This window comes from Mustela erminea, chromosome 6 (genome assembly GCF_009829155.1).
Source record: "Mustela erminea isolate mMusErm1 chromosome 6, mMusErm1.Pri, whole genome shotgun sequence".
Taxonomy (NCBI): Eukaryota; Metazoa; Chordata; class Mammalia; order Carnivora; family Mustelidae; genus Mustela; species Mustela erminea.
The window spans coordinates 30,709,547-30,853,725 of record NC_045619.1 but is presented as its reverse complement, the minus strand read 5'-3'; the positions used below and the strand labels follow the sequence as shown (position 1 = coordinate 30,853,725).

The 144,179-nt window shown below is 38.6% G+C and overlaps 1 protein-coding gene and 1 long non-coding RNA gene across 5 annotated transcripts; one reads left to right on the top strand and one right to left on the bottom strand.

Annotated features, from left to right (window-relative positions):
- Window positions 1-37,518: 37,518 nt before the first annotated feature.
- KITLG (KIT ligand) lies at window positions 37,519-124,397 on the bottom strand. Of its 4 annotated transcripts, XR_004286728.1 has the most exons (11): window positions 123,959-124,385; window positions 90,052-90,165; window positions 77,418-77,480; window positions 61,847-62,017; window positions 58,946-59,105; window positions 58,210-58,293; window positions 47,919-48,028; window positions 47,198-47,265; window positions 46,071-46,147; window positions 43,434-43,666; window positions 37,519-38,796 (listed from the first exon to the last, which is right to left on the bottom strand). XR_004286728.1 is itself a non-coding variant. In XM_032346813.1 (10 exons), the coding sequence occupies exons 1-9, from the start codon at window positions 123,971-123,973 to the stop codon at window positions 46,108-46,110; spliced, it is 825 nt and encodes a 274-aa protein (XP_032202704.1). In that variant the 5' UTR covers window positions 123,974-124,384; the 3' UTR covers window positions 38,755-38,796; window positions 46,071-46,107. The 4 variants fall into 4 exon arrangements, 3 of the variants coding, with proteins under 3 accessions (XP_032202704.1, XP_032202707.1, XP_032202705.1); XM_032346813.1 differs by lacking the exon at window positions 43,434-43,666 and having other exon boundaries at window positions 38,755-38,796; window positions 123,959-124,384; XM_032346814.1 differs by lacking the exon at window positions 37,519-38,796 and having other exon boundaries at window positions 40,730-43,666.
- Window positions 62,015-68,425, top strand: LOC116593052. Its single transcript, XR_004286729.1, has 3 exons — window positions 62,015-62,145; window positions 65,755-65,814; window positions 67,264-68,425. It is a non-coding gene; the product is annotated as an uncharacterized LOC116593052 (long non-coding RNA).
- Window positions 124,398-144,179: the final 19,782 nt, after the last annotated feature.

The following is a 144,179-nucleotide window of genomic DNA, read 5'->3' as shown; positions in this document are numbered from 1 at the left end:
GGACAAATTTGCAATAACATATACCCACTATTAATATCACACAAAATAGTTTCACTGCCTTAAAATTCCTCTGTGTTCTGCCTGTTCATCTCTCCCTCTCCCCTAAAAATGATGCCAAGCACTGATCTTTTTATTCTCTCCATAATTTTTCTCCCCCCTTAATCATAGTTGGGATCACACATTGTGTAGTCTTTCTAGATCAGCATTTCACTTAGCAATATGCATTTACGTTTCCTCAGTGTCTTTTCCTGGCATGACAGCTCATTTTTTTTAGGTTCTGAATAATATTCCATTGTCTGAAAATAACACAGTTTATCCATTTACCTACGTAGGGACATCTTGGCTGCTTCTAAGATTTGCCAATTATAAATAAGCTATTATAAACATCTCAGCACAGATTTTTGTGTGGACATATGTTTTCCTTTGGTTAGATACCGAAGAGCATGATTGCTGAATTGCATGGTTAAAGTATGTTTAGTGTTCTAAGAAACTTCCAAACTGCCTTCCAAAGTGGCTGTTCTATTTTGCATTCCCACCATCAGTGAATGAGCGTTCCTATTGAGCCACAACCTCACCAGTATTTGATGATGTCAGTGTTCTGCATTTTGGGCGTTCTAATAGGTGGTATAGTGGTATCTCACTGTTGTCTTAATTTGTATTTCCCTGATGCTGTATGATTGGAACATCTTTTCATATGCTTATTTACCATCCATATATCTTCTTTGGTAAGGTGTTCATTCATGTCTTGGGCCCATTTTGGATAGTAATCCTTTCTTAGGTGTGTTTTTTTGCAAATATGTTTCCTGTCTGTGTTTTATCTTCTTATTCTCTTGAAATTGCATTTCACAGAACAGGAGTTCTTAATTTTAACAAAGTCTAACTACTAATTCTTTCTTTCATGGATCACGCCTTTGGTGTTGTATGTATGTATTCATTTATTTGGTGTTGTATTTAAAAAAAAAATCATCACCATTCCCAAGATCATCTAGGGTTTTCCCTGTATTATCTTCCAAAAGCTTTATAGTTTTTGTGCTCTACATTTAGGTCTGAGATCTACTTTGAGTGAATTTTTGTGAGGGATATAGATCTGTATCTAGATTTATTTATTTATTTATTTTTTGCATGTGGCTGATGAGATGTTCCAACAGTATTTGCAGCAAAAACAATCTTTAATCCATCAAATTGCCTTTGTTCCTTTATCAAACATCAGCTGTATTTATTCTGGTCTGTTTCCTGGCTCTCCATTCTGTTTCACTGATCTCATTTGTCTAGTCTTTCACCAATATCACATTGTATTTTTACTGTACCTGTGGAAAATTCCAAGCAAGTCAGTGGCTTCCAGTCTTTCCATTTTTCTCTTCTCCTTCAATACTGAATTGGTTATTTTGGGTCTTTTGTCTCTCCATATAAACATGTTATTTATTTATTTGACAGAGAGAGAGCACAAGCAGGGGGAGCAGCAGGCAGAAGGAGAAGCACGTTCTCCACTGAGCAGGGAACCCAAAGTGGGACTCGATCTTGGGACCCTGGGATAATGACCTGAGCAGAAGGCAGATACTTAACTGAGCCACCCAGGTGCCCCGCCTCGCCGTATAAACTTTAGAATCAGTTTGTCCATATTCAAAAAATAACTTGTGGGGATTTTGATTGGGATTATAATGAATCCATAAGTCAAGAACCCCTTGACAATATTGAGTCTTCCTATATATGAACACAGAATATCTCTACTTATTTGGTTCTTTTATTTCTTTCATCAGGGTTTTGCAGTTTTTCGTCATATAAATCTTGTATATATGTTGTTAGATTTATACCTAAGTTTGTAATTTGAGGGTTGCTAATGTAAATGCTACTGTGTTTTTATTGTCAAATTCTACTTGTTCATTGCTAGTGTATAGAAAGGTGATTGACTTTGCATATCAGCCTTGTGCTATAGACAGAATGCCCGTGTCCCCTCAAAGTTCATATGTCAAAATCTAATGCCCAAAGTGAATGGAATTAGGAGGTGGGGTCTTTGGAGGTGATTAGGTCATGAGGGCAGAGCCATAATGAAAGGGATTAGAATTCTTATGAAAGAGACCCCACAGTACTCCCTCGCCCCTTTTAAGGGCAGAAGGAAAGATGGACATCTAGCAGCCAGGAAGTGAACACTCTCTAGTCATTGAATTTGTCAGGGCTTTGATCTTGGACTTCCCAGCCTCTAGAACTATGAGAAATAAATCTCTGTTGAAATTGGCCACATTGGGGCACCTGCGTGGCTCAGATGTTTAAGCATGTGGCTTTGGCTCAGGTCATGATCTCCTGATCCTTGGTATCGAGCACCGTGTCAGGCTCCCCGATCAGCAAGGTGTCTGCTTCTCCATTCACCTCTCCCCCCATTGGTGCTTGCTTGATCTCTCTCTCAAGTGAATAAATAAAATCTTAAAAAAAAAAAAAAGAAAAGAAATTGGCCAACCAGTCTATGGTATTTTGTTATAGCAGCAACAACAGACTTAGATACCTTGCATCCTATAATTATGCTATAATAGCTTATTAATTTCAGGAGGCCAGTTTGCTTTTGGAAATTGATCTAGAGATCCAGTAGGGGAAGAAGAGACAGAGGACAGACATAGTTACTACTAAATCAGGATTCTTCTCAGTACAATCCTTTTGCACAACTAGTCTTTATGCTATCCAGTTTCATTTCCCTCTTGGCTATTATCTCTCAGCCTGTCCCTTCATAACTGACTAAACTCTCAGTAACTTTCTTTTAATGAAGATGTTGACACTTTTTTCCCCACCTTTATTTCTAATAAGTTTTGAATAATCATAATTAATTTTTAAGGTTATGACTCATTTAATACCCTAGTTCCATTTCCTTGATCTTTACATTAATAATCTTTACGTCTAATCACTCACATGTCTGTCTACACCTCTAACACCTTCAACCCTGAGATTTTTTCCTCTCTGAATGAGGACTCCACCTCCCTACTTCCTCAATTTCAGTAAGATTGATTTTTGCTTTTGTTGTGATCTTCCCTATTCCCATCTTATTTAATATTATCTTCCAGTTTATTGGAATCTAAGCTTTATTTTCTGCTTGTCACCTTTCAACAAGAAAGTACCTGTTCCCTGATGCTGTAAACATCCGCCAAGTTTGAGGGATAACATGCCACATTCTACTCCAGCTCCCCTAGATTTCTGAATTTATCACTAATTTTCACATTTATAGCACTTTATTACTCTCGGTCTTGTGGCTCAGCCCTACATTTAGTGTTACAACTGTGTTTTTCGTCTTGGATCATAGTCTGGGTTTTCCATTGTCTGTGCTACCTATAGGCATCTGGATAAATATCTTTCCTAGAATTGTTCAATCCTGAATCCTAGCCTTGCTTCAGCCTTCTAGGTGAAGCTGTTAGTGATTCCACCCATCCCTATGTATATGATCTAGAGAGCTCCCTACACGGGCAGAATCCCAGGGTTCATCATGTCAAGTCTATATACTCATTGGACCCTTTTCATTTTTTTACTCTCTTGACTGTTTAGTGGAAGTGCTCCATTAATTTCCAAACCCTACTGATTCACATTCTTTAATTCCATTCCAAATTTTTAAATACTCTTAAAGAAATTGCATAATCATGTTGGTTGGGCTCCATTAATGTTTACAGTTGTCAGCTTCAATGAGATAAGCAATTCTTTTACTCATTCTTAGTTGATCCCTTACATATGCCTTTTAGTAACTGCTCAAAACAAAACAAAAAACCTTTATGGTTCTTTTCAAGCCTCTGATTAATAAAAATAACCTACTTTTTATGTAACCCTAGAATTCATATATCTTATAAGAACATCCCGAATTTTACAATTTACTGTTTCTAACATACGATTCTTTCATCATCATTATCCCTTCTTTATCAGCTAGGATGACACAAATGAATTCTCTGAAAGAAAAATAGAATTTACCATAAATTATCATATCATGTACCAGATAATAGTATCAAAAGGAAGCTTAAAAATGTGGATTTGGAAATCTTCAAGAACCAAGGGAGCCCCAGAAAAAATTATAAAACAGTCTCTTGAGTGACAAAAATAGTTTGGTGTTCCAGTCCCGACATCTGTGGTGAATCCAGCTGTTTCTAGTCTCTTATTAATCTGCCCAGTATTAAACTTCTGGGAAAAGAACATTCAAGTGGCTTAGTTTGGATTATATAAATTGCTTCTTGGCTAAGTAGAAGTAGGACTCTCAATTATACATCCACCAGACTCTTAACTACCAGAAAAGTGATAATTCCCCCAAAGGGAATTGGAATGCTCTGAAGAAAGGAAAACTGAAGGCTGAACAACTGAAACACAGTAGAAATCCACTATCCTTCCTATCTCTGAGAAAGAATTTGTTCTTCTCTTTTGCAATTCTCCCACTAGGCTCTGATTCAATCCCTTGTAGGATTTAGTCATGACTTTCCACTCCAATATACTCCTTCAAATCCTGGTCCTCTTTGTATCTGTTGAAAACCATTTTATGTTCCAGTCCTACAAATGATAGACTCCAGAGTCATCTTAGTCTTTCTCCTATTATGTACCAACCGTCATCCAATTAACTGATGTGAAAATTACATTGATAATATGTGAAAAATAGCTCTCCAAGTTTCTTTTTACCTCAGTTGAGCCTATCATAGACTCTTACAATAACATCTTACTTAATTTTTTAGGTTTACCGTTTTCTCTTTTATTTTTAGTTATTTTTTCTTTTTTTTCAAATTTTTACTTAAATTCTAGGTAGTTAACATGCAGTACAATGTTGGATTCAGGAGTAGAATTCAGTGATTCATTACTTACAGACAACATCCAGTGTTCATCACATCATGTACCCTCCTTAATCCCCATCACCCATCTAGCCCAACCCCCACCACCCTCCTTCACCCCTCAGTTTGTTCTTAAAGAGTCTCTTACGGTTTGTTTTCCCCTCTCTTTTTTCTTCCCCCCCAACTCCAGTATGTTCACCTGTTTGGTTTCTTAAATTCCATGTATGAATGTAATCATGATATTTGTCTTTCTCTGATTGACTTATTTCACTTAATGTAATATAGTCTGGCTCCATCCATATCATAGCGAATCGCAAGATTTCATCTTTTTGATGACTGAGTCGTATTCGATTGTGTGTACACACCACATCTTCTTTATCCATTCATCAGTCAGTGGACATTTAGGCTCTTCCCATAGTTTGGTTACTATTGATATTGTTGCTATGAATATCAGGGTGCATGTATCCCTTCAAATATGTATTTTTTTTTAATCCTTTGGGTACCTATTTAGTAGCATAATTCCCAGATTGTAGGGTAGTCTTATGGTTAACTTTCTGAGGAACCTCCATACTATTTTCCAGAATGGCTGCACCAGTTTGCATTCCCACCAAAAGGACAAGAGGGTTCTCCCTTCTCTGCATCTTTTCCAACATCTGTATTTCCTGTGTTGTTAATTTTAACAATTCGGACAGGTGTGTAGTCGTATGTCATTGTGATTTTGCTGTGTATTTCTGTGATGATGAGTGATGTTGAGCATCATTTCATGTGTCTATTAGCCATCTGAATGTCTTCCTTGGAAAACTATTTATTCATGTCTTCTGCCCATTTCTAAACTGGATTCCTTGTGTTTTGAGTATTGAGTGCAATAAGTTCTTTATAGATTTTAGATACTAACCCATTGTTAGGTATGTCATTTGCAAATATCTTCTCCCATTAGGTAGGCTGCCTTTTGGTTTTTGTTATTGTTTCCTTCACTATGCAGAGCTTTATTTTTTTTTTTAAGACTTTATTTATTTATTTGACAGAGATCACAAGTAGGCAGAGAGACAGGGTGAGAGAGAGGGAGAAGCAGGCTTCCTGCTGAGCAGAGAGCCCTATGCGGGGTTCAATCCCAGGACTTTGGGATCCTGACCTGAGGTGAAGGCAGAGGCTTTAACCCACTGAGCCATTCATCACCATTCACTGAAAAGACTTTTATCCATTGGATATTCTTTCCTGCTTTGTTGAAGATTAGTTAACCATATAGTTGTGGCTCCATTTCTGGGTTTTCTACTCTTCTCCATTGATATATGTATATGTTTTTGTGCCAGTACCATACTGTCTTGATCACTACAGCTTTGTAATATAGCATTAAATCCAGAATGAGCATGTCCTCAGTTTTGGTATTCTTTTTCAAGGTTCCTTTGGCTATTCACGGTCTTTTGTGGTTCCATATAAATTTTAGGATTGTTTGTTCTAGCTCTGTGAAAAATGCTGGTGGTATTTTGGTAGTGATTGCATTAAATGTGTAGATTCCTTTGGGAAGTACACACTTTTTTTTTTTTAAGATTTTATTTATTTATTTGACAGAGAGAAATCACAAGTAGATGGAGAGGCAGGCAGAGAGAGAGAGAGAGGGAAGCAGGCTCCCCGTTGAGCAGAGAGTCTGATGTGGGACTCGATCCCAGGACCCTGAGATCATGACCCGAGCTGAAGGCAGCGGCTTAACCCACTGAGCCACCCAGGCGCCCCAGGAAGTACACACATTTTAACAACATTCTGCTAATCCATGAGAATGGAATGCTTTTCCATTTCCTTGTGTCCTTTTCAATTTCTTTCATAAGTGTTCTATAGTTTGCAGAATACAGATCTTGTCTCTCTTTCGTTAGATTTATTCCTAAGTATCTTATGGTTTTTGGCATAATTGTAAATGGGATCGATTCCTTGATTTCCTTTCCTGCTGCTTCCTTTTTGTGTATATAGAAATGCAACAGATTTCTGTATATTGATTTTATAGCCTGTGCTTTTACTGAAATCATATATTTGTTCTAGCAATTTTTTGGTGGGGTCTTTGAGTTTTCTACATAGAGTATCATTTTGTCTGAAAATAGTGGAAGTTTGACTTCTTCTTTGCCAATTTGGATGCCTTTTATTTCCTTTCTTGTCCTATTGCTGAGGCTAAGACTTCCAATACTTTCAATCCAATATGTTGAATAGTAATGGTGAGTAGACATCCTTCTCTTGTTCTTGAGTGTAGGGGAAAGGCTTTTTTCTCAGTTTTTCCTCATTGAGGATGATATTAGTTGTGGGTCTTTTGTAGATGGCCTTTATGAAGTTGAGGCATGTTCCCTCTATCCCTACCTTGTTAAGGGTTTTTATTAACAATGGATGTTGTATTTTGTCAAATGATTTTTCTATATCTATTGAGAGAATCATATGGTCCTTACCCTTTCTTTTATTAATATGGTGTCTCCTGTTGATTTATTTGCCAAAATCAAACCACACTTGCAACCCAGGAATATATTCCACTTGATTGTGGTGAATGATTCTTTAATGTGCTGTTGGATTCAATTTGCGTCCATGTTCATCAGCAATATTGGTCTGTAATTCTCCTTTGTAGTGGGGTCTTTGTCTGGTTTTGGAATCAATGTAATGATGGCCTTTGAGAATGAGTTTAGAAGTTTTCATTTCTACTTTCTAGAACAGTTGGGGATGAGGTCATAACTCTTTTTAAAATGTTTAGTAGAATTCTCCAGAGACACCATCTGGTCTGGGACTTTTGTTTGGAGATTTTTGATTACTAATTCACTTTCTTTGATGGTTATCCATGTGTTCAAGTTTTCTATTTCTTCCTGTTTTAGTTTTGGTAGTTTGTATGTTTCCAGGAATTTACCCATTCATTTCTTCTGGATTGCCCAATTTGTTGGCATGTAATTTTTCATCATATTCTCTTATAATTGTTTGTATTTCCTTGGTGTTGGTTCTGATCTCTCTCTCTTTTCATTTGTGAATTTATTTATTTGGGTCCTTTCTCTTCTCTTTTTGATAAGTCTGGCTAGGTGGTTTATCCATTTTATCAATTCCTTCAAAGAACCAGCTCTTAGTTTTGATGATCTGTTCTAGTGGGTTTTTGGTTTGTTTCTCTATCATTAATTTCTGCTCTTATCTTCATTGTGTCCCTTCTTCTGCTGGCCTTTGGCTTCTAGCTCTGTTACTTGGAAGGTTAGGTTGTGTATTTGAGATGTTTTTGCTTCTTGAGGTAAGCCTGTAATACTGTATACTTCCCTCTTATGACAGCTTTGGTTGCAGCTCAAATGTCTTGGACAGTCATGTTTTCATTTTCATTTGCTTCCCTACATTTTTGAAATTTCTTCTTTAATTTCCTGGCTGAACCATCCACTCTTTAGTAGGATGTGCTTTAAGCTCTATGGATTCGTGATCTTTCCAAACTTTTTCTCGTGATGGACTCCAAGTTTCATAGCGTTGTGGTCAGAAACTATGCATGGCATGATCTCTGTGTATTTGTCCTTGTTGAGGCCTGATTTGTGACTTCCCATGTGATCTGTTCTGGAAAATGTCCCATGTGCCCTCAAAAAGAGTATGTATTCTGCTGCCTGAGGATGAAATGTTTTGAATATATCTGTGGAGTCCACCTGGTTCAGTGAGTCATTCAAAGCCATTGCTTCCTTGTTGATTTTCTGCTTAGATGATCTGTCCATTGCTGTAAGTGGGGATGTTAAAGTCCACCACTATTACTGTATTGTCATTAATGGGTTTCTTTATGTCTGTTATTAATTGTGTCATATATTTGGGTGTTTGCAAGAAGGGGGCCTATATATTTGCAATTGTTAGATCTTCTTGTTGGATAGACCTCGTTTATTATGATGTAGTGTCCTTCTTCATCCCTTGTTACAGTCGTTGGTTGAAAATCTAGTTTGTCTGATATAAGTATGGCTCCTCTGTCTTTCTTTTGATGTCCATTAGCATGATAACTGGTTCTCCATCCCCTCACTTTCAATCTGCAGGAGTCTTTATGTCTAAAATGAGTTTAAGCAGCATATGGATGGGTCTTTTTCTTTTTTTAATCCATTCTGACTCCCTATGTGCTTTGATTGGGGCACTTCGTCATTTTCATTGAGAGTGATTATTGATAGATATGAATTTTGCATCATTTTATGACCTGTAAATTTGTTGTTTCTAGAGATTTTCTCTGCTTCTTTCTAGTCTATTGCTTTTGGTCTTTTTTTCCCACTCAGAGTCCCCTTTAGTATTTCTTGCAAGCCTGGTTTTGTGGCCATGAGCTCCTTTAATTTTTGTTTGTCTGGGATTTTTTTTTTTTTTTTTTTTTTTTTTTTAGAGACAGAGAGAGAACACAGGAGGGAGCAAGGAATAGCAGAGGGAAGAGGAATTTAAGCGGGTTCCATGCCCAGTGCAGAACCCGGGACAGGCCTCAGTCTCACGACCCTGGGATCATGTCCCAAGTGGAAATCAGGAGTCAGACACTTAACCAATTGAGTCACCCAGGTACCCCTCTGGGAAAACTTTCATTTCTCCATCTATTCGAATACCAGCCTTGCTGGATGAAGTATTCTTAGCTGCATGTTTTTCCATTCAACATGTTGAGTATAGTATGGCATTCTCTTCCAGCCTGTTAAGTTTCTGTGGATGGATCTATCTTCCCTTTTAGTTCAGGCGTTTCTTTTCCCTTGATACTTTCAAAACTTCTTCCTATCTCAGTATTTTGGAAATTTAACTATGATATGTCTTGGTGTTAGTCTGCTTCTGTTGATTGAGGTGGGAGTTTTCTGTGCCTCCTGGATTTGGATGTCTGTTTCTTTCCCCAGATTAGGGAATTTTTCAGGTATAATTTGCTGAAATAAACATTGTGTCCCTTTTCCCTCTTTCCTTCTTCAGGGACTTCTTTGATATGAATGCTATTACTCCTTATGGAGTCATTGAGTTCCCCAAGTCTACCTTCATGATCCAATATTTTCTTTCCCTCGTCTTTTCAGCTTTGTTATCTTTCAAATTTTAATCTTCTATATTATTTATTAATTCCTGTGTTTCTTCCATCCTTGTAGTCATTACAACCAGTTATAATTTTGTATCTCATTTATAGCATTTTTTATTTCAGGTTGACTAATTTTTAGGTCTTTTTTCTCTGTGGTAAGGGGCTTCCTGGTGTTTTCTTTGCCTTTCATAAGCCCAGCTGGTATCCTTGTGATTGCTGCTTTAAATTCTGGATCAGTCATACTACTTACATATCTTTTGATTTGATACCTGGCCCCGACCTTTACTTGTTCCTTTTTGGGGATGAATTCCTTGGTCTTGGCATTTTGTCTCCATTGCTGTCTTCTGTGTGTCAGGAAAGCCTGGTATGTTTCCTCTTTCTGAGAGTAATGGCTCTATAAAGAAGAGGTCCTATACTGTCTAGGGCCTGGTGCTTCAGGAAGTGTTTCTGGCCTATGCTGAGTGCACTCTGTTGCTGTGTTTCAACTGCTCTTTCCTTCAGGTCCTCTCCAGAGTTTGCCTACAGTGGGGAGTGTTTGGACCTTGTCCAGTTTGTGGTGAGTTTCACAAGGTGTGTTTCGGTCTTGCTTGTTTCAAGAGGCTAGATCCTATTTCCACTAGAGCAAAGCTCTGCAGCGCTCTGCGGTCAGTAGACTCGGTGTGTGCGGGAGGTCTGTGCGGGTCTTTTGGGCGGGGTGTGGCTCTTGCTCTGCCTCTGAGGCACACCTGCCCTGGTAAATAAGCACCTGCAGATGCGGGTGGGGCTGGGTGTACGCGACTGAAGCCTCCGCTCAGTGCTCTGCCGCTCACTGAAATCCGTTGGTGCTGCTGGGTGGGGAAAAATGATGTCAGTCTGTTCTCTGGTCTGTGAGGCGGAGTTTGTCCAGCGGCTGTTCAGGAAGCTGTCTCAGGAGAGTGAACAATCTCTCCTCATGTGCCCCATGCAGCCCTCACCCTGCCTTCCCCCTGTCTGTGTCCAGAGCATCTTCCCACCCCGGGGCACAGTGCTCCTGTGTTTCATCTGAGGGGTATGGGTTTCAAATCTCCACGTTTTTGGGACCTAGCATGGTGTGCACTCACACTGACCCTCTGGGGTTTTGCTGGCTGTGGCTGGTGCTGGCAGGCTCATGCTGCTTAGGAGTTCATGGTAAAGTGCAGCAAAGTGCCGGTGTCCAGGTTAACTGTCCTCAGCTTGTTTCACTGCTCCTGTGCCACTGAATGGAGCAGCGCGTTGGTGTCCACCAGCTCTTTTGTCCCCAGAGAGACAGTGTCGCCTCTCCCAAATGTACAAATGTACTCCCAGACAGGGAACTCGCTCTCCCATTGTGACCCAGGGGATTCTCAGACCACACAGCTGGCTCCGGGACCTCTGTCCTCTTTCACAGGAGCACCTCTCTGCTCACCGGGCTACACCCCAGCAATGAAGAGATGACTTCCGAAACTTCAGTGTTTTTTTTTTAAGATTTTATTTATTTATTTGACAGACAGAGATGACAAGTAGGCAGAGCAGCAGGCAGAGAGAGGAGGAAGCAGGCTCCCCGCTGAGCAGAAAGCCTGACGTGGGGCTCGATCCCAGGATCCTGGGATCATGACCTGAGCCAAAGGCAGAGGCTTCAACCCACTGAGCCACCCAGGTGCCCCATGAAACTTCAGCCTTTGAGCTCCATTGCTTGTAAAAACTTGAAATCATTATCCTCTCTCATTTTCCCAGTCAGTGGTTTTGGGGACAAGTTTGTCTTGTGCAACGCCCCGTGCGCTGCCTCCACTCCCTCTCTCTCCTTCCCCCACGTCTCCCCATAACCCCCCATCATCAGGGCTCCATCCCCTTTGCGGCACTCACAAGTCTTTTCTTTCCCAAACCATGTCTCCATACCTCCTACCTTCGACCTTTTTTCCCCTCTGGTTGTACAGTTTGTTCTCAGTCCTCAGATCAATTTCTTGGGTGTTCTGAGTGATTTGATCTTTATCTAGCTGTTGTCAGGGATGAGACAATCATAAGGTCCACCCACTATTCCACCATCTTAACTCACTCTACCGGCTTCTATTACAGACACCGAAACACAGAAATAAGCGAGCTGACAGAAGTCTCAGCCCTCCTGGAACTTATTTTCTAGGGCGGCAAAACAGAAACTAACCACTCATGAAATAGTAAGGTGTAGAGTAATATAAAGTATTATGGAGATAAATAAATCTCAGGAAAGGTGACGGGGAGTGCTAGGGAAAGACTATAATGTAAAAATAGCGTGGTCAGGGAAAGTCTCATTAAAAAGGTGAAATTTGAGCAAAGATTTTAAAAAGGTAAGAAAGTAGATGGATCTCTGGGGGTGTGGAGATTAAGGCAGCAATGTATGCAGCATGTTGTGTCAGTGTGTCATTAAAGAATAAGTACACCAAGGAGCCAGGAGAGGAAGAAGGGTTGCAAATTAAAATGAGGGCCAGACCATACAAAGACCTTTTAAGCTATTGCCTCTGAATAAGGTGTTTGGGCAGAGAATTGCTAGGATCTATCTTCTCTCTTCTCCCCCACTTCTCTCTCTCTCTCTCCTCTCTTTCCAGTTACTATGTGTGTGGTTTCTTTTCTTTCTTTAATCAAAGTATAGTTGATACATAATGTAACATTTGTTTCAGGTGTACAACATAATAAATCAGTATGTCTGTACATTACACTATGCTCATCACAGGTGTAGCTACCACACAATGCTATTACAATACCATTGACTCTCTTCCATATGCTTTGCCTTTCATTTCCATGACTTGTTCATACTTCTCTTTATAAAGGATCATTCTGGTTGTTGGATTGAAATTAGAGTTTGGTTAAACATTATCACACCGTATAATTATTACTTGTTTATTCATCTCAGATCTCTTCCCCTTTTGAGTACAAAGTTATATCTTGTTTATCTTACCACGCTTGTGACTTTTAAGTGTTTGAGAGACTTAACAGGTAATTGTATATCTGCGGAATTAGTTCCGTTGCTTTCATCAGGCATGAGAGGAATGTTTGTATTAAATTCAATCTGAAAAGATTACATTAAGCTTAATTTCATAGGAAAGCACCACTAAATCGATAAAGACAATAGAGTGTAAAAAGGGAAAAGAGAAGAAAATTAAACCTACATGTAGATAAATAAATATAGGGTGGAGTTTTAAAATAAGGAACAATTTATCTTTAGGTTTTTAAGTGGTTTAAGAGCTAAGGGAGTGCAGAATTCTAGCTGAATCAAATATATTAAGCAAACATCTAGAATGACACTAACTAGACTATCATGGTGTACGTCTCCATTAAAATCAAAGCATTGGTAAAATGTTGGAAAGTTAGTAATTTCTCGAATGGCTGTGTAGCAGTAGCATAGACAGATCATCAGATAAGTATCTCACAGTTAAACAAACTTATCCCTCGAATCTAAATCAAATTATGTGTTTGAGCCATGTGTATTGCTTCCAAATACAAATTTGCAACTTCATTCAATTTTCAGACAATTCCTAGGTTTCACTAAATGTATTCTTTTGCACTGTCATTTGTCTAGTGTTTGAAAAGCTGTATTCACAAGTTCAGCTAGAAAATATTTATAAGCCCTATGGTGCCAGGCATTGGCAAATGTCCTCCCTGGACATGTGCTGAAGGGAACGAGCCATGCAACTGCTTCCCTCCCACATAATCCCTCTGGCTCATTGAAATTGGATGACCTTCCTGGGAACTCTTTACTGTGGCCTCTGTGGGTGCCAAAAGCCCAAGAAAGCTTGCTGGGTTGTTCTTATTCAAATACTGAGCTTGCTGGGTTCTCATTCAGGCATCTTTAGACACACTTCCTTCTTGCTCCACGACACTACTAATTGGCACAGGAAACATCCCAGCTTTGTCCATTTTCTATAGAAGTTGGAAATGCTTCTCCCTCCCTGTGCTGACAGAATTATATTTTCAATGGTATGAATGCCCCGGACATTTCAATGATAACTTTGGGAATAAAAATAAAACACATAATGCTGTTAGTTAGTCTTCCACAGCCTCATGCCACAGAATAAGGGGTTACAAGCTAGAGTCCTCAAAACTGGGAGCTAAAGAAATGTGTGCGTGCGATATAGTTATTTAACTTTGATAGAAGCTGTACCTAGTGACTTTGTGTTGCTGTGCTCTTTACCTTAATTGACCTATTTGCACAATTATACATTTAATCTGTTTGCCACTAGTTATAAATAAGAGGTTGTTGTGGTCTGTTCCCAAGGAATTTTTCCATCAGTTCAAGAAAGTGTGTTACATTGCCAAGAGTGAAGAAAATTGTCCTTGTATTTTTCATTGGCTAGGAGCCTATGTCTTCCATATTTATAAATGGGGGGAAAAACATCTCTAATCTGTATATTTAGGTCTTTCCTGCTTGTAATGGACTTGTGTAGACTGATAGGCAGAAAGGAGATATAATTACTTGTGAGAGCACTTGGGCTGGGTGTTGAAATTACTGAAACCTTTTTAAGCCAGTCTTAACATTTTGTAAGTTTGTTTATGTCAAATGGCCAAAGGCTACCTTAAATTTTTTGCATATGTGTACGCATATATGTCTTCTTTGAATTCAAATAGATGCATCGGTGCCTGGGTGGTTCAGTGGGTTAAGCCGCTGCCTTCAGCTCAGGTCATGATCTCAAGGTCCTGGGATTGAGTTCCGCATCAGGCTCTCTGCTCAGTGGGGAGCCTGCTTCCTCCTCTCTCTGTCTGCCTCTCTGCCTACTTGTGATCTCTCTCTGTCAAGTAAATAAATAAAATCTTTTTAAAAAATGAATTCAAATAGATGCATAAAGGTTTTGTAGAGTTTTTTGAGACTAATGATGCTCTTTAGTTGTGATATTTCACATTAAATATATTGATAGGAGCAAAATCCATTCAAAAATATTGTTAAATAGATTATTAAGGTTTTGCTTTGTGTTTCTAATTGCATATAGTGAGGTTTTGGAGTATTCAGTAAGAATAAGATAACAATTCATGACATCACCGTCCTTGCGTTTTAAAGATCATGACAGGGTGACTGACCAGGTTACTAGTCATACACAGAAAAATCCAGTCATTTCTGGTTTTTACTTCATGTATAAGAAGTTCATGCATGCTGCCTTGTTTCTAGGGCTGGAAGGTATTTGATTCATTGAAATTCTATGTGCCCACAAAGTGTCTGGAACTGTGATAAATACTTGAATGGATAAAAAAAAAAAGAAGTAGATGGCTTTGATGATATTGAGGTATGTGCCCTCTATCCCTACACTTTGAAGAGTTTTGGTGAACCATGAGAGACTATGAACTCTGAAAAACAATCTGAGGGTTTTGAAGGGACGGGGGGTGGGAGGTTGGGGTACCAGGTGGTGGGTATTATAGAGGGCACGGATTGCATGGAGCACGGGGTGTGGTGCAAAAATAATGAATACTGTTATGCTGGAAATAAAAATAAATTAAAAAAAAAAAAAAAAAGGAAGTAGAAGTCTCCTGGAGAACTATTGTTTAGATCTTTAAATTATGATTTTTAATGCTTTCCAAGTTGTTTTGTTGGAATTAACTTTTAAAGGATAGTTTCAAATTTTCTAATTTTCTAATTTTTCCAAGTTTTTCAATTTTATTAATTCTTTCAAATATTTTATGCCTCCCCAGATTAAAGATCCACTAGTTTGTGAAACAAAACTAAAAACAATTTTCAAGATCATAGTAAGTCAAAGAGGCTGAGGCTCGACAAGGAACAAAATGATAAATAAAACAGAATTGACATTTCCAGAAATAGAGCCAAAATACACATAGGGATTTAGTGTGTGGCAATGTTGTTATTTCAAAGCAGTGGGGAAAGATCAATTATTTAATATACACTGTTGGGACTGCCAGCTAGCCATCTGGATGAAGATCAAGCTGGATCTCTATACAGTATCTCTAATAAATTTTTGGTAACATAATTTTTAAAATAATAAGAACCCTAATAAACTGGGGAAAAATTGAATACAACTTTTTAAATTTATTTAGGATCATGAGATGGGCAAAGTGTATATAAACATGAAGTATCACATAGAGACTATAAAGAAAAGGAAATGGCAGAATTGCTTATGTAAAATTTTAAACTATTTATGCAGAAAAATGTATCATCAAAATGTAAAAAAAAAAGGTAAACTGGGAAAAATATGCATTGAACATATAATAAGCAAAGGCTGATATTCTAGATATGCAAAAATACTCAGAAACCAACATAAAGATAACACCTGAAAGAAAACTGACAAAAATATGAACTGTTCACCGAAAAACAAATGATCAATCACAATCATGTGCTGAAAACCTATATGAGCCAGTATTATTCAATGTACTTATATCAAAGAAAAAAAGAGACACAAATTCTTATGCTTGAGTTCATTCTATCATGAGGGATGGTGGTGAAGAGGACAATAAACAGTACACCTAAAAAATAATTATATAATGGGTTGGAGTCATGGTTCCCAAACTATGCACCAAGGCATCTTGAAATACTGCAGCAAAATTACAGAGGTGATGCAAGTTGTCTACATTTTTAAGGGAAACATGGCAGCATCTATCAGAAAATATACAAATTTCTAGCTCAGGTAGCTTAGAGTTTCAACATCGATTCGTGCTAAGTTTCATTTGATGACATCTTATCTTTTTTCAGTGGTTGCTGTAATGACCAGCAAATCCTACACAAAATCGTTGTGTATCAGGAAACGAGGATGGTGTTGTCCTTTATGATTCCAAGTGTTGACAAGCCATTCAGGGTCCGACAGACACACACATCCTATTAAGTAACTAATTATGATGAATTAAGAAATAAATGTAAATATTATTATTTTTAAAAATGGCTATTAAGTTGTTTAGACATCAGCACTATTTAGTTGTTTGGATCTATCTGTTTAATGAATGGAGTTAGATACATCTTTTGGCTAGAGGTGCTATGAACATTTTTTGAGAAACTAAGGGTACTGTGGACACCTCTATGTTAGAGGGTGATATGAAAAATGCAGAACTATGAAAAAATGCAGAACCCCCTTTTTTTATTATAAGACACTCTCTTATAATTGTTTGTATTTCCTTGGTGTTGGTTCTGATCTCTCTCTTTTCATTTGTGAATTTACTTATTTGGGTCCTTTCTTTTCTCTTTTTGATAAGTCTGGCTAGGAGGTTTATCCATTTTATCAATTCCTTCAAAGAACCAGCTCTTAGTTTTGATGATCTGTTCTAGTGGGTTTTTGGTTTGTTTCTCTATCATTAATTTCTGCTCTTATCTTCATTGTGTCCCTTCTTCTGCTGGCCTTCGGCTTCTAGCTCTGTTACTTGGAAGGTTAGGTTGTGTATTTGAGATGTTTTTGCTTCTTGAGGTAAGCCTGTAATACTGTATACTTTCCTCTTATGACAGCTTTGGTTGCAGCTCAAATGTCTTGGACAGTCATGTTTTCATTTTCATTTGCTTCCCTACATTTTTGAAATTTCTTCTTTAATTTCCTGGCTGAACCATCCACTCTTTAGTAGGATGTGCTTTAAGCTCTATGGATTCGTGATCTTTCCAAACTTTTTGTCGTGATGGACTCCAAGTTTCATAGCGTTGTGGTCAGAAACTATGCATGGCATGATCTCTGTGTATTTGTCCTTGTTGAGGCCTGATTTGTGACTTCCCATGTGATCTGTTCTGGAAAATGTCCCATGTGCCCTCAAAAAGAGTATGTATTCTGCTGCCTGAGGATGAAATGTTTTGAATGTATCTGTGGAGTCCACCTGGTTCAGTGCGTCATTCAAAGCCATTGCTTCCTTGTTGATTTTCTGCTTAGATGATCTGTCCATTGCTGTAAGTGGGGATGTTAAAGTCCACCACTATTACTGTATTGTCATTAATGGGTTTCTTTATGTCTGTTATTAATTGTGTCATATATTTGGGTGTTTGCAAGAAGGGGGCCTATATATTTGCAATTGTTAGATCTTCTTGTTGGATAGACCTCGTTTATTATGATGTAGTGTCCTTCTTCATCCCTTGTTACAGTCGTTGGTTGAAAATCTAGTTTGTCTGATATAAGTATGGCTCCTCTGTCTTTCTTTTGATGTCCATTAGCATGATAACTGGTTCTCCATCCCCTCACTTTCAATCTGCAGTCACTTGTAGGCAACACATATATGGGTCTTTTTTTTTTTTTTTAACCATTCTGACCCCCTCTATGTTATGATTGGAGCATTTAAGCCATTTGCATTTAGAATTTTTTTTAAAGATTTTATTTATTCATTTGACAGAGATCACAACTAGTCAGAGAGGCACACACACAGAGAGAGGAAGCAGGCTCCCTGCCAAGCAGAGAGCCTGATGTGGGGCTCGAACCCAGGACCCTGGGATCACAACCGGAGCCAAAGACAGAGGCTTTAACCTATTGAGCCACCCAGGAGCCCTTAGAATGATTATTGATAGATATGAATTTAATGGCATAGATTACTTGTAAAGTCATTGTTTATGGAGATTTTCTCTGGTCCTTTCTAGAACTTACTGCTTTTGGTCTTTTCTTTGCCACTCAAAGAGTCCTTTTTAATATTTCTTGTGGGGCTGTTTTAGTGGTCATGAACTCCTTTAGTTCTTTTGAGCAAAATCTTTTTTTTCGAGAGAGAGAGCAAGAGCATGTGAAATCAGCGGTGGAGGTGGGGCAGAGGGAGTGAGAATTTAAGCAGGCTCCATGCCCAGGACAGAGCTTGATATGGACCTCAACCTCATGACCCTGAGATCATGACCTCATCAAGGGTCAAACACTTGGCTGACTGAGTCTCCCAGGCACCCCTGTCTGGGAAACTCTTTATCTCTCTTATTCTGAATATTAGCTTTGCTGGACAAAGTATTCTTGGCTGCCTATTTTTTCCATTTCAGCATGTTGAATATATCATGCCACTGTCTTTTGGACTATCAATTTTCTATGATAGATCTGCTAACCCTACTTGTCTTCCCTTGTAAGTTGGGGATGTCTTTTGCTTTGCTTCTGTAGGATTTTTTTCCTTATCTCTGTATTTTGCAAAGTTACCGTATGTTTTGATGTTGGCTTGCTTTTTGCTTCCCAGATTTGGATGTCTGTTTCTTTCCCCATATTTGGGAAGTTTTGAACTATAATTTGCTCAAATAAACCTTCTGCTCTTTTATCCCCTCTCTTCTTCTTGTGATATGAATGTTATTATGCTTTATGGAATTGCTGAATTCCCCAAGTCTACCTTTATGATCCAATATTTTTCTCTCCCTCTTCTTTTTAGTTTCATTGTTTTTCATACTTTTATCTTCTATATCATTTATTCATTCCTGTGTTTCTTCTGTTCTTGTGGTCATTACATCCATTTGGTTTTTCATCTCAGTTTTAGCATTTTTTAATTTCAGCCTGACTAGTTTTTAGGTCTTTTAAGTCAATAGTAAAGGACTCCCTGGTGTCTTCTCTGCTTCTCCCAAACCCAACTAGTAGCCTTATAATTGTTGCTTTAAATTTGGATCAAGCATATTTCTTATACCTCTTTTGACTAGATCCTTGGCCGTGACATTTTCTTGTTTTTGCAGCGGGTGGGGGGGGTTGAATTTTCTTGTTTATTTTGTATAGGTCTCTGTCTTCTTCTCTGTGTTAGGAAAGCCTGGTATATTTCCTGTTCCTAAGCATAATGGCTTTATAAAGAATAGGTCATATAATTCCTTCTCCACAGGAACACCGCAGTGCCCTCGGGGCTCCACCCTGGCCATGTTTCAGACCTCTAAAACTCCAGTCTTTGAGCCAACTGGTTGTAAAAAGACACAAATATCAGCCCCTCACATTTGCTTGTCCAATGGCTTTGGGGAAGTGTTTTCCTTGCCCAATCCCCTGTGCATTCCTCTCTCTCTCACTTCTCTCTGTGACCAGGCCTCACTCCCCACTCTCTCACCTGTAATTCATTTTTCCCCCAAACTATGTTTCTGCACCTCATATCTTCTGCAATGTGACCTCTTCTCTCCCTTTACTAACCAATTTATTCTGTCAGTCCTCAGATCATTTCTTGGGTATTTGGGATGATTTGATATTTCTCTGGTTGTGTTCAAGATAAAATGCAAACCTAGGGTCCTGCTCTTACTCCTTAGCTCCTCCTCCATATATAATTGATTTTATGCAACATCTGACTCTTGGTAAAACAATCAGGTACATGAGGAGGTAAGACAATGAGATCAAAATTAAATGAAACATATGATGACACAATGAAATTATATCATGAATTTTATATTTTTTATGTTACTCATTATGGAAAATTCCAAACATACATAAAAATAGAAAAATAGGGGTGACTGGATAGTTCAGTCAGTTATGTGTCTGACTCTTGATTTCAGCTCAGGTCATGATCTCAAGGTCGTGAGATTGAGCCCGTCATGGAGCCCCTCATTCCCTCTGTCCCCCCACCATCTCTCACTCTCTTTAAAAAAAAAAAAAAAAAAAGGGGGCGCCTTGGTGGCTCAGTGGGTAAAACCTCTGCCTTCGGCTCGGGTCATGGTCTCAGGGTCCTGGGATCGAGCCCCGCATCGGGCTCTCTGCTCAACAGGGAGCCTGCTTCCCCCTCTCTCTCGGCCTGCCTCTCTGCCTACTTGTGATCTCTTTCTGTCTCTCTCTCTCTGTTAAATAAATAAAATATTAAAAAAAAAAAAAAAGACTTGATAGAAACAAAAAGGAACACCTTTCTATCTATAACCCAGGGATAACAATCAACATTAACTCATAAACCCTCTTTTGTTTCATCTCTCCAGCTCTCCCACCTTTGAATTATTCTAAGAAATTGTCATAATTTTTCACCTGTAAGTATGTCAGCATATATCATTAAAAGGTAAAGAATCTTATTTAAAATATGTCATGGACTAAGTGCGTCTCTCCAAAATTTATATGTTGAAGCTCTAAATTCTAACGTGATGATATTTGAGATGAGGACCCTGGGAAATATTTGGGGTAGATGTGAGGAAGTGAGGGTGCTGCATTCATGATGGGATTAGTGCCTTTCTAACAGGAGACACCAGGGAGCTTGCTTTCTTTCCTCCCATGCAAACACAGAAAAAAGGGTACATGAGCATATAGCAAGATGGCAGCTGTTTACAAGCCAGAGAGTTCTACAGAATCTCACCACAGTGGCAACCCAATCTCAAACTTCCAGTCTCCGGAAATGTGAAAAAATAAATTTGTGTTGTTCAAGCCACCCAGTCTATGTTTTTGTCATGGTAACATAAGATGAGAACTATAATATATAACGATAACACAATTATCACTCTATAAGGGGGGAAAAAACCCATTATAACCCATTTTTCAGCCTGAGTTTTAACTTTCTGAATTGCTTCAAAAATTTTTCTAGTTGGATTGTGAGTATTAGGACCCAAACATTGTTCCCAGGACAAATCTATAAAACAAACATATTCAAAGACGCTTCTTTGAAAAGGGTTTTGTTTTTTCTTTTCAGGGAATAGATAGATATAGATATATCACATCTTCTTATCCATTCATCTATTGACACACATTTACTTTCATATCTTGATTATTATAAATAATGCTGCTGCCATAAACATTGTGGTGCATATAACTCTTTGAATTAATGGTTTCATTTTCTTTTGGGTAAATATCCTGTAGTGGAATTATTTCGTCATATAGTATTTCTGTATTTTAATTTTTTGAGGAACCTCATATTGTTTTCCACAGCGACTGCCCAAATTCACATTTCCATCAATAGTGCATGAGGGTTCTCTTTTCTCCAGATTCTTATCAATGTTTGTTATTTCTTATTTTTTTTTGATTCTAGCTATTTTGAGAGGTATAAGGTAACATCTCATCATGGTTTTGATTTGTATTTCACCGATGATGAGTGATGTCAAGCATCTTTTTATTTGTCTGTTGGTCATCTGTATGTTTTCTTTGGGGAAAAAAAAAAGTCTGTATTGGTACTCTGCCAATTTTTCAGTTGGATTATTTTTTTGTGTTGAGTTGTATAAATTTTTTATATATGTTGGATATTAACTTTTTATTGGATATATCATTTGCAAATACATTCTCACATTCAACAGGTTGCCTTTTTGTTTTGTCAGTGGTTTCCTTCACTGTACAAAAGCTTTATATTTTTTGTAGTCCCAATAGGTTATTTTTGCTTTTGCCTTCTGTGCCTGAGGAGATCTATCCATAAATACATTGTTAAGGCCAATGTCTAAAAGATTGCTATGTTCTCTTTCAAAAGTTTCATGGTCTCAGGTCTCAGATTTAGGTCTTTAATCCATTTTGAGGTGATTTTTGTTCATTGTGTAAGAAAGTCTAGTTTCACTCTTTTACATATAGCTGTCCAGATTTCCCAGCACCATTTATTGCAAAGACTGTCTTTTCCCCATTGTATATTCTTCCTTCTTCTGTCATTGATTAATTGACCATATAGATGTGAGTTTATTTCTAGGTCCTCTATCCTGTTCCATTTATCTGTGTCTATTTTTTTTTGTTCCAATACCATAATGTTTTGATTACTAAAGCTTTGTAGTTTATCTTTTTTTTTTTTAAAGATTTTATTTATTTATCAGAGAGAGGGAGAGAGCGAGCACAGGCAGACAGAATGGCAGGCAGAGGCAGAGGGAGAAGCAGGCTCCCCGCCGAGCAAGGAGCCCGATGTGGGACTCGATCCCAGGACGCTGGGATCATGACCTGAGCCGAAGGCAGCCGCTTAACCCACTGAGCCACCCAGGCGTCCCTGTAGTTTATCTTAAGATCACGGATTTTGATACTTCCAGCTTGGTTTTTTCTTTCTCAAGATTGCTTTGGCTATTCCAGATCTTTTGTGGTTCTGTACAAATTTTAGAATTTTTTTATCCTAGTTCTGTGAAAAATTCTATTGGTATTTTGAAAGGGATTGCATTGAATCTGTAGATTATTTTGGGTATTGTAGACTTTTTAAGAATATTAATTTTTCCAATCCGTGAGCATGGAATATCTTTCTGTTTGTTTATGTCATCTTCAGTTTCTTTCATCAGTGTTTTACAGTTTTCAGAGTGTAAGTCTTTCACCACTTTGGTTATATTTATTCCTAGGTATTTGATTCTTTTGTTAGAAGTGTAAATGGGTTTTTTTTTTAATTTCCCTTTCTGCTATTTTATTGTTAAATTATACAAAAACAACAAATTTCTATGTATTTTATAACTCACAACTTTACTGAATTTATTTATCAGTTCTAATAGTTTTATGATGGAGTCTTTAGGGTATCATGTCAACTGCAAATAGTCACAGGTTTACTTCTTCCTCACACATTTGGATGTTTTTTATTTCTTTTTCTTCTCTGATTGCTACAGCCAGGACTTGCTGTGTTGAATAAAAGTGGTGAGAGTGGACATTTTTGTTGTGTTTCTTATGTTTGAGGAATAGCTGTCAGTTTTTCACCATTGAAAATAAAAAGAAATTAATGTTAGCCATGTTTTCTTATATACGTCATTTTTAAAGTTCCCTCTAAACCCACTTTTTGAGAGTTTTTATCAAGAATAGATGTTGTACCTTGCCAAATGTCTTTTCTGCATCTATTTAGATGACCATATTGTTTTCATCCTTCTTCTTGTTCATGTGACTGATTTGTGAATATGAATCACTTGTACCCCTGCAACATATCCTACCTGATTTTTTTTAATTTTTATTTTTTTAACGTATTGTTGTGGATTTGGTTTGCTTATATTTTGTCGAAGATTTTTGTGTCTATCTTTATTAGGGGTAATGTCCTGTAATTTTGTTATAGTGCTGCTGTCTGGTTTTGGTATCAAGGTAATCTGCCTTGTTGAATGAATTTGGAAGTTTTCCTTCCTTTTCTATTTTTTGGAATAGTTTGAGAAGAATAAGTATTCTTTAAATGTTTGGTAGAATTCATCTGTGAAACCATCTAGTCCTGGATCTTTGTTTATTGAGAATTTCTTGATTATCAATTCAATTTCATTCCTAGTGATTGGTCTGTTTGTATTTTTTATCTCTTCCTGATTCAGTTTTAGAAGATTGTATGTTTCTAGGAATTTATCCATTTCTTCTAGGTTGTTTAGTTTTTAATATGATTTTTTATAATCTCTTATAATTCTTTGTATTTCAGTAGTGTTGGTTGTTATTCTCCATATCTGATTTTATATATTTGAGCCCACTGCTTTTTTCTTAATAGGTCTGGCTAAAGATTTATAATTTCTGTTTATCTTTTTAAAGAACTAGCTCTTGTTTTCAATGATCTTTATGTTCTCTTTTTAGTCTCTGTTTCATTTATTTCTGTTCCAATCTTCAATATTTCCTTGCTTCTACTAACTTTGGGTTTTGTTGTTCTTTTTCTAGCTCCTTTAGGTGTAAGGTTAGGTTGTTTATTTGAGATTTTTCTTTTTTCTTGACATTGGCCTGTATCACTCACTATAATTTCTCTCCTAGAACTACATTTGCTATATCTCAAAAATTTTGGACTATTATGTTCTTATTTTCATTAGTTTCCATGTATTCTTAAATTTCTTCTTTTACTTCTTTTTGACACATTGGCTTGTAATAGTGTATTATTTAGCCTCCATGTATGTCTGTTTTTTTCTCTTTTTTTTTGTAATTGATTTCTAATTTTATACCATTGTGTCACAAAACTATACTTGATATGACTTAGATCCCTTTAAATTTTTCAAGACTTGTTTTATTACCCTGGAAGATGTTCTGTGTGCCCTTAAAAACAATGTATGTTCTTCTGTTTTTAGACAGAGTGCTATTTATATATTTGTTAGGTCCATCTGGTCACTCATATTATTCAAAGCTGCTGTTCCCTTGTGATTTTCTGTCTGGATGATCAGTTCATTTATGTTAGTGGATTGTTAAAGTCTCCTACTGTTATTGTATCACTGTCAATTTCTCCCTTTATGTCTGTTAATACTTGCTTTATATATTTAGGTGTTCCTGTGCTAGATGCATAGATATTTATAATTATTATAATCATTTGTTGGATTGATCCCTTTATCATTATGTAATGCCTTTGTCTTTCTTTTAACATCTCTTTTGTCTGAAAGAAGTATCTTTACCCCAGCTTTCTTTTTTTGCTCTGTTTGCATGATCTATGTTTTTCCATCCCTTCACTTCCAGTCTGTATGTCTTTAGGTCTGAACTGAGTCTCTTGTAAGCAGCATATAGATAACTCTTGTTTTTTATCCGTGCAGCACCCCATGTCTTTTGATTGGAGCATCTAGTCCATTTACATTTAAAGTAATTATTGATAGGTATGTACTTAGTGCCATTTTGTTAGTTGTTTTTTTTTTAGAAGTAGCTATTTTTTATTGAATTATAATTAACATATGGTGTTATATTATTCTCATGTACAGTATGGCAATTCAACAATTTTATACATTACACAGTGCTCATCACAATAGTCACCATCTGTCACCAAAAAATGTTATTATAGTATTATAGACTATATTCTCTATGCTGTACTTTTTATCCCTGTGACATTTTATAACTGGAAGTTTGTACCTCTTAATTCCCTTTTGTAGTTATCTGTTCTTTTCTTCTCTTGTTCTCTTCCTTTGTGCTTTGATGGCCTTCTTTAGAATTATGTTTGGATTCCTTTCCCTTTTGTGTGTGTGTGTGTGTATTTATTATAGATTTTTGGTGTGTAGTTACCACTGGATTCAGATATAACATCTTACATGTATAGGAGTCTGTATGTGAGTTCATGGTCTCTTAAGTTAGAAAACATTCTAAAATTTTTTACTTTCCATTTCACATTTTATGATGTCATAATTTACATCTTTTATTTTGTATATTCTTGACTAATTTTTAGTGGATATAATTGATTTTACTACCTCTGGGTGTTTTAACCTCTATACTGGCTTTATAAGTGATTAATCTAGTACCTTTACTGTACGTTTGCTTTTACCTATGAAATTTTTTCCTTTCATAACTTTCTTGTAGTTATGACTTTTTCTTCTCACTTAAAAAATTCTTTTTAACATTTCTTGTAAGGCTGGCTTAGTAGTGATAAATTTCTTTAACTTTTGTGTGTCTGGGAAACTCTTTATCTCTTCCTCTATTCTGAATGATAACAGAATATTCTTAGTTCTAAGTTTTTTCTTTTCAGCATTTTGAATATATTATGCCTCTTCTTTCTGGCCCACAAATTTTCTACTAAAAAAAAAATCAGCTGGTTACTTTAATATGGTTTTCCTTGTATGTAACTGTTGGTTTTTTTTTTTTTAACCTTTAAACAATTCTCTCTTTATTGGGGCACCTGAGTGACTCAGTTGATAGGGTGTCTGACTCTGTTTCAGCTCAGGTCATGATCTTGGGGTTGTGGGATTGAGCCTTATGTCAGGTTCCACCCTCAGTGGAGAGTCTGCCTGTCCCTCTCCCTCTGCTCCTTCCCTGGCTCTCTCTAAAATAAATTAAAAAATTAAATCTTACAAAAAGTTCTCTCTCTTTATTATTACTCTTTGCCATTTTAATTATTATGTGTTTTGATGTGGACCCCCTTGGGTTCATCTTTTAAGAGGTTCTCTGTGCTTGATGGATGTCTGTTCCTTTCCTGAGATTTGGGATGTTTTTAGCTATTATTCTTCATTTAAGTTTTCTGCTTTCTTTCTCTCTTCTCTTTTTGAGATTGCTGTAATGCAGATGTTATCACACTTGATGATGTCACAGAGTTCCCTTAACGTATTTTCATATTTTATTTTTTTCTTTCTGTTGTCCAGCTTGGTTATTTTCCATTATCCTGTTGTCCAGATCACTAATTTGTTCTTCTAAATTTTCTAATCTGCTATTGATTCCCTCTGGTGTATTTTTTGTTTCAATTATTGAATTCTTCAGCTCTGACTCCTTTTTTTTTTTTTTTTTTCTTTCCTTGAGTTTGGAGAAACTCAATGAGTTTCTCCACTCTTAGGTCCAGTGAATATCTTTATGACCATTGTTTTGAATTCTTTATCCAGCATACTATTCACCTATAATTTTTATTTTATTCATTCATTCAGGGTATATTCTTCTGTCTCCTCATTTTTTCTGTCTGTGTTTGTTTTTTATGTATTAGGTAGGTCAGTTATGTCTCCCGGTCTTGAAAGTAGTGACCTTACGTAGAAGAGGTCCTGTGATGCCCTGTAGCACAATGCATTCTAATCGTCAGAACCAGGCACTCCAAGGGTTTGCCCCATGTGGGTTGCATGCCCTGTCCTATTGTGGCTGAGCTGTGGTTGCCTTCAGCCCAGTTAGCTGCAATGATCTCCTTTGCTTGCTGTGGGCACACTTGGGCTCATTGGTTGGTGGACAGATGTTCACCCTAGTTCTCTGCAGTTAGCCTCTCTGCCATAACAGCAGGTGCACCAAGGCAGGGCTTGCTCCCTGCTGGCAACAAGAGGACCAGCTGCAGGAACTACAGGTGCACTGGTGGGTCGGGTTATCTTCTTGCCCTCTTACCACAGCATGAAACACTCTGGTGTGGTGTCAGCCATGGCTGGGGCAGCCTGCCAGGTACAGCAGGTCAGAAGCTGCTTTGGAGGGATGCCTGTTGAGGCAGGGAGTTGGATACAGTGGGTTCATAGAGGAATACTGGGGCAGGTCATGTGGTTCTAACAGGAGAGATGGAGGGTGTTAGCACTGGTTCCAGAAAGTGTCTGGCTATCTAGATTGGGGGATGGAAAAGCAAATGGCATCCACCAGCACTTTGTTCCCTGAGAAATCTCCTGCCCATCCTTGCCCCTCCAGCAAACATTCTAAGATTAGTCAATGTATCTCCTTCACATACTCCCCAAGCACTTTTCAAACTGCTGCTTCTGAACTGTGTGTCTTCGGCCAAATTATTTAGTGTGTTGACTTTTTAAGAGGAACGACTCAGTTTTCTACCACCCTCTGGCTCTGGTTTTTAAGCTGCTGATGTTAAGCTCCACTGATTTTTAAAGTTCTCAGAATGGGCACCTAGTGACTCAGTTGGTTAAGCAACTGCCTTTGGTTCAGGTCATGATCCTGAAGTCCTGGGATCCTGTCCTACATCAGGCTCCCTGCTCAGCAGGAAGTCTGCTTCTCTTGCTGACCTCTCTCCTCTCATGCTTTCTCTCTGTCATGCCCTCTCTTTCAAATAAATAAATAAAATCTTTAACACAAAAACAAAAAATCAAATAAAGTTCTCAGAATTAAGTCCTGCTGTTTTTCAAAACTAGATGTTATAGGAACTGTATTCCCAGTGCAGGTCCCTGATACTAGGGATGCTCAGTGTGGGATCTGGTCCTTTTGTTTTTCCATACTTGTGATGTCCTTCTTGTTTGTGGTTAGTCCTTGAAGGCCTTTGGTTCCCAGCTATGTCTCTGTCCCTCCTACCCTTTTTGATGTGGCTTCCTTTCTATGATTAGCTGTGAAAGGTCTGTTCTGCAATTCTTCAGGTGGTTTTCAGAGTTAGTTGCATGGATGTAGCTATAATGTATGTGTGTCCATGGGGCAAGGTGAACTCAAGACTCTCCTACTCCACCATCTCCTTAAAACTCCTACATTTTTAATAAGTAGATATAAAGATTACAGAATCTTTACATCCATTTAATATATTTGAATTAGGAGTTTACAATTTCTCAGTTGTTTTGGTGAGCTATTCCAAAACACCTTTCCAGGTTGGAGTTAAATAATATGTCTGAGTTTTCTCTTTTTTTCTTCTAATGTGTTTTGATTTTTTCCTTTGAGTTTTTAAAACTATATGTTAGATGTCCTTAAAAGTCAGAAGTCCTTAAAATGTCATTATGTTCCAACAGCCTTATGTTGGGCAGACCATCTTATTACACAAAACCTCTTCAGAACATTTTAAAGTAAGTTTAAAGAAATGCTTGAAGCTGCTTTGTGAAAGCCATTCTTAGGAGAATGAAAAGATAAGCCACAAACTGTAGCAAATATGTACAGAACACATATCTAACATAGGATTTGCATCTAAAATATACAATCACATTTTAAAATCTAATAGTAAGGAAACAACCTAATTTAAAAATAGACAAAAAATTTGACAAGACACCTCACCCAGGAAGATAAACAGATGGCAAGTAAGCTTATGAAAAGATGTTCATCATCATTTGTCATTAGCAAAATAATAATGATACACTATTACCCACCTCTTAGAATGGCTAAAAGCCAACAAACTGATGATAAAAATTGCTGGAGAGGATGTGGAACAGCAGGACTTTTCATTCCTAGCTGTTGGGATTGCAAAGTGGTACAGTTTTGTGTTTTTTACAAACCTAAACATAGTTATACCATATAGTCCACAATAATATTCCTAGGCATTTACCCAACTGATTTGAAATTTTATGTCTCCCAAAAAATGAATGTTTATAGAAGCATAATTCATAATCACCCAAAAACTGGAAACAACTAAAGGTGTCCTTAATAGGTAAATGGATAACCAAATTGTGACACATCCAGATAATGGGGAAAAGTAAAAACTGTAAAGAAAGTTTAAAAACAGTGATTTCTAGAGGTATGGGGGAAATAGAAATGTTGAATACATAAAGCACAAGGGAATTTTTAGGGCAATCAAACAGTTCTGAATGTTCTATAGTGGTGGGTGTATAACACTACACATTTGTCAAGACCAGTACATTGAGAAACCTAAAACATGTTCTCATATACAGATTTTCTGGTTCTATAAACATAGCAATTTTATTAAATTTTATTGTGTTTCCTCACAAATTAAGAGGAAAAAATGTATGATTTTGTGTATAATTGTATTACTTAAAATTTTCTTGTTGGGGAAAGCTACCAAGGACTTGAGCAGGCATTAATGAAAACTGATTCTTCCACTTGTAATTTTACACATCAGGTGACTGTGATGACCGTGAGAATTTTCACCAACTGGCTTCTGCCTCCATTCATTTCAAACCTTGTTTCTTATCCATTACCCACATAATTCTGGTACCAGGTCCATAAGACACATTCACTAGGGGCATCCTAATGCAGCCTCTGCTCACACACATTTTTTGGTCATGGTGTCCTAGTGAACTGGGACAGTGGTCAATGGTAGTGTTTCTAGAAGCCATTTCCACACCAGAACACTAATATCTTAAAGATAATGGGAAGTGGCTGCAAATTTTACAACATATTACTATCTGAATACATTACTAATTCCTTCCTATGATATATCAAAAGATCTATGAGGTATGAGGACCATAAATTAAGTTTCTCTAATTTCACAGAAAATCAGCCTCCTGGTGTTAGGAGTGTTTGGAAGTTCTCTTTTATTTATTTATTTAGTTTTTCAATTTTCAAGGTAAAACAGCCATCAAGATTATGAGCTAAGAGTGAGAATGGGAAGTGCAGTGAAGGGTCGAGGAGAGAAAATGTATAAAATAGCTATGAAAATGGAAAAGCAAAAGTACTAGAGAAGAGCAATAGATGAGAAATACAATTGTTGGATCAGCATTAAGACCCACTTGACAGGAAGGACTCTATAGAGAAATGAATAAGCATGATAGTCTAATTTATACCAGTCATGTTTAGCCATACAAGCGCAGATAAAGAGTGGGTGGAGAGGGGCGCCTGGGTGGCTCAGTGGGTTGGGCCGCTGCCTTCATCTCAGGTCATGATCTCAGGGTCCTGGGATTGAGGCCCACATCGGGCTCTCTGCTTGGCAGGGAGCCTGCTTCCTCCCTCTCTCTCTGCCTGCCTCTCTGCCTACTTGTCCTACTTGTGATTTCTCTCTGTCAAATAAATAAAATCTTTAAAGAAAAAAAAAAAAAAAAGAGTGGGTGGAGAACTATCACTTACCAGGCAAATATTAGGAACTGAGAGGGATCAAGAAGAAAGTATATGCAAGAGAGTGATTATGATGCTGGACTGTGGATTTTAACCTGTTTAAAGAGAGGAAAGAGGACATCAAAGATTAACAGTTAGTAGAAAATGGTAGAATCATAGATTGATGGTCCCACTGGATCAAAGGGAGTAAATTGGAAAGCTACAAAGTGGTGGTCAGAAATGGAATACATGGAATTGAAATATGAATGGGTTACAGTTTACGGCAATGATAAAGTCTGTAAGAAGACCATCAGGCTAAGTGGCTAGGGTGGTGTTGAGAAGTGATTCATTAGGAGAAAAGTTCCAAGGACCTGAAAAGACAGGATGTTGAAAGGATCACTTACGTGCATAACAAAATCCCAAGAATTAGGACAGGAATACAAATGAATTGACTGACAGTGATCCAGGGGCTAACACCATTAAGAAATGAGAGAGAGGAACCTGGGAGTTCTACATGGAAGCAACACTGAGTGGCAGTGGATATATAGTCTAATAATATGAGATTCAAATCTGAGAGGGCTTAGGGAGTAGAAAACAAAACCAAAGAAGCAACAAAGAGCAGAGGACCCGTTTCTGAACCCAGTGACAGTTATGGAAGGTAAACACCCCCTAACTGAGACGGCTGAAGAGGTAGATATATTCTTAGAAGAGAGCCTCATGTTAATTTTGAGTAAGATGATGAAGGCAAAGTTCTAAAAGTACATTGGATGTTGCTAATTATGGACTGGAATTCCAAAGAGCACATATTATATTACGATCTCAATGTCCATCTGTAATTTTCTGGCCATTATGGCACAGCGGATAAAGGTTTATGTGGGCTGATCCAGAGTGTTACAAATTATTCTAATAAATGGAAAAGGCAAGGTTAGAGAATAGTATTATACATATACATGTATACATATATACATATGTAGATACATATACAGTATGCTCATGCCAAAAAGTTCTGGAAGTTAATACCAAGTAGTTATTGGTGTTGATCTCTGGGAGAACCTAAATTCAATGTTAAAGGGAGACTTTGCCTTTAGTTTATACCCTGCTATAGTGCAATACTGAAATGTACAATGATATGAGAATTGAAATGTGAATACTTACTGAATCTTTAATATTAAATTGTTCATTTTTCTTAGGTGTGACAAGTGCACTGTAATTATGTTGTAAAAAGTTATAATTTAGAAATACACATACAAATATTTACAGTTCAAATATTCTTAGGTATTGACCTACAAATAATATGAAGGAGTACCTGGGTGGCTCAGCAGGTTAAAGCCTCTGCCTTCAGCTCAGGTCATGATCCTGGGGTCCTGGGATCGAGCCCCACATCGGGCTCTCTGCTTGGCAGGGAGCCTGCTTCCTCCCTCTCTCTCTGCCTGCCTCTCTGCTTACTTGTGATATCTGTCTGTCAAATAAATAAATAAAATCTTGAGAAAAAATGTTTTTTAAAATTAAAAAAATATATGAAGGGGCGGTGGAGAAGGGGAATAGATAGCAGACTTAGATAAAGCAAGATCCTTCAGTAGTTGAGTCGAGTTGAAGCTAAGTTATGCTTACATAGGGTTTCATTATACTACTCTGCCCGTTACATATATTTCAAATTGTTCATAATAAAACATTATAGAAAATAATTTATCAGACATTAGGTAATATCTGTTCAGTTCAAATTTTTTAAATTATACATTTATTATGTGTATTAAAATTTAGGGAATTACAGTGGTATAAATATTCATGGTTGTACCCCTCACAATGTTCATGACTTAAAGGGGAAAGAAATCAATTACCGATCCCACCCCTACTACCCCCCCAAAAATGAGATGGACCAAGCAGGGCCTTGTTAAGGCATTTGGGCTCTCTTTGAAAGTAATGAGAAATCATTTAAATGTTTTAACCAGAGAAAAGTAACATCAGATTTCTCTGAATTATTCACTCTAACTTAAGGAACTGATTGAAAAAGGGCTAGTGATGTTTAATCAGGTAGGAGGCTATTTAGTTGTCTAGGCTTATATTGGCAAAAGTTTGCAATATAAACATTGAGCAGAGGAGGCAGAATCAGCAAAGTTGGAAAGAAATGGGTGAAAAATTATTGTGTCATAAAACTAGGGGATGTGGTCTCAAGAATCAAAAACCAACCAGAGATTAAGCAAGATAACGATTTATTGCCTAAATCGCATGAGCCACCATGGTGTTTCATCTCGCCATTCCTCTTCTCAGAAATACACAATGGGAAGTTTCCCATGGTCCCTAAGGCTATCTACCCTCCTTGTGGTATTCAAGACTGTGCTCTTCTCTCTCTATCTCTTTTTGTATTACATGCTCAGGGATGCTGGCTTGTTTTGATAGAATAAGCTAAGAAATTCTATTGCTTCTTGCTTTGGAAAGTGTTGCTCAAACTGGGTATAATACTGTCAAAATTTGTCTCACCCTTGTAAATCTTAGCCCAAATATTAACTCCTCCATAATCTTGCCTAATCTATATCCATTTCCTTCTTGCATGCTTTAAGGACATGCTCCAAGCTTTGCACTTAGGTAATGACTTCAGTGTTGTTTTATATAAAGTGCAGTGGTTTTCACATTTTTTCCCCATTAGAAATAATGTTGAGATCAAACAATGTTAACTTAATGGGTCAGGTAATCAAAGGCAGTAACTGGTAAATATTTATTAAATTGGAATAATTTATCTCATGTTCAAATGGCAACAAAATCTAGATTAATGAGTTTTTGTAGAAAAATTTGATTTTAGCTTAATAAATGCTCAAACATTTTTTTTTAAAGATTTATTTATTTTAGAGAACACAAGCAGGAGGGGGAGGGAGAGAGCAAATCTTAAACAGATTCCTTGCTGAGCATGAGCTCAATTTATTGACCTAAGCCAAAACCAAGAGTTGGATGTCCAGCTGACTGCCAGGCAAGGACCCCTTCAATTATGTTGTAAATATGTGTGATAGCCTTGAGATATCAAACAACAGGGAAAACTTCTGAGAGTGCATAAAATTCTTTATTTAGAACAATAAAGTATATGTATATATAATGTAATTTCAAATTCAACCTGTATAAAAAGGGGTCAGGACATAAACCTAGTTTAAAAAGTACACATATAGTATATACACATACACATCACATTTTACAACCTTTTTTATTTACTTACACTTCAGTCATAATAAACTAGAATAGTGTTGACATACATTTACATTACAATATGCAAACTCCAATCTATGACTGAACTAGCAATATATCTATGCATCCATCTAAATGTTTGAATACTTTCAAGTCCATCGATTTAAAAAATAGTGACAAGTGGACACTATAATCACACATTAATCCTTAGAATATAGAATAGGATATTCTTATTGAAAATTTTTGAGTCTTATAGCTGAGAAATCAAGTAATTGAAAATACTATGGTTTTTAGTTTAAACAATTATCTTAATTATATTTTTAAAAATAACATCATAAGGACATAGTTGGAGATGGCAGTTATAAATTTACAGTGCTTAGGAAACATTTTAGGATTATGAATATCCACTTTAATATAAATTATTTCTAAAACATCTTGTTAGGAAATGAAAGTACCATTATTTTATCTGTAACAAAGGCATTTCCAGACTTGTTAATGGAAAGCAGCAACATCATAAATTGTGTGATCAAACACATAAATTACTAGACTTTCAATCTGAATGTTTATATTTTACTGCCAATCTCATAAAATAATACTGTTTCAAAGACAAGCTGGCTTAATTAAAATTCTTATACCACTTTCTAATTTTAAAATGTAATTTATGGATGACCCCTTTCCTAATGGATTATAAATGATCTCTTGGCACTCAAAAACTTTGAGCATCTTACATTTTGTGCTCTAAGCTTTTAATAAAATGAGAGCATTTAAATAAGCTTAATTTGGTGCAATTCTAAAAGTTACACATATCTTATAGTATCTCTTTCTAAAATGTAATTGTGGTTTTCGTTCTTCAGAGGTGATCCAAAAATGTTTACTTAAGCAAAGGAAAAAGCCATCTCTTGTGTAAATGGTTATCCAATTCACCCTACATGAGACTGAATTTTACTTTTACTAATGGATCCTATTTACATTACAGACAAGAATAGCAATGACTTTTTATGTTCAAATTGCTTATTCACAGAGATCAGAGTTGAACATTTTATATGGAATAATTCCAGATCTATTTTATCGTCTTTGTCAGTCACATATCAATAGGGCTCACACCTAAGGCGATGTGACCTCCAACTTCACCATAAAGATAAATAAAAAATTGAGATCCAAAGAGAAGAGGTGACTTAACCCACATCAGTTAACAGCAGAGGGGAGGCTTCTGACAATTTTCCCACACAACCACCTCGCTGTTCCAGACTCTTTGTGAAAAAGATTTCTTAAAGAATGGGTGGGAATGGCTAAAGGCCTCATATTGGAATTACATTTTGAAACCCAAACCCAGCTGCACAAACACATTAAGAGATAGCCATGAATTCTGAATGCTTTTTGTTACTTTCAAACCTCAGTTGAACTAGAATACCAATATATGCTACAGTTGCCCCAAAGTACTTTAATACTCAAAGAAATGTGTTTAATTCTTATTAAAAGCAAACACTGCATTATAAACACATACTTTCTCATACATTTTCATTCTTCACATACTTAATCCTTTTTTAAAGAGAATAGGGTACTTATGCTATTATCATGTTGAAAAAAAAAACCAATTTGTCTGACTCATTTAAAAGTGGCAGTGTGGTGAACACGTTAAGATTATAATACAGAATCCAACAACCCTTCGATATCACTGAACAGGCACCATTTATCATAGAGCCGGTTTCTTTATAGGCTTCTGTTCCACCAGAGGTGCAAAGCTTTTAGTATAATTTAAAATCTGCAGACTTCTGAGATCATTTTAAAAGGCAGTTTTGAAATGTTACACAAGAGAACTATCAAATACATGGCACCAATTTAAAAGGTGATTTCATGGTTTATAGTATCAGTTGTGAGTTTTCCATGATTTCTGAAGGATATTCAGCACATGTACTGGATAAAACAAAGCAAAGATATATAATTCTATATATATATCTATCTATATATTTATCTCAAAGCAGATATGACAATTCCCAAGCAGCTAGCATCCAAAATAATGTTCAGCCTTTTTCTACTGTTCATGCATTTTATCAAACTTTAGTGTTTTAAAAATTGGTAATTCACGCAACTCTCAATGAACCAATATATTTAATTAGGCAGAATATATTATCCCTCGCCTACCATGCCATATTTCATAACTTGCTGAATTCGTTTATTTAAGTCTATTGATTAGAACCATCTCCTTGAGTGATAAAACCCAGCTCCTAGCTTTGAGAACAAAAGTGTTTTTCTTGTACTCTCAAGCCCACTAAACAGCATTTTCTCATGCCTAAGCGATTCGAAACCATTGGTGAAATAAATCAAATTATTAAACTGAGAAGTATCAATTTTCTCAATCTACACCTGACCTACACATATAATTCATACATATTTATATCTATTTTCCTCAAAATAACCAATGTCACACACTGAGACAGGTCCTTTCAGCAAATAAACTGATCTCTGGGTTTATTACTAATCGATTTTATCAGGGGATATTTAAGGGCCTGAATAAGTCAATGCAGTTTCCCAAAGCACCTGGGTTGTATCTTAGAGAAATGACTACCTTTTAAGGAACCCCAGCACTTTAGAGAAGGAAGGGCTCACAGAAAGCATCTGGGCTCTTTGGTATAAAAATAGAGCAAAGGCCACTTCACTGGAGTTGATTTAGATCTGCTTTGAACATAATCTAAAATCCAACTACGCTAGAAATTCTTGGACTTTTGAAATCAAAGGAAAGCTCACAGTTTTTCATGATTTCTTTCTTTCTTTTTTTTAATCACGACACTGCAAATGGTCATCTGAGGGGTAGAACATGACAACAATGTTATAACAAGAATTAGGTTACAATAGAGAGCTTTAGATTCCTTTATGTACTGTTCATGATATAGTAAAAGTATCTTCATCAAAATAAACCATAAGAATTCATTTCAGTCAGATGCTTCTTTGCCTATAAAAAATTGGTAATGGAAATTCACATAATGTCTTAACAACTTTAGTTTAAAAGCATGATGTCCATCTTTGGAATTCTTACAAATTCACTCTTAATAGGACAAATGCTGTTACATGTTTTAAATAGCAAACTGACATGTATAACTATGTAAAGCTCGCTAGTTTTATTTCATAAACATTAATGAATATACAGTGACTGATTTTAAATAAATGGATCCTTTAAGCTGATAATGGTGATTATACGAGAAATAACTAAAATTTCCTGATTCCTTGCTGCCTTATAAAAGCCAAGTAACCTAGTTTTCAATACTCATATTATAATGTGGGTGTGGTTTTCTTAGATACTAAATATAATTTATTTTTACTTTCTCTCATGATGTAAATTGAAAATTGCACCTTCATATAGTCAGCAATTTCTCTGTAGTCCCTTTATATAACTCTGTAGTATTTTTAGAATATAAACATTTCATAATATATTTTGCAAGCACAATTTATACACTGATAGTGGCAGGGGGAAAGGGTGTTGAATGTGTTCCTCAGTGACTGTCCTGATATTCAGTGTTCTTAGCTTTGGGTCCTAGATGTCTTTTGGAAATTTTCCTCTCTGTAAAGGCATCAATATTTGGGGGGAGGGCTTATTATTTTTACATTTTTATTCAACTTAAACTAACAAACAAAAAACCTAGGTCATTCATTTATTATCCCACCCCATCCCTTGCAACCACCAATCTTTTCTTTGTATCTATGAGCTTGGTATTTTTAATTGTCTTTCTTTTATTTTTTTAGACTCCACATATAAGAGATCATATGGTATTTGTTGTTCTGACTTGTTTCACTTAGCCTAATGCCCTCAAGGTCCATCCATATTATCACAAATGACAAGATTTCATTTTTAGAGCTGAATGATAATCGATTGTGTGTGTGTGTGTGTGTGTGTGTGTGTGTGTATGCACACACATATAGGTACATGCACACATACACACATCATCTTTATCCATTCACCCATTGATGGACACTTATATAATTGTTTCTAGATCTTGGCCACTGTAAATAATGCAAAGGACATAGGGGTTTATACATCTTTTAGAATTAGTTTTCATTTTCCTTGGATAAATTCCCAGAAATGGAGATCCTGGATAATATGGCAGTTGTATTTTAAATTTTTTGAGCAAACTCAAAATTTTCCATAGTGACGGCACCAATATGCATTTCCACCAACGGGGCACAAGGGTTCCCTTTTTCTCCACATCCTTACCAAAACTTACTATCATCTTTTTAGATAATAGCCATTCTAACAGGTATGGGGGGAATCTCTCATTGTGGTTTTGATTTGCATTGCTCTGGTGACTAATGTTCAGCAACTTTTCATTTATCTGTTGGGCATCTGTAGCTCCTCTTTGGAAAACTGGCTATTCAGATCTTCTGCCCATTTTTAAATTATATATATTTTTTCTATTGAGTTGTAGGTGTTCTTTGTAGATTTTAGATATTAGCCCCTTATCAGATACATGATACGCAATCATTTTCTCCCATTCTGTAGGTTGTGTTTCATTTTGTTGATGACATCAATGTTCTAATTCAATACTGGCTCATAGTCATGGTTAGATCCAGCTAACCATGTCCATTTGTCTAATGGGATACAGGTTTATGTCGAGAAGAGACCGAGATCAGACCCAGACCATTCGTTAGCGTCTACAAGGCTGACATGTTGTCTACTCCAATTATTTTATCCCCACTGTTTTCTCTATGTAGAGTTGTTGATGTTATTGACATTTGTTTTTAAATTTTTTTCTGGATCCCTTTGAGAAAAATTATTACCCCCCACTATTCAGGATGAAATCTACTTGCAGAGGCCAAGATAACTGTGAGCTGCAGGTTGTAACTGAAAATCAAGCTATGTGGCTTTTCAGCAGTTAGACACTTCTGGAGGCATGCAAAATGGTGCATGCAGTCTGGGGCACGTGCTTTCTCTCCCAACATCAGTTGCAAGTTCTAAATGAGACCACAAGTCCCCCAGGTCCTTAAAATAGAGTCCTGCTCCATGCAAGTTCTTCTTTATAGATGATTAATTCAGCGCCAGTTTCACAGTAAAACACTTTGTTCCAATTTGTGAATCATCCATATAGAGTCATGGGTAGCAAGAACAGATAAAAATGCAGTCTGTCACTCCAGACAGAATATGAATTTGTTTAAAGCTGCTTCATTTATGAAGCAAACATGAACTGTTACCCGCCTAGAGAGGAAAGAAAAGAGAGAGAGGTTATGGTGTATCTGCTTTCTGCCGCCTTTTCATTCTCAATAGCTGAATTCATAGGACTCCAGATTGAGTCATAGACTTAAAATAACTCCTTCACTTACACAGCCTAAAAGCACTTGACAAATCTTTCCCCAAATGCAATGACTAGTCACTCTCTCTGATCTTCCCGTTAACATTTAACATTATCTGAAATGATCTTACTGTTTGAGTCTCTCCACCCATTAGAATGTATGCTCCATGAGGACACAGAGTTTTGGCCATTTTTTTTTTTTTAAGATTTTATTTATTTCTTTAGAAAGAGAGAGAGAGCAAGAGTGAGCAGGGGGAGGGGCAGAGGGAGAAACAGACTCCTGGCTGAGCAGGAAGCCCTATGTGGGGCTTGATCCCAGGACCCTGGGATCATAAACTAAGCTGAAGGCAGACACTTAACTGATGAGCCACCCAGGCACTCCGTTTGTCTGTCTTTTTAACTGCTGTGCTCCAATACCTAGAACAGTGCCTGACACAAAGGAGATGCTCAGTAAATATTCTTTGAACATAAGGATGGTTGACTCCATACCCGGTGACTTTCACACCTGTTTACCAGTTTGCATACCACAGATTGTTTCCATATGTGGTAAGAGGGTTATCTTGTAGCCTTGAATTTCTCTAATCAGGCCATGAGAAGGTGGTAGGTAAGGGGAGAGGCTTTGAAAGACCCAGGCAGTGTCTAGAGAGAAATGGAGTAGCATGAAGGAGATAACCAGCGGAAAAGCTGATCACCACCAACAAACAGCAGCCTTGTGGTCACTGAGCAATGCTAGTGTGTTAACTGCCCAGCCAGGTTCAAGCCATCGCTTCTCTCAACTGAGGAACAGCAGCCGCATGTTCATTTTCAATACTGTCAGCCAAGAAAAGAAAGACAAATCCTGGCACCAGATCCTGACAAAGCCTCTGGGGAAGTTCATTTGGCCAAACAGAGCTTATTGTACTTGTTGAAACATGAAACCTAGACAATGTTTCATTTCTTCAGAACTGGTTTTAAACCACTGAGTTTTTGGACTCTGCTTTAGGATTTTCAACTTTCAAGTCAAGTATCTATACTTCCTTAACTGGTTTTTTTTTTTTTTTTCCAGTTGCAACCCCTAAATGAATATGTATGTTGCTTTTTCTTCCCTACTCAATACTCTTTCTCTTTGTCCTTATCAATCCCAGAATCTCAGTTTTTAAATATTTGAGATCAGTGCAGAGGTTATAAGTAAATTGTGTAAAACTCCACACTATAAGTGATAAGAAGTGCAGTATTTTTATCCAGTCACTCTAAATGAATATTCTAAAAACCATATTACATGACAATTTACCAAACAGAGAACTCCAGAAACTAGAGAACCTGCACCTGGGAAAAGAGAACTAAATCCTGAAAGAAAAATTAAGAAACATTAAGAAAACTTCAGAAATCCAAAACATATAGCAGATATTTTAAAGCTTGATTAAAAAAGTAAAAGGGGGGGCGCCTGGGTGGCTCAGTGGGTTAAGCCTCTGCTTTCCGCTCAGGTCATGATCCCAGGGTTCTGGGATCGAGCCCCGCATCGGGCTCTCTGTTCAGCAGGAGCCTGCTTTCCTTCCTCTCTCTCTGCCTGCCTCTCTGCCTACTTGTGAATCTCTGTCTGTCAAGTAAATTAAAAAAAAAAAAAAAAAAAAAGTAAAAGGGAATCACACACACACAAAAGTCAAAGGATATATATATTTTTAAAAAGCTAGGAAGAGCTTAAAATTCTAAACTTAAGTAGAGAAGCAAAAATGGAAATCTATTTCTAATTTTGTCCCCAGGTCTCTTAGCAAAGAAAATAAACTTGAAGGTTTGACAACTGTTCTCCCATAGAACAAAAACTTCAATTTTTATAATGATACCCTAGATCCTAGCAACAACCTCATGAAATAAGCAGGGTGAGTCATATTATCCCCTTATCTATCTCTAAAAAACCAGGGGTTAAGACAATGGACATACAGCTTATCTAGTTGCAGAGCCAAGTCCTGAACCCAAGTCTAATCCCTTCTTATCTTCTATATTATAATGTGTCTACAGAAGGGGTTCAAAAACAAATCCTCCAAAGCTCCGGAAATTCTTGGGAAACATCTGGTAAAGAGTCACAGATCTTGCCAAGCCCTGTGTGCCAAATGACTAAACCTGACTCAAGATCATCCGTATTTCAACTCTAGGATCTATTATCTCCTGTCTTAGCTCAGGTCTGCAGGAAATGTCCAGGCTGTGTTTCTTTTGTGAATTTCTCCATCAACCTAATTATAATAATTATTTTCAACACTTACCATGCTGGGGAGTTTCATTAACACTGCTGTCCTAGTGTTACCAAGTCACACTATTTACAGTCAACCAAACTGGGCGTGATAATGCAGTCCTTCTCCCAATGTCTCAAAGAAAATTCTTTGTAGCTGACTCCCAAACCCCAAATCTATTACTTCCAGCCTTGACTGTTCTTCGAATCTCCAGTCTAACAGATTCAGCCACTGGTCAGTATTTCTTAACACCTCCTTCCCTTATTTTCTTTGAATGGCCCCACTCCCTGGTTAGTCCCATAGGCCCCAAATCATCCTTGAATACTACCTGTGATGTCGAGCCTCACATTATACCAGTAACCAAAATGTGTTGATTCTTTTACTGCATATCTCCAAAGTGGTTCATGCTTTCCTATTTCCATGGCCCTGACCCTAGTCCAGGTCATCATTCTCTCTCATCTGTTTGGAAGATTGGCTTCCTAGGTGGAAGGAACTCCATGACTCCAGCTCACTGCTTCCAACCATCTATCTGGCCACACCAACTTCTCATTACTTTCCTAAACCTTGGCTCTGACGGTATCCCTCACATCTTTTCCAACCCTCCAACATCTCCTTACATGACTCCATAAAGTATATGTCCTATACTTGGAATTTTTCAAACTGATGTCCATATCGTTGTTTCTCAGCCTTTTTAACCCTTCATGTGTGACTTTCCACTGGGAGTCTAACTAACTGTACAAATGGACTCTTGAACACACTCTCTGCATCTTCTGGCCTCCCTGACTCAGTTTATGCCATCTGCAGTATCCAGACGACTCCTTTCCTATTGCTATTAAAATTTTACCCATCATCCAAGATCTGGCTCAGTATATCTGCCACCTCCAACATCTAGCTTGTGATGGAGCCTTTCTCCCGTTGCTAGTGATTTCTCTCCTTTCAGATAAGGCAACTGTATATGGGTATACCTGTGTATAGTTCTAGGAGGTCCATCCATTCCACACCTATGTCAAGGATACATCCTCTACAACGTAAGCAGTGGTCTTGCCTTTGATCTCTTATTGCATTTGCCTTGTAAGCTCCTTTCATTGCTTTTTTTAAGTTCATAAACCTCTAGTTTCCTTTTAAAAGTAGGTTATTATGCATATGCCTTGCCTTATTTCCTTTTGTAGGCTATAAGCAATCTGAGGACATAACTCGGTTATATTAAGCTTTGCATCCAACCATGTACCTACTTACTAGAGTGTGTTGGAATCACATTTGTGGGAAGAATGAAGAGCAAAATTTTCCTATAAATACTCTCTTTTATTTCTTTCTCAAATGGCTATATACTGCTAATAAATGAAAAATTCTTGTGGGATGCGATGTAGGAATACTTGAAATCAGCTCGTGATTAAGTCTGTTTTTAGCTTTTTGTGTAGATATTTTCATGTTCGGTGTCAAATAGACACCACTCTAGTCTTTTTTCATTTAGAGCCAATTTCTTTTATTTCCAGCTCATTACCTTATACTCTTTCCACCTTCTTTCCTTGTTTTTAAAATACCAAACCCTCCTTCTCTTCATCTTCCAATTATGGGTTATTTCACTTAAAGAACTAACTATTCCACTTTCTATTGTAGTACTACAATATTTATCTTAATTTGTTTTAGTTGGTGAAACCTACACTTCAGGGAGAAATCCCTGCCATAAATCTGAGTCATTCCCTGAACTTTCCCCTTCCTTGTAAGCTAAAAAAAAATGGCTATAATCCAAATTATATCTACTTTTAAAAATGCATAGCAAGAACTGCGAATGACATTTCAATCTTGGTGCTTTTTACTACTATTTTATTTCTTGGTATATTTCCTCTCCTACCACCTTATATTTTGCCCTCACCAACCTCTTCCTTTATCATACCCCTCTTCCCAAATTATACTTCAAGATCCTTGGCAGGTTTTAAAAACCTCTGCTGATACAGGGACCAGCAAAAGGCTTTACACAATGGGTACTCAGTAAATGACTACACATGATACCTATACATTTTGAATTTAGGGTCTGTAGATTCAGGATGACGAGCTGGATCTTTTGTCTTTTTCTTATCCTTCCTGTGTCTATTTTTGTTTTTATTTTCATAAATTTTGTTCTCACATTAATGCAATTCTGAGATTCCCATCTTCTCCATTTTCCTTCCCAACAAATATTTATTCATCAGTTGCATGCACAAAGTATAATAAGCTATATAGTTTGGTGGGATTCCAAAATGAAATGCAGAAACAAATCATGCCCTGTAAGAGCTTATGGTTTAGCAGAGGACACAAAACGTCTATAAAAGTAATTGAGAAGTCCTATTAGTGTGTATTACATGGGCATTTTAAGATGTATGAGCTGTCACATGAAATATAATGAGCTGGCCATAAATTTGGGAAGTCGGCTTTTTGAAGTGGTGGTACCGGAGTTCAGTCTTGAGCGAGCTCAGTGGACATGATGAGTAATACTTTATGAAGAAGAATGCCACCTCCGATTTCACCACTCGTAATGTGTGAGGAGTCCATTTCCAATCAGTCCAGAGCTTCGTTTTAAACCCAGCTTGATTCATTGTAAACATAACAGTATTTCACGTTTTAAGAAAAACTGTCATTTCCCACAACTCTCCTTCCCCTTACTTTGGAGATTTCACTTCCTTATTGACCCAATTCAGCAAATTACGTGCGCATGTGCGCACACATATGCGATAAAAAGAAACCCCACTTTGTTTTCTTAAAGATTTTTAAAACTTTATTTTACTGAGGTAAGAATGCTTACTGTGAGCTCTACCCTCTTTCCACCTATTTAAGTACACACTACAGCACTGTGAACTATGGGCATAATGTGTCACAACCGGTCTCTAGCACTTATTCGTCTTGTAAACTAATAAAAAAAACCCATACTTCAGAAGGACTGTCTTCCTTACTAGTGGTTAAATGTTCATTCCGGGTTTATTCACCCTGTCACACTCTTTCAACAAGCCTTGAGTGAGGGTCTACAACACAGAGGTTACAAGAGAGTCACTTGTGAAGGAGACATGGCAAGAACCAGCCAAGCTCTGCTCCTCTCCCTAACTACGCCCCAGCTGCTTGACTATGGCTGCTTTAACACGCAATTGTTTTCCCTCCTAAACACGTGCCCTGGGTTTTCCCATCATAATCCATTTTCCAAATGTCACAGGATAAATGCCTCAATTAAAAACCACATGATTAAAGACCTGTGTGCCAAAAGAGGATCCCAGTGATCAATGCAGTCCAAAACCAAACAGAGGACGTTACTTGAGACTTTAAGACTCAATTAACCATGTAATGTGTGGTTTGTGGATGTCTAGCTTTAGGGAAGTGAAACGGCAGAGAACCTCCTGCGAGGCTCATGTTGGGGTTGAAGAGCAGAGAAATTATGTTTTCTAGAAACCTATGATTTCACCTTGCAGAGTATTGCTCCAGAAAATAAAAAGTATCAAGAGAAAATATCTACTTGTTAACATTGTTTGACAGAAAACAAGAGCTTAGAGAGAAGGTCAGATGGTGAGCAGGGCGGGGGGAAAAGGTGCTGTTTATACTTTGGATAGGATCAAGGGCCCAATTAAAGGCCTAATTTAGAAGTCCCTGTAATAGCAGGGTTAAAGGGTTAGAGAAATATGTGACATAATTATTATATTATGTTATTTGCGGCTGTTGAAAAATGCTCTCCAGCTACCAAAGTGAGCCCCTGGAGGAGTTAAAAAGCTCTGTGACCCAGCTTCCCTGGGAAGGTTCAATCTGGAGATAAATTTCTGAATCTGGGACAAAAATGAAGTTGGAAGGACAGTGACCTATAAAGCAAAGGCAAAGCTCACCAACAGACCATCTATCTAAGAACCCCGGAGAGTAAATGATCTTCTGATGATGAGGGAATGCAGGGAAAGAACTAAAGATTGAGGAAAATGAGAGGACACTCATGTTCCACTCTGATAAATGCCCGGGACCCCAGAGCCACAGCACAATGAGCAGGGAGTTAGCGGCAGAGGTAGAAATGAGCGGAGCGGGAACTGAGGCTGGGTCAGGTTAGTGCCGTTGTGGTGCTTGTCCCAGCCCCTCCCCGACCCCGCTCATCTGGAGCCTGCAGCTGGGCCCCGGAGAAAGGAGACAGGAGAGCAAACAGGAGAATCCGCACCTCCTGGCCATGGTTTCTTACTCTTTTCTCCCACGAGCCCTCCACAGTCCTTCACGATCTCAACAGGTCTCTGTTTCTGGTTTATGCTTACGGCATCCTGGGCTCTGGACTGGGATGAGGCACAATGACTGCCAGTCCCGTGGCAGGCAGCACTTTACCTTGACAACTTTCTTCTCCTGATCCCTAAGATAGTTTGGTCCTTTCTCTTTTTCCTTTAAATAGCAAGGAAACATTTTTGGCATTCACTTGTTTCAGCTTCTGAGATACTTTTTTTTTTTTTTTTAAAGATTTTATTTATTTATTTGACAGACAGGTGTCACAAGTAGGCAGAGAGGCAGGCAGAGAGAGAGGGGGAAGCAGACTCCCTGCTGAGCAGAGAGCCCGATGTGGAACTTGATCCCAGGACCCCAGGACCCCAGCCGTCCCCTGAGATACTTTTTTTATTATGCTATAGTAGCCACACCTAGCTGAAATGGGTTTTATTTACTCTTCCTCTCTTAATATTACTTTAGTCCTAATTTTTTTCCCCTTGCCTAAATTTTTTTTTTCTGGCCTCTAAATAGCAAACACTCCACTGTTACTTTTTTGTATACCTCCCACACAAGACGAATCCACTAATCAGGACCACTATTCTCTTCTTGTCTTTCAAAATGTCGAACACACGTAACTGAATTGTGCATATGTAATTCACTATAACAGCTTCCGTTAACATACTGACATCAGTTTAATAGTCAATTTACTATATTTTGTTTCTGAGTTTAAGCATCTAAGATATTGTATTATTTTTTTAAATCTTTCATCTTGAATTTGAAAAACTTACCAAGGTACGAAAGTAACAGTGTTGATAGAATCCACAATTACACCTCTTGAAACTCTCTCTCTTTTTCTTGCAACATACTGAAAAACAGAGAGAAAAATGCTATTTGCTTTTGGACAGAGATTCTGCAGGACACTGTGATCTTGGCATTGTAAAAGGCAGTTTTTCTGTAAATACAGTTAGAAAAGGTGACAAAATTGAGTGGGAAGTTTACCTTCATAAACAATACTGAAGAGAAAAAGGAAGACTTTATCTGCCTCAATATAGTCTTCCCAAGTAATGTAAAAATTCTCTCTGCCTATGCATATACACATACTAAAAATTCCTATCTGTACTTCATACATGTATATGTATATACAAAGTCATGACTGAAGAGAAAGTAACATGCCAAACTAAACTATAACTGGAGGTAAAGCAAAATATTAGTATTTAGGCAATATGGGGTAAGGTAAAAGTGATCAGTATCAGCTACAGTAAATGCAGTTTTCAAAACAATTTTTGTGTTTGGGCTTGGAGAAAATACTAAACAGACTGAGAAGAGTTAAGGGCTCCAAAAGCTAGAGGGAAGCCATATATATCAAGGATGCAAAAGAAAGTCACTGCAAGTATCCTGACTAGGAGGTAACCTCATGAACTGGGGTTTACGGCAGAAGGAGACAAGGGTACAGTTTAGAAAGGGGAAGGAAAAGCAAGGTTCTGTGGCAGCTCAACCAAGACATCATAAAGATATGGATGAAGATAAATACTATTGCCAAAGAGCTAAGACACAGGGAGGAGGAATCAGTAAGTCCTATGGGTGGCTTGGAAATGAAGGAGAACGTGTAGATGAGCCTCCAGAGCTCTGTGATGGGGCGTCCAAGTAAGATTCTGCTGCTTAGAGTAACGGAGCCGAGAGGACCGCTACTGATGCCTGAAGATAGGTCACAAAGATGTGAAGGTCTTCTACAGGTAAGTGGAGATGCGGCACCGAAGCAAGTGTGAGAGGTAGGAAATGTGGATAAAGATCACCGATACGCGTTGGGAGACGCCATGCAGAGCAAGTAACTTCTTAAAGACATACAAGCATGTGCATGGTTGGGGAAATGGCAACTGTCAAGCTTACTTCTGCACATATTTAGCAAATAAAGTACCTTATTTCATTATCCTCTTCATTAATCTGTATATTTTCAACTGTCCTTGTGAGATTTGGTTGTTTCTTCTGGGAAAAGAACAGGATATGTATTATAAAAATGTCAATGAATTGTATCATATTCAAGAGGTTAATGGTATCAGCTTGTATATTTTATGTCAATAACTCCAATATCAGGGTTCCCCCCCCCAGCATGCAGCATATAAAATACTTCTGCAATAAAAAAATATGAAAAATGCACCATATTATCAACTTTTTTAGGGGGTTGGAGGTGAAAAAGTAGTATCAAATTCAAAAGACAGTTCAAAAATTTGAACCACAATGATTTAGTGCATTTCAAAATGTTGGATAGGTTTCTGTGAGAAGAGAACAGAAGAAGAGAAATCCAAAATAGCAGATAACACAATGGCACTTCTGTTTGGCTTTAAAAGCAAATCATAGGATTTGCAACCTATTTCTTCCTTTTTCTATTTGCTGCGGGCTATGAAAATCAGTTCCCATTTCTTAAGTGTACCTTTTCAGTGGGAGGGTTGTCTCCTAAGCATGATAAGGAATAAGGGGGAAAACCTTTAGATTTAGAGTCTATGGAGACTAAGTTAAGGTAGGACCTTTTCTCAGAAAAGGGCAGTTTGGTAATCGTTTATGTAAATCAAGTATGCACAAATAAATATCTAAAGTTCATGAAGTTTTGATGAGAATAAAAAAGGAGTAGCAACCCTTACCTTCCAGTATAAGGCTCCAAAAGCAAACCCAATTACAAGAGAGAAGAATGCTGGCAAGGCCATGGCTGCCCACTGCAAGTTGGAGTCTCCAAGGGGGTTTGCGGCCTTCCCTGTAATTCAAACAGTGCAGTGGTGAGCGGCACATCCCTGACAGCGGTTTTGCTCTTAACCTATGGTTGTTCCCAACTGTTGCCATAATGTACTCTTGACCCAGCTCTGTTTAAAATATTTGGAACCCTGATTTTTCCGCGGAGTGTTGTTTTGGGACAGCCAGACAAGTCCATGTTGTCTCCAAAACACGTTAAGTTGAAAAATAAAAGAAAAGCCACAGAAGGATCTCTGACGTGGCTGATGTTGACACACTTGGAACACAGATGACATATTCCTAAAGGCGATTTGTACGCTCGAGCAAATCCATTTTCCATGACTTTATCTTCGAAAACTTTTTTTGTTTTCTCACTCTTCACATCTTGCCAAGAAATTTGGAAGAGGACATTTTGCAACCCGGATCGAGTACAGTAGGCGTTAAGCTGCTTTGCCTGCCACAAGTAGTAAGTCATTAAGTGGACTTAGCTATTAGTTAGGTACCTCGCGCTTAGAGCCATGGCGTTTCCTCATGACATCTGCAGTATACCTTTACTGGATGTCAGAGCGTGGCTGGCTCTGCGCTAAGGACTAAAGGTTTGATTTTTCGGACCTTTTATGTTGGAAAGCCTGAGACCATTAAACATTAAAGAATGGTTGAAAGTACCAGTGTCTTCTCACAGCAAGAGATTGGGCGGGGGCGGGGGGGTGCTGTTTGAGGGGAAAAAACATGTAAGATTAACTTGGGACTCCTTTTGACCTTGCTCAGCTCCTCCGTGAGCAGCAAAATGATTCATGAATTAAACAAAACACATCTACCATCTACCACAAAGTTCTCTTCTCTCTGTCTCCTTACAAGGAACAACCTGGTTGTTAGAGACAAAGACACATGTGCCAACCTGTACAAAAAGAACTGAAAGTCTTCAGTTTTCTTTTGGTGAAGGAATACATTTAGAAATTATATATTTTCAGCAATTACAGGATCAAATGCAAACTAATCCAAGGTAAATGATTGTTTGGGGCTATATTATGCAACATTTGGGATACGGTGTCAGCCTATAGTCACCTGTTTAACATATTAAGTACATAACATAAAAGATCCAAACCACTGTACATGTGTAAACATTTACAGGGAGAACATGAACTTACAGATTTAACCTGAGAGGCCAGAAACAAATCTTATCTACTACAGAGAGAATAGGAATTGCCCATTTCCCCACCATTTGTAAACTGGGAGCATGGAATTCACTAATTGCTGGACTCCTATTTCCAAAGGGCTCTAATAGGAAGTGTGTGTGTGTGTGTGTGTGTGTGTGTGTGTGTGTGTGTTGGGGAAGGGTGAGTCATGGGTGCCCCTTACACTTAAGGAAGGGCAATGGGGAAGGAAGTGGGGTCTTCCATTCATATAACTACAAATCACTTCCTTGTGACTAAACTAGCGTACCTTCTGATCGCCCCCCACCCCAACCATCCTATAGCCTTGTGGGAAATAAGTTTTAGGCATTTTAAAGTAGAATTCAACATCAATTCTTTCATTAGAAAAAAAGAGTTACAACGTGGAATTTGGTATAATCGAAGTGGTACTACCATTGTTGTACTAATACAGCTATTTTAAGGGTTATAGCAAAGATTGTGTATACTAGTCTGGAATTTAACTACCATTTATAAAAGTATTTTCTCTCAGAAAATGGACTCAGAATTATAAGCAATTCTTGACATTTTAGGAGTTTTCATATCACTATCTGTACGTAACTTGGCTATTTGTGGTTGTATCCCAGTAACAAGTCTGAATTCTCCTTGTGGGCCACTGTGCTGTTGATGAAGGATAGTTGGAAGGCAGGGACAGGAGCCCCTCCCCCAAACCCCCAGGATGAGGAAACCACCCTTAAAAGGATTTTACCCTGACTTTGTGGAAGGAATCCTCCCTCCCTTCCCATGTGACAAAACCCTGACTGGATGACAGGCAGTGAGTGGGAGGGCTCATCAGATTGACACAGCCAGTCAGTAAGTCCATAAAAACACCTAGGCTTAGAAACTCCAGTGGCAACCCCTTCGGGTTTTCTCCTACCTTGGGAGCTCTGTACTATCACTTTGCTATCACTCAATAAAGCTTGTTTTGCTGCCCACCACTCTGTCTGGTCTACCTCTTCATTTTTTGAGGTGGCATGACCAAGAACCATAAGCACAGACAGAGGGAAAAAAAATTCCTGCAACACTATGGCCCACAGTGTCTATTGGGACTTCTGTGGTTATGATAGATTTGACCAGGAGGGATCCGAGAGGGGTCTCCTCATGAAGATATACACAGAGAACAAAGGAAGCTATTAATATTTTTGTCCCCAGACTCCAGTCAAAAACAAAGGAGCTGGGATGGTGCTATGGAGAATTCTATTACATATACTCGGCTACCAGAGGCCCTAGAATCAAGGCAAGCAACATCATAAATTCTTCCTGTTCTTTCCCAAAGCCAAATCTTGACTTGAGCCATTCAGACCACAGGAAAGACCAGGGCCACTTGGTCAAGCAGAAGTGGCTTACCAAAGTGAGATACTCTGGGATTCCCTGCTCACCGTCTTTCTCAGGTAGGACAGCCCCTAAAGGTTTTCCAAACAAATCCATGCTGGACAAGAGACCTAATTAAAGAGAACTCACCCACCTCACTCTTCCAGAGTAGTCACTTTTTAACTACTTTAAAAGTTCCACCCCCAGAACTCTGGCCCCAAAGTCCCAGAACCTGACTAACACATTGCAGCATTCTACCTGCAGGAGAGGGGGAGGACTTTGCAGCAGTCTACCTGCAGGAGAGAGGGAGGAGGGGGCCTCGTAAAGACTGGGAGGGGAAATGGACCAGAGGAACTGAGCTTCACCTCCTGGAGGAGTCAATATTACTTTGCTTTTGTTATTTCTCCCTAATGCAAAGAGCTTAATAGCCAGCCTTTGGTTCTTTCCAGAAATACTACAGTCCCTCTTGCAGAGAGAAAAAAAGAATGTTATCAGAAAAGGCTTATTCATACCTCCAGGGCATGACTCCCAAGGCTACTGCTGCTACTTACTGGAGATCAGTGAAATTTGAACTGTGTGCCTCAAGGCCAAATGGTGGGTATTTGGCCCTACAGATGCCCAAGCTAGTAACAAAGCTTTGCTTTCATGTAAAGACTGCCACATAAAACTTGTAGGGTGAGGAAGCTCATCTGGATAGGATTTGAGTAATCCCACATCTCTGGGCTGTTGTCATAATTCTGTCTCCTTATTATGAATGTCCAAAATTAATGGAAAATGACTTGTTTGGTTTGACCAATAATACCCAACATCTGTTCAAATACAGAACACAAAAAACTGTGCTACGATTTTGCTGACCTGCTTTTTCAAATGATTTTACTTACAGGCATCACCATGCCTGTGAACATGGACCTCTTGGTGCTTAGAAAACCTTCAAATCAGTACCCCTCCTTAATTCAGATTCAAAGCTCATTGCAGGTTGCCATAAGTACTGACCCACAGCCTTGGTGCACCTAATTATTCTAATAACGATGAACATGTATTATAAATAAGGCATAGCTCTGAGGTGGTGTGTGTTGACACATTTAAAACTCACAGAAACTCTATGAAGGAGGTACTTTCATCCTTCACTTGACTGGCAAGTCCAGAGAGATTAACTTGCTCAAGGTCACACAGTTATCCAAGGGCCAACACTGATAGAGAAGCCCAGGCAGTCTGTCTGACTCAAAGACTGTCTTTTTAGAAGATGAATAAAGTAATGTCAAAGTAAGGATAACTTCCGTATCATTTAAATATAGTCTGCAAGGATCTTAAACATTCTTTTAGCTTGATACAAAGGAAATTACTATTATTTTGAAAACACAACTCTTTCTGGATAACTTGAACACTTCTATAAGGGAGAATCATGGCATAATAAAAAAACACTCATGTCTCAGGACTCCTTCATATAGCTACCACGACCACTTTTTGGGATTTTATCCTGCAAATTTCCCTTCAAATTTCCCTGGCCATATCCCTCCAAAAAGTCTCATCTCCTTTATGATATGACTAAAAATATTGACATACTTCTATTATAATATATATTGTAATATATATATGATAAAAATACTAGGACTTTCTCTTACAAGAAGGTAAACTCTACAAAAGCAAGCCTTTGCACATGGGTATCTAAGTGCCGTGTTGATGAGTAACGTCTCCTGGCAAAAAGCTGCAAATTATGCAAGATTCATATTTTTTTTATAAAAAGGAAAAAAGGAAAGCAAAACAAAAAAAGAAGGCTGACCATTTTGTAATAAAAAAAAATGAATAGGTGTTTTATATTCAATGTCTTTTGAGGTTAAGTAGAAAAGACCTTTGCTTCCAACCATGGTAATAGCATATTAGCCTTCCCAACCTAAATAACTGTTATACTAAACAAATTACCTGAGGTAGTTACTTTCATACATTAGTCAATAGGTACATCAAGAATGTAATCCCTTAGAATAAAAACGTATCTGGTGAGGCCCATGATTGTCTTCATTTTCTGGCTGGGAGTTATGGAAGATAGAAGCCAACTAGGGTTCAGTAGTTTCACAGAAATAAGGAATCAGAGACTGAAGTTCAGGGATGCAGATGTGTCTGGAGTTTGTGGGGCAGGGTTATTGGTGGGAAAGGAACTGTGCAGAAAAGGAGCACCAGAAATCTCTGGAGGAACCTCCCTAAGTCAATGGTTAAAAAAAATAAGCTGTACATGCAAGGAAGAGACTTCACAAAACCTGGCAATAAACAATATCTGGGAAGCTATGATCTTGACTGTTGATCAGAGACAAAGGAGCTCTGACAAGCCAGAATGGGGAGATTTCCTAGGCACTCAAGAGGTACCTTAGAAATTCTATGCCTTAGCAATAAGCCTATGTTCCCCCTTCCTTCTAAGAAAGCTCAAAAACAAGACAGGGAAGGAAAATAAAGATAATCTGCCACTAATTGAACTGCCTATCTGTATAAAACTCAGAAGTATCTAAAGAAATGCTATAAAATCTACATTCTCATAAACATAATATCCACAATATCCAGCATGTATTCAAAAATAACCAGCCACTTAAAGGGAAATGCGACCCATAATCAGGGAGTTGGGGGCAGTCAACACATACCAACACTGAGATGACCTGTATGTTGAGATCAGGAGATGAGAACTTCAGAGATTCAGAACAACAGTTGGCCCCTGAACAATGCAGGGGTTAGGAGCACCAGCCTCCTGCACAGCAGAAATCTACATGTAACTCTGACTTCCCTAAAACTTTACTAATAGGCCACTATTGACTGAAAGCCTTACCGATAACAAACAGCACGTATTTTATACATTATAGCTATTATATATATTAAAATAATCTAAGGAAAATGTTAAAAAAATCATGAGAAAATACATTTACAGTACTGTAAAAATCTGTGTACAAGTGGACCCATGTGGTTCAAACCCCTGTTGTTCAAAGGTCAACTATACATCCAGGGGCCAAAAAAGAAAATATCATAATGAATATGCAGATGGAAAATCTCAGCAGGAAAATATACAATAAAAAATTAAATGCAAATTTTAGAATTAAATGCAAATTTTAGAATACAAATTTAGAAATGAAAAAATGTACTAGATCCAAACCCATAGAATGTATAGCACCAAGACTGAACCCTATGTAAAATAGGCACTTTGAATGGCTATGATGTGTCCAGGAAAGTTTATCAGTTTTAACAAAGGTTAAATATTCCCTCTCTGTGGGGAATATTGATAACGGGAGAGGCTGCACATGGGTATGGGCAGGAGGTATGTGGGAAATCTATGTAGCTTTCCCTAAATTTTGCTATGAACCAAAACTGGTTTAAAAAAAATTAAAAACAATTGTATTGGATGAAAAAAAATGTATTGAATGAAACGTTCAGCAGCTTACAGATGGCAGAAGAGTAGGGAAACTTGAAAACAATAAGAAATACTGCAATAATGCATATTATTGCATATTTGCAGTAATGCATAAATAGTCCATAATTTTTATGCAATAATGCATAGAAATTATGCATTTTGGTGAACAGAGAGATTGGGGAGAGAGAGAAAAAAATCTGAACAAAACCTCCATAATCTGTGAGACAAGATCAAACTACCTAATAAATATGTGATTGCTATGGGTGTGATTAAATATACTATGTGTGATTCCTTTTGGAGAGGAGAGAAAATGAAGAAAAATATTTGAAAGAGTTATGGACAAATTTTCCCCAAGTTTTTGGGAAAATACACTTATGTATCAAAGAGGCTTGACAATACGCAAAAGAAAAAAAAATACAAAAAAAAAAAAACAAAAAAAAACCCCAAAACCCAGTCCTAGGCACATCTTAGTCAAGCTACTACACAGAAGAAAAACTTGAAAGGCAGAGGGAAAAATGACCCAGTACATATTAGAACAAATATAAACTCTGGATGCCTTTTTCTCAGAAAACAATAAAAGCAGGAAGACAATTAAGTGACATCTTTAAAGGACTGAAAAAAAATTCTGAATACCCAGAATTCTGTATCAAGTAAAAAGCACCTGCAGTACTGAAGACATTTTTTTTTTTAAAGATTTTATTTATTTATTTGACAGAGAGAGATCACAAGCAGGCAGAAAGGCCTGCAGAGGGAGTGGAGGAAGCAGGCTCCCTGCTGAGCAGAGAGTCCGATGCGGGGCTCGATCCCAGGACCCTGAGATCATGACCTGAGCCAAAGGCAGTGGCTTAACCTACTGAGCCACCCAGATGCCCCAACATTTTTTTTTCTTAAGTACGCTCCATGCCCAGCACAGAGCCCAATGTGGGGCCCGAAATCATGACCCAAAGATCAAGTCTTGAGCTGGGATCAAGAGATGGCCACTAACACAATGAGCTACCCAGGTGCCCCCATGGACACTTATTTTTTTTTTTTAATATTCTATTTATTTGACAGAGATCACAAGTAGGCAGAGAGGCAGGCAGAGAGAGAGGAGGAAGCAGGCTCACCACAGAGCGGAGAGCCCGATGTGGGGCTCGATCCCAGGACCCTGGGATCATGACCTGAGCCGAAGGCAGAGACCTTAACCCACTGAGCCACCCAGGCGCCCCCCCGACGGACATTTTTTAATTTAAAAAAAAAAAAAAAAGATTTTGTTGCCAGTAGATTTACACCACAGTTAATACTAAAGGAAGTACTTTAGACTGAAAGGAATTAACACTAGATGGAAAGTTCGGTTTACAAGAAGGAATGCAAAGTTTAAGAAATAATATATGGGTAAATATAAAAGACAACTATATTCTTTTGTTTTTTAAAAAAGACATAGGATAGCTTAAAGCAATAATTATAAGACTATAGTGAGGCTTATAACCTATGTAGATCTATATGTCAACACAGCACAAAAGATGATTCTCATTTTTTTTTCTTAAGTGCTACAATATTAAGTAGAACACTGCAAGATGTATACTGTAATTCCTAAAACAACCATAAAATACTGCAAAGAGAGCTATTGAAAATAAAATTAACAAAATTAACCCAAAATCAATCTGGAAAGGAGAAACAAACAAATGAAGCAAATAGGAAATAAAATGATAGGCCCAAATCCAACCATACCAATAACTGTATTAAATATAAATAGATAAAATACTCTAATTAAAAGTCAAAGACAGCCTAGCTGAAATAGCAAGGCCCAACTATACACTGACTACCAGAGATGATCTTTAAAAATAGAGACAGTAGGTTGAAAAGAAGAAAGGTATACCATGAAAACAGTAAGCGTAAGAAAAACTGGCTCCACTAACACAGACAAAATACACTTCAAGACAAAGAATTCTAGCAGAGATAATGATGATTATTTCACTAACAATATAAAGATCTGTTAATCAGGGAACCCATAACAATAATTAATCTATAACCACCTAATAATACAGCTTCAAAATATGAAGTAGAAAATACATAACCAAAAGGAGAAATGGCAAAAACCACAAATAAAAGATTTTTAATGTTCCTCTATTAGTAGTTGATAAAAAAAATTAGATAAAAAAATTTAATAAGCATTTGGAAGATCTGAACATTATCAGCCATTTTGATCAAATTTTAGAATGCTACATTCATTATTTGAATGATACACATAAGTTTCAATAAATTTTGAAAGATTACAGTGTATGTTTTCTGACAATAGAATTTAGAAACCAATAAGATATCTAAAAAAAATACATATTTTTAGAAATTAAGTAACCCACTTTTAAATTACTCATGAATTAAAGAAGAAATCACATGGAGAATTAAAAGATATTTTTGAAGAAATAATGGAAACACAATATGTCAAAGTGTGTGTGATGCAACTAAAGTTGCTTACAAGAAAATTTATAACTTTAAGTGCTTCCAACAGAAAATTAGAATGGCTTAAATCACTAATCAAACTTTTCAACCTTAAGGACTTCAGCTACAACTTAGCTGAACAAACTAAGCCCAAAGTAAAAAGAAGGAAATAATAAAGATGAGAAACCAATGAAATATAAATTAAGAAGCCAAAATTTGCATCTTTGAAAAGATTAATAAAATAAGAAAGTAAATAAAATAAAGTAAGAAAGACCTTGACTGGTTAACACATTCTCTTTCTAAAACTTTTCAGATCTGATGTGTTTTGTAATTCAGAATTTTGAGATTTTAGAAGATTCTGTCTTACAGATATTGTATATAATATCCTCAGCAAAGTCTAGGTAGCATGCTGTGATCAAACACAATATTTCTATAGTGAAATCTATAAATATTCACTTTTAGAAGGAGAAAGACTATAAACAGCCTTATCTCAGTTTAGGTCAGGTCAGGTTTTGGTGCCAAAAATTCCCAAACAAATGGATTTTAGAGGTTTTAAAATTTTTTCTGAATTACAGAACTGGTATTGTGGATTTGTACTAAATTGATTATTACTTTTTATAGGTAGGTCCTCTTTATGTCCTTGAACATAGGACAGTACCCCATTACTAAGTCTTTTTTTTTTTTTTAAAGATTTTATTTATTTATTTGACAGAGAGAAATCACAAGTAGATGGAGAGGCAGAGAGAGAGAGAGAGGGATGCAGGCTCCCTGCTGAGCAGAGAGCCCGATGCGGGGCTCGATCCCAGGACCCTGAGATCATGACCTGAGCCGAAGGCAGCGGCTTAATCCACTGAGCCACCAGATGCCCCCCCATTACTAAGTCTTAAGGGATAACTTTTTTAACTAAGATCATAGGATGATTTTTTTCCTTCTACAGCTTCCTTGAAACTAGAGGATCAGAATATTTAGTAAAATCTCCTTGAAACTAGAGGATCAGAATATTTAGTAAAATCCAATGACCTTTATAACGACCTTCCCTGTATTTGAAAGGAGGACATCAGACTACCAGGAAATTGGGTCCTTAGTCAAAGAGCACAGAAATTTAAGGCGAAGAAGCATATTCTCTTCTAACATTATTTTATAGTAAATAAAATCATCAGATGCACAAATATAAAACTGTAAATACTGATATAGCAAAACTGAAAATATCCTTAGAATTCTAATACAACCAACATCTGTACTTTCAATTTTAAAATTCCATTTTGTCAGGCAAATCCCACAACAAATATATTAAGTTGACAATGAATAAAGCTTAAATCATATTCCTAAAAGTAACTATATGACTTATTTAAAACAATCTTAACAGATTTTGGCCCAATACTCTAAAGATCATCTTGGGTTGTAGGGAAACCCATTCCTACAAACCAAATATTTATTTACTTATTAAAAATTTTTTTAAAATATTTATTAATTTGAGAGAGAGAGAGAGAGAGAGTGCACACAAGCAGGAGGGGCAGACAGAGAGGGAGAAAGAATCTCAAGCAGATTCCATGCTGAGTGAGGAGCCCATGCGGGGCTTGATCTCATGACCCTGAAATCAGGACCTGAGCCAAAACCAAGAATCAGACGCTTAAGCAACTGAGCCACCCAGGCACCCCCAAATTTCCATTTAAATTCTAGTTAGTTCACATATAGTGTAATATTGATTTCAGGAGTAGAATTTACTGATTCATCACTTACATAGAAACCTAATATTTAATTCTCAGGAAGATTGTAACAGGAAGAACAGTACCAGAACAGTATTAATATTATAATTGCAGAAATTTCCTTTAAAGCCCATGCAATACTCCCATAGGTACTAACTGGAGCCATGCATGCATTAAATCAGACGTATGTACTTACTATTACTGCTACTGCTGTCATTCCTAAGGGAGCTGGCTGCAACAGGGGGTAACATAAATGGTTTTGTGACACTGACTCTGGAATCTAAATAGAAAGCAATAATGTGTCAGTGTTGCATGGTGATTTACATAAATTACAGAGTGTGCAAAAGGTTGAAGTGCAATACCAGAGTACTTTCAAGGTCTGCTTCCCAAATTTTGCTTATTCAGATCCTATTTATTTCTTACTGGGTCCTGTTCTATTTTTATTAAGAAATTCATCACAGTCACCTTACAGAGCAAAGATTCATTGCCTATATACTTAACAAACATAAGTAACACAGATTTTCCCAGTGGGAAAACAAGTCTCAATACTGAGTAACTGGTAAAGATCAGAATTCATGACTCAGAGGTAGACCTTAAGGAAAAGGCTTGAAAAGGGGACATTAAGAAAACTGGAGATGAAGAGTAACACACACTATACAATACAAGCAAGTATCAGATAAATCTACCTCCCATATTGTTTACCAACAGAAAATTCTTATATTTGAAAATGACAAGTGTTGCTTTGGTTTGAAAACCAACAAATCAACTGATTACTTCTTTCATGCCATTTATATATGTCTTTGTGTTAGACATGTACACATACATCTTTCTCTAGCTACACATATATTTGAGTCAAAGGTAGAGTCTTACCTATATATACAAGATTCAAGCTTGCTTTTCACATTTGAATTGGAAATTCTTATTTGTCTTACCTTTTTCAGGACTTAATGTTGAAGGGAGCACACATTCACTAGTTTTAGATGCCACTGTCTCCAAGTCCTTGAGGGCATCAATGGATCTGTTAAAAATTCTGAAGAAATCTTCAGGGGTAAAATGCCTGGGTTCTGGGTTCTTAGGTGATTTTTTTACATTCTGGAAGAAAACAGGATTATATTCTTCAGACAGCTTACAGATCTAACTGATGTCGAGGTAACAGACTATAAAAATGTCCCCCAAAGATGCAAGTAAAACTAACACTTTTAGACAACTACCTTAACCTACATAATTCAAATTGGTACTGGAATTGAGCCCCACTTTGGTCTGGGGCTCAATTCCAGATAAAGGAATGAAGTGGTGGTGGGGGTAAGGTGAATAGGGTATCAAAACAAAATAATGTTAGCAACAAATTATAGACACTGTTCTTTAAAGATGCTCACTAAGATAATGATTCTTTTATTTTTTATTTTTTTATAACTTTATTATATTATATATATTTATTTTTATATATTTTATTTTGTATTTTATTTTTATTAAAAAATACCTCTTATAACATATGCTCTAAATATATGCCATTTATATTTTATACATTTATTTACATATTTATGTATTTTTTAAACTTTTATTTATTTTATTTTAAAAAATCCCTCTTATAACACATGCTCCAAATAGCCCCAGATTAAAAAGTCAGATAATACTAAATAGTGGGAAGAATCGGAAAAGGGGGACTCTTATATATTGGTAGAATAATATAACTTGGTGCGTTTGGTAAGGTTGGACATGTGCCCATTCTGTAACCCAGAAATCCCACTTTGGGTGAATGCGCTAGAGAAGCTCTTGCACATACATGCGAGGAGACATACAAGAAAAGTTCTTAGCAACAGTGTAATATAACCCTTACATCAAACAACAGAAGAGTGGTTTAACCATGAGAGACTCTTAACTAAAGGAAACCCACTGAGGGCTGCTGGAGGGGAAGTCGGGGGGGGATCAGGTAACTGAGTGATGGGCATTAAGGAAGGCACGTGATGTGATGAGCACTGAGTGTTATAAGCAACTGATGAATTACTGAACTCTACACCTGAAACTAATGATGGACGATACGATATATTGGTCAAATGAATTTAAATTTATTTAAAAAAAAAAGTGGTTTAATAAATATCAGTATATTAAGTCCATTCTATAAGCAGGAAAAACTTAATTTCAGCTCTATGCCTCAAAGTGGATTATATCTTATAAACATAATGCTGAGCAAAAGAACCAAGTTATAAAAGAAATAAGTAGGATTAATTTCTAGAAATTCCCCAGGAAAGCAAACCAGACTGTGTTTTAGGAATTCATACATGCATGACTGTCTATAAATAAAAGTAGGTAACAATAACACCCATGTAGCACTTGCTATGAACCACACTAAGTGCTGTATACATATTAACTCCATCTCCAAAAACACTAGAGAAATACCACTTGGGTTCTAGCCACAGTGTCATGATTAGCAAATGAATACTCTTCAGTATCTGGGATGCTCTTCTTGACATCACCATTTACCTAATACTTAACTCATCTTTCAAGCCCCAGTGGTGGATTATTTCCTTCACGACATTGTTCCTCAGATGCCCTACTTTTTGTGACCTCTACCTCTTATCACTGCCATCAGACCCCTATTTGGACTACTATGATATAAAAAGACATGTTAATTCTAAAACATCATAGACTGTAAGACACACTAATTTAGAAATTAAAAAGCAAAGCAACAGATGTGATGAGATGTAGTGAGGAGGCTCTTAGTGCGGTAAGAATTCCGAGTGTGAACACAAAGGGGATGAATATTGGGTCTTACAGAGAAACTGGAATTTGGAGGAGAAGTATTTAAGTTTTACACTACAGAATGATCTCTAAAACAGATTTAAACACCTAGAAGGCCTGTAGGGCAGACAATGAATTGTGAACTCTATGCCAAAGCAGGTCTCCCAAGACCTATTTTATTATGGAGTGTGGTATTCTAAAATTATAATAAAAATGTTTATTAGGATTTATTTTGCCAGACCGGGTCCTAAGGCACTAATCACGGATCATCTAATGTCAGCTCCATGAGATGGACCCCGTCACTGTCATTCTAGGGATAAGGAGAGTGAACACAGAGAGGTTAAGTTCACAAAGGTAACTAGTGACAAAGTCAGAATTTGAACTCTAACACATTATTCTTAATCTCTATACATTGCCTCGTCAATATACTTCAATCTCACAGCCCTGCCAGGCCCATATTCTGAAGCTGGTGACAGCTAATCATCAAATGGCCTGGCGATGGTAAAATTCACTGTTGTGACATGATTACTATGAATAGGTTAAGTCTAAGTGTTCGTTATAGGCAATTTTCCTTTGTTTTTTTTTAAAGATTTATTTATTTATTTGACAGAGATCACACGTAGGCAGAGAGGCAGGCAGAGAGAGAGAGGAGCAGGAAGCAGGCTCCCCGTGGAGCAGAAAGCCCGATGTGGGGCTCGATCCCAGGACCCTGGGATCATGACCCGAGCTGAAGGTAGAGGCTTTAACCCACTGAGTCACCCAGGTGCCCTGGCAATTTTCCATTTAAAGGTAAATGAACATTTGTAACCTAAAAGGTGAGTTATGAGGACTTCCCTCACAAAATAAAGGGTATTGTTTTTTTTTTACATTGTAGTGTGAATAAATTTTATTTTATATTAAATGACATCTAAGCCTTAAGGTATATTCCAGGATTTCAGTGTGACTATAACCACCTATTTTCTGTGCTCACCTTGAAAAACTTTCTTTAATGGAACATTTCACAAATAAAAGACACCACCCACCCTTGCCACCCCCAATCAGCATAGGTCTTAGAGAAGAGTAGTAAGAAGCCATCCCAAGGAATACAAATTTACCTCGGATGAGTGTTCCTCCATGCACTCCACAAGGTCGTCCACTATTTTCACAAGTTTGTCTATGATAGAGTAATTACTCAAGCCTTCAGAAATATTTGAAAACTTGTCCAGAAGATCAGTTAAGCTGACTGACAACTGTTCCACCATCACTCTTATCCAACAATGACTAGGCTGCAAGAAATTGAAAGAAAGGAAGATAAAGGAATCTGTTATAAATACAGTAAACTTGGAGCATCCTTCTTCAAAGACATGAATGTTTTGGTCACTGCTGGACAAAGAATTTCCTTGTATCAGAACAGGTCAGTTCTTGTGTTTTGTTTAACTCAGATGTAACATCTGCTTCTAAATTTGCAAATGAATAAAGATGTGAACAAAGTACTGATGGTAAAGAATGTTGCTCTTTTGGGCATCTGGGTGGCTCAGCTGGTTATGTCTGCCTTTGGCTCAGGTCATGATCCCAGGGTCTTGGGACTGAGACTCCCATGGGGTTCCCTGCTCAGTGGAGAGATCTTCTCCCTCTCCCTCTGTCTGCTGCTCCCCCTGCTTGTGCACTTTCTCTCTCTCTGTGTTAAAATCTTAAAAAAAAAAAAAAGAAGAAGAAGAAGAAGAATGTTGTCTTCCATGGAAGTAAATTAAAGATGGAACCAAGTCTTAGCCTTGACAAGGTTTACTCACTTTACTCACTCACAATGTTCTTAGAACAGTTTTAGCCATAGAGGGAGTTATCCAAAAAAAAAGAAAAAAAGAAAAAAACATTGTAGGAGAGAGTCCTAGCCCTCAAGGACTTGAAGTCTTTTGGTGAACTGGAATATGAAACAGTGGATAAAAAATAGCTTATTTTTCCAAAGTGCTTGATAGATTCTAAGACTTCTTCATAGATAAATTCATGTGGTTATTTAAAAAAACAAACAGCCCTGGCAGGAGAGTGGTCTCAGAGAGAAGCACTTTTGTCTTTGCAGCAAGCCAGCTACATAATTTGTAGAGCCAAGTGCAAAATTTGTTCAAGAATGAATAATTTGTTCAAGAATGAATAATTATTAAGATGGTGACAGCAGAGCATTAAACCAATCATGGAGACATGCCCCTGAAGTGAGCCCCACCCATTAGGTTAGAAGTTCAAATCTGTACAGTCAGGTATAACTGGGGTTCGATTTGGGCTGAGAAACTCCAGACAAGCTGCATAAAGTCTCTGAATCTCTCTATAGAATGGGAATAATAGAATAAGTTAGTTGTGAGGAGATGATGCACATAACTTGAAAGTAAGTTTTATGAAGGCAGTTCTAGACACAGCCTAGAACTGTCTGGCATGGGAAAATTGCTCAGAAACTATTTGTTGAACAAATGCATGAGTGAATAAAAAATGAATGAGAAAAAAATACTCTTGTGTCAGGGGTCGACACTTTCTATAAAGGGCTAGGTAATCCGTATTTTAGGCTTTACATACCAAGAGACGAAAATAAAGGATATTATGTAGGTGCAATTATAGAGAGAAAGCGAATTTCTATAAAACTTATTACAAAATTAAAATGTAGTCACAATAATTAAATATGTCTTTTGCATAATAATCAAATTTCATCTCTTGTAATATAGGTCTACCAATAAGAATAAAATTCTTTATTTTGGGTCAACATTTTGTTTAGCTGGGTTTCAAAATATTCTCTATTATCAAATAGACTATGAACGTTCATCTGTAAAAACCAACCTCAGCTGACTAACCATTAAAATCAGGCAGTGGATTGGATTGGATCTGGCCTATAGTTTTCCAGCCTCTGTTATAAATGGCTCTGGGCCAATAAAGGCTTAGATTATTAAGAAAAAATCTCTTTGATATATTAAAACCCATTCTATTTTTTAAAATCAGTGTAACATTACTTAAAATAATTACATAAAATAAGTTCATATACTTTGTATACTTTAACACTATGTTTTCTTCTTTAAAGATCTTTTAAGTAGAAGCTCTGAATTTTTTTTTTTAACTCTGCTAAAATATAACAAGTGAGAAAAATAAGATTGGGGATAGCTATAATTGCCTTGGTTTATAAGATCCTAACAAATTTAAAATAACTTCTGCTGTAATAAAAATATTATAGGGAGGAGCTGATGCCATGTAAAACGAACCAAACCACTAGATTTCCCTTCCTACCAGCAGAATATATCTATGGGGGAAGGCCAAGTAATTTATCCTAAATTATACAAGGGGGCTATCTTCTATTCATTTAACAGAACAGTTTTAATTAATATAACACAGCCAAAAAGGAAACGGGTTTATCTACAAATTGGTAAGCCCCAATTCCTGGAAGCACGAAATGTCATTCAAAACTTTCAAAAGTGTTGGCTCTGGCTTCAGAAAAGTAGAATAAACAAACCCCCAAATGGGAATTAGTTCAATTAGGCCATTTCACTCAACTCATCAACCAAGTTCTCAAAGACTATGTGTTTCCAAAGTATGTTCAGAATGGATTCTTTGTTTTGTTTAATCAGTGCTTATCTCAAGCACATGTAAGTTCACATTTGCATCATTCACAGGTCTCTTTCCAAAATGTCACTCTTTCCTTTGGGACTGAATCACTCTCCAAGTCTCCCTCCATTTAAACAGTGATAATTCCCTTTTAGACAGTCAGCCCTGTCAGCAAGGGGCAGATTTCCTAGGATATGGGATACAGCACAAACTGCAAATAACTGTTTGAAGAGTATTTATATGGTGGTGCAGCCTTCTCCAATTAATTCATTCCGTTGTAATTGTGCAAATTTTTCTGTGGCAAGCAGATTCTAGGCGTCAGTCTCTTTAAACCCTGTCTTCACTCCACTTTATCAATATGCTTGTCTATCCTTCCCTCAAATCTTCTGACATAGAAAAACCAAAATCAAATTCCCTTATTCTGAACTAAGGTACTCCCTTAGTTTCTGCAGTCTTGGTGCCTTAAGTGAGCAGGGTTTTTTGTTTTGTTTTGTTTTTGGGTTTTTTTCCCCCTTTTCCTGTTTTGTGATTAGAAATGATTTTGGTTATAGGTTTCTTATTTTTAAACCAGGGAACTCTGGGGTGCTTACTGCCACCATTTCTGTTTATCTCTATTTTCAGCTGAACTCTTTGTTTCCATTCTGTGTTTAAGTTCTTATTTAGCTACGACAATGCCCTCACCGCCAACCACAGTCCCCCATGGTCCCCAGCTTTCACATACCCAATCAACAACTGAAGCAACCAACTTTCCCTAGCAAAAATTTTCTAGCCTTAACTTATAATTTCTTACAGTTAAATCCTGGAACTCTCACATCTAATCTTAGCCCAGAACTTGCCCTTTACAACTTATGAAGAATTCTCTGCTTGTTAATATGAGCTTCTGTACTACTACACTACTGAAAATCACATTTCTAAACATCTTGTAAATTGTATTTCATTCATTATTCATTCTTGCCAAATTTCCTTGGGAAAAAAACTGTATAATCAATTCAGAGTTCTATCTTTTCATTAATTCGCTTAAAGAGTCACATGTTAGCTTTTTAGGATTCTTGGACTTATTAAAGATAGCTCTGAAGCTGAAACAAAATTAGGTATCAGCCAGTTTTGACCTGTCTGCAAGAAAACCAGCTTTGACTAGATCATATTTTCTTTTTAATTAAATATAATAGTCAATGATTTGCAAAGAGAACGAAACATAAGAAACTCATCATTTCATTTGTGAGATAATATGTCTGCTTTCTGACTCTTCTAAGATTATGATTAAGAAACATGATTGAAGGCTGTAAGTTTCCCAAATGTAATTTTTCCCTTTGCCTTAATAACAGGCATTATCATCACTATTCCTTAGCTTTCAGAAACCATTTTAAGCTTAAATAGTTCTGTATAAATATCAACTCACAACATTCATCAGAAGAATGTAAGATACAAATAATGTTCTCTATTTTACTAGCAGAAGAATGTGAAGAATTAGGAAAGTTGGTAAAACCACACAGGAGGCCAAAGAAGTGAGGTAAGAGGTACCTGTCAAATTCTTGAAGTACATATAATTTAAAGTTCCATTCCTACATATACATGCAAAACAAAACATATTCCTTGCTTTGAAAGGGAAAATCTGCCTGGGTTTTCCTTAACCCCAGACTCTCAATTTCTTATCTTCTTTCCTGGTAGCTTCTGTCTTATATTTGCTGGGTTAATTACAGCAACTCCGGCTAAGACTACTGGAAAAACATGCTTTCAATTCCTATGTAATATGTATCATTCTAAAATGCTAACTGAATCAATTCATCGATAATTCTTGACCTGCTATCATGCCATCACCACTGAAGATTTGTTCAAAAGATGAAAACTTCCTGGGGCTCCTGGGTGGCTCAGATGGTTAGGCATCTGCCTTCGGCTCAGGTCATAATCCTGGGGTCCTGGGATCGAGCTCCCTATCGGGTTCCCTGCTTGGCAGGAAGCCTGCTTCTCTCTCTCTCCCACTCCCCCTTCTTGTGTTCTCTCTCTCGCTGCATCTTTCTCTGTCAAATAAATAAAATCTTAAAAAAAAAAAAAGCTGTAAACTTCCTAAGGGATTTTAAAGTACCATGACCAAGTTAATGATTTAACTAAATGATGAAATAAAAGATATAAAAACTACTATACTTAAAAGATTCTAAACATAACTAGGAATAGGACTGCTTCCAAAGACCAATAATGAAAATATCTATGCACATTCTAAAACCACACATAAATTTAAAGTGGGTCCTATATGAGCATATAAAATAGATACTATATGATACGTGATATAACACCTCTGCAGTCCCAGAACTGATACATTTGAGACCGTGGCTGAAACTGGGTGCTTTACAAATGTCCTGGGGACTTCCTCAGTCTGGCATGCCTTTCTCTTCTCTATCCCCTCCTCCTTTCAAGAAATTGTTCTGGTTTATAAGCTAAAAGAAGCTTACACATTATTCTGCATCAGTCTTAGATGCACAAGGAGTCTCTAAGAGCAGGCACCATTAGCTTTCACTGGACAAAACATACTATAACATAGAACATTTCACGCATACTTGGTGCTACCCTCCATTTGGTAGCTCTCAGTAGAGAGAGAGACCTGTGGCCTTCCTTAGTGGTCCTAACGCACGTATCTACATTGTGAGAGTTCCCTACAAAGGAGCTGGGGTAATGACTCCATTAGTGATTCTTAGGGAGAAAAGCCCTGACTCATAAACCATGAGCCCTCTAAGGAGGGCTCCCTTTCTTCTAATCCATCTAATCTGATTACCAGCCTTACTGCCCAGGTAGTGCACCCTTTCTTCTAATCTAGCTAATCTTATTACCAGCCTTACTGCCCAGGTAGATTGTTTTAGTTTTCTTTGCTTTAATGTGTGTGTGTGAGAAACCTCAGTCTGGTCAGAATTAGAGGTACGAATGCCCAAGGCACAAAGCATTCCTTTCTTTCCTCTTGTGCTTCCAGCATTGACCTCCAGGCTGAGAGATCCAAAGAACGTAGAGCCATGCCATTGAGAATCACTAGAGTTGAGATCTGGAAGGAATGCGGAAGACCACCTGCTCCAGTCCCACCAATTTCAGAAATGGGAAAACCAAGACCTAGAGCCGTGAAGTGGTTTGTTCAAGGTTGTACAATAAGTGTAAAACAAACATGAGAATGCCAGGACTCACCTAGTTCTTTCATCAGTGGTATAAAGCACGTACAGTTGCAGTATTTGCTTTCCACAAAGGTGACCATGAGTCTTACGGTCTCACATCTGGACCACGCATACTGGTCCTTCGACTCAAGTAAGAGAGCTCTGGTGAGTGGAAATGGCTCTTTCTGTGTCAGTTCAATGAATTCAGAGTCCTAATGATGAAAATAAATTTCTCCGAGCCAACTGTCACACCCAGACAGCAAATGCCAGTCGTCTTTAGTGGACTTTCTTTATTCTCCTTCTAGTATTTACCCTTAGGGCTGGAGAACACACTCCCCTGCTACTCTCAAACATTCCATGGCAGGCAAATTTCAAACATTTCTATAAAAGCACTTTGCAAAACAGTGCGTGCTCCCAATGCTGGTATGGAATCTCTAAAATCCTAACTACCTTTTGGAGGAGCTGGTTTTGTCATGATTTATTTTGGTCTTCTGCCTAAACAATTCATTTGGGTCTTCAGTATTCTCTTCAGGCATCTGACTCTCATGTTCTTGCTTGGATTAAGGTGATGTAGAAACCGCAATCTGATTAAGCTGGTAATCAGTCCAAACACTATAAATACGTGTTATTTCCCAGGGCAGGCCTATAAATGGTCTCTGATCCTCACCCAAAATGGCACAGTGATGAAGGAATGGCATGGCCAGGTAAGGACAGAAATGATGAACGAGAAGCTCACTGTCTAGTCCCAACTATTCACACACTTTGTGGTTTTTAGTCAAGTCACTTAATCTATTCAGAGCTTCATGTTTCTCCATAAAATACCGGGTCTGTCTAATCTGTACTAGCCAATACGGGGGCTATTAGCCCCTGTGGCTACTTACCACACAAACTGTAGCTTGGCTGATTGAAGCACGAAAATTTTAATTTTACTTAACTTGTTTAAAGTAAAAAAATCAATACAATTCAGTGACTGGAGGAAGTGTGGTTTTTGAGTTTTTGTTTGTTTGTTTGTTTGTTTTGAAGATTTTATTTATTTATTTAGAGAGCACATGCAAGCTGGGGGAGGGGCAGAGGGAGGGGAGAGAGCGCCTCAAGCAGACTGTGCTGGTCATGGAGCCCCACGTGGGGCTGGATCTCACAACTCTGAGATCACCACCAGAGCCCAAATCAAGAGTCAGATGCTCAACTGACCAAGCCACACCAGCTGCCCCAGGCCTGGAAAACTTTAAGTATATTTGGAAAAACTCTGGTATATGAATCTGCACTTTCAATTGTAAATTTTATGAAAATTGAAAGGAGTAAATATTTCTGATGAAAATTTAATGTCTGCACTGAAGTGTGCTATAGGTGTGAAATACACAGTGGATTTTGAATATGAAAAAATTTAAAATATTCCATTAATTTAGTTTGAGAAGGTAAAATGTTATTTTGGATATATTACAATAAAAACTATTTTACTTATTCTCCTGTTCCTTTTTACTTTTTTTTTTTTTTTAAATGTGGCCACTGAACAATTTTTAAGTTTACACATATGGCTTCCATTATGTTTCTACCAGACAGTAATGGCCTAGCTATTCTGAAGAGTATCTTCATATAATCACTAATTAAGATGGGTCCTGTAGTTTGAGTACACAAAAGAGCTACTTAAAAATAGTATTTAATGTTATATTTTATTCATTTAATATTTTATACCTATGCACTAAAAAAATACTTTCTTTTTATATAGGAAGTATAAGTAGGTAAGTACAGTATCTACTTGGAGGATTTAATCTGTTTCTATAGGAAGTACTTCTAGGGGTTGAGCCTCAGGATCCCTACCAACAACTAGGAAACTTGCCCTATGGCTTAACTGGATAATGGTAGATCCTCATCCAGTTGGACCAATCGGAAAGTCCCTACCCCAAGCCGGTAGCTAATAGAAACTAAGCCATCTCTGAGCAGCGCCACAACCGCAGATATATAAAGTTGGGAGTCTGGGGTAGCTACATTTCACCAGATGACCGGAACACAAAGAAATTCTGCACAGACAGAACAGCATAAGGCAGAGATGCAGAGACTCAGAGAGAGGAAAAGGGAAACCCGGTAGTTTTCCGGTCCTGGCTGGAATCCCTTCATGAAGCCTGGCCACATCCTTGCCCTTTTACTAGAATGCTGTTCTCTTAAGCATCCTTATAACTAGAATTTTTTTTTTTTTGCTTTCTTTCTTTCTTTTTAAAGATTTTATTTATTTATTTGACAGAGTGAAATCACAAGTAGGCAGAGAGGCAGGCAGAGAAAGAGAGAGGAGGAAGCAGGCTCCCTGCCAAGTAGAGAGCCCGATGCGGGACTCGATCCCAGGACCCTGAGATCATCACCTGAGCCGAAGGCAGAGGCTTAACCCACTGAGCCACCCAGGTACCCCTCTGCTTTCCTTCTTTAAGTTTCAATTCATTACTGTTAGTGAGAACCAAAGAATTCTAAACAAGTAACATGGACTCCTTTAACATCTGGGAATCGGGACATATTTTGACAACAGTTAAATGTTTATTGGTGAGCAGTTTTTTGAGTAATACCTACCTCCTTGAATGGCAGAGAAATACAGAGGAGTGAAAGATTTGACCCCTAATCTTTCCTAAATAAATCCCTAAATAAGACAGTAAAAAGAGAAAGCATGACAAAATAATGGTAGCCCCTAACAAATGTATATATCCTATATCTTGGACTTTTTCCGATCTTAATTATTTCTCACAACACGTTGAGACAAATACATAACACATACAATTTTAAACAGCTCTGTAAGCCATATACGATCAGGTACTCAAAATGAACAGGTATCCAAAATGGACAAATTCTATAAAAATGCAGAGATGATGAACTAAAAGGTAGGGTCCACAGACCAGATCCCATGTTGGTGTTACTGACCACCGTGTCTCCCCGAGTCAAGCAGAGCAGGGGTAATGCCAGTTTTTCCAGAGAAGAGAGCTGGGTCTCGAACAGTAGGAAATGGCCCTGGGGAGAAAGGGGGATCTCCTCCTGGCCTCGGATGAAGAGGATCATGAGGTTGCTTTCAGGGGCAAGATACTGCATGACTGGGCAGTAGAAGTGGCATGAGTGGATGGAAGAAGAAAGGGCATTCGTGGCGAAGGCCAGTAGCCCTGAGAGAAGTCCTGGAGTTAAGAATAAGCACGGTAATGTTAGGAGAAAGGGATGCATCTTCCTGGGATGGCAGGTTGGTGTTGAGAAATAAAAGATAGTAAGATGAGGCAAGATTAGGAAGAGTCATGAGCATCAGATTCAGGAATTGGGCGTTGATCCTTTAGTCTCTGGAACAATGAGGAAGTCCTTGATTATGGAAATGACTCCATGAAAGTAGTTTAGTTTTTATTTTTTTCAAGATTTTATCTATTTATTTGACAAAGAGAGATCACAAGCAGGCGGAGAGGTTCCCTGCTGAGCAGAGAGCTCAATGCGGGACTCAATTCCAGGATCCTGAGATCATGACCTGAGCCGAAGGCAGATCATTAACCCACTGAGCCACCCAGGCGTCCTCAATGAAAGTAGTTTAATAGGAGCCTCAAGGAAACCCTGATTCCTAAAAATTGCATAATGCCTTATGCATAAGATTTTTAATAAAATGTACATATATCTAAAAAAAGAAGGGCAATAATGTTGAGGTGCAGGTATTGTGTGAGGCGTTATAGGCACTCATCTCACAATAATCCTGTGGACTCCATCCAGGTCAAATTTGTGCCTTAGAGGAATAACAAGAGATTACGTGACAACTTTTCTCCTTCCTTCTGCACTTTCTCTCAGCAAGTTATTCATTAGGTTCCTATCAGTCATTAGGCACTGATGCTATAAAAACAGAGCAAACACAGACAATCCCTGTCCTCATGAAGTTTACAGGTCTAAGCCGAAGGTTATCAATTAAGTAAATACACAAATAAACGGGAAACTGTTCCTTTGAAGACGGTCACAAAGGGAGTTTCCAACTGGAGGATTTGGCTTCATCAAGGAGGAAAAGGAAGGCTCCCTTACAGAAGCGAAAATGAAACCTAGAGTCTGGAGTTACTGGAATCAAAGGTCCCACCATGTGCAGAGGAACAGGGGCCACAGGGAACCCGTGAGGATGTGCATGCGGCTGGTAGAGGGTCTGCCACGCAATGGGAACCCATGAGGACGTAGGGCTGGAAGAGGGTTTGGAAAGGTGCCACACAATGTGGGTCTCAGAGGCCTGGTTTCAGGAGCTCCTTTTTTCTGTTTCCTAAGAACTCCGGCGTTCAAAGCATAGAAAGAGGGAAGGGTAAAACAATTAGGTGTGTGTTTGCTTGTTTAATCAGTTGTGTCTACTCAAGAAGAGTCAAAACCTCAAATGAGAAGTCCTGGAATGGCCAGGGAGTTGGGAGGAGCCCAGAGGCAGCAGAGCCCAGCAAAAGAAGGCAGGAAGACCGGAGACTAGGAATCCTGCACAACTGGGGCAGGGGGCTGCAGGGGGACGGTGGCCTGGAGGATTATGGTTAGAATGAGGTTACATATTCCCAATGACTTCTTTGTTTAACCTTGCCTTTAAAAATAATTAAAAACTGGGCACCTGGGTGGCTCAGTGGGTTAAAGCCTCTGCTTTCAGCTCAGGTCATGATCCCAGGACCCTGGGATCAAGCCCGCATTGGGCTCTCTGCTCAGCAGGGAGCCTGCCTCCCCCTCACTCTCTGCCTGCCTCTCTGCCTACTTGTGATCTCTATCAAATAAATAAAATCTTACTTAAAAAACCAAATAATTAAAAACTGACATGACATACAGTAAAGAATGGTTTAGGTAAGCATCAATAGATGCTAAATTTGGGGGAAAAACTTTTGATGAGGAACTGTGCATGGTCTTAAAACATCTCCCTCTAATATTGCTCATGTGTTGCTAATGAGTAAATACATAGAACTAGTAGAATATCTTCACCAGGGGATCTGTTTAAGCACCTTGAGGGGAAAATGGACACTGTGTGCCTCTGGGTGTGATAACCTAAAGACATTTCATCACTTATGTAGCATCATGGCTTCAAATGCATAATCTGAATATAATCATTAAGAAACATCAATCAAATGTTTCAAAGACACACTTCTTACTTAAAGGGGATGGTTATGTTACTTTACATTTTAATGTCATAGAGACAAAAGAAAGGCTGAGGAGCTTTTAAAGCAGAGTAAAGAGACAGGAGATATTAGCTTACACAAGCTTAGTGGGCTTAAAACAGCACAGATTTATTATTTTACTGTTCCTGAGGTCAGAAATCTAACACAGGTCTTACTAGGCTCAAATCAGGGTGTTCATGCAGTCTGGGTTTCTTTTAGGAGCTCTTCAAGAGAATTCCTTTCCTTGCCTTTTCCAGCTTCTATTTTATTTTAAGATTTTGCTTATTTACTTGAGATAGAGGGAGAGTAAAAGAGTATAGGCTAGGGGATGGGCAGAAGAAGAGGGAGCAGACTCCCCACTAACCAGGGAGTTCTGGCTCAATCCTAGAACCCTGGGATCATACCTGAGCTAAATGGAGACACTTAATCAACTGAGCCACCCAGGAGCCCTGCCTTTTCCAGCTTCTGGAGACTACCTGCATCCCTTGGCGGGTGGTCCCTTACCCTGTAAGGACCTATTTTATATTTTTATATTTTAGCAAGAGGCTTTCATTGAGGTTAAACAAAAACCTTGTTTTTTAACCCTTAAACTGTCCCTGCTCCCCTTCTCCCAAGGGATTCACTTAAAAACAAGTCCAGGAAAAACAGCTCTAGGTAGCAAAGCCCAGATACAAGGGTGGATCAGGCCAGGTGGAGACATCCGATCAGTGGGGGGGATGCATACTGTCTTCCTGGTTACCAAGGAGTATGGGCCCCGCCCTCTGGGAGCCTTTTGGGTGCCAATCCCAATCAAGGTGTAATAGGCTGGTTTAAAGGCCTTTGCCCTTAAAAGCTAGTCTGTGAAACAGAGAAGGGTCGCCCTCTCTTGTAAAACGTGCGTCCCTGAACGTTCGGTTAGATTCTTGATGCTTGGCGCAAAATAAAGCTTTGCTTGACCTTCGCTTTATATCCGTCTCGCTCCTTCAATCACGGACCCATAATTGGGGCATAACAACCCCATTTTCTAAGTCAACAATTCGACATCTTTTAATCATTCTCTCTGGCTCTCACACTCTTGCTTCCTTCTTCTAAGGATTCACGAGATTAGACCACACCCATCTGGATAATCCCAGATAAACTTCCCATCTCCCACATCCTTAATTACATCTGCAAAATCCCTCTTACCATGTAAAAGATATATTCACAGCCTGGGACATCTTTGGGGAGCCATGATTCTGTCTATCACACATAATGTCAAAAAAGGAAATCATTATCCTAGATTAGATCTTGTACTGGGGGAAAGAAATACTTAAAAAAAAAAAAAAAGGAAAATTTTGATAAAACTGAAATATAGCCAATAGATTTAAACATTTTTGTTATTGCTAAATTTATTGAAACTGACAACCATACTGTGGTTAGGTAAGAGAAAATCCTTTACTTAGGAAATACACACTTAAGTATTTAGGGATAAACAGCCATTAAGTATACAAGTGACTCAATGAGTTTAGAAAAATAACACACACCTGAGCACAGAAAGCAAGCATTTAGTAAAGCAAATGGGGCAAAATGCTAAAAACAGATGAATATGGATTACAGTTTGTGAGTGTTCTTAGAATATGCTTATTAACTTTGCTGTATATTTGAAATTATTCCTGAATAAAAAGTTAAAACTGATGAATCTATAACTAAAACTGATAATTTTTTTCTAAACTCAAATACTGTAAGCAAGTCATAGTTTATCTTATTTTATAAACATTGAATGACTGCGGATTTGTGACACAAATTCAGCAACACAGATTTTGGTCTTTCTGTGGCAACATTACTGGTGAATGGAAGGAGCAGAAATGTTTAGGATTTTAAGTTAGGATTTTTATGGTTAGTGACTTAAAATCCTAACTGTCTGGCAATATTATAGTTTCAAGAGTTTAAAATAGAATTGGTAATTCTCATCAGATTTAAACACCAACTGGTTGGTCACACCCTGCTATCTGTGAGAATCCGCTAGGTAATTTTCTAGGAGGTTTCTTAGAAAAGTAGCTCCCTAAATATTCAGGAGTATTTAGCAGATTTTTAAAGCAAAAGCATGACAATGAACTGTATTCTCTTCTAGAGCCTTCTGCCCGGTGCCTCAGGCAGAATTTTATTGCTTTGGCCCCAGAGAATCTTTCTGGTATCCACTCTGATTCCTACTCTGCCCTCTATTGTTGAGAAACAAAAGATAAAGCAGCTGGGACTCTGACCCCTGACAAATCATCACTGGCCTCTCCACTGGGAAACTCCTCTGGTGTTGGCAGAAACCCACATTTTTAAAATAAAGGTAAAACAAAGCCTAGGACCAGTTTCTGCCCAAAGCCTTCTGCACGGGCTTATTTTTCTTGCCAATTATGGTGGCCAAGAACAAAGTTTCTCCAGTTGTGCCAGGACAGTATGCCAAGATCAAAGAATAGTGGACTTTTCTCAATTACAGAAACACGAAAAAAAAATGTGGCAATGAATCAGCTTTATTTTTACAAGTTTGGCTCTTGCTACCACCAGCCCATACTGAAAACTGTGATTGAGCATAATCTATGATTATACCAGCACAAAATAATCTATTTTGTTATTTTCAGTTTAACATTAAGAGCTGCATGATTTCTTTGAGTCAGTTTGGCAATCACACAACTAAATGCTTCTCCAGTCAGGGCAGAGTACATCTTTATTACTTAAATGTTTCACTTAGAACACCTTCCCTTGGGGCGCCTGGGTGGCTCAATCAGTTAAGTGTCTGCCTTCAGCTTAGGTCTTGATCTCAGGGTTCTGGGATCGAGTCTCACACCAGGCTCCCTGCTCAGTCTGCTTCTCCCTTTCTCACTCCGTCTGCCTCTCTCAAATAAATTATTAAGAAAAATAATAATAAAAAAATTTAAAAATTAGAAAAAAAAGAATACCCTCCCTTGCCCTTGCTATTATAATTATTTAGATACTCATATACTGTAACCCAAGGTTAAATGTCAGATGACCTGAAGTTTCTTTTTTTTTAAATGTATTTTTAAAATTTCTTTTCAGTGTTCCAGCATTCATTTTTTATGCACCACACCCAGTGCTCCATTCAATATGTACCCTCCATAATACCCACCACTAGGCTCACCCAACCTCCCAACCTGAAGTTTCTTTTTTAAGAGTGTCACTTTTTAGTTGTATAACCTTCAGTGAAATATTCTTGCAAATCTCAGTGTGTCATTTGTAAAACAGAAATCACACAGATTATGGTAGCTATCTTGCCTTCCTGGAAGGGTTTTTCTAAACATCCAAGGAGATAAATATGGGAAATCATTTTGAAAGTTCAAAAAAAAAATCACATTATAAAAAGGCCCCTTTCATCCACCCTTAGTTATTATTAAAGCACACAAGGCTAGGTGATGTGTTTGTTTCTTAAAGTATCTGGTAAGGTGCTGACTCCTCTTTTTTTCCTAAACAAATGCTGTGCTTGTTGTTCCCTGAGTAACTGAATGATTAGATTAATTAACTTCCAGTCTGCTATGATTTTACATTTCTATCTCCAGAGAATGCCCCCTAATTCAACAGGACAGACACCTACCTAGACTTGAGGCTATCTGGTTTAGCATGAAGAGACACATTCTAAGGAACTTTAGATAGCTCATGCTAACTTAAATAATTACTTTCTTATGGAAAAGAAATAGGCCTTTGACATTCTCTTGAAATGACAGCCTTAGAGTCTGTCTTTGAAAGACTTTTTAAGCATAAGCGCTTAGCCATGGGCTTAACATAGTTCAACTGGTAACAATGGATTGATTGGCTAATCCACAAAAAGTATGCAAAGCCTGAGATAGCTTGCACCAAGTGGTCCATAAGTCATGGAAAGAGGTCTACTTGCAGAGTCACCCAAATGATTTTAAGTTTAACTCAAGGAATACAATACAGCAGTCAAAATGAATCAGCATGGATCAGCGCCTGTCAAAGGTGTGTTGCAAAACAGAAGTTGCAAAGTGGTAAATACCGTGTAATGCTATTAAGTATGAAATTGTGCAAAAATACAGTAACTTATGTATGAGTACAGATTTGCAGGAAATGGAAAAAAGCAGGTGGGGCTACTTCGTGTTCTTGCCCTAGCACAACCCCCGAGGACGCTATCCTCACGCCAAGCCGTGAAAACATGCAGTGGGATGAAAATTCCAGCTCAGAAGACTTGTTCCTAATAGTCAAATTGTGTATAAGAACAAAGTGGGGATTCGTGGAGACAAGAAAGAGGCAATACAAGGGTCTTTAGTAATATTTATAATGTTTCACTAGAAAGTAGATTTGAAGCAAATACTGCACCATGGTAAGGTTTAACAAGCTACATGGTGGGTATGTAGGCATCTCTATGCTTGCAAGATTTCTTCATGTTTGAATTCTGGTAATTTGTAATCAGAAAAATAATTAAAATTTCTTGGTTACGGTAATAAAAGCATATTTATAATCATAACCTCCTATTTATATTGTAAATTTCTCAAAATCTATTGACTAATACATGGTGGTCTCAAATTAAATAGGAAAAAGACTTTTAAAGGACCTTTGCAGAATATGCAAAAAATTTGCCTAATTTCACACTCCAGCTTTTAGGAGGAAGCTACAGGAAAGAGAAATCTGTGGCTAGCTCTAAGGAAGATGATCTTATTTACTTTAGAAGTAACAGGTCTAAGACAACATGTACTGAAAAGCTTACCCATAAGTAAAGTTTAGCAGTTACTTGAGGATAAAACAAAAATAATAACCATGCAAGTTGAATTCCAAGGATACTTTCTTCAAATACTGAGCATTAGCTAACTTCTAAATGGGCGGTAATTCCATGTCTCAATAGAATGACCCCACCCCTTTAATCAGCTACTAAAAAGGAACTCAGAAATGTACATTTTACTCACCAAAACATCCATCCCGGGGACATAGTTGAGGGCTATCTTATAGTCTTTTGGAAGATTTGCCACCTACAGAGACAAGAGAAGAAGGGGAAGAAAAAAAAGGAAAAAAAGCCATGAGAAAATTCATACATAGCAATTAATATTGTTTTTAGTGGGAGAAAAATACAAACCTATTATATTATTTTTAATTTATCACTGCATTTCAATATTTACCTTTTCTTGATTTCCTTTTGTAACCAAAAGCACTCTCCAAAAATACAGTAATAATACAAGTCTTTTAGTCTCTAAATTCAGTAATAAGTATAATCCAGTGAGTTTTGGAAACATCTAAATTTCAGTTTCTATCTGTGGTCTTAGAATTCCCTTCCAGGACTGTTCTCCTACTGTTTCACCAAAGAATCAGTAATACAATGTTTTGTTTTGGTTTTTTTGGCCAGTGGTTCTCAAAGTGCTGTATCACCAGGGAACCACTAAAAATGCAAACTCTCAGGCCACATCAGCCCTACTGAATCTTACTTAAGTCCTCCAGGTGATTCTGATGCAAGTTTGAGAACTTGATCTTAGAAAAAAATGTCAGTGAAACCTCAAAAGAACACTACTACCCATGAAATGCAAATGCTTTCTAACTTAAATAATTTGTAGAGATTCAGTTCTGTGCGATAATGTAATCTGCTTACATAGGCCTGAACATTAGAAATGTCTCAAATGTCTACCTAGCTTCTTTTAAAGGCTTTTAAAAAATATCTAACATGTTTTCATCAGTCACTGTGGCATGTGTTGAACAAACACCTGATCTGGAACCAAATCTAAATTCTGTACTTCAGGGTTTTGTTGTTGTTGTTTTCATTTTTCTTAATTTGTTTTTATTTTAAGAAAAGTCACAAATTCTTTTGTAGTTAGTACAGAACAAAGAACTTTTTTCCTGAACCATCTGGAATTTATTTGGTAATTTGATATCCCATTAGCCCTTAATACCTTATATATTCTCATACACAACAATCATACGATGATGAAAATCAGGATAAATTCTGTACTTTGGTTTCTTTGTCTCATCTATAAAATAGAAAATGAAAGTACCCATGTCAAAATAGCCAGTTTACAAACCGAGATAACTTCATGTGCTAAACACATCATAGACAATCCATATGCTGTATTGAGGGGTATACAGGCAACTGACTTGCCAGGTACAGATCCTGGCACGTCACAGAGTGCTAGGTTCCCTTATCTCCTTTCCCACATACAGCACCAGCTCCCTCATACCACCACAAATGCAAATTTCCAGCTACATATAGCCAACAACTGATTTAGACCATAGGTCTTATCTTAAGACAAAATATGGTATAAAAAAGCGATTTTGTACTATTATGTCTTCAATAAGTCTGCCCTACTTTTACCGATTTTCCCCTTCATCCTTTCTCTGAACCCTTTGCTTTTCCCCATAGTAAGCTAGATCTAGCTCATGCTCGCTGGATTAGGTCACCTCTGACAAGTCTCCCATAACACAATCTGTAGGCTTCTTCCTGGCCATGCCAAGAGCTTCTAGAATCTGAGAAAAATTTGGTGAGAAAGGAATACAGGCACAGGCCTAAGTGAGTCAGAAGGAAGCCAAGGTAGCAACTGATCCCTCTGTGCTTACAACTATTTTCCCTCTAATGGTACCACCTCACACTCATCTGAGGCTCAAGCCTAGTATTTTCTCAATATGCGCCAGGTACTGTGTTCAACAAGGGCTTATGTTGCATGATCACATCCAATCTTCCAATCCCTGTGATACCGAACAGTCAAGGAACTTAACGCTCAAAGAGGTCAAGTAACTAACCAGACCACAGTTACTGCTTGTAAAGTATGAACTAGAACTCAAATCTCTTGACAGGAGAGCCTCCCTTGCCACTACTGTTCTATCTACTACACATTTCGTCTACTCTCTGCACGTTTGTCCTGGGTACTTTCTTCCTGTCGGTCAAATTTCCCACCAGACTTCTAAAATTTCTTTGTCTTTGGATCTTCATGCTCATCTTTGAAAAGCAAAATGACCCAGTCATTTTATGTAAGCCCTCCTGGCAAAGACACAGCTGACACTTCTGTGGGTAGAAACACTGGAATTAAACTGAGCAGCAACATTTTATTATGTCATGAACCAACCGTGTAAACTAAAGCCATTCCAGATGGAGAAATGTGACAAGAAGTGGCAGGTGTTCTGAACATCACCTGCTTGACAATCTAGCCCCTCCTTAAGAATTTACATTATATCTATCTACCTATATAAAATTGACAGATTTAGTGTTCAGAAAGCTAAGGACCTGAGTATACATAAACCTAATGAGCAGAAAAACATGTAAGGGATATATGGCCAATTCTATTTTATTAGTAATTTATATATAAAAATCAGTTGAGGCGTACCTGGGTGGCTCAGGGGGGTTGGGCCTCTGCCTTCAGCTCAGGTCATAGCCTCAGGGTCCTGGGATTGAGCCGCATTTTGGGCTCTCCGCTCAGCAGGAAGCCTGCTTCCCAACCCCCACTGCCCAGTCTGCCTCTCTGCCTACTTGTGATCTCTCTGTCAAATACATAAATAAAATCTTTAAAAAAACAATCAGTGGAAAGAAGTCAGCTTACTGAAACACACTGAAATCTCCATACCTTATACTTGGGGGGCGGTATATAATAATAATTTCTGCCTTAAACTGATTTATTAAGATTTTAATTTCCAATGGGATGAAAATACTATTTTTGAAAAATACTCTGCAATCTAAAACAAGTTTTCATATATACAGTCTTTGTTACAGTCTCATGAGATATATACTATTAAGCCTATTTTATAGATGAAGACATGGAGGCACAGAGGGGCTAACTGGTAGCAGACATCAGGAGTTCCCGATGGAGGGAGTATACCAACCTGGCCCTCCGTGCCTGGCTCAGCACCGTCCCCTACAGAGCAGTCTCCTTTTATTACTCTCTTGGCTGCCATTGGTTCCTTTCCAGTTACATTTGGAAAAGAACTTAAGAAGTCAAGCTGTAGATTTTTATGGTTGCTTCATGAATTATTGTATGACTTTCTAAGCGCTTGGTAGTGTGTAGAAGAGCCCTCAGAGAGCACAGATAACTCTGTGATAAATTCAGCTTCTTTGATATATACTGATCGTAACAGAAAGTCTGTAGAGGGAGGGAGCCTTTGGGATTTAGAAGATGTTCCTTTCAGTTAGTTTGATGGGGGAGTCATGGCACAGGTTCTGGGGACACACTGTTAGATCCAGGCCCTTCCACATGTTAACTCAGATCTTGGCAAGTTACTTAATCTGCTTTAATGTCAACATGTATAATATGGGAATCATAACAAAATCTAGCCAGTGAATTTATAAAGACTAAATAAGGACTAAAAACTCATTTAAAACACCTGGTGCTTAAGCATGGTATGTACACAAAGACGAGTTTATATTAAATGCAAGAGAGTGGGACATTCTAGACGGAGAAGGGGTCATATGCAAAGACAAAGGCATGGGAAAGCACAGGTGTGTTCAGGAGATCACGGGCAGATAAATCAGGTTCCAGAACGTTAAGAGACAGGAAATATGTCAATAAAAACACATTAGAGAAGGACTTAAATGTTGGGCTAAGGAGGCCAAATGGGAGGCAGTAAAGTTCAGGAGGACATGTTCTACCACCAAACCCACCAAGTCGCTTTTGCCTCATTTCCTCTCTGACGAACTTTTATACTTGTCTGTAAAATAAAAGGAGTGAACTGGGTAATTACTAAAAATGTAGTCTGCTCTACCTTTGTCCTGGAAGTAGTGGTGCTATACTGAACACGGAGGGATCAGGACAGTAAATTCAGGAAGACGGGTCTGGAAGGTATGGATTGGGCCAAAGACAGAACAGAGCCCAGGAACAGTTTAGAAGACCACTAGAAAAGTACTGAACATGAATTAAATATTTATCTAGAAACTGGAAGCCAAAATAACCAGAAATGAGGTTTAGATTTGAGGGAAGTAGCCTATTGGGAGGGTTAAATGGATGACTAATCAAAACTATAGATTTTAAAACCAAATCCATTCTGGTAAAATAAGTTCAGGTCAAAAAACAAACAAAAAAAAACAAAAAGGAAGTTAATTGATGGTGAATTTTGCCAAAAGCCAAATTATCCCAATGAGCTTTTGTGGTTTGGTGTATGAAGATGTCAATACTATGCTAGACTGTAAAATGCATAAAACTGCAAAAACAAGTCACTTTATGATGGGCTCATTCTACTAGATGGGCCCCACTGGGTAGCTTTAGGATTGATCATACTCGGTGACACTGGGAAGCACAAAAACAAAAGCAAACACATAAGAGAAAAGCATGCTGAAATGCTGAAAACTCAGCCAAGAAAAAGTCTTTTGACACCAAACAGATACTGGCTACATACCAGGTCCTAAAGGTATTTGGACTCAGAAGAAAAAAACTCAAAGTGAGAACACTTAATGCCTTCTCTAGATCACTAATCTAAAATCTTTGGATCACGTGGTTCAAATGTCATTGAGGTCTCTAAATCTCATGCAGGCAGTGACTTCTTGGACATCTTTGCTGAGACCCTTCCTTGTCTCAGTTGTTTCTCCTCAGTGCAAGGGAAGAATCAAAATACAGTAGCAGTAACTCCTGATTCCCTTGGTACTCTACATAAGACGTTGTGCCTAAGTGCACGTCTCTGAGGAAACAGTCCACAGTTTCCAGAGTCTCATCAGACCCAGATAAGCTTAAGAATCACTGCTTTGGTGGGGGCAAGAGGGGAAGAGTATCTATGCTTATATTTAAATATCCCACCTCACCCATGTATAGCCGCTTAGCGTAATGCTGGTTTTCAGAAATAACGCAGGAAAAAGCTTTTTGCTTTTTTAGTTTTCCTTCTAAGTCATCCTCTGTTGATACTAACAATGCAACGCAACAAGACAACTCTTTAGTTCTCAAAGGTGTTTGTTTTTTGATAACGCAGAGATTTAAAAAAAAAAAATTAAGATGACAATTTTACAAGACTTTTCTGAGTCTTTTCTTAGTGAAAAATACCTAAATAGTTAAAGGACTCATGTCCCTCCAGAAATAATAATAAAAGATTAAAAGCAGGTTAAAAGAACATCTACAATATGATCACTTCTTAATCATAAGATGACTACTACCTAGGGAATAAAATTCCTACAATGGTAATTCTTAAACTGCAGTTGACATTTAAATCTTAAATTAAGATATTATAAATTATGAGCTAGGTTCGTGTGTTCCAAAGACCAGTAGCTATGGGTGTGAACTTCTCCATTCAGTTTCCTCTTTCCAGGTAAGGATGGTCAGTTTACTTATCACTAGGTCTCAGCTTCCTAATCAATAAACCAGAGGTAAAAATAATTACCTCCTAGGTTTGTAATGATTAAAGGACAGAATCTAAATAAAATGCTTTACATGGTTCCTAGATATTCACACAGTAACTACTGCTCTAAAAAGTCAAGGAGCAGGAGCCATAGTACCTAAGTGATTCATCCTATAAAGGAAGAATGACTTTCTTCTTCAAAATTAAGACTCCCGGGGACCTGGGTGGCTCAGTGGTTTAAAGCCTCTGCCTTCAGCTCACGTCCTGATCCCAAGGTCCCGGGATCGAGCCCCTCGTCCAGCTTTCTGCTCAGCAGGGAGCCTGCTTCCTCCTCTCTCTCTGCCTGTCTCTCTGCCTACTTGTGATCTCTGTCAAATAAATAAATAAAATCTTGAAAAAAAAAATTAAGACTCCCACATCTGGTAATATAACAGGACATTTGTCAGTTTTTACAAATATTATTTCCGATACACTTCTGTCCTTTCTTTGAAGACTACAAGTTCAAAATTTACTTTCAAATATAAAAGGAAAGTTCTACTAACTGCAGGAGAAGAAATTAAAATGCTAAGTGTAGCCAACTAATAAAAATAAACTTTAAAAACTATCCAACTGTCAAACCATTATTCTTCAAAGGTCCAAAATAGAAAAGGGAAACCCAACCCTAAAAAACTGTGAGAAACCTCTGCTTTTATTTAGTTTATTTTTGAGAGAGAGAGAGAGAAAGAGAGAGAGAATGCGGGCACAAGTCGGGGGAAGGGCTGAGGGAAGGGAGAAAGAGAGAACCTTAAGCAGGCTCTATGCTCAGCTTGGAGCCTGACTCAGGGCTCAATCTCAAGACTGAGATCATGACCTGAGCTGAAATCAAGAGTTGAATGCTTAACCAAATGAGCCACTCAGGCACCCCAAGAGATCTCTACTTCTATTTTATCTTTTTTGTTTGTTTGTTTGTTTGTTTAAGATATATTGAGAGAGACAGAGAGAGAGCACGGAAGTGGAGTAAGGGAGAGAAGGGGAGAGGAAGAATCTGTGGAGGGAGGAGCCAGCTGTAAGGACTTGCTCTCCTGACCATGAGATCATGACCTGAGATGAAATCCAGTGTCAGAGGCTTAAGTGACCGAGCCACCCAGGTGCTTTTGACATTTCTGCTTTTATTTTATTTATTTATTTATTTATTTATTTTAACTAAAAGATTTTTTAAAATTTTATTTATTTATTTGAGAGAGAGACAGACAGAGACAGAGAGAGAGCGTATAAGCAAGGAGGAGAGGCAGAGGGAGAAGCAGACTCCCCACAGAGCAGGGAGCCTGACACGGGGTCCTGGGATCATGACCTGAGCCAAAGACAGCCCCTTATCCAACTGAGCCACCCAGGTGCCCCTGAGATTTCTGCTTTTTAAAGAGAAGATATGCTTAGAAAAGCTCAGAATTCATCTAGAAATGGAAACACTAAGACTCCGAAACTTCATTTTTAATGCTGTGGTAATTCTATTTGAAAAATACGGTTCTTGAAGAAGAATAAAAATCAGAAATTATTCAAAACTGTCCAGAGTGAAACTTATTTGCGGTATTTCTCCATCTCCCATTATGCTCAACTCTAAGAGTCATGTGTTAAAATAAGTACCTATCAGAAGACCAGGGAAACCATGAATGCCTGAGTTTTAATTCTGTTCTGATTTGTAGACTGGCCTGGAAACGACAGAGTAATTCCACCTTTCGAAAACGGGGCTGGGGTAGCAACCTGCCTTAAACATTTTGAGGAAGAAAAATAATTACTCAATAGATACTTAAAAAAGGTTTTTAAAAAGTAACATAGTCACCTTTAATTAAATTCCCCCAAATGAAAGAAAACTATGATTACAAACGAAGGCATCCGTACAAAGAACAAAAGGAAAAACCAGTTTGAACTATTTCAATAACTGGATGCCTCCTCCTGCAACACAACCGTTAAATCTGCAGCCTCGTTGTCCCACAGACCACAAATTTTAAAGTTTGTTTCATCGCTTCCCAGATCCTTGACCCTTTCCTTAGGTAGGTCTGAGTTTGCCATTTAAAACAAGTCTTACAACATCTTTTAGAAACAAAGCAAAATGTTCTATAAATAAATGGAACTATTATGCTGAACAAACATGCCGGAGAGATTTCAAATGAAAACCATGGGGACTGTAGGGGCAGCACAAAGTGTCCAAGAAGAAATTAAAAGAACAACAACCAAAAAATGACAGTAAGGTCATAAATCATGTACTTCTGTGACATGAGAATCACCCCAAGCAAACAGACTTCAGGTCTCTGGGCACAGTACCAGCTGACACTTAATAGAGAGAAGGAACTGGTAGAGACTGCAAAGAAAGGATTTCAGTCAAAGAGATTACTGGGCGCACAAGGTAGGAAAGGTAGGCAACCTACTTTGTTTCTCTCAAACAGAATGTACCAACGTTATGCGTATAAAGCAAACCCCTCTTATTCTATGTAACCTCCCTGAGTCAGGGCATTACTGAATTATTCTAGAAGATCTGAACTGACAAAGTATCATGATGGAATTGCCCCATGGTACTTTAGAGAGAGGCCGTGCTTCTCTGTATCTGTGGAACTCAGAAGTCACTCACATCATTGAATTAGATTAATGAGTTTAGGCTAAGGATGAGAACACAATTTTGTTTTGTTTTTGTTCTGTTCCCCCCTACCCCAAACGAAAAAATCCCCACATTAGAGGTATGATTGCCTAAGCAGTTCTGACACTTACATGCAGATCCCTACCACCCAGGATGCTAGCTGGAAACACCCCACCTTCACAAGCTGAGACTCCGTATTTCTGCAGTGGGAGCCCTGACAGCTGTACTTTCAGTAAGTACCCTAAAACACCGCAAACAAATGATTCTCAAATGATACCCTACACATGGTGGTTGATAGCAGTGACTTCCAACATTTTTTCAGCTGATTCTTTTTTCCACATCAAGTCTTATTTGGAAATCCAGAGACACAAAGGAAGGCTGAATGGCTGTGTGAGCTCCAGGAGCCAGTCTGAAAACTACTGTCATAGAAGGCACCGCGCTGGTAACGGGACCTGGAGCTGGGCTTCACCATTCCTGGGTCTCAGTTTCCTTGTTTATTAACTTTTTAGAGGTTTTATTTATTTGTCTGAGAGAATGAAGAGAGCACAAGCAGGGGGAGTGGCAGGAAGAAGAGAAGCAGGCTCCCCGCTGGGCAAGGAGCCCAATGCAGGACTTGATCCCAGGACCCTAGGATCACGACCTGAGCCAGAGGCAGAGGCTTAACCCACTGGGCCACACAGGCATCCCTCAGTTTTGTTTTTTTTCCCCTTTTTAAAAAAGATTTTATTTCTTTATTTGATAGGGTGAGAGAGAGCATGAGAGAGGAGAAGGTCAGAGGGAGAAGTAGACTCCCCATGGTGCTGGGAGCCTGAGGCAGGACTCGATCCCTGGACTCTGGGATCATGACCTGAGCTGAAGGCAGGAGCTTAACCAACTGAGCCATCCAGGCACCCCCTATTTTTTAAAAAAAAATAGTTTTTCCAGATTGTGTCTAAATTTCTTTTCAGCTCCATGATCCTCTGATCCTACAACACCACTTCTACCACTACTAACAGCTAATATGTAGCAGGCACTTGCTGTGTTCCTAACACTGTTCTACTGATTCAATCCTTATAATCACTCTATGATATACTATTAATCTTAATACTGATAAGGAAACTGAGGCCCAAAGAAGTTATATAACAATAACTGTGATAAGAAACATCATATATACATTCTTTTATTTATTCTCTAAGAAAAAATTGGGATGTAGAAATTGAGATTCAGAAAGGTAGTTATTTAAGGTCAAAAAGCTGGGATTTAAATTCAGGTCTACCAAATTCCAAAATCTATTCCTTAACCAATTTATCGGCACAGGTTGGTCCTACATGAAATTTTTTAAATGGCATCCACGTATCATGTATTGTGGTATTAGTGATATGCTTTTATATTTTTATGGAAATGACTTATCTCCTAAACTAGATTATGAACATTTTTTTAAAAGATTTTAATTATTTATTTGACAGAGAGAGAGAGATCACAAGTAGGCAGAGAGGCAGTCAGAGAGAGAGGGGGAAGCAGTTCCCCGCAGAGCAGAGAGCCCAAAGAGGGGCTCAATCCCAGGACCCCAAGATCATAACCCGAGCCGAAAGTAGAGGCTTAACCCACTGAGCCACCCAGGCGCCCCTAGATTATGAACATTTTGAGGTCAGGGATTATTCTCCTATTTCCTACTCTATGAAATACGGGTTGCAAATTATGTAGGTCTTTATTCAATTAGAAGTCAGCTGAGTCCTATTTTTGGGGGGGAGGGAGCAGGAGGCAGAGAGAGAGGGAGGGAGACTCTTAAACAGATTTTGCACCCAGTGTGGAGCCCAACACGGGGCTCAGTCTCACAACTCTGAGACCAAGACCTGAGCAGAAACGAAGAGTCGAACGTCCAACTGACTGAGGCACCCAGTCACCCCTGGTGAGTTATATTTTTTATTAACTTGATTTTTTTTTCAATAATCCAAAGTAAACACACTAATTTTACTAGATCAGCTCTTGAAATTAGTGTGTTTACTAGATCTTAAAATCTTGATCTCTTGATTTGTGTGTGTACTAGATCTTGAAATCTTGTTCTCTTGAAATTAAAAAAATTTCCCGAGTCAGTTGCTGGAAGGGAGGAAAAAACCCTCTTTTTCTCAGTCTAATGATTTCACATTTGCCCTTCGGGTGAGGATTTATCCTTTCATGTCAATATTAATGAATATCCCAGGCTCTTCTTTCTCTGTAATGGTTCTTGCCATTTTTCATTGTATCAGCAGACAGGTAACAGACTGAGAATAAACAGATGGTCAAAGACAAGGATGGAAATCTTGGAAGGTGCTTGTAATATCTACTTATGCCTCTTGAAAATATTGGTTCGACATTTCACAGGAAGTAATGCTCATTAAGAAGTTTTCCTTAAACACTTAGCAAGTAATAGAACATATAAGTAATTTTTCTTAAATACCATGTTAATTTTGGATATGCTTGGCCTGTGATCAAATATACCACCATCTTCCAACTATAGTTCATTGCCAATGTACTTGACATTTGCTCCCTACGATAACTGCATATCTCCATCGATCATCCTCAGTTCCAGTTATACCCACAGACCCATGAGAGCTGTAATTTCCCCATTGTGAACTACTTTAAGCATATTTTTGAGACTCACACTAATCTGAGATCCCTATAAATTTATGTAACATAGATAAAGCTAGTCAAAATAAGAACTGGGACTAAATTAGGATCAAGACACTTATGTCTCCAAATTTTGGAGACCCAACAGACCACCTAGAGCAGTAGCTCGTAAATATCCTTTCAGAAATGTCTTTAAAATGTAGATGCCTGGAGTCCTTCCTCAGACCTGTCATTGTATTAGTTTCTTAGAGGGCAGCCCAGATACCTTTAATTTTAATAAGCACCACAGGGGACCATAATGCTTACCACGGTAAAGCACATCAGGTCTTCCTTCACTGAACAAACATTTAGTGAGCAACTTTTTACAAATATAAAAATGATAATATGAGCATATATTTTCTCTTTTTATTATTTATTTACTTACTTATTTGAGAGAGAGAGAAAGCAGAAATGGGGAAGCGGGAAAAGCAGGTTCCCCGCCGAGCTGGGAGCCCAACGTGGGGCTTGATCCCACAACCCTGGGATCATGACCTGAGCTGAAGGCAGGTGCTTAACTGACTGAGCTACCCAGATGTCCCATATTTTCTTTGCAGTATAGTTTCTTGGGTCACAGATTAATAAGCAGCTTGAGGGAGAGGTTCATGCTCTGTAGTCTTTGAAGACAAAATAAAGCAGGAGTGCCTGGGTGGCTCGGTTGAGCATCCGGCTCTTGGTTATAGCTCAGGTCATGATCTCAGGGTTTTGATATGGAGCCCGACCTTGGGGCTTAGTGCGGAGTCTGTGCTTAGTGCGGAGTCTGCTTGAGATTCTCTGCCTCTCCCTCTGTCCCTCCCTGTGCTTATACTTGCTTCTCTCTTAAATAAGTAAATAAAATTTTTAAGAAACAAAAAACTTTCCTCACTTGCTCCCTAAGACCTAGCAGGGCATATAGCAGGCAAATGCTGCTTTGCTTCGGTCACCAGCCCCTCAAATAAAATGTGCTGGTAGATCTTCATCACAGAATACTGCATCACAGAACACTTTTTAAACTTGGATCCTCTGGGCATCCTTCTAAGGAATCCACCTAAATTGCGTGCGAGTCTGTGGTTTGTGTGTCTGTTTCTAACTGCATTGAGGCTAAGTCAGAAAGACTTGGACCACAGAATTAAACTTCTGTTTTGAAGTTTGGCTATAAGTCCCAAATAAAACATAAACCAGGAAATATAGATCAAGAGTAGGGAAGACAAATATCTCAACAAAAACAATTTTCTTTCTTTTGTCCATATCACGACCTTTATTTCTTCCCTATGTTTGTATCATCTCTGTGCTCTAGACAATTTTCAAATAACAGAATGCCACTTGGTTGCTTTGAACTGGGCACTTAACAAAAATGCTTCTCAAAGTGTGCTTACCCTGAAATCACACCTAGTAGCTCAAATGGGCGTGTAAAATCTCCCCTAGATCAGGAGAGCTGGGAGGAATGCATTCCAGATGCTGTATTCTCTCTCTCATGCCATGGTATGCATTTTAAGAGAAACATGGCATGAAGCTAGTTGTAACCAAGGGGCACCAGCGTAAAATGGCTTTTGCTGAGAGATGAGTTCCAACATGACAAATGTGGAAGAGGAGTCTGTTCAACATTTGGGTAACAAATCACTCCTCCAGCTATGTTCCCAGAGGGAGCACATACCCACCTACATGTCATGGGGTCTTCATGCTGTTGAAGGGGGAGATTGGCCATTTCAGGTCTTTTCTGTTAGGCTTGTTAGAGAAGAGAAGGAGAGCATATGGAAGGGAAATAAGACACTGAGAAACCCACTAAAGAGATAATGGGGAACAAGGTGGTATGCCACATCAGCACACAGAAAACTCTCCAGTGTCCTTCACTGCCTGTGACAGAGATGAAAAAAACAAGAAACAAAGTCACCGCAGTGAGGTACCAATGTTACCAATAGATTCTCCTTGATCATAAATATCTCCCTGCCTGCTCTCTATACACCCTTTAGAATAACTCTTTGATTTCTTTCTTTGTCTTGGAAAAATACTAAGTTGGGACAAAAAAAAAGTATGAAACCTTTTTTAAAAAAATAGAAGAAAATCAAAACAAAACTCAGCTATTGAAAGCATTCCTTACTTACCAATTTTGTAACGTCTTTTACATCATCAGTCACACGGTTCCTGCAGATCCCTTTAGTTTTCACCAGAGGATTAAATAGGAGTAGTTGAAGATAAATGCAAGTGATAATCCAAGTCTAGATGAAAACAGAAAGATTGCTGGTGATGACCAGTTAACAGCTGTAATCACTCAAGCTATTACATCTTATACCTTAATGTGGAAAAGCCCATCTACATTAAAAAAAAAAGAAATGCTACTGGCTTATATACAATTCAATGTTGAGTAATTGAAGTCTGCTCACCAAATTTTTAAAAACTGCCAGTTAAAATGTGGTTTGGATTTTTCATTTCTATGACATTACTGTTCGTTTTTGTCAGAAGCTTTCTAGAGCCAATTTCCTAATGGCAATTAGGAAGGAACGTGCAGCCACATGTAAAAGATCTACCACTTGAGGTGTTTTCTAAAAACTAGGAATGTATAAAATTCATACCTCAAGGCACCAAAAGAGACTTTCTATACTTTAAGTGTAGACTCTTTGGCAAGTAGCAGCAAACCTGAACGGTGCTTTAATTCTAATAGTGTAGGACAGTACACCAAAGTGAGGAAGAGAGATATATTTTTAGATCTAGGACAGGACTTAACCTCATTTATGAGACATCAAAGGAATCATTGTTTTTAATCATAGCTTTTTAGCCATTTACTAGGGGGAAACATTTTTCTTAGCAAATAGGAAGACATTCTTGAGCCCTACTGTGAGGTCCTCACACACATACATGTGCACTTACACATGCCTCTCCTTGAAAATAACGCAACCATGTTTATAGTTACTTTTATTCAGGACTTATTTTTTCTTATTATACTATAGTTGAGGTTTTTAAGAAATCAGTCATCCAGTTCTCTTTTTTTAGTACCTTAGTAGCCCGTAACATAGCACCTTGCATATTAAAAGTTCTTAATAAATATCTGCTGGATGAATCAGTGATGACGGTAAAAAACAGTCTAATGTTTCAAATTCAAATCCGTTTTATTGAGCAGATATTACGAGACAGAGACTGTGCCAGTCACTAGAGAGACAAAGGTGATGAAGGTGCCCTTGTAACTCAGAGGCAGGTACATAAATAATGTGCACGCTCTGTGACAAATGCTTTGGGAACACAAAGGCAGAAGCAATTAATCCATTAACCTTAGCGAGGAGAACCCTTTGGCAGGAAGAGCGTGCCAAGAAAAGCCAGAGAGAAAATGTGACTCTGGCTGGCTTCTGGAGGACAAGGAGTCTGCAAGAGTTGACAAGGAAAGGATAAGCATTCCAGGAAGACAAACAGCATGAGCAGAGGCATGAAGATGTGAAGATACCCTAAAATGGGAGAGTTCTTTTATGAGTTAACATGCACTTACGGCATCTTAAAGTTACACAAAGTCCATCGGCGCATGGCTAGAAATCCTTCCTATTTACACAGCTGCCATGTATTTTTTTAAAAACCGGATTATTTTCCACTAATATCTGCATGCTAACTAGATATTACATCGGACCAAATGATGATGGCCATTTACTGAGATTTCTGAGACTACATGCTCCCTACATAGGTAACAGCGGCTTGTAAACAAAACTCAAACCCTTTCATTGTTTTACCAATGTGTTCTCCTAGTTTGGCAGTAATCCCGTTAAAGTTTGGTAAGCTCCTTTCAGCACTGTGGGGTCACACTCTTCATAGCAATGTCTCCCTTGGAATGAAATGAAGACTAAGTTGTGCAAATGATTTCTTGGAAGAAACCAGGATGTTCTTTGATAGGTGGATAAATAAACCGTGGTATACTGGACAATGGAATATTACTCAGCACTAAAAGAAACGAGCTATCAAACCATGGAAAGACATGGAGGAAGTTTCAAGGCATATTTTTATTAAGTGAAAGAAGCCAATCCAAAAAGGCTACACATGCTACAATTCCAACTATTATGACTTACTGGAAAAGGCAAAACTGTCAAAACAGCAAAAAGATCAGTGGCTGCCAGAGGCTGTAGGGGGAGGGATGAATAAGTGGAACACAGGGTTTTTAGGGCAGTGAAAATACTCTGTAAAACGGTAGGTATGTCATTATCCCCCGGTCCAAACTCACAGAATGTACAGTACTAAGGGTAAATCCTAGTGCAAACTATGGACTTTGGATGATTAAGACTTATCCATGTAGATGTATCAGCTATAACAAATACTCCACTCTGGCCCTGTGTAGGGGCAGGGAGCAAGGGGGAAACCTCTGTACTTTCCCCTCAATTTTGCTGTGAACCTATAACTGTTAAAAAAAAAAAAAAAGACTCTGGGGACACGTGGTTGACTCAGTTGGTTTAAATATCTACCTTCGGCTCAGATCATGATCCTAGGGTCCTGGGATCAAGCACCACGTTGGGCTCCCTGATCAATGGGAGCCTGCTTCTCCCTGTCTTCCCACTTGTGCTCTCTGTTGTTATCTCTGTCTCTTTCTCAAATAAATAAAAAAATCACTTTGATTGCTGTGGTGATTGCTGTAGGGTAGCAATAAGGTAGAAACAGTCCGGTTAGGGGCTCCTGTTATAATCCAAGCAAGAATTTTGTAGCAATGCATTGACCAGAAGTCGTTAGATTCTGGATATCTCCTACAGGCTCAACCACTAAGATTTCCTGAGAGCTGGAATCAAAGATGACTCCAAGGATTTGGGCTTCAACAAATGGAAGGATGGTGTTGCCATCAACTAGTATGGGGAAGGCTGAGGGCAGAGAAGGCCTAGAGGGAAGATCAGGAGCTGAATTTTGAGTGGGCTAAATTTGAAATGTCTTTGCGATACCTGAGGGAGGATACTAGGTTAGGATATTTGAATCTGGATTTAGAAGGGAAGTTGGGGCTAGATATATAAATGATAGCCTTTGATGTATAAATGGAATTTATTCATCATTCAAAAGAGTGGATGAGCCCAGGATGAGCCTCACTCCAGGGAGTGAGGACCAACAGAACAAAGAACAAAGAATTGAGTCCTATGGTGCTCTAACTGGAAGAGGTCTGGCAGAAGATTTAGAACTCACAAAAGAGCTGGCGAGCTTGAGAGAGAAGCCAAAGGAATAGGAGGAAGCCAAGTTTAAAAAAAAGAAAAATTACCTGGGGGAGGAGGTCCAACTATGTCAAATACTCGTAATAGGTCAAATAAGAGGAGAACGGAGAACTGACCCCTAGATTTGGCAGAAGACAGCTCACTGGTGACAGTAACAAGAACATTTTTGCTGAAGTAGTTATGGGAAAAAGGCTATCTGGAGTGGGTTTAAGAGAACATAAGAGAGTAATTAGAAACTGTGAATGTGACAGCTCTTTTAAAGAGTTGTCCTCCAAAGGAGAGCAAATAAACAAATGAAAAAAAAAAAAAAGTGGGATAGTGACTGGCAAGGACTGGGGGGGGGGGGGGGGGGGGGTTCTCTGTAAGCAGACCAGGCTGTCCGTATGCCTATGTGGATGACAGAGCAAGAGGGTGCAACTGGCAACGTGGGCCAGAAGGGAGGCAACTGCTTGAGCAATGTTCCTGCAATGGCAAGAAGGGGTGAGATCTAGCTGTCAATCACAGGGCTCAGCTTTAAATAAGAGCCTGTATAGTACATCAGTACTATCAGACGGGATGTCTAAAAATGTGAGTGCAGACACTGAGGTTGTTTCAACAACGCAGTGAAGAACAGCTACCATTTACTGGACATTTATTATGTACCAAACATTTTGTATATCTTCTCACAAACTAAGTTTCATATATCCTTATTGCATTAAAAAAATTTTTTTTGAAGATTTTATTTACTTATTAGAGAGAGAATGACAGAGATCATGAGCAGGTGGAAGGATTGAGAGAGAAGCAGACTCCTCATTAAGCAGGGAGCCCAATGTGGGCTCCATCCCAGGACCCCAAGTTCATGACCTGAGGTGAAGGCAGTTGCTTAACCGGCTGAGCCATCCAGGTGCCCTTTAAAAGATTTTTTTCTTAAGATTTTATTCATAAATCCTAGTTTTAAAGGTGAAGCAATTGAGCTACAGAGAGATTTGGGGACTTCTAAATAAAAACAAAAAACAAACAAACAAACAAAAAACCAGGTCTTTCCAATTCTAAATCCTGTCCTCTTTACCACCCCATACTATCACAGCATTCCCACAAAGCTCAGATCACTGGTCAGGACTACAAATAGCAAAGCTCTAAAACTGCAATAATTTTTTAGATGTCAAGCGTATGGAGGCAAGTATATTTCATAATCCATGCCACAGCAGAATATTCTACATTTCTCAGGTTACCATAATTTTTAATATATGTTCCATCACAGTTTTAAAAAATATCCTAATACAGACTTAATAATTGCAAAATAATCTGCTCATTTTTATAGGAATGTTTGGCCAGCGCTAAAATTAAATCTGTTCATACACTCACACATCTCTGACAAGCTTATATTTCCTAAAGCACTTTATTTTAAAGCTGTTAAATAATTTGTAATTTATTTTCATATATACCTAGCTAGTAGTATGGGATATTCGCATTTTGTAAAATTCAACAATTCACTCTGCCGTAACTAAACATTAGAACAGAGGAGCCATCATGAGAGTAATGTCCCTCATCAGTACTCTCATGAGAGGAGAGAGGGCTGAAATACAGAACTTACTTCTTCATGTCGGAAAGTAATCTTTCAGTATTATTCTGTATTGATTACAGACATTTTTTCTAATATATAGGATGCACATTTCCTTTATTTCTGAAACAGTGGGTAGAAGTATTAAACCTTACTTTTTTGATGATTCAGGTTCATGAGATAAAAGACTACGTCAAATAAGATAAGCCAGATGTTAACATATTGTATGATCTCACATGTGGAATATAAAAAAGGAAAGGAAAAAGAAAAGAAAAGAAATAAAAGGGAAAAAAAAAGTGAAATTCATGGTAAAAGAGTAGAATTAAGAGTGGGAGTTACCAAAGGCCGGGCAAGATCTAGATCAAAGGGTACAAAATTTCAGTTACAAGATGAGTAAGTTCTGCGGACTTAATGCACAACACTATAGTTAATAAGACTGTATTATACACTTGAAATATGCTGGGAGTAGGCCTCAAGTGTTCTCACCACACACAGAAAGAAAGAGTAACTGTAAGGGGATAGTTTGTGATGTACACTTGCCTCAAACATCACATTGTACACCTGAAATACATATGATTTTTGTCATATAAATAAATAAAGGTGGTGGGGGAAGAAAGCATTCCAGGTATGTGGTTGTGACCACCTTCCTCTAAGTAGCTCCAAAGTACTGTATTTGTCTGAAAGACGACTATTTTAAAATTTTATTTTTTGTCAGCTTCTCACTTTACCCGTTTCTCCCAGGCTGTCAGGTCATTCCTTGCAACATATTTTACTATTAGTATGCCTATTTCTAGCTTCCTGTAGTCTCAATGGCAACACACAACACATGGCCCATGGGAGGCTGAGTCCCACAGGCACAGTAATGGCAAAAAGATGGCCACACCCTAATTCTTGGAACTTGAGGATTTTTTCCTTATATGACAGAATGGACTTTACAGATGGGATTTAGCGAAGGACCTTGAGGTGGAGAAACCACCCCAGATTCCCTGGGTTCAAAAGAATCTTATGGCTCCTTACAAACAGAACCTTTTCCAGTTCTGGCTAGAGAAATGGAATAAAGGAAGAAGGGCAAACGGTGACATCATTAACTTGCCATTCCCGGGAAGGGAGCAGGAGTCCAGGAATGCCAGTGGCTTCTAGAAGCTGAAAAAGGCAAGAATCAAAGTCTACCTGAGAGACTTCAGGAAGGTATATGGTCCCACGGACACCTTGATTTTAGCTCAGTAGGCCTGCCAACTTTGGATTTCTGAATCCCCAAAACTGTAACATAATAAATCTGTATTGTTCTATAAGTCACTAAGTTTGTGGCAATTTGTTATAGCAGCAATAGAAAAATCAGAGTTCAAGAAACTTTTGAATGAATTAATGGATGAATGGTATAGTATTGCGATGTCCAAGCTTTCCTAGTAAGGAAAATAAACTGCCCTTGTCAGTATTCTGGGCCCCCAACCCCGCTTTAAGCAAAGCAGCTTGGCTTTTTTTTCTGTTTTATTTGTTCATGCTTCTGGGTAAGATTTTATTTGAACAAAGGTTTCCAAGGGCAGGAAAGAAGAAAAAAAAAAAAAAAGGGAAGAAAAAAAACCACATGCTTTTGAAAAACCGGTTGTGTGATGGCAGAGAGCAGAACGTGGATCCAGAAAACCTCTGAGCCCCTTACCGTGGGACCTCAAAGAAGCCAATTAATCCTTCGAGGACTCTGTTTTATCAGTCTTAAAAGATGAGAATGAGAATAATTTTTGCCTTACCCACTTCATGCAGCAATGGTGAAGATCAAATGAAAAGTTTTCAAGTCATAGGAGCTGTGCAATTATTTGTTGTGTGGTTTATGGGTTTGGGATAGTCTAGGAAACCAGGGAAACAAGGACTTTTCAGACTGAATAAAGGAGGGAAAAGGACTTTATAGAGTCAATCTTCCAGGAACAAAGAGGATGCTCTTTAGTACACGGGTATTTTGCACGGATTTTGGATTCAGAACCTTTTTCAATTTATTTCTTAGTTCTCAACTGTGTTTAGCTTTAGTTAACACGTGACTTCCAATTAACGGAGGTAATTACCATGTATCACCAAAATATTTATCTTTGTTTTCTCCCTCTTCCTCTTTCTCTAATTTCTGGAAACTCCAACAAGGGTACACGGGTGCCTAAATGTGGGGGGGTGTGTGCGCGCACACACCCTATCGGAGATAGAATGCTGAAGCAAAATGTCCCTGTGTTTGTGACTTCTGCTCTAAAATGTATCTTTTCAGTTTGGGCAATCATCTCACTGTTTTTTTCTTCCCCCCTCTAACATTCTCTGCTTCTGCCTATGACATTTTTCTCTGGCTACTTTGTTTTAACATCGTACAACTTTTCTCTCTAGGTCACGCTCGTTGTGTGATAACCTCTCATTTCACGATAACCTTTCATTGCACAGACACACCAAACTAATCTCATTGTCGGCAGTTCTCGATTTTTTTTTATTTAGAGGCATGCGTCAAAAGTGTCCCCCACGTACTCCCCACATCACACACAATTCCGATAACTCTTTCATTGCTAAAAATTGCCTTTACATTATTCACATGATAAAAAAAGAAAAAGAATAAGACGTCTGGTTGTGCTGCTAGAACTAAGCCATACAACAGAAACCGTTTTGGTAGCGGGAAGAAGTGACAAACATTCATACTCCATTGTGAATGACAGACAGAGTAGATCTTTTTCAGGGAGGTTTTTACAGTGGCAGATAGTTCTATAAAGATACTTTGAACAAGAGGGGCAAAGTGACAGGAAGATGAGGCTGGAGACCCTGAAAGGCAAAGATCTTATTAAGGTCTCATGTTTGTTAAGAATCAGTCACAGCAGACCCCAGTGGGATAGTTACCTAGTCACCAGTTTTTTCTGAACATAAGAACCTTCCTTATAATAAAAAGCCACAAGGCAGGAAAAGGAGCTGCAGATTCCTCCTAAAGCAAACAATTTACTTGATCTGAACATGTGTGTGTTATAACACAGAAGTTGCTTCGTAGATTTCTTTCTTTTAGTACAGAGGGACATGCAGGTAGCCCAAGTACATCAGGGGAACATACGCTGTTTGAGATATCAGAAGATTCCAAGTTTCTAAACTTGGAGGAAGACAACAACAACAAAAATCAAACTTTTCTCTCTATGAACTTGAGAAATGATATTTTAAAATATGTGTCGCCAGGGCCCACATTAGACACTTCCCAAAGTCGGAAAGGTAGAGGAGTGTCTGTGTAGCTTGTTTTCTTTAATACACAGACCTACAGAGTTGTATTAGGTCTGCCCTGAACAAAACAGCAGCTGCTGCCAAAACCAACATTCATCTTCTCTTTAATCTTGAATGCCAACTAGCGAAGCAGGCAGTTAGTTCCCTTGTAGACCAAATGTGCTTTGGAAGCAGGCCAACTGGCTTAGCTACCCAGAACCAGGAAAGCAATTTACCAAGATATGGGTATAGTAATTAGTCCTGAGTTCAGGTCTTCTGAGGTCATATGAACAATATCCTTCAAAAATAACCTTAATGTAAACCAACAACAGATTCTGGTTCAGGGAAGAACCAGTTACTTCTATGTGACTTCTTTCTTCAGATTTTTTAATTTTTAAGAGATATACTGTTACACATTATCCCTAATCATCCCTACACAGACTCAAATTCTTCTCTAGCAATTGTCCAATAAGCTCAAAGGGACAGAGGAAACACATAGCAGTAAAACTTAGAAAATCTGCCACCAGGAAAGCAGATGTTCACAGGATAGCTCAGTGAAACTCAAACCAGCTTCTTCAAGTCCAGTTTGGTGCCCTAAAGTCTTGCGAAATGACACATCCACATCTCTCCATGTAGATCCTTTTGTGAAGTGAAATGAAAATATTCTAAAATATGGATAATCCCTAAAACACATGGTGAATATGGTCTAGTAACAAAACCTGAACCACCTGGAAATGAATTATTTAATATAAAAAGATAGGCAACTGCTTTAAGGTAAACAGTAAATTTAAGGATTTCACTGGGAAAACAATGAGAAAAGTTACCCTTGATGGTCAGTCCTTACTGTAAATGTAAACCCTATTTAAAGGGAAAATGATGGGGCGCCTGGGTGGCTCAGTGGGTTAAAGCCTCTGCCTGGGATGGAGCCCCACATCAGGCTCTCTGCTCAGCAGGGAGCCTGCTTCCTCTTCTCTCTCTCTGCCTGCCTCTCTGCCTACTTGTGATCTCTGTCAAATAAATAAATAAAATCTTTAAAAATAAATAAATAAATAAAGGGAAAATGACTCCCATATACTGACATTTAACTAAGGGCAACACCTAGGAGCAGCTTACAGATAGCATTACCTGTAACCTTCCCACCAACTGGAGTCTGCAGGTAAATAAGACACGCTTCAGTGAGATTAAGTAACTTGTTTAGGGCCGCTCTGCTAGTCAGTCCCTGGGCTGGGTTCAAACCAAGACCTATACTATATATTAGAAAGAAAAATACCCAGTCAGACAGATAAGAAAACTGATTTCAGTTGTATTTAATGAACTATTCAATTTTACCTAAAATATCTACACAGTGGATGGCATATAGGTCCACTTTTTTTTTAAAGATTCAATTTTTAAATTAAAGATTTGATTTCTTAAAGAATCAATTTTTTTAAAAGATTTTATTTATTTATTTGATAGACAGAGATCACAAGTAGGCAGAGAGACAGGCAGAGAGAGGCAGCAGCTCCCACTGAGCAGAGAGCCCGATGCGGGGCTCGATCCCAGGACCCTGAGATCATGACCTGAGCTGAAGGCAGAGGCTTTAACCCACTGAGCCACCCAGGTGCCCATGAATCAATTTTTGATTGGAGTTACAGTGTCAAATTACTACGAGGTTGGGTAAACAAGTTGTACAGGTAAATCAAGCTACACCTCACTAGAGCTTTTTAAAATTTTTCATAGCTAGAGGGAAGGGAAAACAACAAACAAAATGAAGCAGAAGTGGTTCCTTCTGATAAAAGCAAAATTGACTACTTTCTGATTTCTAAGAAAAGCGGCCTATTCATCTAATAGACATTTATGGAACACTGGGTAAATATGTAAGTATAGAAGATAAAGACAGAAGACACTGATTTGGGCCTCTCGGAGCTCAAACTACTAGAGAACACTGCCGGGAGGGGACGGGCCCAGGAGGGAAAGCTAAACCTGACTTTGGGGACGGGGAACTGAAGGAGGGACTCGAGGAGGGCTCCTGGGAGTGGTCCTGTTCTTTAAAGGTGAATCACAGTTAACGGATCAAGGAGAGCAGGGGTGAAGACCCCTGTCAGAGGAAAGAGCTGGTGCCCACAGAAGTGAGAAAACAAGGCATTTTCATAGAACTTCACATTGATGATAGGACCAGGGAAAATGAACTTGAAGGAATCAACAACAGAATAGATGAAGCTAGAGAGACAGGCAGAGGTCCTCCCAATTTTTCTAATTGATTTGGATTTTATCTTAGAGACATGAGGAGCTCTGGAAAGACTTTAAGCAGAGGAGTATCAAGATCAGATTTATTTTAGAAAGGCTTATCAAACATCAGCATGAAGGACAGATAGACTGGAGGGGCACAGAGGTCACCAAAGTCATTAACTGGGGCAGAGGCAGCGGTAATGGCGGGAAATGGGTCAGTTCAAGAGGATATGGAAGTAGCCTGGGACTTGGCTGACTGACAAAATGTGTGGGGTAAAAAGGAGAGGAGTCATGAATGACCTCAAGTTCCAGTTTAGGCGACTGGGTAAGAAGTCCTGCTTTTCACCAAGTCAGGATAACGTAAGAGAAGTGGCAGCTGGAGACCGTAAGTTATCACCCAAAACTCTGCAGGACAGATCCCACATCTGAGGAGGAGAAGGAACTAACTGAATAGATGAGACAATGAGAAGCCAAGCACAGGAGAGGGAAATCAGCGGACTGCGGGATCTGCAGCCACCGTTAAAAGAAACCACAAAAGGGCAAATGTGAACAACAAAAGAAGCACTAAAAGTTGTCAACCTTGGGGCGCCTGGGTGGCTCAGTCAGTTAAGCGTCTGCCTTCAGCTCAGGTCATGATCCCAGAGTCCTGGGATGGAGCCCCGCATGGGACTCCTTGCTCAGTGCGGAGCCTGCTTCTCCCTCTACCTGCCACTCCCACTGCTTGTGTATTCTGACAAAAAAAAATAAAAAAAAATAATAAAGATGTCAACCTGACCATTGCCGGAAAACACCTCACAGAGCGGACACTGACAAGGATCATTTCTGTGGGACTGACAGAACTAGGAACCCATCCACAGTGGGTACACAGGGATAAACAAGTGGGGGGAATCTCAAGGGTAATCCAGGGCAGCTTGAAAAGGAAGGAGAGCAAGTAGTTCGGAAAGGCTAGGGTGTTAACTTTGGTCTTGGTAGAAAAGAAGGCAGCTCAAAAGCAGTGGGGCTGTCATGATAAACTCAGCCTTTCTCTTTCTTCAGTGGCTAACGGAAGCCAGGTAAGCTCAGAAGCTTTGCCACGGTGTGAAAATCTGTGCAATGAACTACCTCAGGCGAGAATCTAAGGCCCAGGTGTTCAAGTTTTGTTATTACTATTTTGTAAGACACTTACATGACAGAAGAAGCATTTATGCCAGCAGTAGACATTATTTCATTAGAAACAAGTGTAATATAGGTCATTAGCTCTTCACAAATACAGCAATTCTATAAAAACACAGCAAGAGACTTCCCCAAACAATATAATCTGCTCTATGTTAGGGAGATACTGATGACTAATTCTAATCAATTTTATGAGGAGAATATGTAACAAACCAGACTACTCTAGAAAATTGGTGGGTACTAGTTTAAGGTTGAGCCTAGATTTACATATTTGTTGCCAATTCTTTTTGCAAGTAAATATATTTTCAAGGAAATAGGGAGACAGGCCCCCAAAATAGGCCAAAGTATAGGAATATAGCAAAAAAATAAAACAAAACAAAACAAAACATGACAGTTCTGAAATGCACATTGCCACCTTCAGAACCTTATGGGCACTGGTTTCTTTTTGGATGGCATTGTTCACTACCACAATAAGTGCTCTGAGCGCTGTACCTTTCCAAAAAAAAAAAAAATATATATATATATATATATATATATATATATATAAAAACATAAATTCTAATTCGTACTTTTTCAACTGTGTGACTCACTTCTGAAAGTGTGATCTCTTGTAAATCAAAAAGCTCTGAAACTTTTTCAAAATCCATAAAATCTTTTGCATTCCAAACAACTGAGAGACGGAGAAATAAATCTTGGTTCCTGTTGCTCTCTGATGCCATGTGCTGAATCTGGACTGAAGGACTGAACTTCCTAGACCTTCTTGTGTTTTTTGTTCTCCTATGGTTGCAATTAAATATGTTCAGATGTCTTGTCAGATCAGCTACCAAGGCTCTGACAAGTTTGATCTCTCCAGGCCTTTTAAGTTTTAAAAAGTTTAATCTGAGGAAGCACACTCAGGAAATCTCCGAAGTTTTTTTCCCCACCTAGGTTTTTTTAATGACATTAAAATAAACTAAATCTTTACACTCGGCTTTAAGTGCTTCCAAACAGCATGAAAACCAGTGGGGGTTAAAGGCATGAGCTAAAGCACACTCACAATCTTGATCATTTTCTCCATCACATCACATGGCAAGCCCGATTTGCAAAGGTCACGGCCTAAGCATTCCTGATTACTTAATGTGTGCTGGACACACCAAACTGCCTTTGCTTAAGTTGAATAAACTGTTGAAACGTTCCCCCTTTCGCTCAAAGGGCTCTTACTGAAATGGGGAGTCAGCTGTCTTACCTTTAGAGGAAAGTGTATAATCATCTGGGGATGTTTACTGAGATTGCAGATTCCAGCATCACACAGAACCTAAAATTTCTGAGAGTGCATCTCAGGAATGTACACTTTTAACAAGCCTTCCGTGTGATTTTTTTTTTTTTTTAAGGTATTCTTGAAAGTCTGAGACAGGCTATTTTAGGCTCTCCTAGCTCAGGGGTACTATATCATTTGGGAAAAAAGAGAGGTCTAAAAAGGTATACAAAGTTGCATTTAGTTCAAGGGCTACATATTAGATGCTCCTGATTTAGAGCAACTTGGAAAAAGAAAAGGGAAATGTAATGAACCGTGTAGGAGTAGTGAGTGTAGAGGAAACTGCGAATTGGCTCTTTGATTCCCACCCAGCCCTCTCCTCGCATATTCTCCTCCTCTGTGGTGGCTGCCAAACTTCTCCTGCTCCTTTGCAATTAGCTACAGTTGCAGAGATGACTGCGCCAGTCAGGTACAGCCCTGCAAGACTGATAGGGGAAGGACAGTCTTGGGAAAAGAGCTAGGTGCTGGGCATGCATTTTGCTCATATAGATGGTAGCCAGAGCACAAAGACCCTTCAGTCAGGACCAGTAACAGCTTCCAGCACTAGCTGTAACAGTTTTAAAGACAGCAGTGGACTTAACTGGGCTCTAAGTGACCAAAGTATTCTGGAAGTTTAGCCTCCTCTTCTGGCCCCTCCAGTGGTCTTATAAGCCACCAAATACATTTCATCATTTCCCCCCCTCTGTCTAGCTAGAATGAATCATACTGCATGCACCTAAACCCTAAGCAATGCTAGGAGAAAAGAACCCAAGTTATTAAGCATTTATTTCTCATAAAGTTTAGTCTAAACTTTCATTCGGAATTTTCAATTACTGTTTCAAAGTTCAAATTGTAAGATAAGCATCATTTTAAAAATTTTTTTAAAAAAGGAATTTTTTGATTGGCAATCCACGAGAATGTTAATGTATTTCTACTACCTAAAGCACAACAAAGCACTTATCTTTGACATGCCTGGGACATGTTCCTTTGGTAACAAGACACTTCCAAATGCAAGTTCATTGTTGATGAGCTTGATGTTTAGACCAGAAAAACATCAGCAAAGACTTGGATTCAAATCCTAATTCCATCACAAATGTGCTGTAACCTTGAACCAATTATGTAAGCTCTGTGAGCCTCAGTCTTCTGTTGAGGATGGCATTTCTTCGGGTTTTTGAAACGATTAAGTAAGACAGTGTTATGTAAAGCACCCACAAGATGCCTGGTACATGACAGATCACGACATGACTGCCATAGTTAATCATTATTACTAATCCTTTAGATGTTGAAGTCAAAACTAAAAGTTGTACTAATAGTGAAGGTCACATTCCATATATGCTCTGCTTCCCTGTGGATGAAAGATCAGCACAGGAAGAGGATAAAGAGGTTGTGAAATTGCCCCTGGGCTTGGATTTGGATCAGCTCTCCCAAAGCACGCAGGCCCATCTTGACTTGGCGGAAAAGTGAGGCTGAATTGTTTGGGTAATGGGTGATGCTAACCTCAACAGCAGAGTTTCAAAAGTCAACTAGAGCTTCAGTAATAAATTCAAGAGAGTTTTAGAAAACAACCCTGTTTACTCACGCACAGAGAAGCCCAACTTTGAATCTCTACTCTGCCACTGACCACTCTTGTGGCCTTTGAAAAAGTCACTTCATCTTTCTCTGCTTTAGTTTCCTCACCTGTAAAGATGGGCCTCATCGTAGAACCTACTTCCCAGGCTTGTTGAGGCTGGAAAGGAGCTCTAGATGGGAAGCACTTGATAGAGGACCGGGAAATAGCACACCCCCAACCATGTTTCCATGGTTATTATCCTTGTCGCCATTCCAACCACACTTAGCCCAAGCATCTCCAAACTCAAATCACGGTGGCTCAAGCCAAAACTATGGGCCCCATCCTTGATTCTTCCTGTTCCCCTATTTCCACATCCAGGTGGTTATGTCCTGTTAGTTCTACCAGCAAAATCAATCTTGCAACATTCACCTTTCTCCATCTCCTCCTTTACCGCCACAGTACAGGCTCCACTCCTGCCCAGAAGGCTTTCAAGGGGCCCTTAAGTACCCTCCTTAGCCTTCATGCTTGCTACTTAACAAAAGAGTGGTCCTCTGGGATTATAAAACAGCACTCACTGCCTGCTTAAAATCTCGGAATACCTTTCTATTCCATTTACGACAACAGGCAAGCTGCTGATCAAGTCCTACCAGAAGTCCTACCAGGTCCTATTTAATGTAAACTTGCCTACTTCCATGCTCGTGTCTTAGCACATGGTCACTTGAGTTTAGGAACTGGAGCACAGATGAGGTCTGGGTAATGTATGATTCAATCCTCAGCAGATGGTGTCCATATTCACGCAACGGAATTGCAACATTACCCACCAGTTTTGTTTATAATTTGTCTCGCACATTTGAGTCGGAGAACCATGCATAAGGCCGGTAATTTTCAGGACCTCACTGTTCTGGCCAGAGTGGGTAGAGCAGGGCTGAGTACAGAGAAGTGTCTCATAAATATTTTTTAAATGAATGAATGCAGGATAAAAAGAAGAGTTTCACTCAACAGGTGGCCATAAACCACGGTCACGCTTCTCCCTCTAGGGTCCAATAACTACTAACTCCTAATGACAAGTTTGAGTCATGTTGCAATATTCTCTTAATTATTCAAAATGGGACATCAGCTAACGGTTTTTTGGGTTGAACTTTGAGCCATTTTCTCTCAGCGCTTAGATACTTCTCTAGCTCATGAAAATGATACAGTAGGATATCAAACCAAGGGTAGACTGTAAGCTCCATGAAGCTTAGCAACAAAATAATTTTTACTATTATATATCTAGCCTCTAGCACAGTGTCTTGTAGTAAATGCTAAATAAATCTTTTAAAAAAAAAAAATTGAGAGAGAAAGAGAGCTCACATGCACAAGGTGGGGGGGGGTGGGTAGGGATAGAGGGAGAGAATCTCCTGCAGACTCCCTGCTGAGCACAGAGCCCAGTGAGATCTAAATAAACAAATTTTAATGAACAACTAGTAGAAAAATGCCTTTCTAGATGTGGCTGAAGTAGGATAATAGACCAAAGTGCTCTCCTGCCTATAAAATCCCCAGAAGCCCCCCTCCAAAGGAATTAGGTAAATTCAATTATGAAGTTACTTTCCCTTATTGACCCAAAGATATTAAAACAAAAACCACAATCAAAAAGCCCCCCCACGGATCTGGAATACAGGCACTTCCCTATAGTAAGTTGAACGGAAGTCTTTGAGAATTCTACAACTCCGTACTTCATTTAGAATTCAGAATATGGCAAGTATAAATTTCTCCCTGTCTCCCCAGTGAGTTGCAATCCATCAAAATTTCTAAAGTAGCCAATTTAAAAAAAAAAAAAAAACTATTCAGGGGGATTCTGCACTGGGAACACATGCAGAGAAAAGGATTTCACTTGGGAGAAATCATGTTCAGAAGTGATGACATTAGGTCAAGCTTTTAAATGCTAATCTTATCCCTTCCCAAAGCATTGGTTAACTTATCTAGTGGTCATCCATTACTAAAGCAGGCAAAAAAAAAAAAAAAAAAAAAAATTAAAAAAAAATAAAAAAAAGGTCATAGAATTGATGGTTTGTTTGTTTGTTTTGTAATCCAGATCCAATCCTAGTTTGACTAAAGAATAAAAACGTTACTTTTCTTCAGAGTAACTGAGGCATACTATTACTGCTCTCCTCTCCCAACGTTTGGATGCAAGAAACAAAGTTGCATGCCAGACTACTCATCAGCTGATTCAAATGATCAGCCCTGCTGATAGGCCTCAGTTGTGCCTTTTAGTGTGAAAATGCAATAATTAGAGGCAAGCTCTTTTATTCCAATTTTTCACCATGATGTTCATTAAATTATACTTAGCAGTAGAGACTCCAAATTCAATAAAGAAGATGCACAGCAGAAATTAACAAGACCTTTCCAACATATCAGGATGTAAGTATTGGCATCACAGATTTTTACGATGTTAAGAAGGGTTCTGAGTTACTCTTCAAAGTAAATGTAAACTATTTTGTGTTTCAAAATTCTCCTTCAAGTCTCACTTGGAAGCTTACTTGATAATATTCCCTAGACTAAAAACAAAAACCAAAAACAAACAAACAAAAAAATGCCACAGAAGAATATGAAAAATGTACTTGAAACTCTTAAGTTCTTACTCTAAATAATGCTGGGAGGGGGGAAAAAGGAACTTTCTTCTTGGGTCAGCAAAGAGGGTGAGTGGGTGGCCATTGCATGATAATCCTTTGGCCTTCTTTTCAAAGCAGCTGCTTTGCTGGGGAATCCAGCTGCTTTGCTGGGGGAATGAATGTAAACAGGGGGATGGCTTGGGTAGCACAGGACTCTCCTCATTGGGGGGAAAATGGGGATCTACTTCCTCAGGAAGTGAAGAGAGGACTGTGTGAGCAGCACATCCAGCTTTAAGTGAAATTGAAAAGACACGCTTCAGCTGCTGTAGGATTTAAGTGCCCAATCTGCACAAATAATTTTGCACATCTACTTCATTGTGTAATTTTTGTGTGTCATCTCTCATTTACGGTACTTTTTGGAGCTTTCGTTTGCAACTTAGGGCAGGCGGTAGACTTTGCTCTTTGTGACACATTAATTACTTAAAATCTGAGAAGTTTTATAGGTTTCAGAAATGTTAAGCTTTTCATTCTACATCCCAAACTGAACTTAACTGATATAAGGAAAAGAAAAAAGAAAAAGAGAAAAAGAAAATAGACCATGCTACAAGGTTGCCTAAGTTTAAAACTTCAGAACTTGGAAAACTTGGCATGTCAAAAGCATATCGGGAAGTTTTGAAGTGCACTATATGTTGCCGCTCCAGGTCTGTACAGTTGTGTTCCGTGACATGGTGGATTCTCATCACAGAAGAAATGTGAAAACTTCACTTATTCATCCTTCTCTGACCTTCCTCCACACATAAAGAGATCTTTGATCTTAAGTATTGAAACATCATTTTTTCCTGAATTCCTTAACCACACCTGTCTTAAATTCTTAAATACTCAAAATGAACCATCTAAAGCTTCTATGGTCATATTTATCTTCCCTCACTGTTTTTGTTTTTGTTTAAAGATTTTATTTATTTATTTAAGAGAGAGTGAGAGAGAGCATGAGAGGGGAGAAGGCCAGAGGGAGAAGCAGACTCCCCATGGAGCTGGGAGTGGGACTTAATCCTGGGACTCTGGGATCTTGACCTGAGCCGAAGGCAGTCACTTAACCAACTGAGCCACCAGGGTGCCCTTCCCTCACTTTCATCGATAGAGATTATACACATCAGAGTCTGAATCTATAGGATACCCCATCCTATAGAATCTATAGGATACCCCATCTTTCCTATGGAAACACAATCTGAAAGGAAGCATCCTGAATGTGGGTAAGGTGTGAAAGAAGGATATGTTAACTCCATTTGCAATAGACGTAGTCATTACTATTACATATCAAGAAAAACACCCTCGCTAGGCAGTACAAGGAGATGACAAATACTGATATGAAGCAAAGGCTTAGGAGCCAACAGACCGGGTCTGAAGACTGACTTGATGTTAAGATGTGGATTAACTTTCTCCATCTCCCCAAGCTCATATTCTCCTGCAACGAGGAATATCCATATTACCACTATCATAGATGGAGAGAACTAGGGAAGATAAAATGTATATTTTCTTCATCAGCAACAGTATTAGGTCTAACATCTTTTCTGGCTGTTAAACCTTCTATACATCTTGAATTAGTAGATACTGGCACTTGCCATTCAACCTATTGTATTACTTCCTTAAAGATGGCCAGCAACTTGTCCACCTTTTCCTCCCCCACCTTTTTTAAAATCCATGGTCTCCATGCTCTTCTACAAGTCTAAGTGGCCCATTTCTCTCTCCAAACAGAATTATGTTTGAACAATGTATGTTTGTTTGGGCCAGTGCTGCATGAAAGGTTATACACATTTCTTACTGACATCAAGGCATAACCGTAATGTTCTAAATTTTTTCCTACCTTCCAAATCACTCTCCCTATATCAGCTGAGGTCACACATCAACTGAGATCAGTAGGCATAAAGATGGTTAAGTACCCAGATCCACTCTTAGACTACTGGTAGGTGTTCAGAATGCAACATCTGATCATAGTTTGGTTCAGAAAATCTTTGCCAAGATTTTGGTGCTGAGCTACTAACAGGAGACAGCAATATGAGGCAATTTATCTTGGTAGACAGGTGAGTAAGAAGATAATTTCAGTACAGTGTTTTCACACTGTATTTTTTTTTATGATTTTTCATTTCCTTATTTGAGACACAGAGAGAGGGAGAGAGAGCATTGGAGGGGGCAAAGGGAGAAATGGACACCCCATTGAGCAGGAAGCCCAAAATGGGGCTCAATCCAGGACCCCGAGATCCTGGATCTTAACCAACTGAGCCACCCAGCCTCCCAGTATGATTTTATTTTTTTAAATGTATTTCTTTGAGAGAGAGAAAAAGCATAAGAGTTGAAGGGTAGGGCAAGGGGAGAGGAAGAGAAAGAATTTTAAGCAGACTCCCTGCTACACTTAGAGCAGAACACAGGGTTCGATCTTGCGACCCTGAGATCCTGACCTGAGCTGAAACCAAGAGCTGGGATGCTCAACCAACTGAGCCACATGGGCGCCCCCATTTTTTTTTAATGTTATGAAAGTACAAGTTCAGGGCGCCTGGGTGGCTCAGTGGGTTAAGCCGCTGCCTTCGGCTCAGGTCATGATCTCAGGGTCCTGGGATCGAGGCCCGCATCGGGCTCTCTGCTCAGCAGGGAGCCTGCTTCCCTCTCTCTGCCTGCCTCTCCATCTACTTGTGATTTCTCTCTGTCAAATAAATAAACAAAATCTTTAAAAAAAAAAAAAAAAAAAAAAAAAAAAGAAAGTACAAGTTCAGATCGCTAAACACAAGGGAAGTGGAAGTGAAGAATAAGAGCAAACAATCATCACAGAAGGCTTTGAGAAGAGCTGGACAATTGGAAGATGGACGAAGAAGGGCCCAACAGGGCCTTCAAGGCCAAGTGCAGTCTGTGGTACTGCATCCTGTGGTACAGGGTATATCCCTGTACCACTGTACGTTGTTCGATGACACTGTAATAAAATGTACTACTCAGAGTACTGGAAATAGCCAACAATCAAATCAGAGAACCCTGTATAGAATGTTGAGGGTTTGGACTTTATACTGCTCATAATGAAAAGTCAGGGGAGGCTTTTAACCAGAGCAGTTACATAGTGAGACTTCCTCTAATCACTCTAGATGATGAGCATTGGAACTTTTGAAACAACAGAAATCACCATTTGTTTTGTTGGATAATGAAATGGGCACCCCTGGGAGGAAGGACTAAAACACCAATGCCACATGGTTGAAGTCAAGACATGATCTTCAGAGTTAGCAAATTCTTGTTCTGATGTTCCTGCAGAACCCCTCAAATGCCAGGACACAGATTTTCAGGGAAAGATGCCAAACTAATAAGCTTCCTTGTACTCCAGCTCTCCTCCTCAGTCCTTTACAAAAATAGTATAATGTCAGTGTTTCCATCCCATTCTCCTTTGAGTTTGAAATTAATGGACTTTAAATATATATATATATATATATATATATATATATATATATATATATATATGTTAGCATGTAGAAGAAAATTTTCTCCTTGGTTTCAGTCTTGTTTCAAGTTTTTGTGTTAGGTCTACTCTGAACTGAACCCCAAATTACTTCACACATTTCTACATTGGTAATTTAATCACAGAGGTAGTGATTATCAAAGATTCAGTCAAGAAACCTCTAGAAATGGCCTCAAGATTATACAATGTTAGAAAACAGGAGCTGTTTTCAGTCTTTCATAAGTGCTTTGAACAAGTCAACGCTTTATCAAAAGGGAACATAATAGTTTCATGTTCTGTCAAAGAATGTAATGCTTCTTTACCTGAAGTAATGGACTGATAAAAGTAACTTGCATCTGTCTTGATTGACACAAAGCTTACTTGGGGATTAACCTGGACAATCCAGGCCTTACTCTTGAAACACAATTACCTACAAGAAAATAAAACTTGAATTCACCCTGAAAACACTCCCAAACTCTTGATTCTGACACACGTATTAAATTCAACACATGCTGGGCAACTGGGTGGCTGAATGAGTGAAGCCTCTGCCTCCTGCTCAGGTCATGATCTCAGGGCCCTGGGATCCATCCCCATATAAAGCTCTCTGCTCAGCAGTGAGCCTGCTTCACCAACCCCCTACCCCCACGGGCTCTCTGCCTACTTGTGATCTCTGTAATAATAAATAAATAAATCTTTAAAATAAATCTTAAAAAAAATGATAAATAAATAAATTCAACCCATGCACCCTCCCCCCCCCCAAAAAAAGGTTTTGAATGCAAAAATGCATTTTGCCTGAAAGCAACCAGCATTTACCCAGGTATTTTGTATGGTACTAGCCCTTTGCATGTACTGGCTCATTTAATCTTCACAATTGCCCGAGGAATTAGTCACTATTATAAGTTTTATTTTACAAATGAGAAAATCAGAATACTCCAAGAATTAAGTGAATCAAAGTCATCCAATCTGAAAAGGTGACTCCAGATCCAGAAGTCTCCAAAGCTATCAACACATGCTATCAAGTTGCTTCAGGCTTATTCTGGAAGACATTAATAAACACAAAGCTTTTAAGGATTTGGAAAGTTTGAATTTTTTAATCACTCAAGGCTTAGAGTAATAATATGACTCTAGGCCCCTGAGTAGAACAGCACAGTCTACAGAGCACTACTCTAATAATTAACTCTCTCTCAGACACAAGCTTGTGAGGTAGTCAAGCCCTATGTCAGTCAGCATCCTTAGTTACATTGGAGGATGGTGATCCTCCCTGATCCAGAGCCCTTACTAACCTCAATTTACTGTTACACAATCCTATTTCCCATAATCACCCATAATAATTTCTGCTTTTCAATGACAACAGATTTTGAAATTATTATAGCCACCACACAAATGGAACACACTGAAACAGTACATAGTCTGGTGTATTCTGATCTTTTGCTGGTAAAATACACCCAGAAAGATTACAGATACCACCTATCAAACATTACTTCTGGGTCAACCAACTTCCATCTATTATCTCATTTAATCTTTGTACTTTTTCAACTGCATACTATTACCCTTATTATCCCATTATACATATGAGAACATCAAGGCCTAGAGAAAGAATGTTCATAACATGCACACAGTCTTGGTGAATAACAGAACTAGGACTTGGGCTTCCTTCTAACTATAAAGGTGTCTTTGAGGCCAATGAGTCAAGCACTTTGCACAAACATAATTTTGTGCTTAACAATACAGTAGGAAAATGTGTTAAGAGTGGAAATTATTTATAGTAGTGTGATTCTGCGAGTGACAGTCACAAAGCAGGTATACAACATACTGTTTCCAAGTTAAAAAAGTGAGTTAGGGGGAAAACAAGGAAAGGAAGGGGGCTGGAGAAAGGAAAAGGGAGGAAAGGCAGGCAGGAAGGAAAGGTGCTAAGAATTACATTTTACAAAGAGGAAAGCCAAGCTGCATAATTTGCCTAAGATCCCCCTGCAAGATAGAGTCAAAAGCCAGAAGGAGAGCCCTGGAGCTCAGACACAAGCATTCTTTCCATTCTCCTTCGACAAAGGGCTATATTTCTGCGGATGCTGAAAATGACTTCTCCCAGATAGGGAAAGTAGGAAAGCACTCACCAGTTCATGGAAAGGACTCATGTTCTGTCCCTCCAGTTCCAGGTGTAGCACATAGTTCAGGAATGTAGACTCTGGTTTCAGACCACCTGGTTCATAAAGCAGCTCTACCTTGTATTAGCTCTGTGACCTTGGGCACATGATAGGAAGAAGTAACTGTGCTCCTTGGTAAACTATCTTGCGATTACAATTAGGCACATTTAGCTCTTTTTCAATTTTTGTTAAAGTAGGGAATGAAAACAATCAAATTATTCAGGACTAAAGTGAATCTGAAGCCTGACTTGTTTGGATGAATGGCTTCAACTTTCCCTTTCATGAGGACAGTGGAGAGCTTGCAATTAAGAAAAGTCATGGATATTGATAAACTTACCATTTGTTTAATGCTCATGATAACAGCAAACATTTTATTTAGTATTTCCAATGTGCCAAGCACTGGACTAAGGGCTTTTTGTGGATTTTTTCATTTACGCCTAACCACTTTTGAGAAAGGTACTATTGGTCTTCCTGTTCGGCAAATGGGGAAACTGGGGCTAAGGGCAACCAGCTTAGCCAACCAAAGCAGGTCCGCTAACTGATGTCTTTTTTTTTTTTTTTTAAGATTTTATTTATTTATTTGTCAGAGAGAGAGAGAGAGAGCACAGGCAGACAGAGTGGCAGGCAGAGGCAGAGGGAGAAGCAGGCTCCCTGCTGAGCAAGGAGCCCGATGTGGGACTTAATCCCAGGACATCAGGATCATGACCTGAGCCGAAGGCAGCCGCCCAACCAACTGAGCCACCCAGGCATCCCTAACTGATGTCTTTTTGGTTCATCACACTTCTGTTCTATTGTCTCCTTCACCTGCTCTCAAATGGTTCCTTCTAGCTAACGTTTTCATTTCCAGTAAAGTATTGTCAAGTTACCCAGTGATACCGCTTATAAAAGTACTCGTACTCTGACAGGCATTTGTTTAAACAATCAAAACATCAACATAAAGAATTATTTTTACCATTCATGCACTTGAACTGAACGGACAAGGAATCACAAAGCAAAGGTCACAGCTTAAATGGCTGGTAGTTTTAAAAGCCAGACATAAGCATAAGGACATTATTATTAAATAGTCTTCTAATATGATCGCAGCCACTTAAAATTGTCTTCAAAAATAGCATGAAAGAGGGTCAGAGCAAATTGATTACAGTAATCCCTGATGCATTATTTTTCCCCCAAGAAGTTTTTTTGAAACACAATTTAGAAATATTTTAAAATCTGCCCTCTGCCAAGAACCATATCGTTTTCTTTGAAAGACACCAAGGATTTGGCAGTAATTCTGAATTCCATAAAGTAAAAGGCATTTTTAGAGTTTCTAAGGGGCCTCCCTCACAACAGATGAGGCATGCATTTTATGGCTAAGGAGACAGGAGTGGAAGAGGCTGGTGACCAAGCCCAGGCTCCCTAACTTGTGGGGGTCTCATTACTCAGCACAACTATTTACGTTCCTGGGTGGTGCTGAGGTGGTGCTGGTGGTCAGAAGCACCGGTCCCATCCCTCATGGGGAAGGAAACTCAGGTTGGCCTGCTCTCAGTCTTGCCCATGTAAGATTAAAGGACATCATCCACACACACACACACAAGTGCAAGCCTTTCAGATAGAATGGCTACGTACGTTTATACTGAAAGATGGGTGCATTCTACTGCAGTCGTTAGGAGGAATCTAGTCGTTAGAATTAGGCAGGCTTGGTTTGAAAACCAAACTCTTCCACTTAGTTGCATTTTTTTCTTTTAATCTTGGACAAATTTTCTTAATCTCTCTGAATTTTAGTTTCCTTATTTGTGTAAAAAAAAAATCAACATCTCTCTCTCTTAACACTTTCTTTCTCTCTTCTTTTTTTTTTTTTTAATTTTTTTTTAACTAGAATCAAATGAGACCTACCTGTGCAGTGTGTGGCATGGTGCCTCATCCGTGCTGAGCAGCCAGATACTAACTTACTAACTAGTCCTATCACTTCCTTACTCAATAAGCTATTCTTTCTCTTGGAAAGCAGCTTGTCTTTTGGCCTATTTTGTATAAGTGTCTCCTTTCTCAGGAAGAGAAGAAAGGTAAAGGAGATCAAATTGGGGGAAAATTTTATTGAATTTACTGAGTGCTTATAAGTGTTAAAAAAAAAAAAAAAAAGTAGAGGGGCACCTGGGTGGCTCAGTGGGTTAAGCCTCTGCTTTCAGCTCAGGTCATGATCTCAGGGTCCTGGGATCGAGCTCCACATCGGGCTCTCTGCTCGGCGGGGAGTCTGCTTCCTCCTCTCTCTCTCTGCCTGCCTCTCTGCCTACCTGTGATCTCTGTCTGTCAAATGAGTAAATAAAAATCTTAAAAAAAAAAAAAGTGGATAATATATAAACAAGACAGTTAAGCCATCAATCTCTAGGGATTACTTTAATTCATTTGTTCAGAATGCAAGTCTTATAGCCAAAGCCAGGTATGGCTAATAATGAAATAATTTTTATAGCATTTGCTGGATTTACGGGATTTGCTGTAACGCTCCAGGATTATTCTAGCAGAGAATGAAATGATTATCTACTAAGTGGAAATCACTGTGCTATTAGGCACTATCCTACTTAGTCATCACATCAATACTATAATAAGTAGTTATTTCCACACCTATTTGAAAAATCAGGAAAGTAAAGTGCAGAGAGAAATACTACAAGTCATATAGAGCTAGTAAGTGGCAGAACCAATAATATATTTGATCTAGAACCCAATCCACTGTTTTCTATTTTCTTGCATGGTCTCCCATTTTGGTTAGTAAATGACATGGCATATTCACTGAAAATTAATGCTGTGAATGGTGAACCAACTAGCCCCTCCAATCACCAACCAAACACATGTTTGTATAATGGACATGTTTTCTATATGGTAGTTAAAATTTGCTTTCTGTTTTAACAACAACAACAAAGGTTCTTAAAAGTTTATCAGCCCCTAACAACCTGAATCCAGTATCCAGTCATTCCACAACATTCAACATGTATTTATTAAGCATCTAGGATAAGCCTAGATGCTTATAGAATCTGCTAGGCAACTAGAATTGTGAAATTTTTGTTGTCTAAATTAATATCGCTGGCAGCTGTTTTACTACCTGAATCACTGTTCCTATAAACAGAATGTGTATCTTTTTTTTTTTTAAAGATTTTATTTATTTATTTGACAGAGAGAGAAAGAGATTGCAAGGAGGCAGAGAGGCAGGCAGAGAGTGGGGGGCGGGGGAGAGGAGGGGAAGCAGGCTCCCCGCTGAGCAGAGAGCCCAATGCGGGGCTCCATCCCAGGATCCTAAGACCACAACCTGAGCCAAAGGCAGAGACTTAACCCAATGAGCCACCCAGACACCCCAGAATGTGTATCTTTGAGGTACTGAATAAGCCTCATGGATACACTGGGGTTGAGCCAGCTAAATCTCTTTGGTTGCTAGTCTTGGCAATAACCACTTGGAGTTGGCAGAGGAAAGACCTTATCTCAGTTTCCTCATCTGTGAAAAAACAGAACCTACCTCCCAGAAGAAAAGTTCTATGAATTAATCAATCTTGGAACAGTTTTCTACTAAGTGCCATTTTGGCATGATCTTAGCATCAGGGTGATTTGATTTTATAAAACAGTGATGGACGCTCTTTAAAACAGCCACACATTTAAATGTCAAACACTGGACACATAACTATAATAAATTTCCTTTCTTCAAGCTGAATCATTTGTGTGTGACGTTTCTACAGAATTAAAATAATGGTCAAATCAGTTTGGGATTTTAAAGTGTATTGAATTGTTTAGGAGTAAAAAGATCCAGGTTTCAAATAGTTGGGAGAAGTCTACTATTTTCTGAATATTGTTAAGACATAATACTATGGTCATAGAACATCATAAACAAATATGTTCTAGAATCTTAAAAATATTTTCCCAGGCAAGGGTTAAAAAATGAAAAATTTTGACAATAATAAAAAAAACTATTACAATTGATGCAAAAACAAGAATTATAGGAACCCTATTTTGTAGCCCTTTGCTTTTCTACATAGAATTTATTTAATCTAATATTAAAAACACTATGCTAATAACCTGCTTTTCAATTTTCATGAATGTTTTCTAACTCCCTTTTATTCCTGCATTTCAGTGCCCATTTTGGACCACCTGGAGGCAGAAAGCACCAACCACTCCCCTCTACTGTGATAATTTATCTTTCTAACAAGCAGTCAAATAACATGTGTTGGTCCATCCTCTACTTAATGGAACACATCAGAAATGCCTGGGCAGGGCCAGATAAATAGAGTAGTTTTCTAAAATCACCAGATCCAAACTAAAGCAATCACAGGAAGTTTTAGTTGACCATCAAAAACCTAAATCCCTAACGTGTTGCCGGTTTCAGAAGCATTAAATTGTAGGTTGACACAGAACCATAAATAATGATGTGTGACTGCCAAGGCTTGTTTTGCAATCCTTGGGTTTTCGAGATCACATTAGAAAATCATTTCATATGAAACCTCGCCACCCTTCCTCCCTCTGCCCTCATCCGAAGGTCTGCAGTGAATATAAATTTTAATAGCCATCCATATGGACAACACATCCCAGGAGGAAGGCAAGGCATCTCTAACACAACTACTTTCTCGGCAACACTCTTCTTGGAAATCAAGGAATCTGTGTGTTTTCACAACACAGTTGCTTAGGAGGACATTGAGAAAGGGACCCCAAGGAGGTGGTGGAAAACTCATCATAAGAGAGAACCTCACAGTAAATAGCCACCATTAAGTTGTCATTGCTATAAGTGAGCTGGTTAGGACACCATTCAAACCTTGCATTAGAAGAAAGAAACCAATTACAAGAGGCGTTTGCATACTGGAGTTTAGTCAAGGCACTTAAATGGAAAGGTTATTGGCTTCAGAGATTTTACGTCAAGGTAAAAAAAGAGGCAAAAGTTCTCAGCACCCACGGGGCTTTTTGTTCAGAAGATGAACTTTTGCTCCTGAAAGGGTGACAGAGTGTGTGTGTATACAAGACAAACACAATGGCCCCCTCTGGGCTGTGCTCTTTCCTCCCAAATCCGCAGGGGGAGGCACATTACGCAGTGCAGACGCCCTTTCTGTAAAGGTGATGGAGACTGTGGCTTACTTTTTCAAGTGAGCAGGGGCGGTGGGTTTGCACTTTTGCTTGCCTTTTACGCCCTTTCCCATGGGAGCAAGGCATCCTTTGCAAGGTGACTGTTGGATTTTTGAGCTGCTGTCTGTGCACCAGGAACAAAGAAAAGAAACCCTAAGGGCCCCCATGAAGACCACATTCTAATGGGCAGCACTCAAAGCCCCAAGGCAACAGTTACACCTGCAAAGTCAGGGGCTGAATTCCTGCATCCTAGGAGCTGGTCTATCGCTACTGTTACTTGCTTAACTGTCTGCATCCCTGCCTTTTGTTTGTTTCAATAGGTAGTTCACTTGACTGAGGGCATTTAGAGGAGACAAGCACTGGCATCATTGTCATGATTGTATTTTCTGAGAAATCCATGGTCCCGTGTCTGGAAGAGAGGTCCACCTGATCTTCTGATATTCTCCTGTCAACAAGAAAAGGACTGCCGTGGCTTCTGATCGCTAAGGAAAACCTAGTGCTGGCTACCAGGCTTGCCCCAACCCTGAGCTAACGTCAGTTTTAGAGAGAAGCTAAGGAAAGAAGGCAAGCAAGAGGTGTTCCAGAGACTGTATTAGATCTGCAAAAAGCCAGGGCAAGGAAAGACTCAGCCAAGGGTTATCCACAGGAACTATCTTTTCCCTGAAGCAAAAGGGCTGTTCCCTCTTTCAGCTTCTCTGTGTCCAGCTACACACCCTCCCCTTCACGATCTTCTCAGGATTAACTCTAGGGTGCAAGTCACAGGTAATACTACCACTCAGAGACTTGCCTATAACTTGCCCATGACTTGCCCAAGACTTGCCCAAGCCTACTAAGACTCAGTGATGGGCACTGAAGCCAGAGCCGCACACAGGACCCATTCTTCTGATTCTGCCCACTAATACCTCTACTGCATGACCAGATTCTCTCCATTTTCCACTCCCTGCACACAGATGTTGGAGACTGCAAGGGCAGCAAAGAGGAGCAAATACTGGGAAGCATTCATGACCTTTTGTAAGCTTACCTCCTCTGGGTGTCTGACCTTGCCTTAGGGTTCTTCCTCCCCTGGAGAATTTAAAGATTAAGAAAAAAGAAAGATCCTCTTCAACTATTGATATGGCTAAAATAGGAATTATAAATAGCATTCTTATTATAGAGAATTATCAAGTAGAAGATGGAATGGCCCAAAGTACAACATCTTACACTTAAATCTTTCACTTCTCCCCATTGGCTGGTTCATAATCATAAAACAATGGTTATAATTTGTATTCATACCAAAGCAATGGCTACATTATTCTCCAAATTAAAGGAAGCTAAAATGCCATGTGGTTCAAAACTCTATTTTACTATAATATCAGAAATCAAAAACTTTAGAACTGAAAGGCACTTAGAAATCACCTATTCCCATCTTCTTTCTCACATTACAGTTGAGGAAACCAAGGTGGGAAGAGATTAAAATGCCTTCCCGGGGCGCCTAGGTGGATCAGTGGGTTAAAGCCTCTGCCTTCAGCTCAGGTCATGATCCCAGGGTCCTGGGATTGAGCCCCGCATCAGGCTCTCTGCTCAGCAGGGAGCCTGCTTCCCCCTCACCCCCACCTGCCTCTCTGCCTACTTGTGATCTTGTGATCTCTGTCTGTCAAATAAATAAATAAAATATTAAAAAAAAAAAATGCCTTCCCAAAGTCATACAACTTAGTATCTGGGCTAGCAAAAGAAACTCCATCCCCTAACACCCAAGTCAATGTGGCAACCTAGAAAAATAGTAAAATGTAGCCAAAAGAGAAACAGAGCTACATAAAGAACAGTCTTTCTTTAGATGACATACATTGTGATTTAAAAAAAAGAACCATGAGGCCTAATTATAAGAAAATCAGTCACCTCCGCCCACCTTCTTTTTTTCCTGGACAGAAGGAAATAGGTAAAGATGAAATAATGATAATTTTCTCAAACTCCTAACACTTGTAAACAGTTTTTAGTATACACATACTTAAGTGGAAAGGCAAAAACATCTTGCTGCATCTATAAACTAGTAAGCTACAGTCAATGGTTTCTATGAGACGAAGTCTATACAAAATAACTCTGGAAACAGTGTAGATTATAAAAGCATCCTGGCGTTCCCTCAATTTGTTTTATAAACTGTTCTGACTACACAGGTGACTAACACCAAAAAAGAGTCTCTTGCAGCCACTTGTGATTCATGTACTGGAAAACAAAGATAAAGTATCATTCCTCAGATTCATATCCAAATGCTTTACACCCTAATTTATAAAAGGGAACATTAAGGTAATCAAGGAAAAAAAAAAAACAACTCACAAACTTGCATAATGAAGAAAAAAAAAAAAAGGCACTGCACGTTGCCTGGTAAAGATACCCTGCCGAAACGAATGTGTGGCCTCCCTCAGAAAAGCAAGTACCTTTAGTCCACAATAAACAGAATCACACCAGGGCAACTTCAAAAGAATGTGGAAATATGGAAGTGAATCAGATATGGTAATAATACTTCCAGTTCCTATCTTTGTTTTCAATTCTAAAGCTCTTACTCTGTTTTACCTTTAAAGAAAAACTTTAAAGGTTTTAACATGGCTCATGCTATAGTGCCTTTGTTTTCACACAGTCCTAGTTTGATGTGTGTTAATTACAGTCTATAAACAGATAACAACCTATAATGGGAGGCACTGAATCCATAGATCCAGATTTATAAAAACTTGGCCTCTCTGTTTTGCTGGTTCAGCATCATTTAGATGCAACAGTCCGTATTTCTCTGGCTTATAAATTGCTGGCAAGGGGATTTTCTTCTCAGGGACAATAAATTCTGATTGTACTATAGCAAGGAACTGTGCTGGGATAGAGACCAATAAAAAATTTTGTTTAATCCTTTACAATCATCATATGAGAAGAATCTTTATAACTAGTTGATAATCATCATATAGATTATAACCTGGAAATCCTAAGAAGTTTAACCATTTGCCTGAGGGTCATTTGTCTTACTAGTGGTAAAACAGGTATCAGAATTTAAGTCCTCAAAAGCAAGAACCCACGATCTCTCCATAATAGCTTAGGTACTCCCTAGACACGGATGGGGAAGGCCCATGCAGTTGGGTTCAATGGACCATGCAAGAAACTTTCCTTCAATATTCTGACTAAGTATTGGGGCAGAGCTTTTTTTTTTTTTTTTAATTTTTTTTATGTTATTTATGGTGATGGAGGAATTTCAGTCACTTACCATTAAAGGAAAAAATGTGACTCCCAATTGCTATCTTCAAATCGGTAGTTAGACATAAATAAAAAAATTTAGCAATTTTAATTTGTTTGGCTCAGGCTCTCAGATTTCCATATGGTTACTTTCCTTGTTTTCTATTAAATGTAATTGACTTAGCACTTGACTTTTAAAGTCTTGGCAGAATGTATCAATTAGAAGTATATAAATTAGAATAATTCAAAGCACGCATTCCAAATTGAGTGACTTTAAGGACAAAATTTAGAAATGCTCTTTTCGTAAATGTTAATTTTTTCTAAAACTTGCATCATCACGCAGATGACAAATTTCATAAAGACAAAAGAGGGTATTTTCTTTGGAATAACAAAAACTAACAAGCATTCTATTTGTTTCTTTTCTGAGAACTAATGTGTGCCTAAAATGGCCTTTCTACACTGTTTGCAAGATGAATATTTCCTGTCTTGGTATTTCTAAAACTGACAGCAGTCATGAAAACTCTCACAAACCATCTCAAAACTAAAATATAAGTACAACATTGATAAACATGGCTCCGGGCCCATTAAACTGACAGCTCCTTTCTAACCAGCCTTGCCAAATAAACTGCACAATTGTTATTTAATATACCAGTATATCAGAGCATTACATTGAAAAAACAATTACACATTGAAATAGATGTTCCTTCTAAGCCAGAGCCACAATTCTCTTCTGAAGATGTAAAACCACACAATATGAATAAAATAAAAGCAGAAATCTGAAGAATACAAAGCACATTCATTTCTGTAGGTTCGTGATTCAATTTATTGTTACAATTGCTCCTAAGGACTATTGCCGGTGTAATTCTTTTCCAAATACTGAAGTCCATCACTCAAGCTAAATAAATGACAGAATCATTTATCAAGCCCCAAGTGGTTGTTGATGGAATTTCCACACTTATTGGGCTCGAGTGAAAAGCCAGAATGCCTGTGTGTCCCTGGGATTCTTGGAGAGCTTATAATTCAAGTTAAAATTTATCACTATTATTATTATTATTATTATTATTATTATTAAATTCTCATTTTGTATCTTGGGTAGTGGAAACATACAGAACCAGCTGCCTTATGACAGAATTCTGGTATGGATACCATATTTATAAATGATTACTTAAGCTGTTGAACATTAATAGACATTCCTCCCTGGCAAGGATATCATTAGATGCAGTAGAAAAAAAAAGAAGACCTTACTTATTAATGTCTAATTTCCTTATGCTATTCTCCACCCACATAGAATTGCACAGAAAATTTCTTTCTAACTTCCAGATTAGGAAATTTAACAATATGAAGAAGGATCTAATTCCCCTCCCCTATTTCCATGATTTTATTTATTTCCTACTATTTCCAAGTGTCTTCCTTTGTAGTGGCAAGAATGTGGAATTGCTAGAAGTATCCTTAAAGGAAACCTTGAAGGTCATTAGATCCCAGGCAATGAATGCCTTCATTCAACAAGGGCACTGCCCTCCTTTGCCTGCAAACCCTTTAACATCAGCAAGATCCCCCAAGGGCTTGCACTTTAACTTGGTTGGAGCAGGTCACATTTCTAAAATACTTAGCGGTCTCAAATGTCCCTGGTCGGCAGCACTGAGTCACTAACGCCACCGCGTTTCAGGCTAGATCGACCTCTTTCTAGTTTTCAATGGAATTATTCCATGTAATCCGATTTACACAGCCATTTAATCAAAGCGAGAAAGGAGATTAGAGAGCTCACATTTGTTTTGCAAAGGAAGGGTGCAAGGATCATCAATCCTACTGACTCTCAAAGTGACATGTAGTCCATCGTCTCCCTTTGGAGTGTTGGACATTAACCTGATCTGGCTCCTGTGTTCTTGTTTAAATAAGAAGGTTTAGGCTTCCCCCCGCCCTCCTAAACTAGAACATAGCAATTTCTCCACTGGGTCTCACCACTACCATTCATGTGAGGAGATGCTCCTAGAACAAGGAATTGGTCCCCTGCGCTTATTATTCCACAAAGCAGAAAGCTTGCACCAGTCAAATAATTACATTAAAACTTTTCTTTCGGTGCCAGTCTCTAATATTTGCATTTCAAGAGCACAGTGCCGTGATCCTGGGTGTGGTGTTCAATGCTTTGCCTGTAAACTAATCCGCTTTCCAGACGAACCTGTGCTCTGCTCCTCGGTCTCCAGAAGCACAAACCTCCTTTCCGCCAGGAAAGGTCCCTTTCCTCTGACCTTTCCACACCTGTGCATCGGGCTCCATTCTTCCTCCTTCCTTCTGAGTGTGTACATTTCTCAGGCCCACACATCAATTTAAAATAGGATACAAAGCAATTCATTCAGCAAGGCATTTTCAGCACATGGATATCTTCATCTTAAACAGACGATTTGGACAAATTCTCAGTTTCCTTTTACCCCACCACTTCCACCCCTCGGAATTGCAGTCTCTGATAGATCCTCCTGGGGGGTGAAAGGGCAGCTTTACCCAATTCGCGGCAGACACACAGATAAATCCCTAAGGGGAGAAATGGGAAGAGGTAAGAACTGCAGTGGAGAAAGGAACTGTGGGTGGGAGTACCGTGGCAGGCCTTTCCAAACTGTAAGCCAGATAGTTGCTTCAAGGGGGGGGGAAAAAAGTCTAATTGTACCCCTGGGCGGTGCTTTACTCACAGTGTTTATGTATAATGCACAATTTAGCCGCACTGGGAATTACCTCAATAACTATCATTAGAGGTGCCTGTTTAAAAAGCAAAACAAAACGACAACAACAAACTTTTTTTCTCTCTTCTGTAATGGAAGAAGGTGGGTGCACTGTGGTGGTATTACCCCATCGATGGCTCTCTGGAAACTCACCCAGAGCCGCAAACCTGGCAAAGACCGCGCAGAGCCAAGTTTCCGGGGCTGGCGGGCAGGTTCCCCGCCTCGCGGAGCGCCGCTGCTAAGGAGCTCGCGTTGGCTCCGCTCCCGCGGCTGCACCCGAGTCCGCACGAGCCCCGCGCCCACCAACCTAGGCGCTGCACAAAAACCTGGGTTCGAGAGGGAGCGAGCGTGGTGCTCTGGGAGCTGTTTTGTAATCTCCCGGGATCCACGGGAAAATATCTCCCGTGCGAAGAAATGCCCTCCCGTGATAACTCTCCGGCCAAAGAGCAGCAGATCCTTCCATTTTAAAGGAACTGCGGTTCCCGACTGACAGCTCCAAACTTAACGGCTTCGACTCCAAACTTGACACCAGCTCCGTCTCATCGCTCCCACTCCGTCTCTCGGGCTCACCCGACCAGGGCGGCTCCGACTCGCACTCCACGCCCGCCTCCCTCGCACCCTCTTGGCTCGTCCCGCGGGAACAGCCCCACACGCCCCGGCAGCCGGTGCGGAGACGAGCCAGCCTCCCCCCCCACTCCCCTCCCCGGGCTCCGGGAGCGATTTTCTAGGAGAGCCGGCAAGCTCCCGGTGCGCCCTACTCACTTGTGTCTTCTTCATAAGGAAAGGCAGCGCTGTGATCCAGCCCAGGCAGCGGTGTGGCGACTCCGTTTAGATGTTCTGGAGCTCCAGCATATTGCACGAGCAGCGGCGGCAGATAGTCCACGCATTGGGTAGCCCGAGCGCAGCGCCCTCTCCACGGCCCGTGCTTCCCGCGGCGCTCCTCGTCCCGGCGCAAGACGGCAAGTGAAGCCCGGCCCGGCGCGCCGCCAGCACTTTTATACCGGTCCCTCCCGCCTGCTCCGGACACGCCTCCTTCCCTTCCGGAGCCCCGGGGAAGCGAGACGCTGCAGGGGCGCGGGGGGAGACCCGGGAGGGCGGCCAGAGCGCGGCCAATGCCCCCGAAGTTGAACGAATCAGGCCAAACGCTTCCTCTCGCCTGGCCGCAGCGGGCGCGCACCAGAGGGAAGCCACGAGGGCGCCGAGGGTGAAGCTTAACCTGCAGCCGCAGCTCGCGCCGCGTGCCGGGTCCTGCCAGTCCCGGCTCGGCCTCCCCGCTCCGCCAGGATTCACCTGGCACCGCCCGGGGACAGACGCGCGCTGAGGAGAGCTGGGAGCTCCCCCCTTTTACACTGAGACGGTTCGCGAGAGGAGTTCACTGGGTGCCTAGCAAAGAACTCACCCCGCCCCGCCTTGGGGACTGGGGTGGGAGAGCTTAACTGGAATCTGCAGTTAGGCCATTGTCTTACCCCTCTATTTTTATTTATTTTTTTTAACAATTTAGTGAATGAATGAATATTTATAATTTTTAAAAGAATTGTTGACTCAGGGTTAAGTATTCTGAGGGAGATGCTATTTTAAGAATGGTTTCCTGCTGCTTCTTTAGAAATTAACATCAAAAGAGAAGCTATAGGTTATTAAATATGCAGGTCGATAACAGCAAGTGTTTGAAAGTTGTACTTTTTTCTTAGAGATATTTTGGAAATCAGAAAGATAAGAAAAAAACAGTGGTAGTAGCTAACAGCATTATGTGATTAACTTAAGTACATACCAGGTGTCATGCAAAGGACTTTTGGTAGATTCTTCTGTTGACTCTCTCCCTCAAACCTATAGTAACCTCAAACCTATCATTTTTTTTTTTTTGAAGATTTTACTTAACAAAACTATCATTTTTATTCCCATCTTATGGATGACAAAACATAGGCTTAGGTCAATTTTCCCAAACTACAGCTAGTAAATGCTGCATCTTAATTTGAATCCAGAGTCGTCTGGCTCTATAGCCTTAAAAAAAAATACTTAGAACAAGTATTTTATTGCCTCCGCAAAACTCTTCTATTTTTGTTCTTATAACTGGAGATAATTAAAAAGAATTGTGTTAATTTTTTAAAACAAAATGTTAGACATAACATCAATAATTTTTTTGGAACAAGAATAATGTATAAATTTAGGAATTAGGTATTTTAATGAGAGTAGGATTCGAAATTTGCATTAATTAGCTCAGTGTGCCTTTGTTAACAAATAAATATGCCAAACTTATAACCATGACAGCAGAAACTAGGTAAAATTTGAACCTCACTGAGTTAGTTTTCTATGGCTGCTGTACCAAATAACCACAAATTTAATGGCTTAGAACAACACAAGTGTATTATCTTGCGGTTTGGAGATCAGAAGACCAAGATGGATTTCACTGGGCTAAGTGTTGGCTGTGCTGCATTCCTTATAGGAGCTCTAGGGGAGAATTCCTTGTCTTGCCTGTTTCAGCTTATAGAAGCTGTCCACGTTCTTTGGCTCATGGCCTCCTTCATCTTGGAAGTCAGTAAAAGTGAGTTGAGTTCTTCTGGCCTCGAACCATTCTGACTTTCCCTTTTGTCTCCCTCTTTTATATCTGAGGACCTTGTGAATAACCCAGGAAAATCTTCCTATTTTGAAAAACTGGCAGACGGGGTGCCTGGTTGGCTCAGTGGGTTAAAAGCCTCTGCCTTTGGCCCAGGTCATGGTCTCAGGGTCCTGGGATCCAGCCCGGCATCTGGATCTCTGCTCAGTAGGGAGCCTGCTTCCCCTCCTCTCTCTCTCTCTCTCTGCCTGCCTCTCTGCCTACTTGTGATCTCTGTCAAATAAATAAATAAAATCTTAAAAAAAAAAAAAGCTGGCTGATTTACAATAATAACTGCATCTTAATTCCCCTTTGCCATGTAACAGAGGACATTTACAGGTTCCAGGGATTAGTATGTTGCCATCTTTGGCGGGAGGGGGGGGGTGTCATTATTCCATCTACCATTATTCCATCTACCACATTCACATAATAGCAAACAAATTTGGGGACTTGGTATGTCACTGTGCCCTCCTTCATCAGGGGGTTTGCTCCATGTGGCTGCCCCTTCCAATTAGAAGAATACATCCCTGTCCATAGTTATGAAAACAAATATTTGAAAAAAAGGACCACAAGAAAAGTTTGTAGTATTAAATGATTGTTTTTACTTTCAATTAGAATTGTGCTGCAAACCACTTTAAGCAGAAGTGGAAAAAAGCCTGAAAACAGAAACGTGTATGACAGTATTGGGAAACCATTTAATTAAAGACTCCTCCCAAATAATCCCAATTTTAACCAGCCCTTGTGGGTAATTTTGTTATGCCAAAATCTTCCAAATACTTGCCTAGATATTGTGCATAAAGAATCTACACTCCTGAATGTCTTACTATACGCTAATAGAATGGCAATTGAGTATGAGAAAGTTGTTTCAGATTCTGCGGCAGGCTCTATTACCTTGCCTCAAATTGTGGGTATAGCAGTATGACATGCATAGCTATAAATGTTCCCAAGATGATTTTAGGTGGTGCACAGATTAATATTTTTGTTTTATCAAATGATTATGGATTAAAATGTATATATTTTTAAATGTATACATATAGGATATGTATATATATCACATCAAACGGATGATTACAAGTTGTTTCTGGGGAAAAAAATTAAGAGTCAATTTAAAGACAGTTCAGTGTATAATATTAAATAAATAATAACTAGTACTAAGGGAAGGCATATGTGATAAAAATAATGAAGTTGGTAGAATTACAAAAACAGGCAAACATCAATATAACCATATTAATTTTATGAAACCAATAAGAAGGAAGGGCTAATAAATTAGGCCAGGTTTAAAGAAGCCAGATGGTGAACCTCTCAGAAATTCAGGTGAATTTCTTTTTATTCAACTAAGTCATTCATCTCAGTATTCAATATATTCACCTTCTACATTGTACTCTCACCCTCCCTTCCTTCCTCCTTCCCTTCTTTGTCCTTCTCTGTTCTGTCTCCTTCTCCCACCTGTACAGATCAGTGGCTTTAGCTACATTTAGATCATCATTGACTCTCTTATCCATAACCATATCTTCTGTTTCCTTCATAGCGATGCACCAGTTTTTCTGTATAATCATGTTATTTGAAAGCAAGTCAAGAGAATAAGAAGCAGATATCTAAGAGATTAGAAAGAGCTTGTATGCAATTCAAAGATTCTCCAGCAAGCCCATGGGGAGGTCAAAAGTGGGTCAGAAAGACTGAGATCTCCCTTAAAGGCAGCATGCCTTTGGAGGAGACACAGGCAAGTATCCAGTCCCTTAGCAGAAGGAATCCAGGAGCTACTTAAAAGTGAACAAGTGTCAGCTATGCCGCAAGTGGATAGGAGATACAGGGAATGTTTTCTTGCAGAGATAGTAGGCTCCCATTAGGGTTCAGGGAGTTCAACATTTGGTACATTTGGAAGAAAAGTCTCTCCATGATAATTTCGTCTTTACTTGCATTCTTTCAATGCTACTTTGTCCATCATGCTTTTTTTGATTAATGGTTGGAAACAGTTTATGTTTTTCAGTTTAACATCTGTTGTTGTTAAGAGACGGTTTAATTTAGTAAAAAAGTCTTGTAAGTCTTGTCTCATTCATTTGAAACATCTCTTGTTCATTCACCATTTTGTGACTGCCCTCTATTAGATACAGGTGTTTTCAGTACCTTTCTTTAAAAAAGATACCCCAGACTGAAACTATTATGGTCTGACCAGGCCAGACCAGAGAGTTGCCAACCATTCCCATCTTTGGGGGTTATGGAAATGTAGAAGGACAAGATTCACTTTTTGATTATGTATCTTCCTCTGCTGAAAACTCTTTGGTGACTTGTCATTGCTCTTGGGATAAGGAAATAAATACCTTAGCAAAGGCTTCATGGCTTCCAGGGTCTTGCCCCTTGCTGCCTTTCCAAAGTCAGTGCGTTTTGTGTGCCCCTGCTCAGACATGGGCCTTCTTTCTGTTCCTCATGATTCCTTCCAATCTCAGAGCTTCTGCGTATCTCCTTCCTTTTGCCTCTGCTTACATCACTTTGCTCAACCCTTTTCTCTTTGCCTAGTAAATATCTTCTCATCTTTATTAGGTCTCAATTCAATATTCTCTATATTCTCTTCCTTAGGCAAGCTTTCTCTAAACTCTTAGTCAACTCTTTTCTTAATATAAACTCAAGTATGCATTCCTTCTCCAGTGTTGCACTTACAAAGCTGCTGCAGTTTAATATTTGTCTGGGTGATTATTTGATTAAAGTCACTGAATATGCCTGTCCTCACTCGTTATTTTATCATCAATGTCAAGTCCAGTAAGCAGAACATAGTGAATCTCTTAATACAGTTCTAATTAAGTTACTGATGCCAGACATGAGGCAGGGATTGTGCTAGGCCCTTACTTTATGCTATGTCACTAACTTCTCACAACAATCATGGAAGGGAGATAATCTTTCTATATGATAGATAAGGAAACTGAGAACCAACAAGGCAAAGTAGTTTCTTAAAGGTCCTTCAAATAGTTAAGGAGAAAAAGCATTGCTCTAACCCAGGCATATGGACTATGGTAAGAATTTATTATCCCAGCACACTTTCCTACTCTTCTTCTCTGCTATCAGCACCCCCACTTCTTTCCAGCAGAATTCACAGTGGATTCTATGTCTTTCATGAGGGATTATAATGCACAAGGCTCTGTACCTCACCCCCTGCCTCTGCAGCTCCACATAGTGGATGGTGAAATAGGAGTACTACAGCTAAAATGGACCAGTCAGCATCCACTGTGGGACTTATCTACTGAAGTTGATTGGAAAGATTACCTCTTTCCTGTGGAATTGCCGAACTATAAAAATGTGAATCTTCCCCTATCCTTATAGGTGGGTGATTTTTATCAGCCTTAGAACTGATGAAAAAAAAAATTATGGAGTATTCTTTGAATAACCCATATTTCCAGGTATTCAGGGAATATCTTCAAACCCATTTGTTTAGTTCATTTTTTTCTTCGTTATGGAAAAAAGATTAGTAAACACTGCCAAAGATACTAAATACTTAAATTATTGGTAAACTCTTATGTGAAATTCTAGAATTATTCATAATATTAATTCAGAAAGGTCTAAATTATTTAGTGTTTTCAATAAATATTGATCACATATCAAATGTAGTGTGGCAAAATAAAAAATTAGTGCTTCAAGGAGATAATTATAATACAGATAGATCATTATCCTCTACATCTATCAAATAATCAAGAAGATATTAACCATTATGGCCCAAAGAAAAAGTAGTATCAAGAAATTCTAAAGGAAATAATCTTATTTAAACATTTTAGTAGGAATATGAGAGAAAAGAAATCCAATGGATCTTCAAGAAGGAATTTCCTGGCATATTTAAAATTATTAGTTTAATTTTATAGAAATAATTCATATTATTTATTCGTTAACCAATTTGACAAATTTTTTTGAATACCTCCAGATGACTAATAATTTCCTTTTAAAACATCATATCCATTTCCATTATCCATGGCCCTACTTCAGAGTCTCATGAATCTCACTTAAACTATTTCAGCAGATCCACCAATCGTCCTCCTGCCCCTGGTCTTTTTTTTTTTATTCCATATCAACTTCACTGCCAACATTTCAGTAGCATCTGTAAAAATCTAGTCACACCACTTCACTGTCTATAAATGTATTTTGATTCTCAGTACCTACAGAATGATCTGAAATTCCTCACAATTTGGCCACAATATTTAGAGCTGCCTAGGTTCATTTGCTGTATCAGCCACTTTCATTCAACTAGCCATACTGGACTTCTTAACATTTCCTCTTTGACACCTTTGTTCCTGAGTTCACACTGTTCCTGCAATAGTTTTTCTCTATTTTCTGCCTGAAACCTCCTTTTCATTATTCAAATCCTGATTCAAATAACACTTCCTCTTTGAAGCAGAGTTTTTGTTCATTCTTTATAACCTTAATTAGGTTTATAATTGATGGGAAAATTAATTTGTAATACACAAATCCTCACAAAGTGAAGGAGAAAAGGATATTGTTCAAAATGTAATAAGTCAGGTGTGCCTGGGTGGCTCAGTTTGTTAAGCCACTGCTTTAGGCTCAGGTGGTGATCCTGGTGTCCCGGTGTCGAGTGATGCATCGGTTCCAGCTCCATGGGGAGTTTGCTTCTCCCTCTGACCTTCTCCCCTCTAATGGCCTCTCTCATTCACTCTCAATCTCTCTCTCAAATAAATAAAATCTTTAAAAACAAAAACAAAAAACAAAAAACAAAAAAAAATGTGATTAAGTCAAAGAGTAAAGTGAGCTGTGGGAATTTCATGAGAACATTCTAGAGAGCGAATATGAAACAAGGCTTCATAAAACAACTATGTTTTCATGTCATTGTGTTTGCTACTAAAGGTTTAACAAACGTTTTTTGACTCAAAATTTATTTTCTAATAAAAGAGGTATAATTATTTCAATTCACTTATAAAAACATTTTGCTTGTCTCTTTCTAATCCTTAGAGATTTCAGAAATTTATTTCACATAGTTTTTATTTTTTGTTATTTTTTTTAAAGACTTTATTTATTTATTTGACAGAGAGAGCGAGAGAGAGAGAGAGAGAGAAGGAGAGAGCAAGCACAAGCAGAGGGAGCAGCAGGCAGGGGAGAATTAGGCTTCCTGATGAGCAAGGAGCCCGACGTAGGGCTCTATCCCAGACTGTAGGATCATGACCTGAGCTGAAGGCAGAAGCTTAACAGACTGAGCCACCCAGGTGCTCCAACACATAGTTTTTAAAACTAGAAGACAGTTTTGATAAATGTAGTTTACAGATGCAGAAACTGAGGCCACAAAGGGCTAATCTGAATGAGGGGCAGAATCTACATCTCCAGAAATGACTTATGAAACACTAGTCCAGAAGCACTACCTCTAAGGAATCAAGATCAAAGAGTAAATATGCCACCTTTATTTATAGTAAAGAGTGATTTATTATTAATAAGAAAATGATTTAAAGATTATTCAGAGAAGGATTTCTAGAGAAGAAGAAAAGTTAAAATTGGTTTTCTAAATATGTGTATCGGAATATGCTTCTCTATAGTCTGTATTCCCAGAACATAGGACACTGTTGAACATACATATATTTTAGATGCTCAAATACCATGAAATGTTACAAATTTTATATATTTTACCAGAGCTCCCTCTGCTCTGCTTCATGACATATTAAAAATATATGTCTAATTGTACACTTTTGCATAATTTTCCTGGTTATGACTTTCATGTGTGTCTCATAACTTTTATGTATACTAGATAAATTAATTAATTTATGTTGGTGTTTTTGGCAGTGATGTTACCCTCTTCAGTTATCTGATTTTAAAAGAGATCTGAGGCTCCAACTGTAGCAATGTTCTTTTCTATATTCTTCTTTTGAAATGTGTTCTCTAATGAATCACTTAAATGAGAAGTTTCTAGAGCATAGCTTATTTCCTAATTGATGTTTGTTCTGTACAACTTTTGAATGGCACTGTTAATAACGAGGGCAGAGATATAGATCAATACGCTACTTTATAAGGCTCTATGACAAGATATAATGCAACTCCCTTCATTATCTCTTTCTCCAAAAACTATAAACAGGGAATGCCAGAGAAGCTGTCACATATTTGGAATTTTTTTTCTTTCTTTCGTTTTTGGGGGAGTGTCTTCAGGTGATAAGGAATGGGTTTGACATTAAGGTGGCTAGGCAGCAGGTAACTTTACCATTGTGGGTTCCATAGTCTGAAATAAGCAGTGTAGATTTTTTTTTTTTGGTGGATGTGCAACTTAATTAGACAAGTAGCAGATTTTTCATGTCTCTCTCAGCGTCATCAGACCACTTATCAAGTTTGGATAAAAGACATTTGTTCACAATGTACCTCATTGTCTGTGTTTTCCCTCAGCTAGAAACTGACTGTAATGACCCCATCTTTAGAGGTTATGGGGATCTTGACCAATTTTCAACCTATTCTCCAGAGGCCTTGAGGAAAGAAGGGCTTTCAGAATCTTGAGAACCAACTTTAAAAATGGCTACTAAGCCCTAGACATTGTCATCACTGGGCACATACACCAGCCACCCTCATCTACCTTCCTTTTCTTTATTGTTTCCATTCAGAGCTGCCATTTCATGCTATGACAGCTCCTATGGCAAATCTGAGATATCAGCTTTCTTATTCTGAAGACCACACTCCAGGTGAGACTGTGAGATAGTTAATAAAAGTAAGGTTATTGTTGTCTTAATAATTAATTTTTTATCATGTACTTTCTTTTCACTTGTAAAGAATGCATACTTAAATTGTACTGATTATTGCTGTGATACTGTTCATTTACCTTAAAATATGTAGGATGTGTGTGTGTGTGTGTGTGTGTGTGTGTGTGTGTGTGAGATTTAATTGAAGGTACATCCCCTAGGTGTTGTAAGCACTCTACTGAGGGCTACCAGGGCTAGCCAGCTAGCTTTCTAACTAGAAGTTCTGGGCTCTAGAGAATACTAATGCCATCACTTTTATTATCTGTATCTATACCATACAAATCTACCTTATTTATAATGTTGGAAATATGTTAGAAATAAGAATGTTAGATTATCAATCATAGCACACTATATGGCCAAATAATTTTTTTAGGCAGGACAAGGGTTGCTTATTGACTTAACACCATTCATGTAAGAAAGGCTCATTGATAATATTAAAGTTCCTCAGGATGTATGGATTGGATAAAATTGTTTTAGAGGTATAGACATGAATAAGGTATAAGAATTCAAGGAAGTCTGCCTTTGGCAGTGGAAATGATACTCTCAATTTGAGCCATAAAGACTGATTCCAGTCACTAGGTGGGAGGATTTCTAATGATGTGTCTGTCTTGAGTAAATATTTCATGCAAGATGTTAACGACAGCACTTAACTACAAAAAGTTGGGACTTTATCAAGCTTTAAAGAATAGGTAATATGACCTGAATTGTGTCTGTTTGTCAGTGTACTGGTCTGTATGTGTTACAGAATTTGGTGATTTGCTTTCAGTGTGATCTGGTGGCTACATAACAAACCACAAATAACCTAAAAGTTGTGCACATTAAATTGGCTTGAGGTCAGTTCCTGTTTATGGAACACTTACCAAATGCTGAGTACTTTGTGTATATTATTTAATCTTTAGAGTGATCTATACAACAATCCTTGCAATACTCCTAACACAACTGTTACTTTTTGGTTTTGGTAAATCATCTATGTATAGGGTGCTCTTAATCCTTGCCATTATTTGGAGAAAGAGAAGCAAGATGATCAAATCCACCTATAAGGTGAGTATGATTACCCTGTTTTACAGATTAGGAAATTGAGTCACAGGGAGTTGAGTGAGTACTGAAGGTCACAAAGCTAGGAAGTGACCAATCTTGGATTTAACTTGGGCCTGAGTGACTCTAAAAACCTTTCCTTCTAATCATGATGTTTTACTGCATCCGCTAATGACTCATCTTGTTAAATACAAGAATTTATGGACTAAGAAGTAAGTTAAATATTTCTGATAATATAGTATTTACATTGTAGAGATTTTTTGTGCAGTCAAAAGGTGGAAAATAACTTGTCAAGTCCTAGGGCATGCTGGGTAGCTGTCAGGACTATAGGATAATTAGTTACCTTTCAAAGGAGTACCTTCAGCGTGGAAAATGTCCTTAAGGACTCTGATTCAAATGACTGATTTCACGACAATGAAGGACCCTGAAAGCAGAACAAGGTTCTTTTATGTAGAGCAAAGGAAATAGGCTAGCACTGAGTCTTTTCAGGGCAAACACTGGAAGCTGAAGATTATCTGTGCTGATTTTTACCCTAATCCCCGTTATTGGGTTTCTGGTTACCTGACCTTAGTACAGCTTGAACAATATCATCTCTGTAACCTTTGTGTTTCTCAGTTTATCTTGATCAACTATCAGTGCAAAGTGAGAAGCTGCCTTTCATCTGGTTTCCAATGGTGCTAACTAGAAAAGGAGAAACTAAAAAGTTTGCATTGAGCAGAAATAAAGTAGTCAAGGTATTAAAGCACCTGACAGTGAATCTAAAGAAGGTATTTGAAGAAGGAAGGCTTCCTAGGGAGAAGGTTCACTAAAGAATATTGGCACCGTAGGACATAGCGAACAAAGAGGGTTGACTAAAATCTTGACTTGCAGTGGTACAAAGTTTTCCTATCTGAACTTCAAGAAAGAGTTTTTGTCAATTAATCCCTATGCTGAAGCTATTCTCCTAAATCTAATATATCAAAGATCTGGCATCATTAAGGAAGATAATCCTAAGAACTCTTAGCAATATAAGCAAGGCTAGTTAAAAAAAAAAATAGGTGTAATGCTACATAAGTTTTCCTCTCTGTAAAGAAAATAGAACAGGTTTCAGTTTTGGAGATCAGCTAAATCAGGTGGAAGAACAGACAGAGGCTTTGCAGCCGAAGAGGGAGGAGAAAATGAACAAGGGAGATATAAAACACAAAATGATTTATTTACAGTTGTTCATTAAATGAAAGGAGGAGGCACATTTTACTTATCTAATGTGCTTCATTTTTTTAGTGGGAAGAACATTAACTTTTCAGTAGACAGACCTGGGTTTAAAACCCAGCTTCACCATTTTCCACCTGGGAAGTTTAGAGGAGATTCCTTAATCTCTCTGAGCCTCAGTTTCCCCAGAGGTTAAATGGGGAGTTCAGTGTCTGTCTCCCAACAATGTTGGAGTCTGTATTTGTCACTAATCTTCCATTTTTGACTTTGGTCAACTCACCCTCCTGAGCATCAGAAGCTCCATCTTTAAAATGGGAATAATAATGCTTTCTAGCTCCAACAGAGGGGAAACCCTGCACATGTGGACCAAACATATAGGAAATGATAATGACTACCTAGTAGTGGCACTTTAAAGATTAGATAGTAATGTATTTCAGATCCCTAGTTTATGGTAGCCAGCCGATAGATGGTACATACTATGCATGCAGTAAGTATTAGAACTACATTATTAAATTCACACAAGATCTATAGGTGACATTGTCTTACTCAATACTTCCTTTCATAGAAAAAAAATATGCCATACTAGACAACTTATGAGACAAAAAATTTCTCACATTTAAATTGTGTTCTCCATTTTTTGAAAGCATAATCATATGTTTATAGAGAATAAACATACATCATACTCCCTCTTTTTTTCAGAAAAGAAGGCTGAGATCCAGAGAAATTAAGTGATATTTCAGAGATAATGCGATTAATTAGGGAGTCAGGTTTGGATTCTGGATTCCTGAATTCCATCCTAGTGATCTCTTCACTATACTGCAATTTCCCTGTTCTGTGGGTCTGGCACACCTTTTTAGAAATCCTCCGCTATGACAAACTGTAAGAGCAAGAAAAAAATAATTAAAATAGGCTAGTCTATTATGAGTTCATGATGTGTTGATATCCTTGGCTTATTGTTTCAGTTTTTTAAATGTAAAAAAAGAGATAATGAATTCTCTGTAACATTTAGAGAGGAACAGAGAGAACACACTTTTGCTAAATTGAGTAGACTCGTGCCACTATCAATTTTGAGCCTTGACCTGATTTCAGACCCTTGAAAGTTGAAAATTAGCAAAATGTTTTGCCATTTTTCAGAAACAAAGATCGAAGCTTTTAAGATCACAAATCAAATTCATCAACTTTAGATAGCTAAGGAAAAATATTTTGATCCACAGAGAAAATCGGAGTATCAACAAAGTTATTTAATTTTCCTTGAAACATGTCTGCTTATAGGACATGGTTACTGAGTACATATTGCTTAAAAGCATTGGGTTTATAAGAATCAAGCCTAAATTGCATTAGATTCCTTAATGTAGCTTATTTTGCCCAACTAAATACTTGACTACTTGATAACATTTTCTTCTCATTATTAGAATACTTCTAGAAAGTATCAGAAATATAAAGCAATGGTAAATGTAATATACTATCTATTTCAGATCAGTCCAACCTAGAATAACTTAATTCAACCTATAATACTCATAAAGAGTCTACTCTCTAGAGCATAATGCTGGCCCTAAGATAACTAAAATCTTTGACTAATTCAATGTCTGAGTTTTATGATAATAAAAGCATATAGTTATTCACTTTTATTGATCACTTACATGCATCAGCCACTCCACCAAGAGTTTTGCACATGTTTTCTTATTTAATACCACCCTCCGAACATCTTTTCGAGATATATTAACACCATTTTATAGGAAAGAGAACAGTGGCTTAGATTAGGGAATATATCCAGGGATACACAGCTCATAAATAATTTAATTTATTCATTTAATTCATATCTTAACACAAATATGCAGACACAAACCAACTTACTTATGCAAGTAGACACAAACAATTGCAACTTAAAAAAATTATGAAGGGGCACCTGGGTGGCTCAGTGGTTTAAGCCGCTGCCTTCGGCTCAGGTCATGGTCTCAGGGTCCTGGGATCAAGCCCCACGTCGGGCTCTCTGCTCAGCAGGGAGCCTGCTTCCTCCTCTCTCTCTGCCTGCCTCTCTGCCTGCTTGTGATCTCTCTCTGTCAAATAAATAAATAAAATCTTTTAAAAAAAAAAACTGTCTTTTAAAAAAAAGTATCCCAAACACACAAGGCCAGAAAGCCTTAGACATGAGTGCATGTGGGGCAAAAGTATATGAGGTAAACTCAGAGAAACATGAAATTTTAAAAAGAATAGACTCCCCCCACTGCCCTGCCCCCATTTTATTTAGTTTTCAGATGGAAAGCTCTTGATAGAATATTTAGAAAAATAGAGATATCTAATTCCAAATAGTGGATTGAGTGTATTAGTTTATTAGGCTGCCGTAACAAACTACCACTGATTAGGTGGCTTAAACAGAGTATTTGCTCACAGTTCTGGAGGCTGGAAGTTGCCTTCTCCTGTGGCCTCTCCTTGGCCTGCAGATGGCTGCCGTCTTGCCGTGTGGTCCCATGGTTGTCCCTCTTTGCATACATACATGGTATCTCTTTGCCATGCCCAAATTTCTTATTTTAAGGACAGCACTCATACTGGATTAGGGCCTATTCTATTGGCCTCATTTTAGCTTAATTACCTCTTTAAAGGTCCTCTCTTCAAATAAAATCACATTCAAGCTACCGGGGATCAGGGCTTCAATGTATGAATTTTGAGGGAAGACACAATTCAGCCCATAGCAGTGATCTTTAGCTGCAAAGAGCTGAGTTCTTACAGATCTAGAGTTTCATGTCTCTTTCCCAAAATGTTGACTGTAGATACATTGAGCACAATCTAATTTACTAATAAAGTGCTTTTCTTAATCTATTAAAAATGATATTCCTTCTTTTCTGTGCTATGCAGAGTGGGGTCCCCATTACGTTGTCTGGGTTTCCCTCGTAAATTAAAGGGAAATTTCCACAATGGAGCACTAAATGTCCTGCAAATGAAGGAGAGGAGGACGTGCTCAACTTCCTTGCAGCAAGAACCCACTGAGGTGGCACCGACCTTGACTTCCAAACAGCGCAGTACATTATGGGGGGGGGTAGTAGGGGGAGGAAGCGATGTCATTACGTCATAAATCTGAGGGCAATGTGGGAGAAGCTTCTGCAGGCAGCTCATGCCCTTGTCGCCATTGAAAACCCCGCTGATGTCAGTGCCACAGTCCCCAGTAATACTGGCCAGGGAGCTGAAGTTTGCTGCTGCCACTGAGGCCACCCCTGTGGCTGGCTGCTTGGCTCCTGGAACCTTCCCTTGCCGGATCCAGGCCGACTCTGAAAACCGCGACTTCCGGTGGTTCCTGATCTGAGAATGCAGCACCGGGCGCTCCCAGAGGCCTCCCAGGTCAACCGGCTCGCCATGGTGCTGCGGAACACAGACACCCCTGGGCTGAGGTGGACACTGTCACCTCCCTCAGCGGCTTTGTTGGGGTGGATGCTGGACCGGAAGTTGGGGTGGTGGCTGGACCGGAAGTTCTGTGCATGCGGGGCCCCGCGTCCGTGAACCCCCGTGGGAGGTCGCACCCGGTCTGTGCTTCTGCAGAGATCCTGAAGGGACTGGAAAGGAGGGGCCGCCGCGACTGAAATGGCTGTGACCGAGATAGAATTTCCGGGTGAAAGAATGGCTCTGCCTTCCAAATTTACTCCCAACTCAGCCTGAGGGTCCGGGCAGGTGGGAAGGCGCACAGGTGTCCTCTGCGTCTCTTCGGTGGTTCTCTGCTGACCTGGGGTCACCAGCCTGCCCCTGAACGCTGGACTGCGGCGCCTCTGCTCCGGCTCCCGAATGGGTAGGAACAACCACCCAGTGGTCTTAAGCTATTTTTCCACACACACTTTATTTTTTTGACACGAAGTTAAATCGTTTTTCTTCTTAAAGACGTATTTATTTATTTGAGAGGGTGGGGGAGGGGCAGAGGGAGAGGAAGAAACTTCAAGCCCACTCCTTGATGAGCGTGGAGCTGGTCCGAGCTGGTCCGAGGCGGTCAGGAGGCTCCCTGTCAGGACCCCGAATTCATGGAAAAGTCGGTCCCTTAACAGACTGCGCCGTCCGGGCGCCCCCCTCTTCTGCACACTCTTGAACAGAAAAATGGAAATGAGGTTCATGAAGAAGAAACAGTTTCCAAAAAAAAAAAAAAAAAAAAAGACATTCCTGAATTAGCTTTAGTAATATATATTATATCTGTGTGTGGATATATAAATACACACACACACACACACACACACACACACACACAGGCAAGGCGGGGAGACTGCTATGGTTATAGCTACCTTTTATCCGCTCACACGTTTACAACCAAAAGCATGCATCCATTTAGTAACCAATTAGATATAACCAAGTGAATAACCCAAATCACACATTTTCACCATGCTAAGAGCGTTCTTTTTAAGAATGCATTTGATTAAGTTTCTCTTTTAGGGTAATTTACAATTTCATGTTACATTAAGCCTGGTTTTTGGATATATTTATATAGACTAAAATACGTTATCTGCAGTTCTACTGAGTTAGAAGTTACCCCAAGTACATTCAGCAAGAGCCTTGCTGCTGTGGACTAAATCTTCCAAAAGTGGCTGTGACAAGGTTTCCAGTTCCACACACTCTTGCCAGTTCCCAGTCTAGAGGTGAAGTCTGTGTCTCTGCCTGTCATCCACCTGCCTCTTTAAAATTTGGTGGGCCTTTGTGACTGCCTTAATAAACAGAAGCAACAGAAGGGTTATGATGGGACTTCTGAGAACAGGTCCTAAAAGGCTACATGCCAGTTATTTTTATTTACTTATTTGACTATTTTTAGATAAGTTCTTCAGATATGTTGGATTTTTTTAATGTTGCATATAGTTCAAAATTTTACTTTATTTCTTTTTAATGTTTCATATAGTAAATATTGATGTTCTCATCTAATATGTCTGTTGTCCATTCAGTAGAGAATAGCCATCTGTTTTATTGTGGAGGTAATATCTCGTTAATCTTGAATCATTCTGTTTACTGTCTTAAAGTATGACATAAGCAAGCATAGCATACTGAAAAGTTCATTAATATGTTGGGTGTTATTAATTATAAATATTTTACTTTTCTAGATCAGTTTCTTCATTTATGGAAAAATGGGAGGTTATACCAAGTCAGTATATGACCATGAAATTACCTTGGTAAAAAATTTTTTTTTTTAACAAGATCCTGTTATGACTCTGTGGTTAAAAGAATTTGCAATCGGGCGCCTGGGTGACCTAGTCAGTTAAGTGTCTGCCTTTGGCCCAAGTCATGATCCCAAAGTTGCAGAACTGAGTCTCACATGGGGCTTCCTGCTCAGCGGCAAGTCTGCTTCTCCCTCTTCCTCTGCTCCCTACCCTGCTCATTGTTTCTCTCTCAAAAAAATAAAAATTTAAAAATTAAAAAAAAAAAAAAGTTTTAGGAGTAATTTCTAGTTGTTCTGTTTCTTAATGTAGGAAGATTTCATACTCAGTAGGATTGCATTTAATTCTTAATTATCATCAACAATGGGAGCAAGAGAGAATAATTCAAAGGGGTGAATAATCTCCAGATTTTCTACCTTTTCAATTTCAATGAGTTCTGCATTATTTTGTCTATTGTTATACAGTCCTAATTATTCTTTCTCATTGAGATATAAAATTTAGTATTAATTATAAGATCCTTAACCATATACAGTTCCATCAAAATTTTTTTTAAAAAGATACACTTCTCATATGATCTAGTCATTCTACTCCTCAGAGAAATGGAGGCATATGTCCATACAAAGACTTAGATACAAATGTTCACAGCTTCTTTATTTATAGTAACCAAATAATGAAATCCAAATTTCCAATAAGTAGATGGATAAACAAAACATTTTATATACATACAATGAAATACTACTCAACAATCAATAAAAACCAACAAGTGATACACATAAAAATATGGGTGGAACTCTATTATTAAAATAATTATATGGAATGAAAAAAGTCAGACAAAAAGAACCAGAGTACACACTGTATGAGTCCATTAATCAGAATTCTAGCAAGTACAAAATAATCTATAGTGACAAAAACCAGATCAGTTTTTGCCCGGGGACAAGTGGAGAGTGAGTGAGAGGGATACAAAAACATATGGGAAACTTCTGAGGGTGATGAGTATATTCATTGTCTTGACTAGTCTGATGGATCCATGAGAATATCAAATTGTACACATTAAGTATGTCCTTTTCTGTGTTCCAAATATACCTCAAAATAGTTTTTAAAATAATATAAAAATATTTAAAAATATACAAGAGGTATGTGAGAGCGATGTAAAGAAAATTTTAATACTTAAAATATATGTATAACATCTGTGGGACAGTTAATTAATTCTTGGCAGAATTTTTATGCCTCTAGTGAATGACATGATGAATATTTCAGTGTCTTGTTTTAATGATTACATAGTTTTTGAGTTTTTTTAATAATGACTTTAATTTGAAACTAGATATTTGAAGAATTAATATACATCTGTGCTCATAATGAATAATAATACATAATTAAAAAATTCAAGCATAACGAATGTTAATTTATTACTACAGAAATATTCAGCTTGCTGTCTTGTTGAAATTGTGGTTTCCTAACCTAATTTAATGCCAGTCAGTTACTCAGCATAAATGTTTGAACCACATTGTGATACAGGTTGTGGTAGTGAGATAATGTAAAGAATCAGAGAAAGTTTGAAATCAGACACAAAGGGGTAAGGACTCATGTAACTATATCAGAAAGTACTAAATACTTTTAGAGAATTACAGATAATTAAAAAAAGAATGATTTAAAAAAACGAAGAATTACCAAAAACAAAAACAAAAAGCCCACCCCAGATGAATTCCTGGGGCAACTCATCACTTTAAATAGATAAGTATTGCATTTCTATAGATCACTTGTGTTTTGAAAGACCAGGGATGTCCAATGGGAGAAAGGTTGTTTGGGATTGCATTTGAAGACAGGATAGAATTAGGACATTAGGATTTGGTTTGGAGAAAGAATATTTCAAATGAAGGGAATTATGTGTGCAAAAACAGATGGCTAAAAATGCCAGATGCCTGTAAAAACTTTTGACTGTTTCAGGTTGGCTTGAATAGTTCTGTGTGAGGGCCAATACTTGGAGTATAGTTGGAGAGGTAAATTGAGATTAGATCATATCTAAAACACCATTTATTTGGTTAGGCTTGAGTTGGTAAGCTACAGGGAACCATCAGAGTTGTTGAGCATTTTCATGTCATGATAAGATTTATATTTTAGGCAAATAATATGGCAACACAGCATAGGAGAAGTTGTAGGAAAGAAAAAATTTTTTTTGCTCTAAATAGTTTTTCATTTTTTAAGTAGTCACCTATGTTGTCAAAACATACTTTCTTAAGCAGATAACATACTTATTAGGGGTGCCAAGAAAGAGGAGTTAGTTATTAGAAATAGGATAAGTTGAATAGTGACTATACAATCCACCTGAAGGCTCTGGCTTACTTATACTCTGATCATACTATCATACCAGATCATACTCTGGATGAAAGGGGTATGTATCTCCCCTACTGGGGCAGCTTTTGGCTAATTATAACTCCTATGCTAAGACAGGGTAAGTTAAAAGAGACAGGACTGTGAACCTGGCAGACAGAAAGGATCTCATAGGCATGATAATACGTTTGCAGATATTAGGTAAAACAAGTATCAGCATGCAAATATAAACTAGACAGTGGATTAGAAGCAGTCATGGGGGGTGGTGAGGGAGGGATGGGGTTGGGAGAGGAGAGGAGAATTTGTAACATGCCAATTTCCCTGGTGTAAATACCCCTACCACAGTCAATTTTAAGCTACCAAAGTGGGATCAACAGTCTCACAAAAATTTTGAAATTGAAACAGTCCATTCTTATGAGCCAGCATGGGCCAGCTCCAGCCCACTACCAGTACCGCCACAGAGATTTGTAACCCAGGCAGGGAAAATAGACCAGAGATCAGGGAATTAGGCAAACAGACTAGGCAAGAAGTTGTCTGAATCCAGGCAAGGCATCTGGGTGATATATACCAATATCATCAGCAAGAAAAAGCTGGTTATATTGCTGAAAGTTATATGAGCCATGAGCTGTGGCCTCCCTCTGTTCTTTTCTTTCTTTTTTTCTTTCTTTTTTTTAAAGATTTTATTTATTTATTTGACACACAGAGACACAGCGAGAGAGGGAACACAAGGAGGGGGAGTGGGAGAGGGAGAAGCAGGCTTCCTGCAGAGCAGGGAGCCTGATGTGGGGCTTGATCTCCTTGGGATCATGACCTGAGCTGAAGGCAGACGCTTAATGACTGAGCCACCGGGCCCCATTCTGTTCTTGTCTTTAATCTCTGTGGGGGTAGGTCAGAGGTAGGTGGAGGCAAACTGGAATATCTACCTGAGTTCTGAGCATCATGGCAGTCATGGTCTTCTCTCTCCTGGACAGTTAGCATGGGTTTCTGGGTCATTAGTAGGGCTTTGGCTCCTCCTTCTGATTAGAGGCTTCATTCTTAAGCTTACAGCTTGGTAATTATGGAAAAAGAAAAAGTAGTCCCTGAAGAAAAGCATTTCTTTATCTGGTAGTGAGTTGCCTGCTTTTAGCCAGTTTTTAGAATGAGATAATTTGTACAAAAGTCTTTCAGCCTACCTCTCTCTCTCTCTCACTCATGTTCTGCCTTGCTTAAAGCGAGCTATCATTCCAGGTGACACCGTTCACAAATACGGTATTATAAGAATATTCTTTAGCTCACATTCTAGGATGGGGGTTTCAGTGTTTAAAATCTTTGAAATTATTTTCTTTCCAGAAGAAATTTACAACCTAAATAATAATAAAAAGAATGCTAAAATGACCTGATAACTGTAGTTTTCATCACTTAGCAAATGTTTTCAAAATAACTGTCCTTAACATACCAATATTTTTTTTTTAAGATTTTATTTATTTATTTGAGAGAGAGACAGTGAGAGAGAGCATGAGCGAGGAGAAGGTCAGAGAGCGAAGCAGACTCCCCATGGAGCTGGGAGCCCGATGCGGGACTCGATCTCGGGACTCCGGGATCATGACCTGAGCCGAAGGCAGTCGTCCAACCAACTGAGCCACCCAGGCGTCCAAACATACCAATATTTTTTATGAGTTTGGCCTCTGGAAAGTTATATGAGCCATGAGCTCATAGTTATAGTATTCTCATTGATAATTTCTGCCAATTAGTTAGAAGTTTAGGGAAACCCAGAGAGGCCTTCCTGAATGTCAATAAAACCATTAAATATGGTATTTAAAGGATCCAAATTCTGTTAAAGATTGAAACTAAAAATTTCATTAGAATATTCCCTTTCCTTTCAAATGTTTTTTGTTAGTTAAACTAAATATTATTTATTTTATTTTATTTTAAAGATTTTCTTTTTTTTTTTAAAGATTTTATTTATTTATTTGACAGAGAGAAATCACAAGTAGATGGAGAGGCAGGCAGAGAGAGAGAGAGGGAAGCAGGCTCCCTGCTGAGCAGAG

What these genes read in the sequence shown, in the direction of transcription:
- KITLG (XM_032346814.1), bottom strand. An exon ending in TAAAAGACGTTACAAAATTG is followed by an intron (nt 77,481 to 90,051) that starts GTAAGTAAGGAA and finishes TTGTCTCTGTAG; the next exon opens with GTGGCAAATCTTCCAAAAGA. An exon ending in TCCCCGGGATGGATGTTTTG is followed by an intron (nt 62,018 to 77,417) that starts GTGAGTAAAATG and finishes AATTTCTTGCAG; the next exon opens with CCTAGTCATTGTTGGATAAG.